This window comes from Cinclus cinclus, chromosome 4 (assembly GCF_963662255.1).
Source record: "Cinclus cinclus chromosome 4, bCinCin1.1, whole genome shotgun sequence".
In the NCBI taxonomy this organism is placed as follows: Eukaryota; Metazoa; Chordata; class Aves; order Passeriformes; family Cinclidae; genus Cinclus; species Cinclus cinclus.
The window spans coordinates 53,473,744-53,608,966 of NC_085049.1; the positions used below are offsets into that span (position 1 = coordinate 53,473,744).

Below are 135,223 nucleotides of genomic sequence, written 5' to 3' on the forward strand. Positions count from 1 at the left end.
CACAAACAGACAAATAGAAAACAATTTCTGGAGTAAAAATGAAATCCAGCAGACCACTGAGTCTTCTTGAGTAGGGTTGAAGGATGAAAGGGGATACCCTCAAACCACTTGGTTAAATTCAATGAGCAGAAAGCACTGGACATCAGGCATTCAGCTCAGGACTGGGGACAGATAAGTCTCTCATGGATTTCTAGGAAGAGCAGAAACTCTGCCTTTGTGCGTACCTCTTTTGGAAAAGAGGTTTAGGAAAAAAACACAAGTCTTGGAAACCAAAATCCTAGCAGTATCTTGGAAGGGTTATTGAAACCATCCCATAAATCACAGTAGCAGTTAGACAGCAAGGCAAAATGGGAATTAGTGATGTCTTTTTCTTAAAGGGGAGCTGGAGATGAGTCTTCATCTGGATTGTGTAAGCATGTGGCAGAGCCAGCAGTTCCTGTGTGTTTGGGGTAGTTTTGTCTGTTACTCTCAAGGCACACAGACTCTGAAACAGGGCTAAAGATTGGAAGATGAGAGAATGGCTAAGAAAGAGAGAAGTGCCTCTCTTTCTGAGAAAAGAGGGGAAGGAAAAGGCAGGAGTTTACCTCAAAGTCTGTGGAAATGAATGTGACACATTGCTGGCCTCAATGAAAATAATGAAACACAGAGAGACCCCTTTATTGCCCCATAAAAAATTACATTAAATGACATCAAATTACATAGAGGAATCACGAAGCACTTTTACTCCATTTTCTGGACACTAGCAACCAACACCTTGATAGGTTTCTTGGGAGTCAAGTTACAGGGAAACTGCAGTCCCAGGACCTGGACAAGAGGCTCCTGCTCACAGATTGAAGCAGGAGAAGTTCCCCTTTCTGTGGATTTTCAGTGTAGAATTTGGAATTGCAGGAGATTTTCATGCTTGTAAAAGTCCCCACATAGCTTCTGGTGGGAAGACACCAGATTGTTTGGCTGTGCTACAGGGAACACAGGGGAGATATTTTACCAGCAAAATCACAGACTAGAAGAGGATCAGAGTGTCTGTAATGAAACACTGAGGAGTGGGCTACACAAGATGGTTGTGGTGATCTGCTTTTGTCCCCTGTGCAAAGTAGAAGACTGAATAGGGTGTCACTGTGGATGCAAGGAGGGTTTGCTTGATTAAGATGGGCTCTCCATTCCCAGCAGCTAAGTGGTGGCTGAAATACATCTCAAAGAAACATGGGAAGACTGAAACCCAAGTGAGGAGCACCGTGCTCATCACTGAAATTAAAAAAAAAAAAAGCAAACCAGGGAAATTGGAAATAAAACAAGATGCAGATCTACAAACCTCTGGTCAGTCTAATGGACCAGTACCAGTCTGAGGATACATAAAGGGAAGAGGACTCTGCTGATGCAATTGGAAGAGCCTCAAGCTAAATGATCACCCACCAAATAATATGTAATAAAGCCTTAAAACATCTGTTGATGATCAGGACAGACACTCCAGCAGAAAAGGGTGAAGATGGCTTTTCTGACCAGTGTTTTCACTGGTCTGCATTAGGATCAATCAAATGTGCAGTGATCCTTCATCCAACCAAGCCTATGGAATTAATGCTCATTATGAAATACTCACACAGGAGACAGTTCTGTTGGTCTACTGCTAAACCACTGTTTAACAGAAAATATTGCTAATTTTAACTCACTCCTTAGTGTATGTTTGTTGCTGCTCTTATAATTTCTTTTTGGGTTGTTGGAAATTTTCAGTATCATTTTCTTTAAACAAGAGAACACATTATTCAGAAAGTGCCAAACAACATCTTTATAATTATGAAATCTCCTATAGAGTGTTTCCTGTTAATTTTCAAGTGTTTTGAAGAAAATTCTTTTGAAGGCTTTTATAGGCTCTTGTCCAACATATCTGGGGAGTCTGTTTTTCAACATCTAGTTTTACTCTTTAACATTTATTTATGGCCACTTCACTGCCTTTAACTTCCTAGGATTGTAAAATATTTTTTAACCACCTTACTGATCCTGTATTTGAACAAATTTGGACAAAGGCCAGCTGATTCTCTAGTAATTAAAGTATATTCACAAAATTGTTCCTAAACCAATTTTTTTACTGCTGGTGTTCTGCTTTGCAATGCTGCGTGTGAAGAGGCACACAGGACTGGCTTTGTTTGGGCTGCCTACAGCTACACCAGATACTCTTTGTGCAGGGTACAGGCAGGAAGCTATAGAGACTGAAGTTCAACAGCAGATATTGCAAACAGGACATGAATTCCAGTGCAAGTTCCTTTCAGAAACCTAGGGGGTTTTTTTCATCTTTTTCCTCACTTTTTTTTTCTTCGTCATCTTTTCCCCACCCTCTTAGCTGTGAGTGCTTATCAGGGCTGCAATGTAAGATCTAGAACAAACTGGAATGATTTGGGTTTCTGGTACTTCCTGTCTGCTTATAAAAGTAGCTGGCAACGTCTTCTATCTGTATTTACAGTGATGGCAGCAACTGTTTTTATAATAGATCCTTGTGAACTTGAAATAAAAGTGGAAGTGTCTATTCCCTTGAGATAATGACCTCTTGGCTGCTGATTTTGATTTCACATATTGTTCGTGGTGATTCTTCTGCTGATGCAGTAAAAACTGGTTCTCCTTTGCCTTTCAACTCTGCCATAAAAGGCTGCTTTGTACGCAGCTCATTATTTCTTTACATCTACTTCTACACAGGGACAGTGGTGTTTCAAACAGGGCAGGAATGGCTAAGCCCATCATCCTACTGCCCAGGTATCCTTAAGACTGTGTGTCTTTCTGCAGATCCTAGTGCAGCTGACATCTGGCATCCTACAAAGAAACAGAGGATTCTTTGGGTGAACTGTTCTCAAATAGTAAATACTTAAAGGTAGCTGGAAATTGGAAGTATATGAGGGGGTCTCCTGCTAAGTATGGCATCTGCCTGTAGGATATTCCGAAAGAAGGCCCTAGGAAATAAAATTATCATGTGAGAAACTGTTTGTGTTAAGGTTAAATTGTTCAAAAACTAAGTATTGTAATTAGCTCTGAATTAGCTCCTCTGATGTTACATCAAGCCCTACTAGCCTTCCTTTAGCAAAAAACTGAGGTTGTTGCTTAACTTTCTGGAACAAGCCATGAATTCCTGAATTCCATTGTTTTTCAGAGGCTGTGGTTTGATTCCCAGAACCAGAATGAATCCGATTCTTGAGCTGGCATACACCCTTACAGCATTCCTAGATCAGGGTTCTGAAAAGAGAGGCTTTGGTTTCAAAACCTCTTCCACATTAATGTGTTCCTTATGAGTGATAATGGTGCAATTATGAGACATGGACAACCAGACTGAGCAGTTGCCTTTTTCATGTTCATTGGAGGGGAAGGAGTAGACACTGGGGGGTCGGGGCAGGAGGGGGGAAATTTGGCCTAAGGAGGAAAACAAAATCATCTAACCATGTTACATGGCACCTACCATGTTAAGAAGGCTGTTTACAACAGGACTCAATCAACAACATCAAAATCTTGTGGAATCTTTCTGTGCTGCTTGAATTTAAATCACATTCGGTTCCTGTCATGCTCATCTGCTCAATGCCTTCAAGGGACATTTGCTGCTTACTATTTTTGGTTGACAGCAACTTGTGAGGCAGGTAATCAGTGGTTACCAACACTGCTTTTATCTTTTTACTGAGTAGTACTGGAGTACTTGGCACACAACTGTTACAATTGGTGGGGCTGGGCTGTGTAATTTCTGTTTTCTGTTCGTCATCACCTCTCAAGCAAGTTGAACGCATTAACAAAAATTTGGCCCCAGATGTACAAATTTGTATGGGTTTATCATGGCCCCTACATGTGTTGGAACAACTGGCCGTGAGTTCTGTACGCTGCTGTGAAACACTAATAAACATGAGCTTCTCCTGGAAAGAATAAACTAGCTGTACTGTACAATGACATAGCAGTAAGGGTATCACAAGACCAGCTTGCTTGGCACCATGTCCCTGGGCTATTCACCCTGACACACTGGGTTAATTAGCAAATTACAGCTGGCACTTCATGTATCATTGTTTCCAATCTCTTATCCAGAAATGGTGCTCCATGTACAGCAAGACCAATAACAAACATTCACGTGCAAGAAGACCCAGAGCCAAAGCCAAAAAAAAGCTTTGTTCTCATTTACACGCTGCCAAAAACTAAAGGCTTCCCTAAAGACCTTGCTGATACCTTCATGGTAACAGTGTGGGAATGCTCAGCAGAGCTGGCAGGCCAAGGGTTTAGCATTCAAAAGGCTGCAGATTTAGGAGTCTGGGACAGCTCTCTTTGTCACTGCAGCCTGCATATCTGACTCCTTATTTGACCTGGCTGTTTGGAGCAGTGTCAAAAAACATACCTTACCTCATAGGTACCTATCAGAACTATCTAAATATGTGCTGGACATGTGCTGTGCATGTATCCAGATTCAACAGTAAGGACTCCTAGATGGAAAATTTCAAAGTTATCCTTTTTAGTGACTGATACTTTTCCATCAGATGTTATCTAATTAGTAGAAGCTTGTCTTGGTTTCATGAAATGAAATCTCCAAATGGTTGTTTTCTCCCTTTTTATTAAAAAAAATAATAATCAGTCCTGTGCTTAAAATTATACTGGATGGAGGCATAAAACTAGAGAACAGATAGCCAAAATCCAACGTATATCAGCTTTGATGGCATGCCCAAACTCCACAGACTTCCACTGTGATTATATTAGACTGAGGAAATTCTTCTATATGCTGGGATGAAAACTGCTATACTCCTGTCTTCTGAAGCTATTTGGGACAGCAAGTCTTCAACATTCTTGTGGAATGCTGCTAAGCAGGTAGGCTTTGAGTCTTTTGCCTTTTTTTTAGGGGGCATCCTGAAGAGTAGAGCTGCCTTTCTCCCTTACCCAGCACTTGAGCTCTCTGGCAGTCTCAGAACAGTCATGAGGCACAGGTATCCCCTGTGAACAGAGTAACTAATGCCCTCGTTCAGAAAACAGATCTTGCAGTCTTGTTGCACAAGGGTGGAAGTAGCAGTGAAAAAATTCTCTCTGGTTGTCATGTTGCATGTAATCCAATGCCATTTTTCTGTTCTTGTCACAAAGAAGCAAAATAACATAGGTGATAAACTTTTCTTATGAAAATCTGCACAGCCAGCCACCTGCATTTAACTACCCTAGAACAGAAAAGTACAGCATAAGATTTATGAATAAAGACAAGGAAAGTCTTCCCTGGGAATGAGGGAGTTTGGGGGGGTGATAATACACAGCTACACCTCTTGAGATGGAAGAGGAAAGATGTCCTTACAGGAATCACTTTGGGGTTTTTGAGGAACAAGTGGCATCAATCTGGACAGAAAAGTCCATTAATTCTGAGTGTGAGTACACCTAAACCCAAGAACTTTTCTGGAGGAAGGCCAACCAAATGAAGAAAATCGAACTATAAACTCTGTGAACTTTGTATGGTACTGAGATTTGTTTATTTATAACAAAATGGAGAAAAAAGAGACAGGAACACCTATCTTGTAACATGAACTTCAAAGTGCAAGATAAATACAAAGCTATGAGTCAATCAAGCCCAGGAATCCAAAACAAAGTTTGTTCAAAACGTGAGCAGAGGCACAGCTGTCACAATGCTGACTTTGCATTCTTCAGGCTTCAAAGGAAAGCCAAGCCCATCAGTATTTCCATATCCAAGTAAATCCATACCTAGTCTTAGTTGCAAACATTGCTCTCATTCACCAGAGAAAAACACAGAATGCCAGTTGTCCTTAGAGACAAAAAAAAAAAACCTCAACAAAACCAAATCAACCAACGTGTGCATAATTGCACAGTGGTATCATATTTCTGCCTGCTATATAGAAACCAAATTGGACTTAAAAGTTGTCATAATTTCAGTTATTATTTGGAAAAGTGTATTATTTGCTAAAATTATTTGGAAAACTCCCCCAAGGAGAGTTTTTGAGCCACTAGTCATCCACAGCAATCCCCAGAACGGCTGATAGTCTGGGCTCCTGACAGACAAAATCTGCAGGTTGGCAATAATTTATTACTTTAATTTTTAAACTTATTACTGACTTGGAATATTTATTTATCTCAATTCTTTTTCATAAGAGCAAATTTTTTTCTGCACTCAGCTAAGTGTTGATCCACAGCATGCAGTTTAGGGAGCACATTTTTTTTTGTCCTTACTACCTAATTGACTACTGCAAATTGCCTGCAGGAAACTTCTACAAATAAGTCAGGTTTTTCATAGGTGAGTAATGCTTTACCTGGAGACAACAGGCTTTATTTTGCACTGTGTATGTAATGTCTTTTACAAAATGGGTGAAAGTCTACAGAGTGTATTTCTGAAATGTTCGTAAGCTGACAGATCAGTAAATACGGACGCTGAGAAATGAGAATTTGAGTGATTCACTCCATTTAACTGGAAAAAGAATTTGCTCCCTGACTCTCTTTGAAGTTAGAGGTCAGTGGGGTTATTTTCCACAGGCTTGCTGACACATGAAGGCGGACAGGTTTCCATGGCTGGCCAGACTAACAGTGGCAGGAAGGATGGAACCACGCTACATTGACTTTATCTTAGTTCACCATAACAAGGTTCCAGCTGCAGTTTTGAAGAGGCAGAAAACTTGAATGGCCAGTGGTAGCAGCAGCTAATGAGAAGCAGAGCAAAGAGCAGCCTGCTGTGAGATGGATGGATAGATGGATCAGTGGATGGATGGATGGATGGATGGATGGATGGATGGATGGATGGATGGATACACAGATATGTGGGGTTGTCCCCAGTGGGGTCTCAAAAAACGCTGTCTGGGATGGACACCTGTGGGCTCCCAGCTGCCACTTCATGCCACTTGTGAAAGCTGAGCACAGGAAGGACAAAATCCCAAAGAGGAGCTACTCTTGGGCACCATGAAAAAAAGCCAGTCTTCCTCACTGCTGCCTTCATCCTCACTTCATTTCACCACTGTGACAGTCATGGCAGGGGAGGCTGTTACAGTGCAAGACTTAGCATTAATTCTCCTCTCAGCTCCCGTTCTTGTTCCCTGTTGCTGTTTCCAGTGTCTTCCTGACAGCACTTAGCTTGGTAAATTAGCACAACTGCTCTATAAATCTCAGGTACAGCTCTGTTGTCTGAAAGTTAGACCAAATGGCAGCTCAAAATCTGGCAACTCCCTGCAGCCTGCCTGCAGGAGTACTCCAACTTCTCCTGCCTTTGGTGGATTAAAATCAGTGGGAGGTAATTATTGTTATTTTTAGCAGAAATCTAAAGTACAGGAATCATAAACTAGCTGGAAAAGTCCGAAATGTGGAAAATCTGAAATTATTCTGAGGCTTATTTCCAGTCTCCAGTTATTATCATAAAGCAGCAAAATCTGATTATCTATCACTAAAGTTTTCTTGCTGACCCATCTGCCACATTTCTGCTGGCACCTCTCAGTACACCATGTCCTTGATCCAGAATTTGTATCTCTGATTCAAAGAGTAACAAAGGAATGCAAGTATTTCAATTTTGAATTAATTTGGATTGAATGAGAATTTTTGAATACTTTTGGACAGATTTCCTTCTAAAAGAAGCAACAGAGAAGGAAGGAAAAAAATTAACAACCTCACCCCACCTTTTAAATTCAGTACTATGCACTGAGGTGGTTGTTTCTCTTCCATCCTAGTCCCCCACTCACCCTGTGTATTTAGTCTAGTATTTGTAGCACCACTTTGAGGGCAAGTTCCTCATGATTTTGCTTTGTGGAAAACTACACACCAGCTTTAAAGCTTCTACAGTAAGTTTTTATTTATGAGTCATTTACCAAAACCAGACACTTTTGGAACTGAATGCTGCCCAGTTAGGACATCTAAGAAAAACAAAATTGCAATTTTAATATTAAATCTTTTTAAAGTTCCTTACAATGACCTGACAGCAGTAAAGCCCCTGCCTCACATAATATCTAGAATTTCATATTTTGTCATATACTCACCTAAATATATTGAAACAGCCAGACACGATAATTTATATTTAGGCAGCATGTCTGCACTTTTGCAACAGCTTAGGCATTATTATACATGCTATTTTACAGCAGGTGATACCAAGAACATTTTTGGAGCAGTCACTCTTTAGCCACACCTCCACAAGTGCTGGTGTAAGACAAAGGATTGCTCAGCTGAAGCTCACACTTTCTGCTCTACTCTTACCTACCAGCGACCTCAAAGAACTTTTATCATGCTGGTCCAGGTTGCTCTCTCTCTTTCTGTCTTGCCATGATGGGTGTATGACCAGAGCAAGTGATGGAAGGAATTAAAAAGTTCATACCTGCAACACACACAGTTCCACTTTTTTCCTCAAGTCTTTCTCTCCCATGCAGCAAATCATCTTCTACATAGAAGAGAAAAGGAATGAATGCAATAATCAGTAGAACTTTGTCAATCTGAAATGCCTTCCAGTATGGAATACAAGCCATCCTCTTGCAAGTACAAACCTTTTTCTTTACTGCAAGGGTGCTGGGGAAGTTAATAAGCAGATGTTGCAGATCTTAGACTGATGGTGTTAATAAATACTAGAAAGACTCACAGCTTTTAAAATGGGGGAAATCACATAACATGAAATCATACAACACTTCCATCTCTGGCAGTGTTCAAGGCCAGGTTGGATGGGGCTCTCAGTGAAAAGTATCCCTGCCCATGGCAGGGGCAGTGGAACTGGGTGATCTTAAAGGTTCCTTGCAACCCAAACCATTCTGTGGTTCTGTGACTCGATGATATTTCCTAACTGCATGTTTTAGATATGAGACAAAGTATGGACTCTCTTGATCATTCCGTTCCTCCTTGGTACTAAAATGCTTCTGGATTAAGTGTGAATTATTCTCAAAAGCTACAAATGTAGAATAAATATTAATCTCTCTAATCCTATTTTGCAATTTAAAACAAGATTGAGATGATAAAGAAAGTTAACCAACTCACAGTAAAGCAAAAAGAGAATAAAATACATCATATCTTCATTAAAGTAATATTAGCAGCTTTACACAAATATTTCTGACTGACCATAAAGATTTTCTAAAGAGAATGAGACAAAAATATTTTAAAGGGAATGCGACAAAAATAATTGTTTTAAAGTTTCATACATATCAATTACACCTCCTTGTAGGTAGCTTTAAGTCTTTCAAATCCAGAAAACTGGTTAAAACGTGGCTTTTTCCAGAGCTTTCTATTAAATCTTTCCATCAAATCTTTGAAACTCACAGAACACAAAATAGCTGCACAAACATAGATGAACATCTTTGAAGTTGTGGAATTCAAGCTACTGCTCCCATCATGCTCAGACAAATGACACAGAGTCGTGCTGACAGTCATTTGGGTAGATCTCATATGTGTTTGTTTGTGTGCTTTGTTGTAAGGCAAACATTAACTTTTCGTATTTCCACAGTTCCACCTAACCAATTAGAGAGAACTTGCTACCATATGAGGGCATATGTCACCACTTCTGTGTTTAATTATTTGCTACTATCTTTTTTCCTCATCAGGAATCCAGGTTAATAACCATGTCAGATGGAAAAATACGGGTTTACTGACAGCTGTAGCTGAGTTTTGCCTCTGAGGAAATGCAGTTCTAACACGTTGCCTTAAGTGCCTGCCTATATATTTGGAGATGGCCAAGATACACAATTTATACCATTCAGGCACTCTCCAGACATTCAAAGTGGAATAGAATTTTCTTTAATCCTAAATTAGGCCATTTTTCCACTTCACCAGCCAAAAAAAATGTGTTTAGAGGATGCGTTGTAGGTGCCTGTGGTAACTGGATATATTTATCAGGGCATCAGACGTTGCACCTTTTTACTGCTCTGTCAGAAAAATATTTCCTTTTATTACAACTGGAGTTCTCAGTTCTCTGTCAAGAAACCCCTCCAGTATTCAGAAAGCCTTTCCGGGTGTACTATGGGTGCCAGAAAATAAAGTTTTACCAGACCTCTTCCCAACATCTAGTTTATATGCATCACTGCCTATTTTTTATTAGGTGTTATTTGGTATCTTTTCCACACTATCCCTCCTCACACAAGAAGAATGAGTCAACCCTTTTCTCTCAGTCTCTGCTGCATATACGTATTACAGTTTCAAGCCAAAACCAAGCTTTGAGCCCATTATGAGTTATTTTTGCCCCCAAAACACACAAGCTGTAAATTGTCAGTTTTCAAGCTACCTCTGCAACACTATAACCTGAGATTCCCCTGCAAGTGCAGTGCCATTTGTGTTTTGATTTTGCAGTTATGCTCTGTATTCCCATAGGGAACCTCCAATTTTGTTGTCTTTCCTGGGTGGTGGTTCAGGGCAGCCATTACCTCCATGATTCTTGCACATGGTGTTCTGATGCTTATAAGCCGAGGGGAGCTCAGCAGAAAGTGTTGTGGCAGAAATGGACAGGGAAATCCCTGCTGTGGGCTGCTGCACTGGTCCTGTCCCCCCTCACTCCTGCTGCTGTGGTGCCAGGCTGGGGCTACCAAGGACACTGTCCTCACTGCACAAGTGGAAAAGTGAGGCTTACAAATATTTTACTGAAGGTTATGAAGTTCTGATGGGGCTGGACCTCTCTGGCAGGAGAGAGACAACTGAGGAGGCAATTCACCAGTCTTGAAATTCTTTAAGAAAACCTCATGGTCTGATTTTCTAGCTTGGCTCTCTCCACAGGACAAACGTGCTTGGTGGTCACTGCAGTGTGTAATGACTTGGTGTTCTCTGGACTGGAATGTGAATTAAAGTCGACTTCATTTCAAACCTGCCTTGCCACTACAGATTTGCCTGTGATCTGGACTTTCAGTTCAACCTGGACCCAGTGTCTGGACCCTGCATGCTCTCCTCCTGCACAGCCTGTGCTGCTGCTCACAGCTCTGCTCCTGCCTTGCCACCAGCCTCAGTTCCTGTCCCAGCTGCACTCAGGGGAAGAGAACCTGCCCTTGGTGCTGTCTGGCAAAGGTCCTCCCTCTGATCTAAATGTGAGAACACTGAAACTTTTAAAATGTACTATTAAAAAAAAAAAAAGAAAAAAATAAAACCAGAATTTTTTCCCCTTTCTCAATAAATAATTTTGAATCAGGAGTTTCAGAAAAAAAAAAATCATCCCAAGCAGGACATCTGGTCTGGAATATATCATCCCAGTGGTTGGAACACAGCAGGTCTAAAATTCTGCTCAAAATGGGTCTGAAATGTTTAGAAATACTTCTCTAGCATTTTGCAGGAAATGGATGCAGAGGATGAAGAGAAGCATAGAAAGAGGAGACTAGGCAAGTCAGTGAGGCATCAAGAAGGAGTTGTAGGAAACAAAAGGAGGAGGTCAGTCTTTTCTCTCCAGGAGCTCCAGTTGCTCCTGTGAAAAAAAAAGGAACTGAAAATTGACTCAAGCTGCTGCAACCAGCTCAGATTCACCACCACAGTGTAAGAGCTGGCAGGAATTTCAAGTGGCATCTTGACCAGTTGTGCTCAGAGCTGACATACTTTTGGGAAGTATGGATAAATGCTCTGGTTTAGAGAGTTAAATATGATTCCTGCTATTGCCATAGGACTGCTTATGCAAATTAATGTCATGCAGAAAGGGTTTAGAAGGAATGAAAAACGTGACAGCCTGCAAGGTAAAACAGTAGGTGTAGTAGAAATGAAAGAGACTCTTAGGACAGACCCCTGAACTTTAATCTTTCTTTAATCTCAGTGACTCCTTTAACTACAGGGAAAAGCAAGCCTTTGTTCATGATGTATTTTTTAACTTTTACTGAAAAACTTTCTACATATAAAACACAAAAACCATAGAGAAACACTGAGAAATAGTAGCATTGGTGCTTCTTATATTTTCAGTCAACAATAAATGCAATTTTTAAGTATGTCATCTTGGGAGTAAAATGCAGCTGATAGTAGTTAAAGCAGCTGTAACTCTCCCCTCCTCACACACTAGAGAACCAAGAACTGGAGATATCCCTCCTTGAAAATCAAATGCTTTCAAAAATAGCCACTTAATTGTGTCTTGTTCAACAAAATTTTTTGTGATTTTTGTTGTTGTTTTGATTTTTTTCCCACCCTTTCTTCCTTTCTTGTTTCACATGCAGCACAGAACATTTACAAAGAGAATTAGGTGGCTTCTTGAGAATAATGATCCAGGAGAAGAGGAAAAGGACAGCAGCCCTAGGATGTTTTCTATTTACAAATCCTAACCAAGAGGCTTCTGTTCCCTCTCATGCAACTTTCCAAAGCTGTCTTGTCTTGAAGACAACAACCAAACCACAGAATTATTCTGGTACTGCTTTCCCAACATTACCATGAAATAACTCAGATATTGAACACCCTAGTGCTTTGGGTCTTGTTTTTTCATTTTTACTTCGTTTTGTTAAGAACAATTTTTGTAAGGCTGATCTGACAAATCTGTGATTTCTTCTGGGACTCTTGAATGGAGGAGAAAAGCTTTTATGTGGTTTTGCCTTTCCCAATTCTTGTTCCCTGATCTAGAACCATCTGATCTTGGCTTGTGGCTTAAGACAAATAGACCAAAGCTGTAACAGCAGTGTGATGATGTCAGTGATTTTTACAGAAGGCTTCATCACAATGTACCCCCTTCTTCCTAAATCTGGAGTAAAATAAAAAAACACTATAAACCAAAAGAAAAACCACTTCAGGGCAAGGTAAGGAGAAGCCAGAAAATGGTTTGTGATGGCAGGAATTTTGGAGAATAGTAATGTATACTGCCATCCTGACTTAATGAACTTCAACTGACTATTGTTAAAGGCTCTTGGGACAGCAGCAAGAGATTTTCTGATCTCTGTACACACCAAAGAAGTTTATGGGGTGTGGTTTCCATCAATTTACCAGCTGCTACATTTAAGAAACCAAACCTGCCATAATCTATTTTGTTAATTAATTTTTTTTAAAAGAAAAGGAGTAGTCCTTGTAGACAAAAACATCATGTAGGTCATTAAGGTTGCAAAAATACTGTGTAAATGCTGTCATGAAAGCAAACAAAGCAAAATTATTCTGTGGAATAACATGTGGTTACCATTTGTTTACAATTTAGTCCAGCTATCAAAACAAGCTAAACATTTTGCTAAACAGTTCACAGTCATTTTACAAAGAACACAGATTAGGGGAGGCAAATGCAGAATTTGCTCTTCTGGTGTCAGCAGTGCTGCTGAAGCTCTGCTCCCTGAGCCTGGGCATCAGGCAAGTACACAGGCTGATTGTGTCTGCTGCTCACTGCGCTGTCCACCGAGCAGCTGATCCTACTGCAGCCACCCTAACATCTGAAAAGAAAAGAAAGAAGTGCAATGAATTGATTCCCTCTTCTTGTCATTTCATTCTTTACAAAAGAAAGGATTTAGAAAGAGGAGTGGGGTCCGGGGTTGGCAACACATCATTTTTCTTAGTACACAAATGACTTAAGACCAGGAATTGTAATTTGTCTGGAGGATAAGCAGGGAAATATTTTGCATGAAAGAGCTGTTGGAAGTGATGTGCAGAAGGGGAATGTCTGGTTGCCTGTGGAGGCTGAAGGGAGGCCTGCTTCAAAGCCAAGTTTCAAATATCATCTGTTTTCACTATAACACTATGTAACAAAACAAGCTTCAGTAAAATTTTCATATAAGTGGGGGAGAATTTAATTGTTTTGCTTTTCTTCACTGCTATTTCTTCTCTGATTCAAAAAGATGTTTGGAGGAATTTTGTTTGCTTGGATCTTGAACATAAATAAAGAATGTGCACTGCTCAGGAACAGATGAAGTGTTACAAACTGGAACTGAAAATATAAACATGTTGGGAAGTCAGGAGTGCGCATGTGAGAATGCGTATGTGTGGATGCATTTTTTTGTGATGTGAAAGAGCTTATGTAATAAAGACTTTCAAAATCTGAGGATAAAGATTCTGTCCATAATGAAGTTAAGCATCAATGAATGTTTTCTTGTTCTGCCCAGTTCACTCTGTTTTTCATATGTAAGCTGGAGAGAAAAAGGTCAATCAAAACTATTAAGTGAAGACTGGGACTAAAGTGAATTTGCTATGCAAACATGAAATCAGAAATGCTGTCTATCCTCTAGCTAAGCTGAGGTGCACTGAAGAAAGGACATGAAATGCACTGGTGACAACTGCTTGTGACTGACAGACAAACAACCTGGAACAGAGGAGCAAATGACTGCTGATCATAAGTTTCTCTTGTATCACAGTGCATTCCTCTCGGCAGGTGATTCCTGTGTCATAAGGAGTCTCCCACAACAAAGATACATAATGGAAAATGGCCAAAGCGTGGCATCCAAAATGGCATGGCTGCTACCTCAGTTGTGTGACATTAACTGTGGCTCTAGCTTGGCTGAGTGCTCAGTGTGTGAATGAAATGGTAGGTGAGCTGCCCAACAGAGACATACTAAAAGCCAACATGCACAAAAAACATAACCTCTTTTCAAAAAGGAAGCCCTTTCAGGGGAAGGTGAGGCTCCACAGCTCCTGAAGCCAAGTTTTTGGGTCAGCAGAGCCCCATTGTGTGTCATCTGGCAAAGTCTGCTCCTGACAGCGTGTCCATTACTTATTACACTGTCCCAGCAAAGGCAGCTGACAAAAGAATCCAGTGTCAAATACTTGGGCTGGATTGAGCAATTCAGCCCCCTGGAGAGGTGAGATTAGCAATACAGGGAGCAGCAGCCAGCTGGGGCCTGATGATGGGTAGCTGCGTTTGGTGCTGCTGGTGGCTGAGGCTCATGGCAATGCCAGGACATCCTGTGGAGAGTAACAGAATGTAATGGAGGGAAGGGATGGATGCCCAGGAGGGACAGGTCCTGGAAAAAACAGCTAGTGCAGGGTGGGCTGATATGTGTGACAATATAGACACAATAACTGAAATGGAAAAAAACATCCCTAAAGCAGAAAGACAAGTTCAGTTATGCAACACACTCTGTTTATACGGCAAAAGGAAAGTTTGTACTCCCACCTGATTTCCTGAGGATTGCCTTACACAACACCAGCACAGCATGGTCTGCTTGTGAGCACAATGTAAGTAATTCCCAAAGAGAACTGTCCTATTGTTCCTGTCCCCTTTGCCAAGGCTTTAGTCATCACAAAAGCATGGCATCTCTCCTGATCCAAGCTGGTCACATTTTGAAATGTTTTCTGGTAACTCTATACTTAGAGCAAGAAGTTCAGGGAAATGAACAGAATTTGACTTCCTAGGGATCTCAAGCATGTGCCTGACTGGCTTTGGTTTCTAAGATGCAAGTCCACGTGTGCAGTTCCTACAGCAGAACTACAGTCTACACAGCCTTATGCTCATAAAATGTTACAGGAGACCCTGGAAAAAGGAATCTCTGTTTACTGCACCCCCGGTTCTATATGCTGGTCAGACCAGAGGCCACTGGTTATAACCTCCCTGACAATAAATGAGTGCTGTGGAGTTCTGCTGATTGACACATGGCTTGAATAAAGAAAATCCAGGTGACCATCCTATAGCTGAGTTAGGCTGTAAGCAGAGAGCGTTAAAGGCTTTTGTTGAGAGGGCCCAACCTCAGGGGAAGAGCATAAATGGGGCACTGGGTAACACCTCTTTATGGCCTGGACACTCAGGGTATAAGAAGGCTTCAGCTAGGGATGCTTCAGATCAAATGCTGTTGCACCATCTCTCCTTTTTACTTGACTATTTATTTTTTATCAAATCTATAAGAAAATCCATCCACCCTTTGGGATATCTTCCTCTCCTCCCTACCCAAATGTGACTGAAACTAGCCAACAGGTTCTGAAAGTTGAGGGAAACTAAGGACAGACACATGTATAAAGTGATGTTTTTTTCCATAGTAAATCAAGCTAAACACTTTTCACAATTAAAATATGCAGAAAACATCACAGAGCTATCCTATAAAATGGAAAAGCTCAAAAGAGAGCTTGGTTACAAATATGGTAATAGGCCAGCTCAATGATGATTGAAGAGCAAGGATGCCAGGAGGTTGAAAGAACAGCAAAAAAGCCTCACATTTACAACAGAAGAGGAAGCAAATACAAAAACCAAATAAGAGGCATGGAGAGGCTACAGTAACAAAAATACTACTAATAAACTCCCACCCATAATATTGAATTCAGCTGTTTTGAAATTATCTTCTTGACATATGCTTTTGTGCAGGCAAGCAAGTTTCTAACATCAGCTTCTTAAACCACAACAAACACATGATAAAGCATTATTAACCATTTTTTATCTAATCAATTTTTTACAGAAATACTGGCTGTCGCCTGAGGAAAAAGCAAATGATGAAACAGCTGAAAAAAAGGCAACTCATTTTATTGATTAATTTCCCTCCCTACATCTAATCTACTTTAAAAGTAGGTGAACTGGATCCAGAAAACCAAAGGATCATCTCAGCACACAGAAGTGTTTTGTTTTTTTTTTTTTCCAAAGACTTGTTGGGAAGCAGTAAAGAGAAATCAGCACTGCAAGATGTTCATTGTGAACAGTCTGGCTCTCACTGGGGAAGGATTCTCCATGTCCTGGACTGTGCTATAGGAAATCACACCAGGATTATGCAATCTGCTGGGAGCATGGAGTCAACTGAACACTAGAGATTGTTTGTTGGAAAGCAAAAAGGATAATCACAGTTCTTAGGAGAGCTCTTATTTAAAATGAGCCTTGGAAGTTTATTTCCACTGTCCAATTCTTCACAGCAGGTTGGTTCACGTGTACTCAGCTTCCCACCACTAGAAGTGACTTAAAAGATAAGATTTATCAAACAGTTGATGGTAATCACCTATAAAAAAACTTCATATAAACGTAAAAAATTCCTCTCGGATCCCTTTGTTCTACCTTGTATTTTCAGCAATAGGATACATGCTCTTTCCAAAGACTGGCCTAGCATTTACTTTACTACAACTTCTGATTCTGCAGACTGGGGCAGGAGGCCAAAATGAAACCCAGGAAGGGATTTCTAGTACATATTCTAGAACATACAAGAGCTTGAGAGGCAAAGAGTGTATTACCTAAATTAGAGAATTCTATTATTTACCGTTTCATTCCCTCAGGGAGAGGGCACCAGTTTTGAAGTCTGAAGCAAAGAAAATCAACTGTTTGCAAAGTGAATGTTTATTCAGATTTTTCCATTCCACCCATTAACCTGAAAATGGGAAATACACTGAATGAGAAAATAATCCATTAGTTGAAGGTCAAGACACAGCCCTTTTATTTATTTATTTTTTAAAGCAAATAAAACAGAGTGCTTTGTGCTGCTTCTGTCCTCACTGAATGACATGGATTTTAATTTATGGCTATTCAAACTTGTTTCTTCAGAATGTGACACATCCTATACTAAGCTTGTTTCTGTCACTCATTTTTGTATGGCATGAGGAACATTATTTTAATTTTCCGCTTTGTTAACCTCATAATGAACAAGTCCATGGAACTCACTTAAAACAATATTGTATTAACAAAGTTAGTGACTCAAGCACTAAGCAGCAATATCCACAGCTTCCCAAATTAATGAAATTATTTTTGGAAGCACCGACAAACTTGTAATTTAGTACTGAACATCAATCTCTGCTTGTGGCTAGAATGAAGTCTTGGTGGCAGGAAAAGGGACTGCAGGAAGACTTTGGTGCTCCTTACATCTTCCCTTAAGGCACTCAGTACTGACTTCTAGCAGAGACAGAGCTGAACAATTAAGCAAGACATGGGCCCTAGTTAATGTGGCAGTTCCTGTTTTGCTTGCAAAGTGCCCTGAATAGAGACACCACCACATGAAGCATCAGGAGAGTAACACTCTGGATGCCGGTGAAGGCATTTCAGACAGCAGGATGCCAAATTTGCAGAAGAGTAAGAAAATACATGTCCTGTTCTGCAGACAAATTGATTGTAAAGCTGTTACCTCGAATTGGCTTTTCAGAGAGAAAATTGGATCTCCAGACAGATTGAGCCCAGGATCAACTCAAGTTTCTTGCTGCGTACCGCTATGGAAAGCAAAGTTGACCTGATCACACACAGCTCAAAGTCCTGATCTTAGTGATATTCTCTTTTTCCAAGTACAGGCCACAGTTTGTTATATTTTTTATTCACAGAATGTCAGACTATACACTTACTCACTGGTGTAAATAACACACCATTGGAAAGAAAAACAAGAGAGAGGAAGAGACTCAGCTTGGAAAAAGAACCACCAATTTTCATTTCAAATGTAGCTAAACAGAAGACTTGAGAGGGAACAGATTCATGATTACAAGTGCTTAACCAGGACTTCACTATAAAGTTATCATCATGTCCAGATGTTGTTTTTGCCTTTGACAGTTTTAAGGTTTTACTTACAAAACTGCAGACAGGCACCTACTCTAAGGGCATCTACATTCATTTAAAATGCCTGTAATACCATTAAGAAACTGACCTTTATGCATTCTCTACTCTCATTCACCTGCAAAATGAGGAATATGGTGATGGGCTTAGAAAAGTTTGTTTAAACAAAGAATATACAGTTTACTAATAGTACACAATTAGTATTAAGAGATGCATTCAGTGATTATTCCTGCAATACTCTGCAGTAGTTTTCATGCCTACAAGCTGTAATATTGTCCCAGATTATGAGTTTAAATCCATGCAAAATTTGGGTATATTAGACATGTATTAGTGACACTTCTCAATCTATACTGCATCTTCTGAAAGTTCATTGCTGTTGGAAGCTTTTAAAAATAAAAGTCTCTTAAAATTGGGCTTTTTCCCTTGAAAAATATTACATATATCTGATTACTGTGCTGCCAAGCTGGAATACTCCATCTTCTATCCTAAAACAGATGGCAAATAATGAGCACCTTGGAATATTCTCCACTTGTGGTAAGGACTTTCCAGCTTTTTGGGTTAGCACCACATCTCTAGAAAACTGTTGCAGATCAAGGAGCCCCAGCACAGCTGACATAATTCAGTCTCAAATCAACCCTCCCATACTTAATAGCTCTCTGGGTCAGCATGTGTCCTAAGCTGAAACACCTCAGATTGAATTTGGCTTCAGTTTGAGGGCAAAGGGATGTATTTAGGAACAGAAGAGCCTGAAGTGGTCAGAGGTTCCAAAGGTAGTGGAAGCACTATGGCTGCTGAGACTGAATGTAAAAAGCGATGGTTATATCTTTCTCCTCCCCCAGCTCCTCACAATTTAGACATTTAGATTTTTTCTGTGCAGTGTGTCACCATTCAGCTGGGAGAGAAAGTGGCAAGATTTTTCTTAATGTTTCTGCAAGTTTACCAACATTGCATTACTCCAAAGTAAACTTCTACCCTGAAAAAATCATCCAGTTCTTAAGCAGTTAAATTCACAATCTCTATAAATGAAACCGTTATTCTGTGACATACATAATTACTGATTAATTATCCCTTATTTTAACAAGTGTCAGTAGGTCAGAGGCTTTCTTTTTCATTCCACATAAAAGCGTATCTGCAGTGGTGTAAGACAGTTGAATTTAGGTTTTTTTCAAACTAAAACTATTTTACACAAAAAGTTTCTTCAGAATGTTAAATAACTGAAGCTATACCTTCTTAAATGTCTTTAGGCAACATTGCTTATTTATTTTAGAAAAATAACTAACTACTATGTCTCAATTAAACTCTTTAAATCATACTACTTCCCTACACAGGTTCATGTCAGTCTGAAAGTAACAAACATAAAATACTCATTAATTTCAGCCTTCCTTAAATTTGCTTTTTAGAACAGTGGCTGTGGGACATTCAGTTCTCCTGTAATCCGAGTGCCACCATGGGTTAACTTTAACTCCAAATTCCAATTTCCAAAACTCTTCCTTAAACTAGCAGGTTGATACAACTTCAGCAAAGTTAAGTTTTGGAGATACATGAATTGCAGAGACTTCAGAAGAATTTTCATTGTCTTGTTTAGAACAAGATATAGGAATAAAATAAAATCACAACTTTGGTTTACAAAGGATAGCTTTTATTATACAGACTGCTTAAACAAGTTTTCAAATACAGATTTTAAAAAGTTGTGTTTCAATATATACATTGTGAAATAACATTCACATTTACATTTGTAATACTTATTGCTAATATGATAATATTTGTGTTTTACCAAGTGTTAACTATTAAATACATTTTAAGTGTTCAATAGTAATTAACCCATCATTGAAATACCATCTCTAGACATTCTCTAGTGCATATATGCTTTTGTAGGGATTCAAACATTACTCTGATTTACAAGTTACAGAGAGCATAAATATGTCTGCTAGGCTGAAATGGGAGCCATGCTTAAGTTACAGAAAAAAAAAAGAGCAGGTAACCTACTGAAGTGGCACAAATAACTAATAGAGAAGGTACTGACTCAGTCATAAAGGCTAACAAACTTATATACTTGCAGCTTCCGTTTTAGTCTTCTAAACAAGAAGTTGCAACAAGAATGTGAAATAACAGAAAGTTAATGACTGCCTGGCACACAGCATTCTGGTACAATCACAACAATCTGGGGAATTCAAACAGATTGCAAAGGATTTAATGTGGAACAAATTGTATTAAAGAAGATTCTTTAATGAAATATCATTTTTGAGTCGTGGAGTACATCAAGTAATTTTGAGGGGAATCATCAGGGCACATCAGCCACTTCTTTATACTGTTCCTCGATGCATGCCTCAAGAGGTGCCAAGGTAGTTTTATCCACATACAAACTGAATTTTAGCTTCTTTGTTGAAATAATCAGCAAAGGCACCGACTTGGAGGTGATTTCTCATTCTAAACAAACTGCTCAGCCACAGCTTCTTTTGAGCAAGGCCAATGAAGTCAGAAAATGGTTTCAACTGGCCCACACAACAGTGAAAAGTAGCGAGATTCCATTAATGATCTCCCAGTCCCCTGCTTTTTTCCCAGGGTCATTTTCAAATGAACCTTGCCACATTGGTACCTTTCTACAACACCACAACCTGAACCTGATAAACCAACTCTACCAAAGTAGGAGTTCCCTTAACAGCTTCATAGAGACTCTAATGGGGCATTGAATAGATTCAAAATGGGTTTTAATATATTTTTCACTTGTATTTTAGATTTTTTCAAATCTGAGTATCACTGACTTGCAACCACCATAAGAGATCTGACTAATCTCTAATTCTTGTTGCATTACTGCAGATATAGGACATTGAGAAAAAAGTACAGTTCATCAGTGAAACACTTTCATTTTCCAAAGTAAATTTACCCTTAAGTTATGGGGCAGAAAAAAGGCAGTGTAGGATAAATGTGTTACACAGAAAATCTAACCATGACTAGAATGCAGTTTTAGAGGCATGGAGGTTTAGAGGCGTGGAATTCTTAGAGACTTACAAAGTCAGTCTCTCTTTCAGCAGAATCAGAAACAAATCTGATACGATGCAGCATAAAAACTGCAAGGATCTCATGATTCATTTTCATGGGGGAAAGGTTCAGGCTGAAACAAGCTGCCTGTTCAGCCTTTTCCAGAAGAGAACACAGAGGATCTTAGTTCTTAAAAATGCCATCTGATAAAACCATTGTCTGCCAAAGCTCTGAACACAAGAGAACTTAACAAAGGCTTCCAACGGCTGGAATCAGTCTCTTCAGTCACTGAATGAAGATTCACTATCAGAACTGTCTTCTGCTTTGCCATCGTCTCCCCAGGCAGGCACAGGGGCATCTGGGGTCCTGCAGGCAATAAAAACATTCCATGTTGCAAATCCAGCTGAGAACACAAGCAGCTCAGCACGTAACACCACGTCCTTGCACGACAACTGCAGGCACTTTATTGCCACAACATTTAACACATTAACTGTTTATGGTTCACAAACTCACACCTTAGTGGTATTGCTTCACCTACAACTGAAAGGCAAACACTAGAAACTGTAACTCACTGGACATCAAAACTCTGTAGACACCAGTGTGAATGCATGCCTTTGATGCCATCAGAAATGATGACAGATCATTAAGAAGTGGCAAACACTTGTAGAAAGAGTTGAAAGCAGGCAATAATGATTAATTCATTTTTTTTTTTTTAATCTTCAGAGGTTCTAGGGCTGAAAGGAACATTTTGTACACCACTGAGCAGTGTAAATAGTACATGAAAAAAATAAGACAGGAAATGAACAATATTGTATCCAACTAAAACTGCAGGGATAATTTAGTGAAGCAAAAAAGAATTACTCAGAGTGGAATTTGGCTAGAACATTGGGTTAAATTTGACATGCAAGAGCAGCCATGGGATTTTTATTGACTACAAATGATCAGACCTCTTGTATTTAGTTTTAAAGAGAATATTTAGGATGGATCTTAACACTGTGGCAATATGTTTGCTTGGGGAAATCTACTGGAAATTAAGGTGAGAGAAGCAAGCCATCTCAAGACTTAACTAATATTATTGCCTGAAGATGCTGGCTCTCCATGGACTCTCCCTCCTGAGTACGTAATGAACCTGACATACAAGCAATACAGAGCCTGATAAAGGCTGAAAGCAAGGTAGAAAATATACATATAATTATACTTTGGGGAAAATGACATTCAGAGAAATTCACTTCCTGTATGACAGTTAACATCTCTTGGATAAAATATTGCATTTTAAACTAAGCTGACAGTTGTATTAATCATCCTGTTCTTATTTATCTTAGGGGTACAGAATTTCTTTTCCAACATTAGTTCTGTTTAGTATAATTTCTCTGCTGGAAGTCCCTAAGGTAACTCTAAAGCATTCCTAAACATTTTCACTGCAAAGATGAGAAGTGTGTTAAAGAACTGCAGAAGAGCCTTCTCCCTCCCTCTGCACACCTCTTAAACAAATCAAGAAAGCATTTGCTTTCTCATGCAAATACCACTTCACAATATTATTCCTTGTTGCCACAGTAATGACAAAACAGAAGAGCTGTGCAAAGACATGTGATCTGGAGAGACCAGTGCAAAACCTCTCATTTATTAAGATGAGGAAGATGATGCTCAATTCTTTCAGTTCATGAGAGCAGGACAAACTCTTCTGGAACTGAAGACAGGCAAGAGAGGAAGGGTAAGAAACGAAAGTTAAAGATAGGTAAATTAGGAGCTTTATAGAACAGACAGTTACCAAACACAGTAAAAACCTGAGAAAGGAGCAATAACAGAGGCGGAAAAGCCAATAGGAGAGTGTAGAAACAATATTGTAACATTAGAACTAGCACATCTACAGCCACAAATAACCCATGCTCAGCCAGTGGCAAGGAGCTGGGGAGTCTGCAGTAAGTGACTGAGCACACAGCCATGGGTACTTTAATTTTCCTAATTTTCTCTGGGACTGAGTGAGCAGACCTAAGGAAGCTGAACATCCAAGAAATGCAGTGTGAATAGCAAGATACATATAAAGAAAAAAGCCTATAATACAAGAAAGCAAGAAAATCGAAAGGTCACCCCTGTCACCTTAATATATTCCACATTATGCACCTTGCCAAATAATTAGCTTGTTTAACCAGTTTTCAAGCCAGTAATATTTTAAAGAAAATCTGACTAAGCATTATTGTTGCACAGATCTTTGAAGATGGATTTTGAGGTCTAACCCCAAACATATTCTGTGAACCTCAATCCATAGTAATAATGCTTGTCATAATGCAAAATAGACAATCCAAAAGCAGACGCTTTCTAAAAAATAGCTTTTGAAATTTTAACCTATTATCTTTTTGTTTTATCTACTATAAAAATCCACCCAAACACGAAGAAATAGCAGCATTTATAGAAAGTTATGGACTTGAAAGTACAGCAGAAAATACAGTACATTTAACACACATATAGAAAACCCATGTTTGCTAAACCTATCTCCAACTTGCACAGGGTCTTGTTTTTATTTCTCATTCAACCAGTAAAAAAATCAACTGAGGAATAACTACTTTAGGTTTATCTAGACCAGGAAGTAGCTGGGAGCTAAACTGACCCATCATAAGATGATACCTTAGGTTTATTTTATTTAACAAGTAGTTAGTTTGAGAATAAGCCTTTACAAAATGTAAAAAGACTTTACTGGAAAGGAAAAATGGACTTTTTAATACCCTGACAGTTTCTGAAAAGAATGCAATAATATTTCAAACATTTTGGTGTCTACAATGTAAGAAAGAAAGGTAATACTTTCATCAGTTTAACAAATTCTGTGGAATAGTACAGTAGAACTAAATCAAATGTCAACTGTAAAATAAGACTAAAATTAATGGTCAGACAAGAAGCTTTGAAAATTACTATCTATTCTTAGTAGTCTTCACATCAGGTTAACTTAACCAACAGTCAAAATTTTAAATTGCTGATTTCAACTTACACCATCAATTTTGAAGTCAAGTTGTACACTACATCTACTGAGGGAATATGGAAACAACTGTGTTGTCCCTCATGCATCCAGCAAAATAAGATTTAGTTTGTTTTTATCATTCTACAATAATGACATTTTCTTATTGGAGTGTTGAAAGCAAGTATCTGGGAAAAGCCTTGTAGTCTAAACAGGGCAGTGAAAATGGCTATTGACCTTTTATTTGAGTCCTCATTGGTAAATGCACATTGTCAAATGCTAGCTTGTCACTGCTGTAGCTCACAACACCTTGAACAACCTTTTCTAAGCACATGTTTTTCCAAGTTTTTTAAACACACAGTTGCACTGAAGCCCTACTGGGAGTCACAAATTACTTACTCAAGAAGATCAGGATTCAGCCCCTCAGAAATCATTTTGTTTCGTATTGCCATTACAGGAACACCCTGTGTAACAGAAGGAAGAATGACAGAACTACTGAACACAAACAGGTGAGTTAAATAACACAGGTACTTTAAAACCACACTTTCATATAAATTTATGCATGTCACTTGTCAAACAACAGCATGGAACTATAATCTTAGTTGCCATCAGTATGAACCTAGAAGCAAGAAATGATTGAGATTAAAGGTCTTTTAAATCCATCTTATATTTATTGCAAAACATCTAGAGAAAGTTGCAGGGAGAGAATCAAGACTGTATAAATACACTTGCAATTCATGCAGACAGAATCATGAAGCTGAAGTTATCTGTATGGGTAAGAATCTGGAGAAAGCACAAAGTAGCACAAAGACAGCAGCGAAGTTGTGCTAGGAAAGCCCTGGGCATGCTGAAGGTATACCCAAGAGAGAGGAAAACCAGGAAAGTGCCTCTGCTACCACTCCAGAAGGATCTCTTAAGGCAGTGCTAAAAACTGGAGAAGTCCAAAAAGCATGGAGAAAAAGACAAACAGGACATGAGAACAGAAGCACAATTTAGAAGCGATTTCTCTGAATACACCTGCTTGTGCAGTCAGGCTTGAATCTTCTGTGACTTGTGGACAGATTTCAGCCAACTATGTATGGGTTAAAAAAATTCCTTCCCTTCACTGCAAGTCCTTCCACAGCTTCTGCACTTTATTTTGTTCATCTACACCTAAACATCCTCATATCCAAGACCCACATCCTCTCATGAGATACATCCAAACAAACTGCTCCTATGTTTCCACTAGAGTTGCTCAGAGGCAACTTGTTGCTTTGCCATCTCCTGTTAGAAGCCATCAGAAATACCACCTGGATCACTCTATGCCAGTATAAGATATGGGAAGAAAAACCTCAAAACAAATGAGGATACAATTTCTGATTTGAAAGGGACTGGTGGTCTAAGAAATTCTAAATGAAAAGTAGTGTAGGACTAGTACCTCTTGTCTAAAAGCAAGTAAAATAGTGCTAAAACAAGGGGCAGTCAGGACTAATGTTCCAGAGAAAGATGTGATTCTAGTGACAATTCCACAGCAACAATCACAATCAAGGCTTGCTCATGAGCACTGTGGAACAGCACACACATAAATACACAGTTCTAGCAATCTATCAGGCATAATGTCAAAAAGGTCACTCAAATAGTTGCAACGTAATAGCCTGAAATTAAAGAACATCTCAGTACTTCACAACTAATGTGCATTAATTACAAAGGTGAGTATTTTGAATATTTATTTGAATTGTTAAACAGTCATTAAATACTCAGTTATTCTAGTATAGATCTGGACACCAGGGACTGTGGGTCTACACACCCTCTTGTACTAATGTTTTTCCCCTGCTTGACTGCTCTTAGGGTGCTTGTTCCATTCTCAAAAGTCATTGATGAGTTGTTTATACATCAACTCAAACCAGGTGAAAACAGAATTGAGTCAGATCAGGCAAAGCAGAATTCATATCTGATTTCAATCGAAGGGAACTTGGTATAGGACTTCTAAGAATGGATTGTTTTTATGTTCACACTCGGGGTATGTTTTATTCCAATACTGTGTGCATTAAAATCTGTGATAAAAAAATCCTCTCAGTACCCTCATATATCACAGATTCACAAAACTAATCTGAAGTTTAATCAAAATGCCCTTTTAGACTTCTTATCTGAAGGAAAACAATTAAGATTGTACCTATACCTGTTAATAATACAATCAAGGTATTACAATTACTTAACCTTTCATGCTTTCCTAAATTTTAATCTGTTAATATGGTGCCTTTGTGTGATTTCTTGGAATATTGTTGTAAATTTTAAAAATTAAGAATTTCTTATCCTTGACTGCACTCCACCAAAATGAGTTTGTCACAGTTTCATGGAAGAGCTACTTTTAGTGTAGAATGGTGCTCTTTTACACTACAAACATTGTGAGTAATACATAAATTATCAGTTCAAGCAAATCTTCAGCTAGAAACGTAACTTGGGCAAATAAATGACACTAACTGAAATACTTCACTGGACAAGGAGACAAGTTTGGCAAATACAAAAATACACATTCATTTGTAGTATGTTAGTTTGACTTTCCTACCACACTGTTTACAACTGGCAGAGGAGTCACCAGGAACTGCCAGTACACAGGAGAAATGTGGAAAGTGAGATCTCACCCCTCTAGCAGTTAAAAAAAAAAAAATAAAAAATTCAAAGTAATGAGACCATCCAGCACTTTCAAATCCACTTTGAAGTCTGGCATTAAATCAATACAGTAACAAAGTGTTCTACTCTCTGCTACTATCCCACTACTAGGTTTTCCAAATGGTTTGTAATAAGCTACCTATAAAGTGCCAATTTGTGATTCAAGTGAAGAATAAGGTTTGGAACATCATTCAAGGGATGAAGCAGACCAATTGTAATAATTTCTCTGAAGACTGAGTGAAACCATGAAGTTAGTTTAAACTTAAGCAATATTTTATTAATACTATGACATAGTCATACTTTCCAGAATTTTAATATATATTTTAGAGGAAAATTTCCACTGACAAATTGAAAATAAATTGAAATAAACTCTTGGTTTCCAATCTAATTTTTAAGTTTCTGGATGTGAAACAAATCTCTTAAAAACATCACAAATAGTCTCCCATTCACCATCTCATGCCTTCATTATATTTCACACATGTTAATAGTGAGATTACGATAATTTATTTCCTATTTTTCTGTAGCACAGACCATAGATAAAGATGTAAACAAAACCTGAATCATGAATAACAAGAAACTGGAGTGGAACCAGACAGTGAAGCAATCTCTATTTTGGTCCTTACAGAAATATTAAGTCCTCCTGTTCTGAACTATACTTGCAAAGCTGTATTTTGTACCCTACAGTAAATTCAGACTGTACTCAGTCTGTGTGCAGGGAAGGACTCCAATTTGCCAGAACAACTCCACTTTCAGTGGCATCTTCTGTGCCTCTGGCTAATATCACTTTGCATTTACACGTTTCACACCTTCATTTCACAAGTCTACCAGCAGAACTTTGTGGAAAGATCTTGCCAGAAGCTGTCTGAGGGAATATATTACATTTATTAGAGAAGATGTGCTAGAATACTGTGATGCTATCCTACCTTAAAGAACACTGTTGTAATATATGTTTTAAGACATTTAAAGTTCACTTACAGCTGTGTGGTACATTCCACCAAAAATTAACACCCTAGCCAAAAGAATGACACGAGAACTGACTTACCACTTGCACCATTTTGAGATATCTGGCATATCTTGGATCCTTGGCCACAGTTGTGACATTTTCTGTTACTACCTCTGTTTTCTGTAGCCCTTCTTCTTGTGTATTATTCTGCTGTATGTGAAAAACAAACTCTTTAGTGGTTAGAGGCACACACCACATCCATGGAGATATTCCAATCCATAAACCTAGGTATTTTAGGGTAATATGCAACTCTTCTTCATCAAGATTAGCCTGATCTATACTCACAAAATTAGGGGTTTCCTAGATGTATGAAATCACAAAATCCAGCTTTTATTGTTCACTGTTACAAGAGTGTCTTTCCACTTTCAGGTACAATTTTAAATTACTGAACAACATACAAAAAACCAAAAAGCCCCTAACAACACTGTTAAGTTGCATTTAATGAGTAACACAATACCAAATGTAAACAGACTTTCTATAAAAAATATTTTTAAGGAGTACATCTATAAATCTCCTCCAGTACCCCAATGCCTTTTTTCCTCAAAATATTTGATTCCCTGAAAAAAGTTTAATACAGATCATGTAACTTCTAAACTATACTTCTGAGTATAAATCATTACTTAAAGGCTAATGTAATGAAATCAAAGATTCCTTGAACATGTTTAATTTAAATGAAATGAAAAATGACAAGTTCTAGTCTACTAAAAGCACATAGAAAACTGTATTTTTTCAACAAAACTAATCACTTGAAAGCAGTATGGGGAACATCCTTTCAGAAATATATGAACTTTATATATGTAATATACTTTATATACTTTAATGTCTGAGAGGAGGAACATTTTAAAGAAAATGAACTCATGGTGAGTCATTCTCTAGCGTGGCTGGAACATGCAGTGCTGTCCAGTGTCTCCTCTGCTGCTGCCTGCAAATCAGAACTACAATCTTTGAGAAGCAGGCAAAAGCAGCAGAATGCTTCAGCTACTGCTTCTCCACAGTAACTTCCACCAAAAAAGAGAATGAGCAGACATCAGAATTGAGGATTCCATGAGAAGAAACTGTAAGAGGAAACTGGGAAAAGAGCTATATCTACAAATGGGCCAGAAAGCCTCACTTACTGAAGTGGTGATCATGGGATTTACATGTCTGGGTTAAAAAAAATCAACCAACCACACACATTAAACTCGCCAAAATGATAAAAAGTTGCAGGGGTGGTATCTTAATGCTGATTGCTTGCAATAAGCTGGCATTTTCTGTACAAGGAGGAGAATATACAGAAAACCTTCGATGTAATAAGCTCTTTAGAATAAAGCATGCTAGAAATTCCAATTTGAGCTAAAAGCCCACATTCTGAAGAAAGGAGAAAAGAGCTGCAATGATGTGATTTGAGCTGCTGCTTTTAGTCATGACCTTCCCAGCCCCCTGATGTAATTCATGTTCATATTTAAGTGTGATTGAAGAAGAGGGAGGAGAAATTTAGCATTGGATTTCAGTTAGTTCTAATTATTTATGTCACATAGTTAAGAAAGGGTATAGCCTTTTTTTTTTAAATCACTTGCTCAAAAAGTGCCTTAGACTAGACTTAAGACTTTTACAGTTGATTGCTCACTTCCAATAGCTTTGCTTCTTCCATCTACTTCAAATGACATTAAAATCTTAACTTGGAGAGCTCTATTCCTTCAAGGTATGAGCTATGCTTCATTACTTACTCCAGACTGAGGTGATGCAGATGTCTGTTGATCTGTAGCAGCCTGTGCCACGGGACCATTTGTAACACTGCTCACATTTGCACTGGACACTTCAAATTTGACATCTTCTAGGCCAGGAATTGAGGATAACTGAATGCAAAAAAAATCATCACATAAGCAATGAGCACTTCATTAGACTACATGTACAACAAAATCTGCAGCATGCTGCTTGCCTTTTATCGTCCAGGTAGGTTTTACAACCCACACAACTTTTTGTTGTGTGTCCCTAGTTTTGGTATTTTGATTGGGGAAAAAAAAAAAATCTTTCTATTCAGCTGCCTTCTACAATAAAAACTTTAACTGTTAACACAGGATTTCAGAGCAGGAAAGACTTCCACACCTTCCCAGCATTTTGCTACTGCACTTTTCAACCACATGAGAACCATGCAATCTCTGCAACTTCCCCTATGGTGAAAGAAATCATGGCAAGAACAGCTCTATCACCTAACAGATGGGAGACTGGTTACAAATTTCTCAATTTTCTAAATTTTTCACTTTTTTTTAAGGAAATGCTGTGAGTGGATATTAAACACACTACAAATCTATTTGAAGGAAATGCTATTTAACATGATTATGAAGAATTCTGCAAAAATCATCAATTCGAATAATTCCTAAATATTTTGAAAAAAGTAAGAGTTAGTAAGCTCTGTTTGTATCATTAGACTGTTTTTCCCCACAAAGATCTTAATGAACACTTTCAAAATATCCCACCCTTGCTCCCAGAAAAGCCAACCAAAATTGCCTCCATCATTACTGAAAGAAGAACTTGGTAAAATTTTATAGTGGGTGATTTACTGACTTTGGGATTTTGTTGGTTTTTTTCTTCTAGTAAATGATATACAATATTTCCTATATAAGACCACCTATGTAAGATATAAAGATTATATCCTTTTGTCATTTCAGCTAAAGCAGATAAATCAAACACTTTTATATTAGCTTAGATCCAGTTCAGGTCACATTTCAGTATCAAAAGATTTACAAGGCTTCCATCCTGTTACTTGTATAAGCTGAAATCTTTAGAGTCCAGTAACATACAGAGATACTTTTGTTTTACAAAGGGGCTAAGAATTCCCTTATTAGAGTTTGTATGGCAAAAAGGGTTCCTTTCCTGTTCCACATGCTTAACAAACTCAAATTTTCCACTAGGTACTGCTAGTTCCTTTCTTCTGTATCGAGTACATATTCAAATGTTACACAGTATAAGTAGCAAGGTATGCAGAGAGAGAGCTTTTGGTATCAGGATTCTGTATTAGCTCCTTCAAACCTCTTATGAAAACTTCTTTGCTCAGTTCAGAGTGTAAAAAGGAAGCCAGCTCACATAATCTAGCAGCCTGTCACTGTTAGAAGATGAAGTCTATATCCATACAGACCTTTGCATCCAGAATATTGAGCGTGGTTTCAATTTGCTGGATACGGAGAGAGAGTGCTGACAATTTCTAAAACAGAAAACAATCAGGATGTGAAAACACTCCCCTATGCACTTATACATATAAAACAGTTTGCATCTAGTTAAAAAAAGCCACTTTTGTCTTCACCCTGCTGAAGGCAGAGTACAGTGTAAATAAAATTATCACATTATGAAATAAATGAAGCAATGACAACCCTTTTTACTACAGTAGCTACAGCGGTTCAAATTTTAAACAATTTTACTCTGCAGTTGGTTTTCCCATATAATGACAGAAATTAAGATATGTACAAAAGAAAGCCAAAGTAAATAGGGTATTACTCCGGGCAACTGGAGAATAATGATAGACACATTGTACTTGCCCCGTTACCAAAAAGATCTTTCTTCAAAGCTTTTCCCAAACGTGGAAGATGAAAATACATGATGATGTGTGTGTACGTAACTGAGCAAATACAAAGAGAAAATCTGATAATTAATACAGCAGGTGATTCAAAGTCCTATGCAGTTAAATCCACAATGAATCAGAACTAACCAGATACTTTATATGCTCCATGTGCACCTCAATCAAATTTTGACTTTTTTTTAAAATACAACTTAAGTTTTTCTAAATTACTCCATAAGAACTGCCAGTCTTTTAACTAATCACTACCATACTCCACCAGACCTGTCCAAGTGAAGTTGGCTAGAGTGCTGGCTGGCAGATATGTACCATTCTGACAGCTTTCTGGCACCTTGGCAAGATTCTGCCTGGCTCTGAAGCAGAACTTTAACACCCTAAGAAAATGGTAGTTCTGCCAATATGCTAGAAAAAGTAGAAGAAGACTGACAAGAGTTAGTCTTTTTGGATAGTGCACTGACTTGTTTACAGATGGTCCTTTGTTCATGAAGAGGACTCAGTTCCTATTGGAAGGAACTGTGTGTACTACATTTAAGTGGATAAGAGGGAGGAAAGATATAGCAAAGACAATTATGCAATTTTATGGGTCTATTTGACCAGACAAGAGCCAAGAAATTTGAAGTTAAGGATGGTGTCAGCTCTAATTTTGAGTTTCTTGGCTTCTGTTGACTTACACCATGACCTTTCACATTAAAAACACTTCTGTACTTCATGAATATGAAAAACTTCTCAAGGAGTATATATAAAGTAACTATTTAGTCTCTTGGGTAACAACACATTTTGGTTAACTGTTTTATTAGGCAGACTTCACAGTGCTGCTGCGTGCTCAAGGTGGCTTTAAGCATACGTGTTCTGATTTCCACAGGGCCCGTGGAAGAGGGAATACTGAGATCAGGTGACAACTGAGTTTTGGACAACTGACAACAGAATCATCAGATGGTTGCACTGTCCCACCTATCAAGTTACAAGAAGTTTAAAAACCCAATAAAAATTACTTTTTATCATCTGAAGCTCCATATATTCATGTAGTAGCCAAATTTTATACTTGTCACGGGTCTGGCTCTGAACTTCACCAACAAATAACAGAATTTCTCAGATTACATGGCTTAGTCTAATTGGATTTGACTGCTGCCCTAGCTGGCTAGAGCTGTATAGCATTCTTAGTTGAATAAACTAACGAAAAAGTACAAAAAAACCTCTAAAGACAAAAAGGTTACACTCAAAGCCACATTAGAAAACACCCTTTCTACAAAGAGGACTCTTGGACTCTTGTCCTGTTCAGTGGAGAATTCTAATCTTGTCAGTCTGGTGTATTTCCATTGACTCTAAAGTCATTACATAAACTCAGTAATCCTAAATATTTTTATTTTTCTTTTGTTTTACAGGAAACAGAAGGGCTTAATGTTCTACACTAATCACCTGCCAAAAACATCCTTCTTTTCAGCATAAAAACTGTTTACATTCAGCACTTAGTAAGTTTTGATGCACCACAAGAACATGGCATCCTTTGTTCATAACAAGATAAAAGCCAGAGATGAAGCTGCTCAGAATAAATTCCCTGTATCAAAAAAGTTCAAGGACTGTGCCAAATGCAAAAGTTTAAGGAAACAGGACTGAGTGCAGCACAATCAGGAGTTCATGTGGACCCCTTGGGGAAAAATTCTGTCCTAAGCACTTATTTAAGAGAAACCTTGAACAGAAAGCAGACTACATTTTTTTTTTTGTTGTTTAAGATACCAGTATTACTGCATCAAAAATATTTAAGTTAATGGTTCTCATTTACTGAATTTTTAGAATTGCTTAAAGGGACAGTTGGGAAAGTAATGAACATACCTCTTCACAAACAGTAGAAAAGCGGTTGAGAAACTGCACTGTGTGAACCACAAACTGGTTTAGAAATGCTACAGTTCTTTTCTGCTGAATAGCAGGAACCTGCATTAAAAATATAAGAAAATTAGGTTGCACATCAGTGTCAATTTTCACATCTGGATTGAAATATCAGTCAGAATTAGTGTAGAATTTTTACCTTTTTGGAATAAATTATTTGGAAATCTCTCTTAAGTGTGCCTGCTATGAATGCATACATACACAAACCATTTTCTAAACACATATGCATTCATATAAATCCTTTTCCACTAAAAATCTACTAACATGACAACTGAGAATATACAGGACACAAAGAAAAGGCAAGAAGACCCAATTAATGAAGGATTGTTACCTTAAAGAAAACAACTTTAGATGAAATTGTGAATATTCCTGAAAATCAGTGTTAATGTTTTTTACAAACAGTGAGGAAACTGGAATCTTTCCTTCTGGAATTTAAGAAGGAAAAGCAAACTTGACCAGTCATAGTAATACTCACTTACAACCAAAGCCATGACCAAAACTGAAGTGTAGTTATGTTGCTGTCTAAGTATTTAGTGGCTCTCATTTGCAAGTTCAGACTACCCTAAAATTATCTTGCACAGCAGTTTTGATGCTCACATATTTTTCAGACTAAAGTGTGGAATCTTACGTTTGCTATGAAGAGTGGTGGTCATATTGTAACACAGAATTGGCATTTTTATTTAAACCATTACAGAAGACCAGAATCAGGAACTTGCACACAAAAGTTTATGTATAAAATTTTAGCGCCTAAGTGCCTTTAGGTTAATAACCTTGGACAATTGCTTTAAGTCTTAACACTCGCAGAGAAAATCAGCTTATGAAATTGTCAGTGATTTAAATGGAAGATTTACAAGGAATATTATTGGCAGCCAAGATTCTGCTGCGCTTCTTTTGTGCGTACAGTGACTCTCTGGTCTTCGGCTCTTCTTTAGTCGCCGATTTATCAGTGCATTCAATATACAATTCACTACGGCCATTTAAAACACCCTGACTCTTTGTGAGACATTTGTCGCTACTACCTCGAGCCTTCAGCCTTTGCACCTGTACAATAGTATCTGCTGAGGTTCAATTCAGTGGTTCCAAAATTTGCCAAGCAGTGCTTATGAGCTTAGCAGAAATCTGTGGGGCGGCACAGAGCACGGAAGAATCACTGGGTCGACTGGAACTGTCCTGCGGAAACTACGTTTAAAAGGAAAGTTTCCGCAACGTTAAAAGAAACGAACAAAACAGCTTTTGCACAGCATTTGCGTCCCAGATCGATGTCTGAAACGGCTTGGGCTTTAAATACAACTTTATCACAGAACTTGCAGCAGAACGCTTGTGGAAAACAGCTGGAGGCGCAGGTGAGGAGCAGAACCCGCTCGTTCCTCTCCCGGGTGCGAGGGCGGCACCGGCACCGTCACCGCCCGGGGAGCGTCCCGCGCCCGCTGCCGCCGGGGGACGCGGGGCTCGCCCAGCGCCAGGGCCGGCGCAGCCACACCGGGCAGGAGGAGCGGCAGCCGCGGAGCGCCGGGCGAGCGCAGCCCGTACCTTGGTGAGGTCAATGCCGGAGCCCACGATGGGCAGCCCGTCCTCATCCATGCCCGCGCCTCCGCAGCTCGGCCGCGCTCCGCGGCCTGGGCCCGGAAACAAACCCCGAAGGCCGCGGGGCGGGGCGGGGCGGGGCGGGGCGCAGCCGCTGCCCCGCGCTGCCTCCTGGGAAACGCAGTCCCGGGCCGCGGCCCTCACGGCCGCCTGTGCTGCGGGGATAAATAAACCCCGAGCTTCTGGTGGTGGCGCACGGTTGAAGTGTTTCTAAAATCAGGGGAGTTGTATACGGTAGGTTCGGGGCGTGGAAAGAAAGGTTGGGTCTGGTAGGCCCTGGGAACAAATTAGATCAGGTGGAACTGCACCTGCCGACTCATCATATTGTTATAAATGAGAAACAAAAAGTCTCGGTATTTAGCAAAATTTAGGTTGTTTTATTTGATATAGACAGAGCAGCGCTGGGGAACGTGAGGGGTCACTGCCCACTCCACGATCTGTCGAACCTTGGTTTACAGCTCCTTTTTATAGTATGGTTTTCCTTGTAGTAATCAATACATATATATATATATTTTCTTTTTTTTTTTTTTTTTTTTTGTCAGGTAAGCAGTGGTGGTCAAAAAACATCCGTGGGACCACTGTGTGAAATCTCCAGACAATTTGTCAATTAACCGTCTGGTTTTGGTAGATAAAGAACAGCAGAAGTGGGAAGTCTGGTCTTAGCAGATAGGTCGGAATTGATTACACAAAGGCAGGAAATCTGATTTTGGAAAATCTTTCAGGCTGTGGGAAAATCTCGTTTTACAAACTGGTATCAAATACAATTTACTTAGAAAACACAATATTCATAATGGGGATTTAAATAGAATTATTTAATCATATATATGTTTATCTAATGTCCGTGCTTCGCTTCAGACCTTAGTATTCTGGTTTATAAGAACCCCAGTACTTTTACAATTAACACGAATCTTTTATGAATTATCACAATATGATAAATGATATGATTTACAGCAGTAAATCCAAATAGATTGTACTGGATTTACATATTTAGTGGAAATTCTCCATGGTTGCACCTAAATATTGCTGCATTTAATAACCCCTCCTAAATTTAGGGCAGTTAAGAAACCATCATAGTCTGAGGCTGTCAGGTGGAAACTTCTCTTGTGATGAGATGAATTAAAACACAGTAATTACTGTAATACTTTGAAGATTAAACCCCAAATGTACTGCTAATTTTGGTTTAAAATTTACCAAGATTCTCAGTTTACTTCCGAATCATTACAGTGTGCTAAAGCATTCTAAAAATCCATATACAGAATCAATAGTGGCTATACTCAGAGCACTTAGTTCTGTTACTCAAGTTGCCATATAATTCTCATTTATTTGCTGAAGCAGCTTCTTTTAGACTTATTGCTTTTGCAATATATTTATTACTAACCTGCTGTCATATGCACAGTATTATTACTCTCTTACTAAGATAGTATAGCAGATTTTTTTTGTCCATACTAAATGAATTATTGAACAACCTGTGATTCATACCGTGCTTTGGAGCAGTGATGTCAGCTCAATTTCTCACTTCTCCCAGAGGAAGAGCAGCAAGCTAACCTACAAAATTCACTGGGTTTAGCTTTCAATTCCTAGCTTACAGGAGTTGTGCAAATTTGTGTTGTGCAATGGAGCTGTTTGTTTAACTTACTTATTTTTTCCACCCTAATTACCCTAAAATTCCAACTAAATTATATTCGAAAAGAATTAATCTCATTTATCATAAAGTGTCTTATAATACAATTTTTCCAGGCAGTGGCACTGAAAATTAATGTAAATGCATAGTCAGATCTTATCTGAATGTCTTGGTCTGTAAAGCTGGATAAGAAATCTCCCAAGAATATGCAGTTCTGTAAACTTTCTGGTACTTCCTCCTTTTAATTTGCCTGAAGCTACTGCATAGAAAAGTGCAGCACAGCACATTTAGGAAATGCAGGGTATGAAATGTGAGAAACAGAGAATGGAGGAAAATCATCCAAGATTTCCAAAACCTCTTTAAAAAGTTTTAATTTAAATAATTTGTTCAGCTGACTGAACTCCCAAGGAGAAGATTTATAAAGAATAATTGAGTCCTAACATCCAGATTTATAGTGTGTACGATTTAAAAATGTATTTTTTAGCAGCACCCATGCTGGATGATATGTGAGACTGAGGAATAAGAACTGTACAGTATGTAACTGCTAGAAGTTGATACCCTATGCATGTGTACATATATATATGCTGGCATTTAAAGGCCCTGTCATGCAGCTCCACCTTCCATTGAAGGAAAAGAGATTAAAGAGTGATTGAGAGTTACCAAAATGAAGTTTGGTTGGATATCAGTATTTCGAAGATGTCAACTTTCCAGATGCTGAGGCTAACTTGGAGTGGAAAAGCCACGTATACACAAAACTGAGCAGAATTCTATCTTCATCATTAGTAAAAAATACCTGACTTGTGATTAGGGTACAGAGATAAGCAAAGGCAAGAACACAGGTTTCAAAGCATTGAAACTGATCTGCCCTTTATATTGCACATAATCAAAGCCTCTGGTCAACTGCAAAACAAAACTGCACAAGCTGAGAAAAACTGGCATGTGCTACTGTAGCTTACAATGTTCATATGCATCTTGTGTGCTTATATACTGCTCCAGGTCCCAGGATACCACACTGAGGTTAGAATCAGCCCAGAACTCAAATAGCTATACAATGAGAGAGAAGTTAAACAGAAACAAAAGTTGACCCAAAAAAATTTCCAGACATGGTGTCACCTGATCCTCCACAAGGGGCAATAGTTGTTTTAATAAGGTGGACCAGTGAACAGGGGAAAAGATCAGTGTGGATTAACATTTGCACAATTTCCCATGGAGTCTTCTAAATCCATGCTTGCAAAGGGTATTCTAGTAAAGTTTTCTCTATGAAACTGATATTCCCTCAATGATTTTTCTCTACACCGATTTAAGCAATGTCCCCCCCAATCTCAATAATCTCAGTGTGCCAGAATTTGTACAAATCTTGCAAACAGTTCAGAGAATTGTTTGTTTACCTTCCCAGTTAAATAGACTGAGAAATACAAATGTTTGGTATTATGTAGGTTTCTTAAAAAAAAAAAAAAAAAGAAAAAGGGAAACTAAATGATAAATGGTTTGCAGTTCTCTGAAAATGGTTTGTCAAGTTTCAGATTTCCAAGTACTGTGCTAAGGCAACATGAGAGGATTAACTAATTATTTTGTTCTGTATAAAAGAGCATGGAGAACATGCTAAAAACATTAGCTGCTCTTTCTTATTTATTTATTTAAAATATCCATATTACTTTTTTCCAGTATTAAATGAAGAACCTTGAATTTGGTGAGATCATTCCTTGGTAAACAGCTTTAAGTAATCCTTAAAACAGAGTATGAAAAGCAAACATCCTGGTTTCTGAATTAACTACAGAATAAAAGAATTTCTGTCCTTTGCCCTCTTGGGTCTTAAGCAATTCTAAAACAAAAGTGTCACGCAAGAGTGCAGTTGCACATACCTGGTGCAGATTGCCCTTGTCTGTATGGGTCCTGAGTATAGTGGACATGTTCTGCACAGGCAGGAGCTCTGTGAAGTTTGCTCTGAGGACAGAAAAACCCACGTCTGTTTCAGTTTCACTACACACCAAAAGGGTAACAGTGCCTTAGGCCAATCCTTCCTCCCAGACCAACAAAGATTTTTAGCTACAAGTGAATTAAACCTTCCCTTAAGGCTGCTGTCTCTGGTCAGACGATGGATACAAGATGAACAGAACGCTGTTACCTTAAAACATCTGCTTATTTTACAGTTTAGGCACACACTAATCCACTGGACTGTAAAAGGAACTTTATATTCATTTTAGGTAAATTTTGGTGGCAGCTGGAGAGCAAAAGTTCTCAAGGATAAAGGATTATGGGAAATATAATATGGTTTTAGGTTTCAAAAGGTGACTGTAATCTCACTTACTGATGTCCTACTTCTGAACTGGTTTTATGTGTCCCACATAAAGATGAACAAACAAAAGAATATTTTAAAATATAACTACAGCGCTTAAGGATGGCTATGATGCTGTAAGGAGTTGTTACACTTGCTGAAACATCCTGACATCCCTTCACTTGCAAAAACATGCAAAAAAGATACTTAAGACAGGATTTATCTCTGTCTTCTTCCTTTGCCTCAGTTCTGGGTCTTGTATGGGAAGGACAGAAAAAATATGTTTCTAGAAAGCAGAATGCCTTTGATTTTCCTGTAAAGACTGGAAGTAAAGGGCTGTAAGCAGAAAAAACCCTCACTATGCTGTTTGACAGGCTTGAAGTAAATCCCTCTGTCATCTTTAGATAAATAAAACTGCTTTGAATTATCATTCTGATTGATTTTACCGTTAGCTTCTTTGCTAGCAGTGGTAACCAGTTTATTAAAAAATGTCCAGGAACAACGTTTTATGACAGTACACTACTGCATTTTTTTTTTCTTACAAGATAGTCATAATATAGAGAAGTGTTCTTTCTGCAAGTACTCTGCACAATTTCAGATATTTGAGCTGAAACTCAACCTAGTGAGACTGTCAGACTGAGATGCTGGGACACAAAAATCTCTTTAAAAACCCCCTAAAAATTAATTTCACACCAAATACCGTGTTTAAAAAGTACAATTTATTTTAATAGAAATAACTAAGAACCAAATGTATGATAGCCAATTTTACAAAAGCTCTTGTATTTGCAAGCTAAAAATCAAACACAAATGATTTATATCTTGTTTGCTTCTTTCTTCTGTTGTCCAAGTGAAAACCATTACAAAGACCAAGTTTCTTCATTTTACTAGAAAAAAAGGCATTATGCTGTCAAGTTTCATATTGAAGGCAAATGCTTATTTTACATTTCAGTAACCCAGAAGAAAATTTTATGGTCTCCTCCGACTGCACATAATGGAAGAGTTCTGTGCCATGTCAAACCTGATCCTACAGCTGCAGTTCCAGTAAGAATGGGCTTTAAAAAACAAAGAGAAAGAAAAATATCAATACAAATTCCCTTAGAAGTGATTTCTATACTGCAGATACCAAGTTGCATAGACAAATAAAACACCACAGATTAAATACTCCTTAATAAATATAGTTAAAGTACAACAGAAATTCTACTGAAAAATGTGATTCTCAGCTACATAGTTCCAGTAGCTACTTATTACATGTAAGTAACATGCAGCAAAATATTCCATAATAACAAATAGTTTCAACTGTTTACATTATAACGTGTACATTTATGAACACTATTTTTATAAAGGCATGATCTCAAACTTAGAAACCTTTTAAAATTAAATTACTTGTAGTTATTTCAATGTACTCATAACTAGTATGTTTGGAAGTAATATTTTTACTGCAAGCATTACAAATATATACTGACTCCAACAAAACCAAAATATTTCCTATGCTTTGCATTTTCATTAATGACTTAAAATATAATCAGTCAAAACCCGAAAAATACACCTCTAGATGTTTGTAGCCTCCTTAGCATTAGAAATATTGCCAGATTTATTAAATACCAGGTTAAAGGTGTTTTTCTTCCCCTTAGAACTGATATGGCAAAGCAAACAAACATACAGCTCAAGCAGCTTTTACAACAGCAGTTTAAGTGTGCAGCAATTTTTTTTCTTAGCATGAATGCCACAGACCAAAATAAAACAAAATAGGTACACCAAGCAGCAGTTCTGGATGGTTTGGGATAGTATTTAATTATAGCTTTTAAGTAACATGAGTCTGATCTGAGGAGAACACATAAATCCAGCCAAAATTTACCTGAGGATGTCCTAAATGATGAACTAGCAACTGAGTAGTTGTCTTTCCAGGATATCCAGTGGTTGCAAACAGATTTTCATTCACTCGGGACCACCTATAAAAAAATGAATCCACCTATGAATAAAATGAATGGACTTTCCAAATATCCCTGTCATACCAGCAGAAGTGCACACAAAGTGGAGTTCTCTCCCTTGGGACTGTGTGAAGATGTCACATATTCTACTAACAGCAGAGAAACAGATTTAGTGAATTAGCTTGTAAATTATTCCCCACCCACAACCCTATATGCACAGTGTTGTAAAACAAAAAAAAGTATCACATGAATGCTTCACATATATATTAAATGTGGGTCATTCAAAAATTTCACGTTTATAGGCCCAGTCCTCCTAAAAATGACTTAAGTGAGACACAGCCAGGTAACTAGATTCACAATTGTTGCATAGACATAGATGTAAATAGATAAACCCCACAAAATAGAGACAATATTTTTACCTGAATAATCTGGCTCGATCAACATGGACAGGTCTCTTATCCTGTGGGTAACTAAAACAGACATTCAGAGTAAAAAACTGTTCTGCAAACAACTACAGCTCATACATACTCCAAGTACCAAAAGTACAGTGAAGGGGACACATTGTCTACTGTCTGTGAAGCAGCTGAGGGAAAACCAGAGCATTCCTGCAGCTTTAATCTCAATCTGGAGTACAAAAGTAGAAGTAGTTGTCCAGTTTATTATGGATCAATAGTAATCTATTTATGATTGGAATGAAATTTTAACAAACACATACAGTCAGAGGTAAACAGTGAGATGCTACATCAGATGGACAAACAGTCAGACAATGTTATATTTTTAACAAAAAAATACTGCTAAAGATGAAACAAAGAATACCATGGTATGGTCTGTATCAATTGCTGATAATTGTTCATTTATTTAGCTTACACATGGGGCCTACAAAGATGAATAAGGGGCTGGAGCATCTCTTACAAGGAAAGGCAGGAGGAGCTGGGCCTGTTCAGCCTCAAAAGAGATGACTGAGAGGGAACCTCATCAACGTCCATCAGAATCTGGAGGGGAGTGTCAAGGGGATGGAGCCAGGCTTTGCTCAGTGCTGCAAGCAATAGGCTGAGAGGCAATGGGCATAAACTGATGCACAGGAAATTCCACCTGAACATGAGGAAGAAATTCTTGACTCTGCAGGTGACCAGGCACTGGAACAGGTTGCCCAGAGAGGGTGTGGAGTCTCCCTCACTGGAGATATTCACAATCCTGTGCCTTGTGCTCTAGGATGACCCTGCTTGAGCAGGGAGGCTGGACCAGCTGACACACTGTGGTCCCTTCCAGCCCGACCCACTTGTGGTTCTATGACTGTCATGCTCTATTAGCCAAATGCCTGCATTTCCTCATGTACTGATTAGGAAGAGAATAAAGAAACCTATCCCATGGGTATAAAAGTACCTGGAGCGAGTGATATCCCAGATCAGCCAATCATTTCCAGCAACTGCTCCAATTTTAAGAGTATTTTTTAAACACCAGTCTGCTGACATCAGTGGTATTTGTTCACACTCCAGGGAGAGAATGGCCTGCTGTGTAATCAGGTCATAGAATCGTATTGTCCCATTCTTCTCTGCCACCATCAGCTGTTAAAAGAAATTCACAGAATGTGGTAAACTTAGCATGTAATAGAAATTAAATTTTGAAATGCAAGCAGGATTTTCCTGAAGTCTTAGATATGTATCATGCAAATGTTTTCTGTATGTACATTAGCATACTCTTAAAATCTGATTGCACATACTGAAAAAGGAAACTGCTGTTCAATTGTTGCATGCTTTCCACTCGACCCCCACAGCCTCACTAAATGAATACAAAATGAAGTACAGTTTTTCACTTCATACCAGAAAAACTTCTCCTGGACACTCTTTAACCAATAAATAAAAAAACCACTTTAATCTATACTACTGTTACACTGTTATACACTATATTACATTAATTTATTTTTATATATCTATAAATATCTATATGTATAATTTTGGTGATCAGAAACACCACTTTGCAACCACCAAAGCAATGTGCTTTTATACAGCAAAAAAAAAATTATTTTAACATTCAACAGCTTCTGTTCTGAGTACACAGGACACAGTGCTGTAAAAAAGAAAGGGTTGTCAAGCACTAGAACTGGGCTGCCCAGGGAAGTGGTGGAGTCACCATCCGTGGAGATGTTCAAGAAATGACTGTACATGGCACTTAGTGCTATGGTTTGGTTGATATGATGGTGTTCATTTAAAGGCTGGACTCGAGGATTTCAGAGGTCTTTTCCAATTGAAATGATTCCAACCTATCATTCTAAGCAAAGTATTAATTAGTGTGGCTGTAGAATCTGTAGAATTACCGATTTTATGTAACATCTCTTCATCCTATAACAGTTTGCAACAGATTTTATTCAAAATTTTTCCATTACAGTAATACACTCAAGCAGTTGTTTTTTAAGTATTGTAGAAAGACCTTCTTGATTAAATTATAGAATCATAGAAAGACTGGGTTGGAAAGGAACTTAAAAATCCTCTAGTTCCAATCCTCTGCCATGGGCAGGGACAGCCTCCAGCAGGCCAGACTGCTCATGACTCCATCCAGCCTGGTTTTGAACACTTCAAGGAGTGAGCCTTCACAACTTCTTTGGGCAACCCGTTCCAGTGCCCAGATGATAAAATTAGATTTTTCTTCATGAGGAGAAATGGTTTTCACATAGTCATGAACAGTAATTGTAAAACAGTAAAAAAAGGAAGTCAAAGAAGCATAAGAAAAATACTCCAGTAATACCAGTTTGTTTGGAAAAACAGAGCTGTCACCAAAATTATGCTTTCCTGCAAACTAAAGGTCATGATGCAGTAAGCATTTTGACCTGCAATAAGCTTTTCAGCAAGAACTAAGTCTCAGGTTTTATGAGCTTTTGGAATAGGCTTTTCTTTAAAAAAAAACAAAAAAAACCCAAAAAACAACAAAAAAACCCCACCAACATATCCTGTGCCTGTCTTTGATAATGGTCAAATAAAAGACATGCTAATAATATCTAAGACTGGCATACTATTGCAATATTTTTGGGAAAATCTATTAATTTTGTTGAGCTAACAAAGTTGCCCAGTAGCAAACAGCAGCTAACCCATTAAATTCTGATGCCACCTGAATCAACAGTTTTCCTAGTTAAGTTTCCTTTCTTATTAAGGACGGATATTGATATTGGTGGAAAGCGTGAAGAGATTAGAGATACTTCTTCCCTATTGCTGTGTAAATATTTTGATATCTTACTTGACTGCTTTTCTCTGTTTTAAGTATGTGTTTTTTGTGGCAACCTGAACAACCATTTGTAGCTGCTTAAGGCAATTATTGATAGGCACCATAGGAGTAATAAATACAGGACTGCAGGGACTAGACCATTAATGAAGCTGGATATTTGGGTACATACCAGCTGATTAATCCTCCCCAGTACAATAACGAGATAAGTTTAAAATTGTCTATTGATTTGATTTTTTTGAACATTATTTCATATACTTCAAGCAAGAACAACAACAAAAAAGTCCCTTGTTAACTTCAAGCAGATACTTTTCAAAGCTTGGCAAGTTCTATAAAGAGTCTGTATTATTGGTGAACCATGTTACCACAACTGAGAAAAACTTGAACTCTTCTCTGGTAACTGTCAGTTAATATGCAGTCAGCAGAATAGTTATCAACAACTGATGAACATAATCAAGAAGAAATATTTCTGATGGGAGGAGTAAGGGACTGAGGGTAAAATGACAAGAATGGTAATGAGAATTCATTTACAGTCATTTCACATTAGCAGACCCAACTAATATCCAGTTACAGTGTAAACTAGGTCCCCTAATTTCAATGTGACTACAGCATCAAAGATTCTTACTTTAGGTGTGTCCTCCCTCCCATTATTTTAAAGGTGATAAGGACAAAAAGCTGAAAACCACAACCTTAAAAGCCTCCTCAGGATGCCAGCAAACACTCATTCCAGGAGAACGTAAAACAAAATGGGCCTTCTCATTTCCTTCCAAATCCCAGACCCTGGGGAGAAAAGAAGGAAAGAAAAAAAAAAGTAAACTACTAAACTATTGCCATTTGACTGCAAATACATTAACTTTCAGTGCCTCAATATGTTCACAGAGGAAGTGACCAAATGAAATGGTGTTCATGCTGTATCATTTGAAGGTCAGTAAAAGTGACCAGTGCTGCAGGTATTTTAAGACTGATGAGCTAGGCAGAGGATCTATTTAATTATTCAAATAATTTGACATTTTCGTTATCTAGACATGAAATCTCAGTGAGATGTCCTCATTTTTTCATAAATTAACACTATAGCCTTTGTACTATACCATAAATAGCAGTGAGGCAGTACAAAGCAGGAAAGTCACTGTTGGTCCAGTTGATACAAGGAACCTAAAGTGAGGTACCAAACAACTTAAATCATCCATGCTGCCATGTAAAGGGCAAGACCCTTTATTAAAGTATTTTGGCTGCCTAGTATAAGAGTTTCCAGTATTTCTTGGTAAGACAGGATTGAGTAATGCAAATATAAGAAGCCAGAAAGGAAGCTAAAGCAAACAGAAGTATCTATGGCAGAGGTAACACTAGCCAACAAAGGGTCTTGGAGAGCTTTCAACAGATAAATCACATGTGCCAGTTTAACCTTTGCCTTTAGAAACACCTACAGTACATATCTGGCAGCTATAAAAAAATTAAATTATCAACAGTTATTTGGTCAATATGGATTGACAGGAAAGTGTATGCTGAAACACCAAAACAAGTTTAAGTGATGGGTGCGTTTTCTTTGGACGTGTACAATATGAGTGGTAATGAGTCATGGAGCTACTTTGTTCCTAAAATGCTACAAAACCAAAACTGAGCCTGTTTTACCTCACAGCCACTGCTCATCTCCCTCTTTTCCTACAAAACTGATAGCTCAGTAGTAGGACAAAGACATCACAGTTGTGAACATCAGTCTGAACCACAAAGCTGTATTATTTAGTTACATTTAGATACTGAAAGATAAACATATATCCTTAGTCTGTGACATGCAAAACTTGAGAAACAGCCCATTTTTAAAGTAGTGTTTTAGTGCCCAGTCTTTTGAGCTAGATGAGTGGCTATGTACTATTATTGTTTATTCTAGAGGATTTTTGCTGACTTCCTCCAGACTTTTTCAGTTTATATCTCACCAGGGTGCTTAGAGCCTTATATTTAAGAGATTTAAAAAAACTCTTAATACATCATAAGTCTAGACAAAATATATGGGAATAAAATAAATATATTTAATGAACAACATTGTTTTCTTATGCCAAACCACAATAGATCAAATATTTGTTCTCCCTGTAGAAAACACAGGGTCTCTAATCTTGAAGAATCAGTGTCCTTACTAAAAAAAGTCAAAACAAAAACCTGACAAGTGTTTAAAAAATGAAATATCTACTTGATTAGGTAATTTAGAAACATACAATACTTTCTTCTACTGCCAAAAATTTTGCCTTGTAGATTTGTCCAAGTCAAATCAACACTTCCCATGTGTATGTACTGTGCAGGGAGAAAATTATGATACAAGAGAAGATGGTGAATCATTCTGGCAAAAGGAATATGCCATTATGTTTCCTTTCCTGAAGTGAATGATGTTATTAGGTGTTGAGACAGAAATTTATGCTTTTTACCTCCCTAACTTTGTTATTTATAAAGTTACTGGATATGTACTTTTACTTTGTAAGAATGGCAGGACTGTTAGTAACAACCAGTATGGGGAGGAGAAGGGATAAAAGCCTCTTTTATATTTTCTTTATTGATACCAAAGATGATATAGTTTAGTTTTGGGGAAAAAATCCCCAAAACACAAACCAGACAATATGTATCAAGATAGATCCTTGTCTGAATGCATACTGTCTGTACAATTACATATGTGTTTTCAATATTTCTTTGTGAAAAACACAAGTAAAAAATGTGCAAACCCCAAAAATTTAGCCAAACTGATTTTCAATTCCTAAATTACTCAGTAATCATAACCAAATCAGCTACAGATGCTGCCCCCCCCCATTTTGTCCACATTCTTGTCACATAAATCAATCCAAAAAAGACAGGATTTTCATTTCAAAGGCCTTGAAACTTTACTAATACTCCCATAATTTTATACCAAATACTGTCTGTTTTTCTCCAAATATCCTTATCTTTTGTAACCCTGCAATGTGTCACTCTCTTACTTCTCTTCCAACCAACCATCTTGGTATAGACTTGTCACTGAGCTTGTGGTATTTTATTCTGACATTTAATAAAAAATCCACAAAAATTTTATTGGAAAAAAGTTTGAATAAACACAGTTGAAATAATTGCCCAGGTCTGATTAATGTATAGTTTCAAAAATAACACGCAATCTTCTCAGTAAAATAATTATATTTTAGGTAACTAAAACTGAGAAATTATTTACTGCAGTACTCAGAAAACTGAAACCAACTCAAATACAGATAGTTGCAAATGCTGTTAAAGAAAATTCTTGAGATACTAGTACCTTTGTCTTGTCACTCAAATCCTGTAACTAGCAAACAAATGAAAACTGCAGTTATCTCATAGCTTGAAGATATTCAAATTCCATTGTATCAACTATATTTTATCTCGTATGCATGAATTTGGATGCATATGTGCAGCAATTCCATCGTACACTGGACCTTTAATACAGCTGGAAAAGTATCTCATTAGAACTCTGGAAATTTGTGGCAATGGAGATGATCCTTATTTTACCTTCTCGTTTTCTGTATTATGAATAATTCTAACTAGCAGAACCAAATGCTAACTGGACAAAAATAATCATTTGCAATAGTAAGAGAACTAAACCAGGTTGCAATCTTCAGGCATTTCTCAAACCCCCAGAAGATGGAAGTAAAAATGGAAATTCTTCCAACAAAATATTTCTAACGATTTTAGTGAGTGGGTGGGGGCTAGAAGAAACTTTGACATCTGATTCCCAACCACAAAGCATGATCAACTATACTTAATCAATTTCTCAAAGATTACTCCTGTCCAACATGGTTTTGTTGGGTTTTTTTAATATCTAACTTTCATACATTTCTTTATATCTTCATCAGACACATTCCATGTGTGAGGAAAATCCCGTCTCTCTTGAAAAGCCTAGAGGACAATGGAGAATGGCAAGATTCCTGTCCCTGAGATCACACAAAGGCAGAGTGAAGTTGCTCCTCACAGAGGACAAGGAGTGAGGAAGAGATTTCAGGAAAGGAACATGAAAGTGCAGAGATTAAGAAATACTGAAAAGAATAGAACCAACACTGGCTTTCTCTAAGGTCTCCTGCCAACTCCGTATGGATTTGGCTATCACAGATCTGGAGGGTTCCAGGCAGGACATGAAAGGCTGAAGTGGAACTGTAGAAATTCCTCTGTCTGGTCAGAAGAAGAGAAAGGTGCAATATTCAAGGTAATTTCCAGTAATTAATTTTATTTTACTGACAATAATTAAAGTTCTTATGAAGTCTTTTCACAGGGGAAATGTACAAATATTCCTTCAGAAAGCTGACCCATGTTAATCATTATGTCATTGTACCTAAAGAAATAGCAATTAGAGTATTTCAGATCTTGGCATTACAAAACATGTTATCTCTAGCTTCTTGCAGTATCTACTTGGATATGCCAGCATTGATCTATTTTTCACTGCTAACTGTGGGCTGCAATTATACCCTGGAGTATTGGTAGAGGGAGGAGATGCAGTCTGCCTTTCACTAATACACATTTCAGGCCATGCACACAGAACTACATCCAAGAAATACACATTTCTACTACTACTGAAATACCTTTAAAGTTATCTAATTCAAAACAAGACACTACACAGTACGTATTTTTGAAGAAAAGGTGAAGCTTCAGTTCTGTCCTTCCATTTCCTTTAAATGGCTGTTAAAAGCTCTCATCTTATTGTTCCCAACGTAGATATAAAATGAAATGCTTCTGTGGTATGACTGCTACTGAAAAACTCAACTACCAGTTCTGCTGATGGCTTTATAAAATATAAAACTTCTAAACAAATGTAATGCAATGATTTCTATTTAGAAACAGTTTATATGCTAGACTACATTCTAAGGCTGTGTGACTCTTAACATAAGCCATAATGTGTCACTAAGGAAATCATTACATCATCCTCATATTTTGAAGACTTCCTAACTAAAAGTTTATTAAGACCAGACTGAAATAACGTTCCAAACATTTGATCGAGATAATTTTTTTTTTCAGCTGATAGAAGACCAGTCAATGCTTGCACTGTCCAACACCAGTTGGTTAGTACTGGCATCATGGCTGTACAATGTCACAGAATTGTGTCAGACTACATCTGGGAACATACAGGGTTGGATACAAAAAGTGTGCAAATTCAAAGATTGAACTCTGAAAAAAATTCAAGATTTCTTTATTTTCATAAATTATAGTGCACAGCTAGCTCGATAAAATGTAACCAGCATACCTGAGAAAGAACAGATATTTTGGTATGACATTTCTTATCTGAAGGGACACTGGAAAATCCAATCATACAAACAAATGAAGAAAAAACTACATGAAATAAGACAACTTTTATAAAAATGTTGGCAGGAAGCCATACCTGACTGCACTAGGAATTGGAAGATACAAACAGAATATGGTTTTGGAGGCAGAAATACGTGATAATGACCAGCCAAAGACTGAAATATTTATTGAATAAACAAGGTTAAGATTCAAGTGCAAGGTGTGTTGGCAATACATTAAGAAAACAAGAACAAAAAAAATTAAACAGGAGTTACCATTAGCTTTCTTTCATATTGTCTGGATAAAAAAATTCACAAAATAACTAGAGCATTAAGACTACCATGTAAAAAAATACACTACAGATAAACCCCCCTAAAACCAGATGAAACACTAGAATATATTCCAAGAGTCTAGTTAATTTAGCTTTCAGTGATATCAAACCTTTCCCCCTAATTCCTGTTTAGGGGGCAAAACTAACCTCATTGACTGGCATTTATTTTATATGCAACAGAGGAAGATGAACTTCAGTGACTGATAAATTCACAAAGTCTTCTATGAAGTGATGTGAGCCATGGCCTAAGGAAATGAGCAGAACTCCAAAAGGAATCAAAGGGTCTGACACTGTCAGTAACCTTTCAGTTCCAGGTGAGGAGAGTATGAGGTGATTATCAATCAGACTGAATTAACCTTTTGACAGTCAGGAGGTTCATTTTTAGAATGGATGAGATTAGCAGCTCTTGACAGGACGGTATTTTGCATTAAGTGATTCCAGAAACATTAGATAGTGTCTATAACCACCAACAGCGGAGGGGGTCAGTTGAACTCATGGTGTTTTCAAACATTTCCCACTATTTTTTTGGCTTTATTAAGTATCAGAGCAAAATTATTTGTACATCTGAATCTGTGCAGACTCCTACACTGTGTTCCCAAATCATAATGAAAAAGCTAGTAGTAATTTTTTTGTTTTGAAGAGTGGTGCACAGGGAATTGTACACACACAGATCTCATTAACAAAGTGGGACACAAATTCCTGCACTTAATGCAAATGTTCAAAGAAGTGTATATACTTACTATTTCAAGGAATTAAATGAAATATTCCTTAAAGCTATCGTAACACAGATGACCATTGCAATTATTTTTATGCTCTTGCATTTTTAGTCCAGTTCTACTTCACAGCTGCAAAGAAGTTTATAGTTATGAGATCAAGGCAAATAAAGACCACGTGCAAGAAACAGCAACATTTCCTGAGTGACACAGCAGCAATTTATAGGTAAGAACACTGGATATAACCAGTATCCAACCTACAGTCTGTCCTCCAACCAACATGACTGAACCCCACTCTGAGATGTCACGAGCTGCTGCAGCTGTGACAAGACTGTTTAGTGGATGAAAACTCAAAGTCTCAGTTCCTTAGAGGTCTCTGATGAACTATACTTTCTCTTGAGAGAAAACCAGGGAAGACCTAACCATGCTTGCATATATTCAGTACATACTGAAAAGTTGTTTTAAAACTTTACTAAGACTTAAAAGTGGACCTGAAGACTTGTACTAACTGTTCTAGAACTTTATTCCACAGGCACTGGCAGATTTTGTATCCTAAGAACAATTTCAGGATAAAAATTCAGTACAGACAGAAGAATTATTCCTCTTCTTACATTACTACTGAAGCAAATTACAGAGTAAGTAAAGAATGATTTTGGTAAGTCCCAAAGAATGCATTTTCCATTAGTTTTGAAAGTGTAACCTTTAAATTCAATAGAAAAAGTCTTCATGCCCCACATGCATGAATGGAAAAAAATAAGAACTGAAGTAGCCAAAAAAAATCCTACTTACTTCCCATGGCTTTTAACCAAAGACTTTATGGTTTATGGCATAAAATATCCTTTACAGTTACTAAGCTGAAATCTTGTTAGTATATATTAATTACATAAATTTTATTTCCTTTTAAAATAGTATCAATTAGACAACTGGTTTTAAAACAGTTTTCTTTCATCCAAGAAAGCTGAGCATTTCATAAAATAAACAGGAAAAGGCCACACAGTCAGTTTTTTGCTGAGTAAGCCAAATATAAATTTAGATTTAACAACATTTAACAAATCATAAATAGGAAAAAAAAAAACAGAAGAAGATACAGGTAAGTCATACATTTCTACTATTCATTCCTAATGACTTTGCTGGAAACACTGACTAGACATGTATGGAAGAACTGCCTGCTCATCAGAGTAAAGAAAGTCAGGGATGATGCTTTTCCATCTCTCTCGCTTCTCTACTGTTATGACCTGAAAAGCCTTCATAGCTGCCCTCCTGATCTCTCCAACTGCACTGGAGGGGTAAGAAGAGCAGCTCAACAGATTCATGCACACTGCTAAAAGTAGAAGATGGGTGACCTTTTGACAAGGACAAACTCCTACATCAAAAACCTTGATTCATCATGCTTCAAAGCATTATACCATGCTTCTCATCTACTTTCAGTTATAAATATCCAAACACCTGGGTTTGAAGCAGCTGTAATCATGGGATTTTGAGCTGCCAGTACCAGGGTATTAGGATGGTGTTGTCTTCAGGCTATGTCACCCCACCCCCTGGTAAGGCTAATACATTTTGGTAAATGGACAAGTTCACATACGTATACTGATTTTAAAACTTGACCTACCTGATGACAGAATACATTAAAAGGGTCTGTGTAATTCAGTGTTGAGCTATGCATGTCTGCTCTCTCCTATTCTCATTTAATTCCTATCCCAGAAGGGGGGAGATAGTGTATGCAAATCCAAGACAACAGTTTGCTTCATTTGGAATCTAGCTGGTTCAAAATACTGCTTTGAAAAAAGATAACCCACAAGTCACAACAAAAAGCCAGTCCACAACCTAAGTTAACAAGAATAGTCCATTTCTTGTCTTGTTAGTGGACTAGTCTTGTTAGAGGGCCATGAAGGCACACTAAAAACAAAAATATAAATGCTTATTTATTTAAGTGGGCATATACAACATTCACAGATAGAAAAAGTCAAATACTAGTTTTTGAATAGTGTTATGAAGAAAATGCATACCTGCAGGTGTGATCATCACTTACACTTGCAATTTCTTGACCTTCACTGGGAGCAAAGACCAGATCATTAATGTAATCTGAGTGGCCATCAAATGTCTGCCAACCAGAAAAGAGAAATACTTTTACCTTAGAGCTGACTGTTCCACCAATGCACTTAACAGACCTGCTAATGGAAAGATGTGTATTAAGATGAAACTATCATTTTAACAGAAGGTAAAAAAGTTTTTATCAGTAATTGGATTTCTTTGAAGTGTCTAATCCATGTGTAGATTCATACTGCAGGTGAAAAGTCACCACCCCCCCACTACTTCTTGTAGTTAGCACAGAGGTCAGTTTGATGCTTTTGCTTGACAGACATCAGTGAATCAGAGCTTTTTATCTTTTTTTCAAACACTGAATTTTGAAGGTAGAAAATAGTAAATCTCAGAAAGGAAGAGGAGAATGACCAGGCAATGAATGTGTGATCTGCTCACATTAAAGAACTCTGATTACTGCTAAGTAACTCTGATCTCATTAAATGCATCTATGGTGTTTTTGAAAGAAATCTCACAAAATTTTAAGTCAGGTAAATTTCCATGTGTAGATGTATCTATTATTGTTCCACCCTCTTCTATTCAGTTCCACTGATTAAGTCTCAAGGCACAGCTGCTTTTGTTTTGCCCAGCAAGGTATCATAAAAATGAGACAAAAATATCCTCTCAATAACAGCATGAGACGGAGAGATTGCAGAGGAAAACAAGGTCAAATAAAGACAAGTTCCACAGTCTTCTGAAAGAAAAACACACCACCTTTAAGTGTAGCTATTCTGAGGAACAAATGCAGAACTGATTAAAAAAAAAAAAATCTCACACGCACAAGAACTAAATCCCCCTCTCTAAAAGTTTTAAGAATGCCTCATCAATTCAATACAGAAACATTTTCATCAGCCAACTTATTTTTTCCAGTAAGTCATTATTTTATTAAAACCTAATGGATTATACTAGAACTAATAGGTCCTAAGATGATGCTAAACTATTTAGACAGAATGCCAAGTCTTTTGACAATTTTCAGCATTCTGAATTCAAATATCATGCCTCATTTTACTTCTACAGTTCTGATGAAATATGCTTTTTATTAAGCAAAATTTGAAGCAGGACAAGGAAGCCATAATTCATTTCCAAATGAAAACCTCAAAAGAAGAAAAAGGTTTCACAAAGATCCATCAGTCATATTTTACCTTTTGTTTTTTTTTTTTGTTTTGGGCTGGATCCAACCCATAAATTTTGGATTAGTCGTGTCGACAAAGTAATGGAAAACTCAAATGTGCTTCAAGTTCCTTGTTGATAATTACATCAAGACAATTTTTCCACAGGGAAAACAGAGTAAGATTACTCTGTCTATCCCTCCAGAAGCAACACGTACTAATTGTTTACTATAAAAGACAAAATGTTCAGGGATTACATTCTGAACGTAGTCACATACTTCCTTCAGCTTTGTTTCCATGTTCTGGACCTCTCCTGAAGATCCCATGTATCAAGTATAATGGATCAAAATTTTCCATGTGTTCATCATGAGTTCAACCTCAGGTTTATGAAATAGGTTTTCTGAGATATCAGTGAACTGTTAATTAGAAACCACTGTATCAAACTTGATTGAAAGCCACATCAGCATAGTTCACCCAGAATTTGTGACCATCTGTGATTTTGCATCTGCTTTAAATCAGAGTTAGGTGTTACTTTTATTGACAAGAAATCTAGAGTACAATGGTTGTCCAGATATAAGAAATTAAGATGAGTGCCAGAAAGGGTTTTCCACACTTTATAACAAAAAGACCCAGAGGACAGTCTCAAAGAAAACTTGTATTCACATAAACACACTAGTCCATATTCTTTCTTTTTGTTAATGAGTTCCTCACTAATAGGTAAAAATATGAATTTTTAGCTGTTTTCTGGTAATTTTTAACATTAGACCAAGCCTGACACAGTAACAATATGTATTTTTACTTTTTCCTCAGCCAGAGTACATCCTTAATAAAGTTCTTGGACAGCTAATTTCAGTGGTGGAGCTGCCATAAACAAAGCTAATAGCTTTACTGTTAAATTCAGGCCAGCACTTCTCATTTGTATTGTATATACATTAAACAATTATAGAATCATTAAGGCTGGAAAAGCCTCTGAGATCATTGAGTCCAAACACTAATTTTAACACTGCCAGGTCCATCCCTAAGAACCACATCTATAAGGTTTTTGAACACAGTGATCACACTGCTTCCCTGGGCAGCCTGTTCCAATGCTAGAGCACCCTTTAAGAGAAGAATTTTTTCCTAATACCCAATCTGAACCTCCTCTGGCACAACCTGAGGCTATTTCCTCTTGTCCTATCACTTGTTGGCTGGGAGACTGACCCCCACCTGGCTACAGCCTTCTTTCAGGTGGTTGTAGAGTGTGATACCGTCCCTCCCAAGCCTTCTTTTCTCCAGGCTGAGCAACCCCAGTTCACTCAGCTGCTCCTCATAGGACTTTTGCTCCAGACCCCTCAGCAGCTCCACTGCCTTCTCTGGACACGCTCCAGCACCTCAGTGTCTTCCTTGTCCTGAGTGGCACAAAACTGAACAGAGGATTTAAGGTGCCAAGTACAGAAGGACAAACACTTCCTTACTCCTGCTGGCCACACTACTTCTTGTGGCCTTATTAACCCAACATAAATTTAAAAATTCGAACTTAGATGTTGAATTTAACTCACTAGAGTCTGTAGCACCAAATTTATCTCACTGTCTTGTTATTTCAACTTATTATCAATCCATTAGCTAATGTTAAAGAAACTTTACATTCTTCACAGCTTAACATTAAACCCTGTGGTCTGAAATTCACAAAACTGGCAGCTTTTACATAAATAGATAACTTTAATACGGAATGACAGAGATCAACTCATAAGCAAAGAGCATAAAGAACTTTTAGAACTATTTTGTCAGAAATCTCACCAAGCTGACTAACTATGTCAGTTATCCCACTGCTCAGTGGCAAAATCCTGCAAGATGACCAACACTGAAATAAGGAAATAAAAATATGTGCATGTATGAAGCAACACAAGAAGCATTTTATTTCAAGACATTTAGTAGTATCCATCTTTACTTCTTATACCCTGCCTTCATTATATTATCTGTATGGCCATATAAATGGCATCCACAATTCACTTAAATTCTGTATGACAAATCTCATTGTCTTACTAATACAAATTAACATACCATAAATAAAAGTCTATTTTTTTCTAATTTATACCAAATAAGCTACTCTCATCAAAAGAGGCATGATCATATTCTATAGCAGTAAAAGCCAAGGAAGACTCTCCCCCAAATTTTGATTATCTAGCTTTGCTTATTGTAAGCTAAGATTGAGATCTTGGCAAAAAAACTGTTCAAACTGGATAGCACAAACATCTAATTAACAGTAGTACTTGGACTGGGACATTGTTTCAAAGGAAGAATTTTGAAGGAAATCAGAAGATCATGTAGGTGATAATTACAGTTATTCCCACTTGAAAGACAGAAAGGTATTTACAATACAGTGATTATCCCTAGAGATAATGGATCTAGAAAATGGAGAAGAAAAGTGATTAAAGATTAGACTTCACTAAAATCTAAATAATCTTTTAAAAATGACATTAGCTGCTCTTACCTTAAATTCATTCTTGTCCTGTAAGTCAGAAGTAAAGAGCCGTAACTTCCTATCAGAAGCTGCAGTACAAAACCTACACTCAACAGACAGAAAAAAAAAAGCCCTTCAGTCAATGAACACTGCAACAGTTGACTTTTTATCAGTTTTTCTTAATTTTAAAAATGTATAGTGAGATGCAAAGAGAGAATCAGATTTTGAAAAAAAAAAAAACTAAAAGCATCTATCTTTTCTGCTCTGGCAACAAGCAGAGTTATAACTGGAGCTTATGCGTAAAATAGTGTGCATGAAATGCCAAGAATACTTATTCACAGAAAGAAATGCAAGACATTTTACAAAGCTAAATCTGGATCAATTACCAATCACCTGAAATATCTCCCATAAATGCTGCTGAAATGTTCACTGAAAGAAGTTTGGTAGGGCACAAAGAAGTACCCTCATTATCAGTGTTTTAAAATACTGAAATATAAAATTCATAAACCAATTTCTATTCAACATATTTTAACCCAAAAAACAGTATGGAAATGGAGCAGTAAGCAACTATGATAATTCTGAAGTATCAAGCAAACTACTGTGTACATTTTAATTCAGAAGTTCACATTTAATAGCTAACTATCTTTCTAGATTTACACCTTAATGGCTCTCACAAATAGTATCTAACCTACATTGAAACACAACAGACATATTATAAAACTAAATACAAATAGCTTTATAAAGCAGGCCATTCAAATGATCTCATGTTTACTAAAGCTCTTAAAAGAAATGCTTCTTCACAGACGTACAAAGAAAGAAACTATGCCTGAGGTACAGAAAAATAATGAAAAAAATATTATTTACTGCTTGTTCACTGGGGAGAGAGTCAAGGGGCACAAGAAGTAGGGCAGCAAACAAGCAAATGAACAAAAAAAACCTGTAAGAATAAACATGTTTTGCTGAAAAATTCAGAGACTTCATCAGTGATTTCCAAGGAGTTAAGATTTCACTCCTAAGCTTTGAACAGTCCAATATTAAGGACTTAGGGAAAACAGGCAAGAGACAAGGATTCACTGTAGTTGTTTACTGTTAAGTACCTTATCTGGGGAGGTATAGCATCAAGTCTAGTTTCAGGACTCCACGCTATGGCATCAACTCTGATTCCATGGTGAAATGTTCTTAGTGTCTTATATTGCATGCCTTCCACTTCTGCATCCTCCTCCTACAGAAATACTGCAGTTAGCTGGTTCATAACAAGGTCTTGGTGACTTCTAACAAATCAGATTGCTACAAAATGAAAAGGCTTTCAAAATTGCACATATTGGGATCTTTTCAGATCGAAACACCTTCAAAGTGAAAACCCAGAACATAGAGAAAGCAGTAACTTGAAATATTTAAGTACTTGGAAACACATTATATGATTGCAGTCTCAAGCCAGAGGCCAATGAAGAGCAGAAAAATCAGAACTGAGCTATGAAGACGCTGAGCTCATTCTCTGTACAAATAGTATCTTCGGAGATACAAATAAAGCCACTTAAAACAGCATGGCAATTTAGCACACACTGCAGTGAGAAGAAGCAATGCGAACAAAAGCAAGCATGTAATTTAGGCTGTCTTCTCTCTGAGTTGTTTTTACACCACAGAAAAATGCTGCCACTTCCAGAGCATTGCTCTTCAAACAGCAGGAGATAAAAAGGTGCCCTCTGTCATCTAATCCTAATTACAAGATTGCTTATTCTTACCACTGGTAAGAACACCAGATAATAGGAAAGATAAAAGCAAGAGTTGGGATTATGGACTCCATCAATAAGTTGACCTCTAAAAGGCTTTTAGAAGTTTTCAGAACATCCAATGGAGCACCTCAAAGGATATTCCTACACAATTTTCCCTATGTCACAATTCTGCTTTAAGGTAAAGAAGCTCTCTGTATGCCCTCTACATAACGTAGAGGCCAAACAGAACCCAGCTGAGGATGCACGAAATTACCCACGGCTTTTCAATGCTTCTCAACAGGAACAAAGAATAACATTTTCCTCTCCTACTCTGAAATACTCATTAACTCCACATGTGGAAGGCAAGGGAAGATATGAAAATTATAGAAAATACACCTTGTGCCAGTGGTTGTCAAAATTTTAATTACTTTCTTTTCAAGGCCTACACCAGAAACAAGGTAGAAACACAAATGTCAATATGTTTTTGTGGTTAACACTAGGTGCTCTTCAGAAAATTTCCAGCAGTAAGTCCATGGGGAATAACAATAATAATAATAAAAGTATGAGCTACGTTATTATTGATAATAGATGAATTACAAAAATAATGTTGTATAATAAAGAAGCAAGATAAAAGAAAAAATCTTAGAAATTCCAAGCAATTGTCTCCAATTGACCGTCAAACATCTAGGCAAAAAATCCCACCTAATGAAAAACATTTTATCCAGTATAAAAATACACAATACTCAGTATTTTACATTTTAAAATTTTTCACAATACAACTCTAAATAATTTCAAGGTAAGAAATTTTATTATTTCAACAGTCTGTGAGGGCGATCCAGTAAAAAACAATTGGGAGGAAAAAAAACTAGGTAACTATTTCTACAGTTCATCCCTAAAAAGAAATACCCATAAAATAAGCACAGATGTATCAGTGTATATTTTACATATAAATATATGTTTATTTTCCCGAAGAACAAGTATCCTAGACTTGTCACTGTAATAAACAAGTAAAATTCTCCCATGTTTATCACAGGGAGAGGAAGAAACAGGAAAGTGATCGGAGTCTTCCTACAGTAGAGGCAAGTCACCTTCAGGGGCATCTAACAAAAACAATAACACAGACTAACCTGAAATCTGCAAGTCCCAACAACCACATAATTGTTGCCACCATAAGCAATGAGGGAACATGAACCTCCACTGTCAAATGGATTGAATTTTACCACGTGCACATAATCCTCGCAATCCACAGTGTAAGAAATGTTCCTAGTAGAATCTTGCTTCATTTTCACTGAACTAAGTCAAGGTAACACAGAAGTGATGTCTTCACCAGGACGAAAATCTGTATTCCTACACAAAAATTTAAAAAAGCTTAAATTACTCACTTGCATAAATCAAAAATGTAAAGTATTTGTGGCAGAGCAAATCAAAATTTCCTACATGTTCAAGAACACAAAAGCTGCACTTATGCTTATTAGGTGTAGCCTGTTTGTTTCATTAATCAGGATATTTACTAAACTAACATACATTCAAAACTGTCTCTTACACACCTCAGCAACAACTGCAGATTTTGTGCTACCCTTGACAACCCAACACCAGTACAAAAAAACCCCAAGTAACTGCACCCACCAGAAGAGTCACACACAGCATTTGAACATTTTCAACCAAATGACAAGGAACAATACATCGCTACCTTCAAGTTCTCTTTACTTGTCTGCCTCCTTACATACAGACTGCATGTCTAACTAAAAACTGAGTTAACCAAGGCTGAAAAACTGTAAATGAAAATACTGTGATGCATTCAACTAGTTTTCATTATAATCATGGTTTTGGTGCTAGAACACAAGAGGCTAAGATACACAATTGATTTCAGAATCAATTCCTTTTAGTCCCAGTACAGATCTGACTTTATATCATTTTGGGAAAAGAGACCTTTAACTATGCACCACGTGGAAAACCAGCTTGAAATCTCAGACCTTTGACAGATTTTGGTGTATAAAGGATATGAAGGTTTCAGCATCCAAAACTGAATGTTTTGCCTGGAGTCAGTCAGGTTTGAGAGAGGCATCACTCAAACACAGAGAGGCTTTCCATAGCTGTGTGTTTATTTATTAATTCGTACAACAAACCACCATGCTTTACCATAAATACTTCAGCCATATAACTTGCACGGCTCTGCTCCTAAGGCCAAATGCAAGTTTTAATCCTACCAAAAGTTTTCTATCTCCAAGGCTTCCCATGAACACAAGCCGTGATAGAATCTCAGAATGCTAAGGGGTTGGATTGGACCTTCAAGACCATGTAGTCCCAAACCCTGCTGCCATGGGCAGAGATATCTCCCAACGGACCAGGCTGTCAATGCCTCATCCATCTTGGCCTTGAACACTGCCTGGGTTGTGGCATCCACAGCCTCCCTGGGCAAACTGTTCCAGTGGCCGACCATCCACGCCGTAAAGAATTTCTTCCTCACATGTAACTAAAGTTTCCCCTTTTTCGATTTGTACCCAATAGCTCCCCGTCCCACCACAACAGCTCCTGACACAGTCCCTCTCCGGATTCCTGTAGTGCCACCTGAGATGCTGGAAGGTGCTACGAGCTCTCCACGCGGCTTCTCTTCTCCAGCCTGAACAACCCAAACTTTCTCCGCCTGAATTGTCGGTCACCAGACCAGCCCGAAAACATTTCTTTGGGAAACGCGATTAGGGCAACCGAGCCGCGTGGGTGCGCGTTACCCGCTCCCTCCCAATCCAAGCTTATCCTTTGCCCTCCTACTCCCTCTTTTCCCCTCCAAGGCCCAGCTGCTGTTCCCCAGCCAGGCTGCCCCAGTTTCCCCGGGCCGGGGGTGGCCCGGCCCCACTTCACACGCACCTCCGCGGCTCCCGCACCGGCCCCGACTCCCGCCCCGCCGTTCCCAGCAGCGCCCGCCCCCGGGCCGCTGCTTCCGGGGCAGCGGCCCCGCGCCCATTGGGCCGGGCGGCGGATTTGAACGGCAGCGGCAGCGCTGGTCTCGTTAACGCGGGCCCGGCCCGGCCCGGCCCGGCCCGGCCTGGCCTCGCCTCGGCGCAGCGCTCCGGGACGCTCTGAGGGAACGGCAGCGGGGCTTTGGGCGGCCGCAGCCGGCAGCGCTCGGCGGCGATGGTAATGCCAGTCTTGGCTTCTGGGGCTTAGGGGTGGTTTCGCAGGGGTTTGGGGCTTGTTTCACTGTGAGCGACTGGTGTGGTCCCTCGGAAAACTCGCAGGGTGAGGAGAAAGAAAAGCCTTCGGAGAGGTTTTACGCTGCCCCACGCTGACTTGCCTGTTCCACTCTCTGTGAATCCCATGTGCCGTTCACGTTATAAAACGGGTTGTCCGCTTCAAACCTCTTGGAGAGCGAGAAATTGCTGTTGCAGTCGTGCTTGTTTCCCGGTGTCCCCTGTCCTCCCTGCCCCTTGCCCACACTTCCTCACTCCTGCTAATAAACAAAAAACGAACGCGCTGTGGGCTCTGCCCCAGCCGTATGGAAAAAGGTCAAAGCTTGAGTTTTGTCTTCTGAAAGTAAATGGAATGGGTATTGCTCCTGTACTGTTCCTGCAGTGTTAGGGAGCTTTGATTCAGAAAAGAACGAGTTTAAAGGCAAATCTATGTTACATTGTCATGTACCTTGTCTTGACAAAAGCAAAAGGTGGGAGAGCCCAAAGCATGAAGTTGTCCAATTATTGCCAGAGAAGATAATGGCTTATAGAATAAAAAAAAAAAAAAAAAAAAAAACAACAAAAAAAACCACCACACCCTACATTTTAAAAAAAGGGGGGAAAAAAAAGGAAAAAGACTGTATTGGTAACAAGTTTAGAGTTGTCTGTGTTGCAAGTCTTAGAAATATTAAATCTCTTTTTTTCCAGGTTTAAAATATCCTCACAGACACTCATCTGAACGTATAGCAAATTCAGAATGTACTGAAGACACTCTGAGGCTGCGTTTGGAGACAGAGACTCAACTTGTGATAACATTCCTTTAGGTTGGCATAATGTACAAGGAAAGTAAGGGCTTCATGAAGGCGTGGCATACATAAGTGCTTTTAACCCCTTATCTTCACAGTTGCTCTGTCACAGTGAGGCAAGTCTGATTTAGCTGGAAGAGTTTATTCTAGGAACTTGGTCTTTAAGAAGATACAACTGTGTTTGCACAGCTTGTTGGGAGGTCAAGACTTACTTATGCCTCTGGCATAGTTATATTCATTTTTCTCTTGATTATCTCTATCTTCTACTCTGGACAATGGTTACTTTACAGCAGAAAATTTTGCACTTGGTTAAGTGTTTCAGAAGACAGTGGCCTTTATTTTCCAACTCTGAAAGGACTACTGTGTGTGGAGCAGACTGCATGTTGATGGCGTTACAACTGTCCATGGCTGAAGTCAATAAACAGGTTAGAATTCTTTCAGTATGTTCTTGGTACATCTCAGACTTGGTTCCCTGGCTGCACTGAGTGCTTAGGCACCAACTTGAAACGACTTTTTTTGGTCACTTCGTTGCTGTTTGTTAAAACAAGATGTGTCTGAGGGCCAGGAGCTGCAAGCCAAGAAAATTAATATGATTAAGTGCATTATTGAGTCGGGGCTTAGAAAGAGGAGCTGCAAGACAGATTGGAGGATGGAGTGCTTTATGTGTATATTTGAGCACCAAACTTTAAATACTAGTGTTTTGTGCTGTAGATTAGGGTGGGAGAGAGAGCTATGGCATTTGGGGTTCATTTTTATCTTCTGAGTGCTCTGAAGATATTCTGGAGTGACATATGAAGAACGTGAGTGTAAAACTCATCTGGCATAGTCTGCTTGAGTTGTACTTGCCACATTCCATTCTTGGTTGCTGCCTTTCCTGACACTCATCAAGTGAAGACCTATAAGTGCATGTAAGTTGTGAGTGTGTATCCACTACCAGTAGTAATTATATGGCTTTCTTTGTTTGTGTACATGAAGTGTCTTTCAAGTGATGAAGAGGAGGTGTAACCCTGAAAGCAGGTGTCTCTGAAAGAAGTGCTATGACTTTGTCAAAGCTGAAGGATGTCCGAAACATGCCAGAAACAGTTGCAATATACAGTCAGGCCTTTGCCTGTGTCTCATCTAAGGAGAGCTATTGCAATACTTATTTTGATAACCTAAGGATACCTTTTTAGGTCAATTAACTTAATTATTGATGAAAACAATACTGACTGTTGTTGGAAGACTTACTCAAGTGTTGTGTTGTAAGTCAAACATGTAGTACAAAGCTTTAGTTTGGGAAGACCAAAACAAACATACCAAATCAACAAACATACCAGAAACAACAGAACCACTTCCAAGTGAAATCCCTAAGCCAATAAAAAACCCAAACAAACAGAAAATGTGCTTAAGTTTGTGCATCAGAAAAAAATTTGCAATCTACTATGTGCATACTGGGGTTATCTCTTGTATAAACATAAAATATAGAACTGATTAAGACATCCCCTACTGTCAGAAACATTCCAGCAAGGATACTAGAATCCCAAGATATTACATTTGTTCTTCATAGAATGTAGTATATTCCAGTCAGAGGCCTGATGTCCTCACAATACCTGTGTAGGTAAAATGAGAAAATTAGTCTGCATCAAAATTAACTCTTGGAGAACTGATAAGACAATAATGCAAAACTATACAAGGAGGGGGTGACTGTTTGTCATGTTTGTTATGAATCTCAAGGCAAAACTACAAACAGTTTTCCAAAGCCAGCTCTGGGAATTAAAATGTGGTGTTCTGTTGTATGCCAAAACTTGCAGACATGAAAAGGTTATGGTTTGTTGCTCCCTGTTTTCCTTGCAATAAATTTTTCCCTTCCACAAGAGGTAATTAGTTTATTCTATTTTTTCCTTTCTTTTCCTCTTCCAGATACTATTCCTCTCTTCTATAAATAACTTTTCTTTCAGAGATGATCTAACAAAAATTTCAGCAGTTGTTTTCAACTAATTTAATTTCGAAATGTTTAGCTTCTCCTTCAGGTCTGAAGAAAGAGCAAGTTTTCAAAGGTGTGATTTGTTTTTTTCTGATTATACTAGTTGCTCTAATAAGACAAACCTTGGCTTTCATAGGTGGATTAGAGCTATTTGCATGTGCTGCCTCTGAAGCACAATTTCTTTAGGTGGTGTCCATTTTGGAGTCTTGAAGCAAAATATGTCTGGTTTATTTTGTTCAGCACTGAAGCTTCAAACTAAGATGCAGAGTATTACAGCTGTAGGAATACCCCTTGTTAAGTTTCTGTTTTAAGTACAATAACTTTGAATTAACACCTGTAGAATGGAAATCTGTTTTGATAAAGTCAATTACTGCAATAAAAGTAATTTCATTAACAGGCTGTTGAGTGGCTGTAATGAGAAAAACCCAACACATCCAACCTATCACAAACAACCAAAATGCACTTGTCTTCCCTTAGGAGCCTGGACAATTCTAATGGATTTGTTGTTTTAACTGGTACCTGTATCAATAGTGGAAATGAAAAATTATAAATATTTTTGGAGAACTCTAGAATAAAAGCTTTACAATCTATTAATCTTAAATTTCACCAGAATAAGGGTAGCAAAAGAGTTATGATAAACCCTGATCAAACAGCAGGGATGAAAGGAAAAAACAATCTATGCTCTGAATCCCTCTGAAAATACTTTGGTTTGTAGCACAGTTGTAGCCATGTGGCATAAAGACGAGTGGCATAAGGTCTGTGGTGGAAGCAAATATCTTTGACCTAGATTGATTAGTGTAGATCTAAAGTACATTTTCAAGGAGAAGACCCTTCCTCAAGGTTTGAAGGAGTAATAGTTTTCAAGATGAAGTTCAGCTGGGAGTAATTGCTTTGAATGTTTGTACCTGTGGATCAGAAGGGGTAGAAGATGAGTTATTAGGTCAAATAATCACCTGTCATTTTCAGACTGGTTGTTTCAGTTAGTGCAGTGGGAAACTGAAGTGTATCAAGCAATTATTTTTCCAGAATCTGTGAGTTTAAGTTGTCAGGCTTAAATGTGTTGTAAGTCTCTTCTAGAATGAGAGCTTTGATATTGTAGGAGAAACTGCCTGGTTTTTGATTTTAGAAATACATCTCCCCTTTAGAAATTTGTTTGTATATTTCTGATTCTGTATAAAAGCAGTTTTGGTTTGTGGTTTAGTTCTGTTCTGTGCTTCCATGAGTGCATTTTGTATGACTGAAAAGTATCATGTTCTGTTTTAGTGTCTTGTATTTCTTGAAATTATTTTCCAAATTGTCCTGTTTCCACATAGGCAAATGAAAAATACAGAGTTTTACAGTGTTACTCTCTTAGACTGTTCTGTCTCCCTTTTGGTAATGAGATACTCCTAACTAACTTTGTAGCAATTTTATGTGATATGTTGTAATGATGCTGCTAACAGTGGTTTTCTTGGGTGTTCTTCACCATGATTAATTTTTCACAGAATCACAGGAGGGTTGAAGTTGGAAGGGAGCTCTGGAGGTCATCTTATCCAGCCTCCTCAAGTAGGGCAACCTGGCAGAGCCAGTTTTCAAATTGTCTCTGAGGATGGAGACTCCATAACCTCCCTGAACAACCTGTGCCAGTACTCAGGCATCCTTGAAGTAAAAAAGTGTTTCCTGATGTTCAGAGGAATCTTCTGTGCATGTTTCAGTTTGTGCCCGTTGCCTCTACTCCTACCACTGGGCACCTTAGGAAAGAGGCTGGCTCTATCCTCTTTGCACCCAGCCTTCAGATATTAGTATGCATTGAGGAGATCTTCTCTGAGCATTCTTTTCTCCAGACAGCCCTAGCTTTGACAGCCTTTCCTTATCTGTGAGGTGCTCCTGTCCCTTAATGATATCTGTGGATGATATGTAAACTTTGTTAGACTTCTCTCCAGTGTGTCTCTGTGTTTCCCTCATACTGTGGGGCCCTGAACTGGACACAGTACTTAAATGTGGTCACACCAGTGCTAAGTAGCCTTCTTTACAAGGGACAGGCTCTTCTTTAGAAAAAAGTGTGGAGTAATAAATATTTCCCTACATTTTTTTTGAAGGAAATTATATACTGAGGCTGTTCTACTGTTTTTCCCTGTAATGTGTAATCAAATCATAAGTTAGTTTCATGTATTTTTGTTTTGCTTAACCACTGGAGTTGCTTTAATGGTGTTACAACTCTTGCTACTTGATGCATCTTCCTTTCCTTGTCAATAGGACGTTTTCTTCTCCCTTCCACTCCTCTCTCTATAGTTTTACAGGTGTCTGTTTTGAGGGGTGGAAGAGGAAGCAAAGATGTGCAGGGCTTTTTGTTTGGTTTGTTTCGAACCAGCAGGGTTCTAAATTTTCAATCTTTTGGCTTTATTACCACAACAATTGATGTTGGCTTTAGAAAGTGCTGGTTTGTTGTTTGGGTGAGTACAATTTTTACTTTGCCTGTTCCATGATTCTGCTATTCTACTGACTCATACATACAAAACCTCTCTAGTCCTTAAACAGAGAATATCTTTACTCTCTTGTGCCCTGGTGCTTTTTCCCTCCACACCCCTTCTCACCTACCTGAAGAAAAAGGTGTTGAGTACCCATGCCATTGTCATTTTATTTATTACTATTTTTTAATACTGTCATTTCTCTAAGCTTGGGCTATCAGCCTGCAACTTCACTGCTTCTGCACTTTGCAACCTAACAACTTCCGGATGTCCACGTGCTTGTATTCACATGAACCAGTCTTTCAATCTGTGCACAGCACTATCAGCATGATGGGAAACTTATTAAAAATGTCGCTTGATCCTACCTTAATGTGCTTTAAGCTCCATTTGGAGTTTGGGAATTCTTCTGCTATGTGAGAGTGTAGGGGAGCAAGGAAGGCTGAGTAGGACTAGAGGTGATGAGAATGCAGAATTGCACAACTCAAGGACAAAGCCAGAAAATAATGCTGCAGTCTAGGATATGCCTGGGAATAATAGACCCAACACAGAGGTGGTGGTTAAGCACAACATTCCTAAAAGGATTGGTGAGCTTTTACTTGGGGAAGGTGGAACATTTTGATGCTGAAATGCACAACTTTCTGGTTTTTAAAACTATTTGCTGTCAAAGTATAAATTTATTTGCTACGTAGTTAACACTAGAAAACTTACAATACCCACAAAATAGTAAAAAGTGGTGTCTTTAGCATGACATGTTGCTACTGGATTTCAAGCAGTCTAAAACAAGAGTCCCCAGGTAACTTAATATACTGCATTACCAGGGAGTGAAGATGCATTATAATACCTTATGGGTTCTATTCCTATGAAATGGAATACTTGCACTGCCTATAATAGAATGAAAGCATAGGACTTTTTGAACTTCCTTAAGCTATTAGCCAGTTGACAAATGCTTACTGCGAAACACCCCAGTATTTTTAAAATGAATTTTAAAACCAGAGACTTGAGAATTTGACTGTGTAAGTAATGGAATATGCGATCACAGTGAATGCCTGATGACAAAGGTTAATATCTGGAATGCAATATTTGGATGTAAAATATTTTTGCAGCTCTAACATAAACTTTGCTAATCTCTGCAGGCCCTTGATCTGGTGAGGAAAGATTTTGAATTATTAGATACCTTATGAAGTTGTACTTTAACTTGGTATTCCTGAAGGATTTTGATTTAAACTAAAGTGAGAAAACAACATTTTTTTCCCCATCTACTGCTGCTATGGTCTATTTATATTTGGTATAATATGATTGTGTTTAATTTTTTGAGGGGCTGAAATGAAAATCAGGTGCCTTTCAGAAAACATATAGGCAGTTTTAATATTCTGGTGATATGTGGAATAATATGTAACTTCATAGTGCTGATTTGTCAGCACAAATTAGAAGGCAAGAAAAGTGCTCTGAAGCTAATATGTGTGAGTTCTAGATATGTTCTAGAATTTTCATTCCTAGTTCTTTACCTAGACAATATCAAAGTGGTTGACTTTCAGGATTTTGCAATCACGTTTTTAATGAGGTCTACTGAGAAGGTTGTGCTAAATATGTTGGAACATGTTGTGCTAAACACGTTAGAACAAAGGAGAGATCATTTGGGCAGGAGCAACTTAAATTATTGGAATTTCTCGTGTTTTCTTATTTCATGTATTTTGTTGCTAATGATGTTTATAAGCAATTAATTTGGTTAATGTGGAAATGTCATGAAATAGAATTAGACCTTTGCTCTGGACAGGAGCCATCTGTCACTATGGACAGTGCAAAGCAAGGCTTGTTACTTGGTCACAGGGCATTTATCTCATGTTTCATGGTGAAAAAACACCTTTTTTCTCTGCCATATTTTGGGGAATGCTTTAGAATACCAGTAGTGTGGACAGAAGTTTACCAGCAGGAATTGGGAACTGGTACTCAGTTTAAAGAGCAGGGTGTGGACGAAAATGAGGACAAGTTGTGAAAGAGAAGGTGGCAAGAGCAAGTAGGTAGAGGAGAAGGCAGAGGGGCACATGGAACATTATTCTTCCTGTCAAAATTGTTTGATTTAGTCTATTCTGTATAGTTAATTATAGTAGTAGTAACAGAGGGGTGACTTTAATGTATTTACTAGAACTGTGTCACAACACTGTCAATGTTATGATAAAATATAACTGTATTAACACAGGAAAGAAAAGCCCTTTTTGTATAATTGACACATGTTTTCCCAGTTTACTGCTTGAAACAAAGTAAAGGACCCCCATTTACTGCCTTTTGGAAGTAAATGCCTGCTGTGCTGAAAACTATTCTGCAAATAACTTTATGCAAGGAGTAGTCCTGTAATATTCACTGTTTTCTCATGAGTCAAGTTTGATATATGTGTGTGGTATTTTAAAGATCAGGGACAAGTACTGACAGAATATAACAAAATTCAACTGTTAAGTGCAAAGCAGTGGAAGAACTTCAACTATAATCAAGATCCTGTGATGAATGTAGGTTATGATAGGTTTTCAAATATATATGCAGCTTGTTTTAAGTTTATTTTCAAAGCTGTGCTGAATATGAAACTTTTTTTTTTTTTGGTTCTGTTAGTACCATGGAGACTTCACAGTATCACTTAGTGATGTGCTGGAAACTTGGAACTATTTGTTACGTGACAAACTGGGATTATATGAAAACATGAAAGAACCTGAAAATTATGCTGATGTGAAAAAGGCCTATCATACCTTTTTAGCAAGAAGCAATATGCTAGATTTAATAGACATATATCAGAAGTGCTATAGTCTTGGACTTTTAGCTGAAGATGAAAGCATATCCGCTGTAAGTATTATGTTTGACCTCTTATGTTTTGATGTATTTTTGGTTCCAGCTATGGATTTATGACACTTCTGATTATATACAAAAGCTCTGGATTATTCACAAGTTATTTTGTTTTTCTGTTGAGGAAGCACTTGAGTTTAAATTACTATTATAAAGAGGTCTTAAATTACTTCTCTCTGTCCTGTTGGATTGTGAAGTCCTACAAGTCTTGAATAAATGACTCCTTGCCATAAATTGGACTGAGAAATAAACTGTAGAGATTTGATAAAAATGAAACAAAGCATAGTTTTTAACACATAATGGTGTTTTGGTTTTTAATATATTTTAATAATTTAAATATTTTAATCATAATTAATGATTAAATAATTAATCATATAATCAGTAATAATAATAATTTAATCATTAAAATATTTTTAATGATTACAATTTTGAAACCACCATGGTCTTTAAACAAAATTTCTGTATAATACATGTGTTTAAGTGTTAGGTTTCTTTTTCACAAGTTCCAGTTCAGCCACTCAGTCACAGCTCCATTTTATTTTATTGCAGAGCTTCTGTTTGTTTGGGGTTTTTAATGTGTTTTTCTTTTCCTCCTGCTTTTTGTGGGGAAGATAGAGAACTTGGGTGGGTTAATGAGCTCTTCCTAAACTTGGCACAGCATACTAAGTTTTCTCTAAAATGTAAGCAGTGGCTTTTAGTGCAAGTGTATAACATAACTGCTTGAGATAATTTATAAGTTAATTTTAATCTTAAACTTAATTTCTCCACTAGAGCAGTTGTACTTTTAAAGATTTAAAACTAAAAGTAGGTTGTAAGGGCTGTGCTGACCTCAAACACTAGCAGAGTGACAGGTTTACAACAGGTTTTAAAACCACTTTTGCTTTCTAGTCATCTTCATATTTAAGTCTATTCTGATCTTTTTATTAAAGGTTCAACTGTTGGAATTTATTTCCGGTGTAATGAATACACAAGAAAATAATGGTTCTGTTCTTTCTACTCCTACACAAATCAACAGACAAGTCCAGGAGCATATGAAGGTAAAAATTATTTTTGTCTCTTGTAATGTTCTGTATCTATTGGAAAGATGAAATATAGTTTTATTTCCCAATTATTGTTATTCAATTGTGGCTGGTTTATAAAAAATGAAAACCTGTGTATCCAAACTCTGTGTAACTTGAGTATGTTAGAGGTGTGCATGAGGCTCTGTGCTGAAACTTACATTCTGGAAGACAGTCCAGAATGGCACTTGATGTAGAAGGAATTTTTCTACAAATACACCATTGCTCAAACATTGTCTTAACTGAGCTTTAAATAAATGAAGTAATCTCCTTTGATTTCATTTTATTAGCTTGTACTCTGTTACATATGGAAGAAATGTAAATAGCTGCTGTAGTGGTAGCTGTAGCAAAGCAACAAGGTTTGGCTGCCCTAGTAGAGGACTTGAGGACTTTACCCTTTCAACCACCTAAATAAGGATCTCTGAGTACTTTCTAGCAGTGTTTGAAATGCTAGGGCTTTAGTCATTTCCAACCTTGCTTTTCTCATAATAAATGGCAATTTCAAATCAGTATTTGGATATAATTCAAAATATTTCTGAACAAGTAACTGAGATTCTTATTTGGATATAATTCAAAATATTTCTGAACAAGTAACTGAAGTTCTCCCCTAAACAGCACTTCTACCACTACCACAATGTGGATTTCTTGCTGTTCTGACTTGTGCAGTAAAAGTATTCTTTGCTCTTTTTCCTCCTCTGAGGACTGTCTTTGCAGACTTTCACATGTACACGTTTGATTTTGTAACTGTATTTTGTTACATATGTACTGTGGTATGAGAAGGTATTCCATTGCAGGTATGAATTTTCTTGTTATATGCAATTCTGTTAATGGCTTCTTTTTGGTTTTTTTTTTTCCTTTGCTTGCAACAAAACTGCAAATTCTTCTGTTCTGTGGCTGTTGCTCTCAAAGGATCCAGAACAGTGCTGCAATATTAGCAATTAGAATATTATCTATTGGTTATGTGGGTGGGGCAGGGTCACAATTTATGTCCAAACTGAGTCAGTTTCTTTGATTTAAATCCCCTGGAAGCCAAGAGAATCTGTGGCAGAGCTGGCAAGTAGCTTAAAATCTTAGTCTTCTGGAAGTTAATGACAAATTCTTACATGTTTTAATGGTGCTAGCTTTGAGATAGAACAGGGAAGTCTATGAGGAGGTTTCTAACCAGAAATTTATAACCAATTTTAATAACCCTCAAATACCTTGTGAATATTCAAGTCCCATACATGCAATTCTAACTTATCATGTTTCTTTATGTCAAGACTTCCAGAATCCTCATGCATAAAGTAGCATTTTGAAATTATGTAAGGTAAATTTTTACTCTTCCAAAAATTACGTCAATACATGTCTAATTAACTTTAAAATTAAATGGAATGGAATTTAGCAGTGGGATGACCAATTTGTGTGATGTTTTCTTATGCAGGTGACAATCCTGGCAAAGAAGTCTGTCTGTTCATATTTAAGCCTTTTGGTGAATTCTAAGGATGATCTGGCACTGGCTCATATTCTAAATGTTCCTGACAGAGGACTTGGTAGAGAAGCCTTCACTAACCTGAAACATGCCTCACAGGAGAGAAAAATGTCAATTTTCCTGGTATGTGTGTCAACTGAATCTTCTTGGAGGTCAGGGTCAATGAAGCAAATCTCTAAACAGAAAATGTGGCTTTAATCTAATATGGCAATACTGTTGTTTGCAAGCCAAGTCAAATACCACCATGAACACAATTTTAAAGCTAAAAAGACAATAGGTTCTCTGGGGAGAAACTAGTTATTTGGTTATAGAATCTCAAGATGGATGGAAAAAAACAGTTTCTTTGTATATCTCAGGAGTTCTAAAATGGCATCTTGCAGTAGTTGTTGTCAGCACAGAGATGTCTGAAAGATAGTTTGAATAAGGTAAATAAGAGCTCTTTCTCCAAAGAGCCATTGTAGTCCCTCATACTCAAAACAGTCATTAAATTTTGCATGCAGTGTAACCTCAGTACAGACAACAGTAGTCTAGGTTAAAAACAGTATGGGTATATAGTCACTGAAGCAGCTGCATTCTCAAACTTCTATGGTTGAATAAATATGGAAAATTTGTGACATCTCAATTCCAGGTTTAATTATTTTAGTTCCTAATGCTCTGTTAACATTGTATTGAAAAACTTAAGTGTTTGGATTGGATTTACTATGTCTTCTTCACAGTTGCCAGAGGGGAAACTTCTTTACTCTGTAAAGAAGTCATCTTTTCTGGCATCTGTGTCTTGTAGAAATCTTGAAAACTAGAGTATTTTTCATTGGGAAGGCAAGGTCCTATAAACTGCGTACTTGGTCCATAGGAAATCTTTAGCACAAAGCCAGGAATGCTGTCACATTTACTTCATGCTAGACCAATTCTGGTTTTTCTCTTTCCAGTCCTAGTAGCTTTATGATCTAGCTCTGTAGTCTGAAATTAAAATTTGTGTAGAATTAACATTACTGTGTCTGTGTCAAGTGTATTGGATTGTTATCCTTACTTTCATCTTCCTGGACATCTGCGAGGGATTTTGTTCTTATTGTTGCCTTAAAATTCTAAGGGTTGAGTTTGAGGATAGCCTAAGGTATGCTTTTGGCAGATCTTTTCATTGTCTTATAGCATTTAAAAATATATGGACACTTTCAGAATGACAGAAGCCTTTAGCTGTCATTATTTTTTATAAGATTTGAGTATACATTATTTATATCTCTGAAAATTGTTGTAAGCTGAAGTCAACTTTTACATGCTTATGTTAAAATTGTCCTTGGGTCATACAGAGCACTCTGAATATAAGAATAGTTTGTGAGGCTGGCAGAAGCATTTAAACAGCTCCAACAACAAAAGAGTTCTGTACCATGTTTTAGTAAGTTTTTTTCATCCTAAGCTTTCAGAAGCCTGATATAAAATTAGCTGGGTTTTTTTTTTTTTACTGTGGTTTGTGGGTTTTTTAAATGATGCAGTACTATTTAAGTATTGATCTTGTAAATAGGTATGGTGAGATGTACAAAGCTTGCAATTTAGAGTCATTGTTTGATTTCAGGTAAGTTATTTCTGCTGTCAGCCAGCTGTTACACAACTTACAGACCTGTAGAAAAGCATATGTGCAGTCCATGTCTGTCTAGTTTGATATTTGTGACTGTATCTCCTAATAGATGGCAACATCTTTTATCCGGACCATAGAACTCAGAGGAAGAGATTTTGCATCTCCTTTGTATGATCCTTTAAGACCCCATGTGAAAGGGCTTTCCAACTTTGTTAATTTTATCGACAAACTGCAAGAAATTGTTGGTGAAATCTTAAATACAAGGTAATAGATTTTCTGTTTGATTTTTGTCTTGGTGAGCACCTCCTTTTCTTGTGCCTGAACAAAAAGAACAAAGGAAAATCAAATAATGTACTTCCTAAAGAATTCAGAGTAAATGTTTAAAAATTGAACCTTATTTGAAAATATAATTGAAAAACAATTGGTCTAAGTTTGAGTTTTTTTAGGGTTTTTTGTATTAAATTTTAATCAGATCTGTGTATGGTTTGGTTACTTCCCTAGTTGTAAATGACGTTAAGGATTTCCATCTTGTGAGTCTGGAAAAGTACATAAAATGATATGTGCCTTACATCTTGCCAGTTACTGCCTTCATTTTGGTAATTTCATTCTGTTTACCCTTTTGTAAAGGAGTCTTCTTGCTGCTAATAAATGACAATGTTGGTTGTTCAGCCTTTTCTTTCATTCATTTTAGATATATAAATGAAGCATAAGAATTATTTCTTAGGAATACTCTGGAGTTGCTGATTTTGAATGTGTTTGAAGAACTGAAGTTAGTCTTTTGTGTAGTCTTATAAATGTTTGATTAATTAGGGAAGTGTAAATGTAATACAAAGGTTTGAATTGGTAAGTACTGGTGTACAGAGAGAAGAGCTAATTTCTTGAGCTTCGTAGAAATTAATAATTGTCATTTATAATCAGTAATTTTTTCCATACAAAACTTTGGAAAATCAGCTATAATAGTTCTTTCCTTGATATTAAAGAACCTTTTTTGAAGTTTGAATTGAGTCTAATCCTCACAGTGGAAAACAAAATGTTATAATAAGCATTATTTAAGGTAATTTTCAGTTTCCGTTGAAGCTGGAGGTGGGAAGTATTTCTGAAGTAGTTTTCCAGTTTTGTCTTATTTTACTCTGCTTCTTTGTTCTTTCATTTCAACATCCTGGATACCAGAGACTTACTGTCTGTGCTGGTGATTAAAGAGGACTAATAGCTCAACATATGATTTAAACAAAAATAGCATATACTATATCTGGCACTGTATATTGATAAAGAGACATTGAAAAATATTTATGTGAATGAACTTTTTAGGATGAAGAGGCTTTTTCAGGTAAATTCAGTTCAGAAAAGGGTATCATAAAATGTGGTATCTTGTTAATTACTCCTGTTTAAAAGAGAATGTTTAAATGTGAGAAAAATCAGTGGGATAGTTGCTGGGAGTTATCATTTTCTCAGTGGATAAATTCTCTAGAGCTCAGAAATGCTTTTTAGCATTCAGATATTTGTGGAGCTTTCCCTGCTGCACCTGCTGTGCCATTTATTTTGGGGTCTAAATCTTGTTAATATCTGATGCTGGCCTGTGCATTAAGTTGGCTGTGCACATTTAAGTATTGCTACTTGTCTTGCTGACCAGGTGGCTGTACTGTACTGTTTGTAGTCCCTCTTGTTCTCCCTATGGGCTTTATACCCTCACAATGTAAAATGTTTTTAATCCATGTATCTATAGATTAAACATGTTCTCAAGTGTTTGGTATGGATGAGGACTCTGTGTCCTGCCTGTCATGTGGCAGTTGTTGGGAGTTCCAGAGGATCCAGTTCTATGCAAAAAATGTTCTCTAGTTCTGTTACTGCTGCACAGTAAAGACCAGAGTGGGCAAAAGGCAGCAATGCAGCAGAATCCTGAGTTGCTCCTTCTGTAGAAGCCCGCTGAGAAACCCAAGAGCAAACTAGACAACCTGTCTGCAGCATTGCTGTTTCTCTGATGCAGAGATGAGCCAGCCTGCATTAACCAGGTCTCTGTATCGGCTATGCCACAAGAAAAAATGCTGTAGTTTTTTACTTATTTATTAGAAGTCTTATTTTGTTACAGTGGAGATTTTATGAAACTTGTAATTCCACAAAATACAAAGTAGCCAAATAAATGGTGGGTCACTGTGGGATACATGTTGAAAAGAGGCTTTTTTCATCTGGCTGATTCTTTTGCTTTGGGAATCTAGAAACCAGATTGAAGATCTTTGACAGTGGTGGGAAGTGCTTAAGAATATTTTGAACTTAGTAGGAGATACTGCACAACCAAGAATCTGTTAACCTATGGAGACTATCAAAAATGTTTCTCATCTCCCCATCATTCAGCTGAGAAAATGAACAGTAGATTGGATGAACAAAAGGAAATCTGTCAAACAGAGTGGAAGTTCAATGAAACTGCGATGGTTTGGGTTCAAATATGTCACTCCTGATAGCAGGAGCATGGAAAGACAAAATGAAATTTGGTGGTTCCTAGGTGCATTCACTGAAGACTGAACATTCCCTACAAATCTCTGGCATGTTGAAATTGCCTCTCCTCATTCTTTAGATGTCTAATATTAGAAGACATCACTAATCTTTCAAGAATCGGTAGCATGAATTTTCATTAACATTTGGGGGTGCTGTAAAACTTGTAATGCTAAAGCTGCTAATAGATTTGTGCATGTAAGACTTGGACAATGTTAATACAGTAAATGGAGAACTTGGACGTTCTACTTTTTGACACCCGGTTCTTGACAAGAAGCATATCAGTGTTGTATTTGTCAGCAAAAGGGAGGGTTATTGTGCACCTTAGGATCTGAAAACTCTCCTGTTTGTATAAATGAAAAGCTGAGGTTCTAATCTATCATTCTGGAAACCCTTTTCTTTCATGCCGGAACTCCTGAAACGACTTTTCCCAAATCTGTTAAAAAAGCGTGACTTAAAACTGAAGGGCAGAAGGTCACGTTGGTTACTGTGCTTGATGGTTAGTATGGGCAGATGTGTGGGGTGCGTGTACATATACGTACATTTCCAAAATCCCCACTGATTTTGTAGAGTAGCCAAGTTGGGAGCTTGGCAGCATGTTTTCCCCTCAGTTGGGCGCTGCCCTCGTCGCATGCAGCGGCCACTGGGTGTCAGCATCGCCCAGCTCTCGCCGGAGCCAGGTCGCGCTCGCCGGGTCCCGTTCGCCCCACGGGAGCGAGCGCGGCGCTCCGGAGCGGCCCCGCAGCGCGGGCCCCTGCAGCCCGCCGGAGCATCGCACAGCTCGCCTTCACCGAGTGCAGCGGTGCTCCTCGACCTGCTTCTTCCTCTCGACAGGGAAAACGATGTTTCTTATGTTCTTCCTTTGAGAAGCCGTGATTGCATCTCGAGGTGCAGTAGTATTCCGGGAGAGAAAGCACGTTGGACTCTATCTAGGCTTGTGCTGGATCTTTGAGTTAATTGGATAGTGTTCACACAGCCCTGGAGGTTTGTGGTCTAAAGTTACTGGAAAGTTGTGCAAGCGTATGTAAAACATTGTATATAGGATTGCTTAAATTTAGGATTATAGAATAATTCAGGTTGGAAGGGACATCAGAAAGTTTTTGGTCCAACATCCTGCTTAAAGCAGGGTCAATTATGGAGTCAGCTCAGGTTAATCAGGGCTTTATCCAGACAAGCTTTGTACAGTCTCCATCCTTGGAGGTTTTTAATCTCCTTCTTGGCAACCTATTCCACTGCTTTTAACCTCACGGTGAAAAGTTAAGGGGTTTTTTCCTTATATTGAGTTGGGACCTCTGTTTCATTTTATGCCTATTGTCTTTAACGTCTGTCAACATGAGGAGTCTGGCTCCATCTTCTTGGTTGCCACCCTGTAGGTATTGGAAAACTGTTAGTAAATCCCCTGAAGCCTTTTCTTCTGCAGGCTGAACAAGCTGTTCCCGTAGCTGCTTCTCACAGGGCATGTCTCCCTGACCAGCTTGGCAGCCCTCTGCTGAACTTGATCCAGTTTATCAGTGTCTTTCCTGGACTGGGGGCCCAAAACTGGACACAGTATTCTAAATTTGGTCCAAAGAGTGCTGATTAGAGAGGGATAATCACATTCCTTAGACTACTGGCTACGCTACTGTTGATGCAGCCAAGGATACTGTAGGCCTTCTTTACTGCCAAAGCATGCTCCTGGCTGCAGCTTGTTTGCTGAACATGTGCCAAGGTTTTTTACACAGAGCTTCTCCCCGGCCTGTATCATTGTAAGGGGTTATTCCTTTCCAAGACTTTGCATGTCTTGTTGAATTTCATATGGTTCCTGTCAGCCCATTCCTTTTGTCTGTTTAGGTATCTTTGCGTGGCAGCTCTGCCCTCAAGCGTATTGACTGTTCCATCCAATTTGGTGTCATCTGCAAACTGGATGAGCATGTCATTTTAGAGAGTCACTGCCAAAGATAATAGGACAAAACCTGGGTTTCAGGGTAGGCCTCTATATTACTCCATTGTTACAACATGTTTGTTATCTTCTGAGCATAATGATCCAACCAGTTGTTAACTCCTCTAATTGTCCATCCATCCAGACTGTAGCATCAATGCTCCTGTGTTGAGAGTGTTCTCTGATAGCTTTGATAAGCCTCGCTACAATCAAGGGAAATGGCATCTGCCATTCTCCCTTGGTCTGCAAATTGAGTAATTTCATTTTAGGGGGAAAACAGATTGGTCAGGCATAATTTGCATTTGATAACTGCTTGTAGTTACCAGCTACCACTTAATCCTTCATATGCCCAGATATGTGTTCTTAGAACACTGTGCATTGTTTTCTTGAGGAACAAAATGAGGCTGATGAGCTTGTGGTCCTCTAAACTGTCCTTTTGGGGTTTTTTAGTTTGATTTTTTTTTAAATATTTTTTTTGGCAATGATTTGCTTTTCTCAATTTGTCAGGGACCTCACATAGTCACCATGACATTTCAAAGATGATATAAAGTTGTCTTCTGAGGGCATTTGCCAGTTGTATAAAGGCTCTTGGATACAATCTGTTTGGTTCAGTGTTCTTGAATGTACTCAGAATTGTCAAGCAAAGCCTGATTTGATCTCTATCCGCTGCTGGCAGTTCTTTTCTGAAAAATTTAAGCAGAGTGTTGGTGAAGACTGAGTGCAAAGAAGGCATAGAGTACTTCTGTTTTATCTGTGTCCACACTTTCAAATTCTATCTTTCAGCAAAGGTTCCTCATTTTCTTTGTTCAGTAGGTGAAGCTCCTTTAACATTCTTTAATTCTCAACTCCAGCTGAGCTTTCGTTTTCCTGATAACATCCCTGAATGCCTGAGTGATACTTCCTAAATCATTTGTAATCCATCCCTTCTTCACCATTCTGTGTGAAGCCCTTTCGAATTCAAGCTCTGTCATCAGTTCATTGTTTAGCCAAGCTGGTCTGCTGATATTTCTGCATATTTTCCTAAGTATTGTGATGGAATGGTCCTGTGCTTATAATATTATTATAGTATAACATAATTTATGTCATTATAATTAATAACAGCTTGCCTGAGCTCCTTTGCCTTTTAGAACTTTCTCACAGGGAATTCAATGGCTGCTTATCAAGACTTATTCTGGTAGAATACTTGTTTACTTTTATAGTAACATTGTCACCAGACTTGGGTAGCAAAGCTTAGATGGCAAATATAAGAGTCGCACTAGTTTCTTCCACCAAGCTGAAAGAGAAATTTTAGCCAATACAGCAAAAGCAGGAACAGCAGCAAGATGGAAAAATACTCTGCAACAGGTTTCTTTTTTTGCTGTGTTTTTGTTATGGATGTAATAATCTGTGAAACTCCCCAGGGTCCAAGAGTCTTCACTTAATGTTGATACCTGTTAGAAAATTAGATTAATAATCATTCATCCACTATGAATATTACGATATAGGGTTTTTTATAGACATATTAAAAGTCTAGGTAAGTTCACTGATATGATTTTATTGTTGAAATTTTGAAAGCTAAATGAAGATGAACTGACAATTTTTTTAACTTGTGTCTATAACATAAGAAATAAGCCTTTAGATCTGCTTCAAAAGCACAATTACTTCTCTGTTAGAAGCATTTGTATTGCATTGCTTCCTAGATAATTTGTCCTGCTCTTCTACCCAAGTAGATTGAGCTCTAGTTGACATCTTGTTGCTTTGTGTTTGAGAATTTAGTTACTCCTGCTCTCTTCCTATAGCTCTAAATTGAAAAACTGGATAACTGATCAGTTGTTGTCAAGTTCTAAAGCATTCTTTAAATCCATAACAAGTTAAAAAGGTTGTGGTCTCCTCACACCCTGTGATCAGTAGGTGTTTGTGATTTCTTTTAAGACATTTGTTCCCACTGCCTAAGTCAGATAACTGTATATTTGTAATCTGTTTTTTACCTCTGAAGTTGAAATGAATGAATAAAAATGTTGACCTTAGTATAATGGAATCTTGATAAATTCTTTTCTGTTCTTGGAATAAACTTCAGGACTCCATTCTGCTTTTTTTTCAGGTTTTGACTATTGTCCATATCCTCAATATTTTTTTCTTGTTTATGCTATTTTAGTCTTTCCCAAAAAATATGCATTTCCAGAAAATAAGTAAAACTGCTCCTGCATCATATTAACTTTTCACACTTGGGCCTGAGTTCTGGAGGAAGAGGTCTTGCTAATATAATTTAGATTTTATTTTATAAGCAGAGGAGCTTGTTTATCTGACAATCTCAGGAACAAAATAGACAAGGTGTGCTGTTAGTTTCTTCTACATAAAAGAAGATGGCTTGATAAGGAAAATGAAATAGAAAAGGTAAGGTTGGGACTCAGATGATACAAGGCAAAAAGGGTTTTCCAGTGTGTACATGATCTGTGAATATTTTTAGTAGAAGAAACAATGACAGAAGATCAGATTTGTCCAGTGCCTGGGTAACAGATGGAGTTTTACATTGCTGTATTTTTTAAAAACTCTTTAGAAGCACTGGTGCAAACAATGCATTTTTGGCATGATTCATTTTATCCATATGTAGATGTTTTTCTCTGGCTATGAGACAGGTGAGCTGAATCCTGCTTGAAATATCTACTGTTTTAGTTCTGGTTAAAGCTGAAGAAGCTAAGCCATTCCTGGGAGTTGGTCTAGAATATTTGAATTTTCATGCTGATGGTCAAATGTGGGCTTGACTGGATCCATTCATTGGAGGATTGCCACTGTACTACTGACTTCAGGCATCTGTGTTTAAACATTCTGTTGGATAGTGGAGGGTGATTGATTCTAAACTGTTATGGCTTTTCTTCCATTTATAATTATACTGATGAATTTTCTTTGGTGTTATCATAGAAAAAGATAGAAGTTGGTTTTCTAGATTTTTTTTTTCAGTTTGTACTTTTTTGACTGAAGAAGTGCTGCATGTGACTCTGAACAGAATAATATTACTAGCTTTTTAAAAAATGCTGTTTTACAACGTCTGCCACACTTGCAACTGATGCCTGTATTTGCTCACTGGATTCAGTAAGAGTCTTCCTTCAGTGCAGTTTAAAGCACTATGGATGTGATACTAAAGCACTTTATCCTAGAGTACCTCATATCAGTAGCCTGTGGTCTGAAATGGAACATCACAGAAAGCTTTTTAGGAAGACCACTGACTAGAAGGGATAAGGTCTTTCCCATTGCCTTACACTAATGGCATTGCTTTGTTCAATGGATCAAGTTTATTAAATGCCACTAGTTTTTTTGCTTCTCTTTCAGAATTAAGAAGAACAAAAATTCTAAACTTTTGCTGCTGTAGAAACTGTCATAAGAGATGCCCGTGTAATTTCATATTTAAAAAAAAATCTTTGTGGTTCTTCTGGCTGTTAGGAGCTGCTAAGTAGATAACTTTCCAACTTTGTTTTATTCCTATAACTTTTTTAGTGCAATATCAGATTTTTAAAGTTCAAGTTCAACTGATGATATGAGTAATATAAATCCATAAAAGAATAATATCAGAGCAATCTGTAATAGGGTGTCATCTTTGTAAAATAAACAAATGAAACCCCAAAAGAACCAAGTGTTTTTACCACATTTTCCTTTTATCATCCTACTTTTGTTTAATCTTTTTGAACCTCAGTATATATGGATCTAATAATTAGAGTCAACATTTTATATATATATTTATGTATATATATGTACATGAATATATATATATATGACTAATGACACAACATGGCTTATTTTATGTTCTGGTATAGAATGGTGTAAGTTGTGGAAGGGCTTTTCAGTACTAATCCACACACTCTGAATCAGCATTTTATATCTTGGCCTGTTGATATAAATTCTAGTTGAAGTATGAATAAACTTCCTTTTTCTTGCTGCAGTTAGTACTCTGTATATCTGATAGGAGAGTGGAACTCATTCCTGGAAAAGAAGGAATATGGGGAGAAGAAGAGATTAAATGAACTTTATTTCTACTAGCAAATATATTTAGTTGGCATTGGGCAATAGAGGCAAAAAAATAAACACAGAAAATGTTTTTGTGAAAAGTTTGTTATTTTTTCTCATTGAAAAATCAATGAATATCTAATTGAGTTACATGCAGAGCAAAGCATTTAAATTAAGGGCATGATTATGTACATTAACTGTGCTGCTGCCCAGTACTAGTTATGATTTTTTTCTTTCAGCATGCAGATATACCTATATGTTAAATGTGTGGAAATGATAAATTTATTGCTTATTTGCAAATAGGTTCAATATATCTGTAGACAGAAATAACTGAACCTGGTGTTCACAGGGAATTTCAGTCAATCCCTTCACCTGCTCGTTTGTCTTGAAGTTCTTGTTTCAGTTCTCATTTAATGCAATACTTTTCTCATTTGAGGATATGATTTTGAAAAATGTAAGGTTAGGACTGAGGAAAACAGATGAGTCTGGCAAGAATTACCAGGAGACTTGGCTACGGTTTCTATATGCATCTGAAGCAGAACTCTTCTTCAACAGTACTTTCCCCTTACCTCTTGACAACTTGCAGTGGATTGTTTTTTTTTCCCCTCCCTTTGAACTTCTCATTCTTTTGTGGTAAGATTGAATTTGGGGTTTGGAAAAGTAGTACAATAGATTTTTTAATTTATTTATTTATTCTATTTATTTATTTTTTTTAACTCTCTGTTCTAAGATCTGGAGGGGTCTTGACCTGTCTACAGAGACTTGACATGATGATTTTTCTTTTGGCCAAGTGCATACTGTACGTCAGTTTCTTCAAAGCATAAGTTTTTCTGTTTAATGAAGCCTGAAAATCTTATGTGAATTTTATAATCTGTAGTCTGTAAAAGCTGAAGCTGAGAATTGTGTGGAAATACTTGGTTTTTTTCCCATTAAAAAAAAAGCCAACAAAAACAACAACAACGAAAATCCCTTCCCCCCAAAAGTTTCATGTTAATGTCAGGTTTTTCAAGTTATTTACAGGAGTCTTGTTCAGCCAGAATAAGCCAAAACAGTAAGGTCCGTGGCCCAGTTCCCTCCATGTATTTTAAGTGGAAATAATATAAACAAACTTTTTCCTCTGACTCAGTTCCTATTCTTACCTAGTTCTGCCCAATTATTTTATATTTTATATGAGTGTAGGCATGCAGAGTTTCATTTGATGAAGGATGTCCCAGTTGGAATTCTAAAATTTGTCTTCAGAATTTAATGTTTACAAAATATATCTTTATTTACATTTGCAAGACAACCTTTTAGGGCAAGATGGCGGGAGCATGAACAAAACCAGTAAGGATGGAGGAAGTTGAAAACTGAGTCATCATGTCACTCTTGGCTATGTGACCTGGAGTAATGAAGCCATTGCTTTGGGGTTTTGACAGAACTGTCATTTGCAGCATCATAAATGTATCTAAAAATTCTAATGTAGGTGCCAATAACAACTCAGGATACTGCATTTCTGCTTTGATGTGAACTGCAAACCTCATTTGGGGGGGAAAAAAAAAAACGCTTTTGGGAAGAGATGCATTATTATAAGGCTGGGTAGTTCTTGTAATGCTTTATTTTCTTTGCCCATACTAAAGCAATGGTAAAACGTACCATTTTGTTTAGGTGCTGGAGAAGAAATTGTTAAACTTCTAAGTCAGGGAGCTTATTCTCTTTTTCACAAAAATCTTAATTAAAGTAGTCAGGCATATTTGCTGGAGAAAGAGATTAATGGAGTGTGCCTTTATAACTAATAGTGATGTTCATGTGGTCAAATTACTATCTGTTTAGATAAAAACCAAAAGAAAATTGGTATTTTGAAGCACCTTCACAAAGCACAAAAGACTCAAATCTAATGGGGTATTAAAGAGGAATGCATGTTTGAGTGAAAAAATTTGTTTACAGTTTGAGTAAAAATGTAAATATGGGTTTAAAGAAAGTACTTTTCTTTGAACTTCTAAGGAAGAATTAGTTTTGCATTGCAGCTCAGATAAATGCTGAATTCATTACCTTTCCTAATAATCCCCCCTTTTTTATTTTTTTTTTTAGCCAACTATTGTGTTGGACAATAGATCTACACTGCTTTTTGATTTAAAAGATGAAAGCTGTTCTCTCTGATGAGCAGTGAAGGCTGGCTATGTTCAGCATTAATAGGTGTACTAAAGTGTCGCCAAGATGAATGTGGAGATGACCCTGTGCCTATTTTCAGAATTGCAGGGGGCCAAATTCTGTCAACAGTGAAGATGCATTTGATAAAAGGCCGAAGCAATGGGGATCCTTTCTGTCAGGCAGTAGAGGAAGCTGTACAAGATTTGGATTTGAAGATTAAAAATATTGTCGATTCACAGCAGGAAACCTTGACTGCTAGCACCACTGGAGTCAGTCCAGCACGGGTAATGGGACTTCTTTTGTTCTTTTTACTATTTAGCTTTATAAGAAAGCAACTGTCTTTTGCCTGTTTTGTTTCTTTTTCATTTTTAAATGACTATCTATAGAGTACAATCCTTTTCCTAACTGTATAAAAGTAGTTGTTTCCTCTGTGCTGTGATTTTAAACTTGTTGAAAGACTTGTCCTTGAGGATTACACTGTGGATATCAAACAACTGATTTACATAAACTAAATTCCTTACCTAAAAGTTGCATATAAAATACTCCTCAAAGCTCAATTTGATTGTGTGGTTATTATAAATGTAGCTACTTAGAAGTGTCAGATTTGCCATTAATATCAAAGCAATAAATCTATAACAAATTTTCAAACAAAAGAACCTCATGACAGTAAAATTAAGATTTGAGAACATGTATCAGTAATTTTTTATTAAAATACCCCAATTTTAATTAATGCAGCATCAAGTATTTCGAAGGGTAAGGCATTTAAAGTAAGGTTAAATATGTACTAAGTCTAAAACATGGTAAAATGTGGAGTGGGAAGGGAATTAAAGCCCCAAACAGTCATGTGTAAGCTTTTCTCTTTTGGTGTTTCAAGGCACTAATGAAACTATTATTGACTTTGTTTTCATGGAAGGAATCTGGATGTTTTTGATTCTGTAAGATGTTGAGAGCATAATAAAAATTTTCTATTTGTGGTTCATGTACTGTGAATCTACTCAGGTTTAGATGATAATGTTTTTGTGATGGAAAAAATTAACCAACTTTATTTTATTTTACATTTTCGATGTATAAGATATCTAATGTCATTTGTTTTTCTAGCAAATTTTAAAAGACTTGCAGATAACTGGAATGTGTTTAGAATTGTTAGGACGCTTTGTTTTGTGAAATCATTGGTTTTATGCCATGGTAGCAAAAGATTTTAACCAATTTTAATCAAACCTTCAGTATCCTTTTTCTTTAAGACCACTAAAACCAGCCAGACTATTGGCTAGTTAAGCTGGTCTAAATGTGTTTCCATTGAGTATGTTGGATGCATATTTCATCCTCATTTTCCTGTTTGCTATGAATATTTGTGCAGTGTATTTCCCTGTTTCCCTTTTGTATCATTCTATTAGTTTATCTTTCTCACCTGAGAAAATTGTAGCTATTGTCAGTTCGGTCTTTATTTAGCTACTTGTGTAACCAAAAAAAAAAAATTTAAAAAATTATGCAGCTCATTATAAGCCAGGTAAAAATACTTTATTAAAATGTCATTCTTGAGGGAAATTCACTGTTGCTTTTCCAAAATGGTGTTTGTTTCTTACATTTCTCCAGAAGTTCATAATCTAATGACTGTAGAAATGTTTACCAGTACCCTTGTTGAGGCAAAGATGGTTGTATCCTGATGATGTGGGGAGGACGTGCAGTGGAGAAGTTCATCAAGGGCTGTATCCCATGGGAGGTATCCCACACAGAGGAGAAGAGTGTAAGGAAGAAGCAGAAGAGACAGTGTTAGGAACTGTCATTCCCCACCCTCTTGTGCCGTTTGAGGGAAGGAGGTTGGAAGAGTTGAGAGTGAAGTTGAGTCTGGGAAGAAAGGAGGGGTTCCATTATGATTAAATGGCAGTAAATCACACTAATTTCATGAAGTCTGTTTTGCCTATGATTTGTAAGTGAACAACCTGTCCTCATCTTAGTCCCATGAGCTTTTTTCAAGATTTTTTTTCACTTCCTGTTCTGTTTAGGGGGCGGGATAGAGCAGCTCGGTGAGCACCTGGCAGCTAACCAGGGTCAACCAGCCCAGTCCTTTGTATTCCTGAGGAATTAGAGATAAGGACAGTGTTTGAGGGAGGTAATGGCTGAAATGTGGACTGAACATTGGTAGAGAACAGACTAAGTGTGGGGAAACTTAATTTTTTTTTGTAATTGTGGAGGGACAAGGGGTAGAATATGTGTAAATTGTTTGCCTTTGTCAGCATTGTGTTTGTTGTTTATGTGAGTGATGTCTGTGAAGATTGTGATGAATATCTATTTTAACAATTATCCTTAAGCATATGATTCAGAGGGCTGAAGGGTGGAAAAGGGAGCTTAGACAAATGTTTAGATAGTAAATGGCATATTTTCATAGAACTTGGTGTGGAGGAACCTCTATGTTTACTGAACATATAGAGGGATAAGTTGCCTTTTGTAATGAACAAAGAAGGCAAAATTGAAGAAGTTCAATAAATTTTCCACATTAATTTGAGCTCTATTAGAAATTAGAGCATCTGTACTGTTCTATTAAGATCCCAGGACACCAAAGATTAATGCTTTATTCTGATTCTTAAATAGAGCTTGGGGTTTTTGTTTTGATTTCACTTAATAAGGAAACCCCCTATGCTATAATTTTTCAGAAAAAAAATGATCTATACTCATTTTAAGTTCTGGTTTGAGAGGATGTTAGGTGTTTTCTCCTATGCAAGAGATTGAATAATTTCTTTGAGTGCAAAATTAAAATATGATCTGAAGTACAGAGGTGAAAATTATGCCTCCACTAGCTCCTGATAAGGCTGTTTTCTCGTAAAATGTACATGAAAAGCATAACTTCGTCAGAAAAATATTTGCTTTTCTCCTGGCAAGTGGCAGTTTTCTTCCATCATTGCTCAGTTTTCCTGCAAATATCTGGTTTACAAGAATCTAGAGCTCCAGGAAAAGTTATGACTATGCAGCAGGAAGCACCATTTTGTGTTGAAGCCTGCATGAGTGATTAATAGAAATTATGATTTATTTCTTCCTAAGAAAATTGCTACTGTAAATGGAATCTGGCTGGTGTTTCTGGATGGAACTAACCAGAATAGTCTGCAGTAGCTAATGGTCACTATCCTTGAAAAACTGGGTAACTATTTTATTTTAAAAAATAATTTGATTCATGGTAAAGGTTATTTATAAACAAGATTTCTTCGTTTTGTCTTACTGAAGTCTTTTTGTTGCCTTACCTAGAATTTTTATTTTGCCTTGGACTTTTGTCCATGGTTAGTACACAGAATGAGTCTCTGGTGTTGTAGTACTTGAGATTTCTGAAAGTTATTTCTCAAGACTTTTTTCCCTTTGTGTATCATCAGTCAAGATGATGCCAAATTTGTACTTTTTTCATTAAGCAATTCCTCACATGACGTTTAATAAAAATCTGTTACAGTGATGTAATTACTGAAGATGTTCAGAATAAAATTTGAGGAAATTAAATGATACTGAAATAGGCCAATTCTGTAAAGCCAAGTAACAACCGTTTCTGTAATTGCTATTTCTAGTTATTGATTATAACTTATAGTAGCTGACTGACATGTGTTGCTATGGTTTCTTGAAAGCTACATATACTAATTTATGTAATCAAATAGAGAGAAAAATAGAATTTGATCTTTTCAAGACTGTGTTGAAAAGCAGTTAACTGATTAGATAAATGCAGTTCATTGCTTGTCTTGCCCATCAGAATTAAGTCAGAATACTGAGTGTTGCTGTGTATCAGTAAATAAGAGAGCCTATAGTTTTTAAAAAACTACTGCTGTGTATTAAACCCTGAATTTCTCTGTTGAATTCCTAGAACCTTTAAAGAAAAATATAGCAAGCTTTCAATTTTTTTAAGTCCCACAGTGACTATGGATTTCTCCATCTGTACTGCAGACTGTTGCATTGAGCACTTCCAGATGCGGCTTGGTTTTCTTCTATAAGGAATTATTTATTCTTGGGGAAAGTCGTGAGGAATTCACCCAAACAACGGGAAATTGTGCCAAGTACCTCTATTTTCAAATCTTGGTAGAAATCTCACTTTTAACCAACTGTTTTAGCCAATTGTTAGAGTGGTTGGACTTCGCCAGAAAGTTTGTATTCCAGAAAATAGAATGTTCATTTCTGCTGCACAGTAGCAGGATAGATTTGTATATTTTTGTGTGACTTGCTCATCAGTGTATATGTGTAGCTGTCAGTGATCTAAACTCTAATGGGGATGAGAAAAAATTTGCTGTGGAGAAACTCCCCATAAATGCTTACTGCAAAAGGGAAGGAGGGGGTTCTCACACCTTGTGCTGATGTGGATTGATTTTGGAGGTGAGCTATTGGTCTGGCTCGTTGAACTTTGCTGTTTCATGGTCCTTTTTTATTTTCTTTCAGCCAAAATTGCATTCCATAAATCATGGCACTGCATATTGTGGCAGAGATACTGTAAAGGTCTTGCTAATTCTTCTGGATGAAGAAGCTGTTAATCCTCCTACCCAGAACAAAGCAGATCTGTTGTATGACAGTGAAAGCTTAGATTTGTGTGGCATCACCTCTGTTTTGACACTCTTCAGGTGAGTATTAGGAGGTCACATTTGTTGTGTTACTTTGGGCTTTTTTTTAGGGATCTGAGAGTCTTAACAAAGCATTGATGTTGCTTACAGAAAGCAAATAACCAAAGTACATTCTGCTTTGAGATTAGGTGTAGAGGGAAAGCAATTTTAGAACAGTTCTGAGTTTTCAAAACTCTAAGTCTTCTTTTGCATTTTCTGTGTTTTCAAGATAGTTTTGTAACGTGGATTTTTTGAGATAATACATTTCTGAGCTGCACAAACTCTATGAAGGACATTTGAAAACCCATTTCTGTGAGCACCCACAAGGAAACTCACCTCTCCACACACTGAAGAAGCAGTGATGATTTTAGTCACTGGTCCTGAGGAATCATCAGTTGTTGAAAAAGCAGGATGCTGAGAATTTTGGCATTATTGGTTACAAAGAGGATTCATGAACCAGAACAATAGTGTCGACAGTAACATGATGAAGCTATTTTGAAGCTATATATTTTGGCAATTAAAATAGGAGAACCACTGCAAGGCTGGCAGAAATCTTGCACCACAGAGAACTAGAAATAAATAAAGAACCAGCTAAATAAACCACATTTTATTCATGAAAAAAATTGGATAAAATGAGCTAAATAAATAAAGAATAAATTATTGTAGAATAACCTGTCATATGCACATTGATCTGCCATGGCCTTACACAGAAAAGTAATTACTTACATATGCATAGATTAGTTACTTCAAGACCAAAAAATTACCCTTTATATACATAATTAATTTTTTTCATTATAGGCATCAAATTTTTTCATTGATGTATGTAACTACTTGCATAATGACATGTAAGACAGTGGAAACATTGTGTGAATATTTCTGTTGAGAAGTCTTCAAATACTATATGGAAAATAATATTGAATATCAACCAGATGCTATTCAGGAGGGTATAAATAGAATGGTGTCTTAGAGGATGATCACCAGCATTACAAATAATAAAATACTGTGTCTTCAGAACTACAATATTGGAAATACACTGCAAAATGAGTACCAGAAATTGGAACTCTGGGTTTGGTTTCTTTATGCTCTCTTCAGTTGTCGCAGTACATGTGGTTCCTTAAGAAGGTAGAAAATAAGGTTAAGCTTGGAGAGTAAAGGTATTTGCCTTTCTGTTTCTGACCAACTTGGTGTGTCAACAGTTTTTGTTAATGAGTTGCTTTTACATGCTGTAAATTACTTATCTCTTTTCAATATAGCTCTCCAGCACGATCCAGTGGGTCTTCTCCAAAACCTCTTAGACAACGTATTCTGAAATCTATGGATGAAAAAGTAATTAAGGTACTCTGTAGGAATTGCTATACAGCTATAGAGGCTGTATATATATATTGTTATAATAGTGATAAATTAAAACTAAGTGTTGCATTTCAGCCGGATATTTGAGATTTTTATCCCATAGCTAAAGAAATGTAATTATGATTAACCTGCAGTAACTGGCCCAACTAGAGCAGTATTGTAATATGAAGAGAATTATCTAAAACTCCAGAAGAGAGAGGCTTTAAACTTAAAAGTACTTCCTAATGAAGATTTCTTAGTGAAGGTGCTCTGAATTAATCTATCTCTCTTCATTTACCTATCTGTGTATTTCAGGACTATAGAAATAAACCAAGCTATCTGAGAACAGAGATAAAACTGAATACAGGCACCTGATTTTAGCTCTGATAAAACATACATTAAAAAAGTGCAATAATGACTGTTTCATTGCTTTTTTTTTTTCTTCTGATGTTTATTTGTACCAATCTGAGGACATTTCTATAACATTGCTTTGTCAATAATAAAGTAAAGATGCTAATGTGTGCTTTTATGTAGATGAAATTGAACTTTTCAAGAGCACATTGGTATTGTGAGGGCCTCTATTCAAAAGAACAATGTTTCTGAAAATTGCTGTCTTTTAGTGCATTGCATTTCACCTAGTATTTTTCTTTAAAATTGGCAAACTTGAATATTGGGACTATGGAGGAAGGCAGAGCTTGTCTTCTGTAGTATTTCAACAGAAAGCTAAATAAGAGTAGTGACATGATATTTTTTCCAGACTTAGTCCTGAAAATATGTAAAAGCACAAATCTAATTGGTATATAAGGAAGAGGTGTTCTAAGCCATCAGAACTGGTTCTGGAGCAGCACAGTGGAAAATGTCTTTCACTGAATGTTAGATAAACTTGAACACATAATGCATGTCTAAGGAGTAGAAAGATGCCAAAATAAAAAGCACTGTCAATATTTTCAGCACGCATTTTAAATATGCTCCGACTTCATTCTGAGTCCTTTTTTGTGGATTGGTCAATGACGAGTATTTTGGATATGTGCACTGATTAGGGTGAATTTAGTTTAAAGTTCATAGGCAAATTATGAAAAATTGATAAAGGATATTTATGTAAACAACATTTAAATTGCAGCTTTACACATCAAATAGCAAAAATGTCATCATGTCTGCATGAAATACTGAAATAAATCATTCTCATCTTAATGAAGGTTTTGTAATTGGATGCATTAACAGATGTGTTCAGTATCAAAGTGCAAAAATTATCTAAAAGTAATTACCTGTCACATTTGAGACATTTGCTGGTTTGACATGTTTTTGACAGAAACAAGCAAAAATGAGTCAACTGAAATGGCTGCTGCTGAACAACTAATGACTTTTATAATTAAGACTCTGTTCTCTACCATTCATGTTTAATTTCTGCCCTCTCACATAAAAACCTACTTCTTTCTTAAAATGTTGATCTTGCATTTTATTTATTTTTTTTCTCTCTAACAACTTCAACAGGGTTTCTTTGCATGTTTCTACTCCTCCATATTCTTCTTTTTTCATGAAGATGTTTAAATCCCTTTCTCTTCTTTTCTCTTCCTGTACCTTCTTTGTTGCTGCATACATCTACAAACAGAACTTCAGCTATCAGCAACTCACAGATCTGGAGTGACCTAAGTGTCCCTTTTGTCAAAACTGTTACCTTCTGTTAATTTTACACTGTGTTGTGGATACCCAGCTCTTGATCTTGAGGTGGTAGGTGTGTCTTGGTATATTTGTATAACGCTGAAGAAGGTATTGTGTGTGTTGTATTTTCACTTCATGACACTTCTGGAATATTTTTCTCTCTTTCTGCTCAAGTGTAATTTATCAGGTGTTCATTTTACTTTCTGATGTGCTGCTGTGTTTTTCTTGGACTTGATAGCTGCAACTTTCATCTACATTCCTTCACTGAGACTGCTGCTCAAAAAATTGTTATCAAAGTGATTAGACACTACATGCCATCCTACTGTTTGCATCTCAGTCTGTTACTGTAAGCTGTGGTACATGTAAACTACTTGTTTTAGCCTGATTTGCTGCTTTTCTGTCCTTGCTTATATTCAGCCTGCAATACCAGTCTTGTTCACTTGTTAATTCTCAGATAAACCCTTCTAGCTTTTACACTGTTTCTTATAGCTGAAGTGATTTCCTGTAGATATCTGCAGAACTCATTATACTCCTTTCTAACCTTTTTCAGTACCTTTAAATCAACCTCTCCCCAAATCTTAGTAGTGCTTTTTGTTGAGATAAATGCCCATTGCAGTGACTAATTTCAGTTCCTTTCTCTGAATCCATATATTTCTTGTCTAGGATTGTAGTGTCCCTTGGTAGAAATAAATTTTGTTCCATTCTTACTGTACAGTACATAGAACAAAAAAATTCCTTGTCCATTGCTACAGATCCCAGTAGTAATATTTACCACTTTCTCACTCTGAGTGTCAGTCTCCATTTTTATTCCATGCAACCATCTTGAAAATGTTTGCAGGTTGCTTGTAGAATTCAGTGACATTTTGTTATGCATAGTGCACTCATGTTAGCAATTGACTCAGAAGAGATACCAGATATTTGTTTTTTGAATAAGGGAATAGAATAGCATTATGATGTTTCTTCTCAGTATCTATGATTCAGATAAGTTTATTTTGCCATATGTGTGATGGTAGCTTTAATTCCAAAGATTACCCTAAGGGCATTTTTGCCATACTGCCTCTGATAGGTGATTAGCCTATAGTATAAATTAGCGATGTCTCATTAGGACTCGTCCTATGAAAGTTACCTTTTCTGTGATATTTGAGAAGGGAAGAAAAAACCAGTAGTGGTGATTAGTTTGGTCGTATGTTGAGTTCCTATATCTAAATGAAGAAATCTAGGAGAATTTAGAAAAAGAAACACCTAAATTAAAAATAAAACTTTTTAAAAAGCAAGAGGCAAAAAATTGTTGTGACTTCTCTTAAGAGGAACTGATTTCTCAGCTTCTGTGGAATGATGTGGAGGAATGCAGTTTGATAATGTTTAGACCTAGGGCACATCATCAGTATGTGTTTTAGTATCTAAAAATAACGACAGTGAATTAAATAAACAGGTAGCTATGAACTGGAATTGGTGTTAAGAAATAAAATAAATCTTGTGGATATTTCCATTGTGCCAAAACAAATTCCTGGCAAAAGTGAATGACAGAAGTATTTTTTGTCTTTCAATCCTCATTAAATTCTGGAAGAAACACATCACCTAACTATAATGGCATTTGTCTGGAAGCAAAGCTGTTGCTCTTATTGCTTGGTGAGAAAGAAGTCTGGGGAACAAGCATGTTGCATTGTTTAATTTCTTCTAGCAGAAGTAGGTAAGAATATGAAACTTGGTTTTCCTTTGGGAGACAACTTAGTTTCAAGTTTATCTGTTGTTTAATTGAAATGTCTTCTGGTGAATGGTATTTTGTAGACAGAGTCTTTAATTCGGGAAGTTTTGTGGAACGTTTATTGAGTTTCTCTTGTCAGCTGTCATTACCACTCGTTTCTGCTTTACAGAAATACATAAGCTTAATTGCACAAGAGAGAGTTATTTTATCTGAAAAGGATTCATCCAGCCTTATGTTTGATTTTTTTTGAATCATACTTCTACTTATGTGGAATGGGTAGATAACCTGGTGCTGATTAACTATTTTGTTCATTTCAATAGGTTATTAAAGCCCTGCTTAGTTGTGTGAGAGGGGAAGGAACAGGCTGTTAAAATAACCTGCTTTGTTTAGGCTGAGGAGCAACATAGGACAACAAAAATGTTGCATAATAGGATTTTCATCTTTGTTCTGCAATGCAAAATATTAAGAAGACTTTCAAGTTGTAGGTGAAATACTGTTCCTGATCTAATGGGATTGAGTGAAATGGAAAACTTTAGGTGTTAAGAAGGGAAGAACCAAAATTATTAGGCTGTTAAGTATGAAATTTATGAGTACCAGATCTTTTTTTGTAATGTTAATGTTGTTTTGGCCTTTTGATATATTGTTTTAGAAATCCTTCTGCATTGTTAGCAGACCTACCCTGAAACAGCTGCAAGGACTTTCAGTAGTTTGGTGTGTTTTTTTCTTAATGTAACTGGAGACTACCTTTCCTATATGAGGCACTATTTCCCTCCAGTTGGGAACATAGCTGCAGTTCTAGTTTTAAGAAGAATTTGTGGCTTAAGAACTCTAACAAATCTTGGCATACTTGAAGTTCATTGTAATTTTACTGTGTATAGAAATCCTTCCAAGAAAAAGCTCCACAAAGCAAAAATCCTGGTCTGCCTTTCTCATGTGACTTTTTCATGTCTCTATAAAATGACTTAATATCTAGCTTCATGCACTGCTGTTATTTTTCATTGCTTTGTTCTCTAAATGCTTTTCCTTGAGAGAATTGTTTTGCCTATTTGTGATTCCAGTACAAACAAACTGTGACTTGGAAAACTATGAACAGGAAGTTATCAAGAGTTTTCTTGTATGCCCACTGTAATTGTGAACAGAAGGGTCCTAGTAATAGAAAAAACAATCTTCTTTAGGTAGTAGTCTCATCTATTGTTGCAAGAAATATTTATTTCCTAAGTGGAATATAATTACAGAGAGCTTCAAAGTAGTTTAGTAGAGGAGGGAAATGAAAGGAATGAAAAGGTATTATGTTCAGCACAAAATCTGAGGAGAGACTTGGTGTCGGTTGACAAACCACATTTGTGTAGAAAATACCATTTTTATTTCTACAAGACCCCTAAACTACTTTGTTTAGTATCCAGAGCTGTGAGTTTTGTTTGAAAGCCAATAATGAGGTGATATGAGGTTTATGTTCTCAAAACAGTAGCAGGTTATTTTGGGATACCAAAGGGCTGGTACAATATCATGCTAAATAATAATAAAAAATAAAAATAAAAAATAATAGTTTCAGTACAATAAAAGCTTGCTACTACTTGAGCTATCCAGGATATTTTTTTAATAACATGCCTTGGTTTAGCAAAGATAGAATTTATTGTTTTGTTACTCTTCCCTTTGCACTCCTTTCCCTTTTTCAACTTCCTCTTTCAGCTTACCTTGAATTTTTCTCAAAGGACAAGGGTAAGGATGGAGAAAATAAATTTTCTTTTTCTCTTCCAAATAGTATTCTAGTTGTTTGGCTAGAAAATAAAAACATGTGTTTGTTGTTACTGATGTAGGTTTTCAAATTCTATTATGCCATTCCAGTGTATAAAAACCAAATCTTAACATTCTTAGTGACTAAATATTGGCAGTACTGTCTGTATGGAGATGCTGGAAGGAGATCTGGAACAGATTATAATCTAACTTTTAGAAATAAATAGAGCATGCACCATTAATACTTCACATAAAAGTGAATGTTTTATACGGGTATATTGAACAACTGAAACATTTCTCTAGATACAGATGTCAAGGTGGGAGAATGTACTTCTTTATCTGCTTGTTAGGACATCTAGTTGACCTGCTTGTGCTGAAACAGTTGTAAATTCTATCCTACTTTCTCCGAGCTGAAGAGTAGTAACAGTGAACTTTTTTTTTTTCTGAAATGCAGCAGAATTTCTTTCTTTGTATGGGGATAAGAGAAACATCTGACTTGCTTGTGAAGAGGAGAAGGAATAGTAAGGCTGAGTTCATTGGGTGCCATTTGTGTGCAGCTACTCACTTAGCAAACTGATCTCCCAACATTTTTTCTCTCCCAGAGCTGTAAGTCATTGGAGTGGTGCTCTTAAAGCAATGAATTTTAAGCAAGTTATTGTAAAAGAACTCTAAGGGCTTTTTTTTCTGAGAGCTTTTTCAAGCTGTTGACAGGCTTCATTGTGTACTTCAAGTGAATTTTAGGTTCATCTTTCTTCTTAAAAACATTCCAGTGAAGCTCTACTTTCTGATTCAGTGCTAGAGCTGTACTCCTTTGTGCTGCTTTCAGGCTCTTACAATTTGCTTATTGCTACTTCACCCAATGTAATACAGTTCTGTACAGAACTGTAATACAGTTCTTTGTACTAGTGAATATATGTTCTTAGACTAACTGAAAAGTTTTGACTGCTTCAACAAGTTGTCTTACCCTATATATACATTTTCTAGATTAGTTCTAGCATCCACAATTGGATTTGGTAGAACTTTGTATACTGCTTGCAAATGCCTGAGTGGTATATGATGCAACTGACATATTTCAAGCTTCAGTGTAGTTGAAACATAGACCAGCGTTTTGTGAGTTTTTCAGTATTTGAGCTTGACTTCTGTCCTTTGACTCCACATTGTTTCCATACAAACTGAATTAGTGAAGTGTCAGATGGGAGTGGTAAAAAGAAACACTCTAAAAAACCCCCTGCATTTATTGTTAGTTGTAGAATGGTAACTGTTAGGTTTACTTGCTCTAATTTTATGTTCTTCATGATGTATTTATTATGGATTCGTCAACTTTGCAGAATTGTAGCTTATTTGCCTCTTGCAGTATGAATGCGATAGAAAGCTGTTCAAGTTATTGTTGCATACTTTTTGTGTCATTTACTGAACAATTTTTGAGAATTGAGGAATTTGTAAAGGATTAAGATCAAGTTTTTCAGAAACATACCAAATATTGGAAAATATTTTTCATTAATATTACAGTAACTTGAAGCTTAAATGAAATGCAAGCCCCTTATCTTCTTAATATTGTAATTGTACAATATGATGTTCACTAAATTTAAAGTAGACAGCTGCTCTGTCCTTCAAAACATTTGCTGAGAAGAGTATAATGACATATAGAGCCTACAGCTTCCTCACAAGGGGAAGAGGAGGTGCAGACTCTGATCTCTTCTCTCAAGTGACCAGCAATAGGACACAAGGGAATGGCATAAAGCTTTTTGAGGGGTTTGGGTTGGGTATTAGGAAAAAAATGTTCACCTGAATGTTGATTGAGCACTGGAACAGGCTCCCCAGGGCAGTGGTCACACCACCAAGCCTGACAGAATTCAAGAAGTGTTTGGACAATGCTCTCTGGCATGTGGTGTGATTCTTGGGGTGTCCTGTGCGGGGCCAGGATTTGGACTCAATAGTCCCTTCCTACTCACCATATTCTAGAATTCCACTTAGTTAGTGAGATGAGGCATAATCTTGAAGCACACAAACCTTGTGGATGTCTATGTAGTCTTATTTCATGGTAAGTATTTTAAAGTACAAAGTAGATTAACGCTAGAAAGATATTTGAGTTGTTGAGAGTCAGGCTTGCTAGTTTGCCCAGTTAATTCTCCTTTTCTTTCCCAGTCTGTTAATCTGGCCCAAATAAATTGCAGCTTGGGAGTGATAGACAACAGGGAAAGCTTGGTCTTTTTGACTCTTTAAGGGAATGCTGAGGATTAAAGTAAAACCATATATGTCCAGGAGTATTAAACCAGAAGGAACAACTGTGTTTCTGTAAATGAATGAAGAGTTTTCTTCCAAATACTTAATGTATTTACTTGACCAATAGCAGTACCATGAAGAGATATCTGGGTTGCATCTAAGTGATAAGCTCAAGTCAAGTATGAAAGCAGGATCTGATCAAAGTGGTGCCAATTATGGCTGAATTTTGTGGATTAAGTCCTCTGTGAAAGGAGGTTTCTGGGAGAATTATTCTCTGAGAATAAATCTGAGAATTTCAGTTAGAAGAAAACTATATCTCTAAGGGTCAAATCTGAACTGCAAATCTTGCTTGTGCTAAGAAGAAAAGTAGACTTGAATAATGCAAACCTTTTAATCAGAAAAGTGACTGTAAATCTCTTATTCAACAAATCACTCCTGCTATCTATTTATGTAGTAATACTTATTTTGCAACAGTGTTTATTATTTGTTCTTTTCTCTGATTTTAGTTTTTACTGTAGCACCTCTTCAACTCAAATTGATTTAAATTTGTCTATGCTGTTGTGATAGAATTATTAGCTAAAAATCCAGATGTATTGTAGTTATATGTTCTATGCTACATCTTTGAATATAATTTGTATAATTCAGTGCACTTTCAAAAGGAGATGAGGGCAGAATTTGTCTTGCAGAACCTATAGCATTTATAAGAAAGTACAAAGGTATGTTTTGGCAAATGCAGAGTTAGATATTGACATTCAATGGTAAAATGGCTTTTTGTGAATAGATGGGAAATCTGAAATAGTACTTGATATTTCTCTTTCAGATGCAAGTATAGATGATGAGCTGTAGAAGTTTGAAAACTGACTGTAGTATCTATGACACCTACTCAAAACTGTGGAGTCTATCAGAAGATGGGGATAACTTAAGACAAAAAACCTTAATTTGGAGCTCTAAAAGCTCCTTTCTGAAATAGCTGATAAAAGATTGTCTTAATTATTTTAGTACCTCTAATAGAATATTATTCTTGAAAGCCCTTATGCTTTCTAAATTAATATCTAGTTGTTTTTTTTTAGTGTAAACATATCTATTTTTCTGATATTTTATGTGGGAAGAATGGGAAAACTTATACAAATCTTGCAGGTGTTGTCTTTCAGTTTTGTAAATAATAAAAGCTAACAGCAGATTGATATTTGCAGATGAAGCAATCTTCAATTAAATCCCAGTTTGCCTGTACATATAAAAATGATGTGAGTGAAAAAAGTGGTCAGCATTCCAATGGAATACCAACCTATAAACATCCTGTTGTACCAAAGCAAGATTTAAAAGCTGGGAAGTGCTCAGGTAAGGTGTAGTAGGATTGAGTAAGTAAATGTGATGGGTAATACTTGAAATGCTATCCAAAAAGCCTTTGTACTAAAAGTTTTAGTAGAACTCAAAATAAATCTTTTCAAGAAAAAAGAAAACTGTTCATTGTTCTCAATGTCTAATATGCCAGTTAAACCTTTGTGCAATAAAATTGTAATGCCAATGCTTTGAAAATATAAATGTTTAAAAAATGTTTGTGCTACCTTGAGGTAAAAAAGTGATGTATGTTGCATATATGGCAGATTTGTTCTTATTCTACAGAAGTAAGGTGAGTGAAATTTATATTTTTGCCGTTAAAAGGGGAGAAATTTGTTTTACTGCACTGAAAACTATATAATATATAAAATTTCAATGCCTTTTACCCCTCTTTTCCAATATCTTAGTTATAAATCCACTTCCCTAAGTCAGTTATTACATGATTTTGAGCAATGTAATTTTAAATTGGCAATGCACTTGAAACCACATAGCAAATGTAATAGAAATGACCAGCATGGCTTTGTTTTATGGGTAATACATTAGTTTTGATTTAAAAAAAATAACGTGGCAGTCCTTATAGAAAAAGGATGTATGTTCCCAGGTAACTTTTTATTTCCTCACATATATTTTTGATATTCTTACATGACAGAAGGTACAAATTCATGTCTTGATGTACCAGGGCTTGGAACTATTTCTGAAAGTGTTCACCAGACTAGAAGTTATGCAGAAATGGGAAAGCTGAGTTGCCAGCCAAGGAACAAGAACTCTGAGAATGAACAGATGGATTTGAAGAACGACAAAATAATCTGTGACAAGGAAAGTGAACCATCTTTGCAGAAAAATACTAAAATACTTAAGACTTCAAAAAGCTCTGAGAAGGAGTTGGGCAGCAAAATTGGTGGAAAAAGAAAACAGACCAAAACTGCACGTAAGAATAAGTTGATTGCTGGTCAGGCAAAATTAACTCGCTTTTTTCAAGTCTAAGTTTTTGTTTTCACACGCATGGTTTGTTAGCAGTTGTAAAATTTTGCAAGAAAATGGGTGAAATTAATGAATTACCTCCTTTCATATGTAAGTAATTGAAAGTAGCTTGTATATTGTATCAGACATCTACTTACAACTCTGGATTATGCTGAAGTATTTTATTTTTTAATAACAATACATTCTTAATTACACTTATTTTCTGTAATGAATTATGTATCCCTCTACAATGCAATGGGAAATTATTTTTGTAACAGTATGTATGACTACACTAACACTCAGTAACTTAAAATTACATTAAATTCTGAATAAAATGTTTAATCTTCAAAGAAGGTGGTGGAGATGAGTAGTTTTCACACTTGCCAACAAGGTCGATAGACTCTTCCCAGCATACACCTGAGGACTACAGGGAAAAAAAAAGAAGGAGCCTGAAAGTTTAAATTGTCAAAGAACCAGAGTTCTTATGGCTTCTGGAAATACTAATTTAACAAATACTCCCTCCCCCATGTATGAAATCCTAAGTCATGGAGTCTCTAAACAAACCTTTACTGAATTGCTATATTGACATTGCAGTGTACTTTACCAGAATGAAATAATTTTTTGTGTAAAAATAAAATATATTTACTGTCAAAATCCCTTCTTCCTATAGGGAATTTAGCTGAATTTTCTTCATCTGTGGTCTCTCTTTCCTGTATTGACTCAGTATTTTGAATTTCAGTGTCAGCTGGAAAAGCCATAGTGCCCTTCAGTGCAGGATAAGGTGGTAGTTGCTTTCTACCAAAGTTGATTGGCATAACATGACTGAAGAAATCATGTCTGGAACCTCTGTCCTGTTTTGAGGGAAGACAAGAAGTTTATTTAAAGTCAGTTGTGTTCACATTTTGTGCTTTATACTTCAATAGTACAGTTATTTCATGTCTTGAAATCATATCTTAAAAGTTAATGACCTGCATTGCATCTTTGGTCAAAATGGTTTGATGGACATAAAATTGAATAATGAGTCTTGTGTTTGGCAAAGATAAAAACCTCTTGATGCATATAGAGACATGCAACAAATATAAATGCAGATTTCTCCCCCCATTTCTCCAAGTTTTGGCTACTATCTATGAAAATCAGATTTAATTAAACTCTCCAAGTTTACACATTTAGAATCTTGGCATTAGATATGAGTTGATTTTTTTCTTTTCTTGACTATGTTACGTTATGTTAAACTGATATTTTTGTATATTTACCTGGTTATTGTTTTAAATTGTTGTACTTGTTTTCTAAAGGGGAATAAATTAATTTCAATGTTGCAATTAAGTGAAAATTTAAAATTGAACTCACCAAAAAATTCACGTTTCCAGCCTTCTTATCATTGAAAACACTGCTGTCTTCAGTCTTGTAGTGCTTCAGCAAAGGTATAGCTCCCTTGTTCATAGTTTTATCTCCATTTTGTAGATTTTTTCCTAGATTTAATGTAGTTAGCAACACATCATCATCTTCTACCTCTTGCAGAGATTTGGAGAGTAGAAAACCTTGAGAAAAAAGAGAGAGAAGGGACAGAATTAGGATATATGATGAAATACACATTTTTTATTTTTTTAATTTTTTTTTTTTTTTTAGTTATTTAATGCTTGCATTGAGGTTCAGCACTTCTCAAATTCTGAGAAAGCTTTTCCAGTGGTAAATAACTGTTTTCCATTTCTGGAATGGCACACTTTATATATTTTACAGGTTGAATGGAAACTACTTCAATGGCTGATGAGTTCATTCTTTTAAAATGACTCATATTAAGGTGTGACCTTTTCTATAATCCTTCTAATCCCACCTGTTTAGAACTAAAACATTTCTTTGTCATGCCTAATTTGTTTCTTTGCATGTTTTTAGAACAGATTAGTTCTTTTTGGTGAATCAGTATAACAAAGTTCACAGAAAAAGTGATGTCCATTTGTTTTTTGTAAAGCCTTACCTCTGGTTAAAGCAATTTAAGAAGAGGAACTAATCTACATAAGTAAACAGGACTGTTGCTAAGGCATGAGGCATCATACCTTTTGATCAAAGCTGGAATCACTAAAGAGCTGAAATTCTTGCAATTAGATGATAGCTTACTTACAGTGCTACCATGTTGAAGCTGAAATAATTTGTGTTTTGATGTCTGTAAACTGCAGTTTTTAGTTTAAAATGTCTTTGAAATGTATCACTTACCCTGGGGAAAGAAATGTGGAAGTTTCTGCATACTATTGTTTTGTTGTTGTGTAGGACAGGGTTGGGTTTTTTGTTTTTTGTGGTTTTTTTTGTTTTGTTTTGTTCTTTGGGTTTTTTGGCTGTTTTTGTTTGGTTAGGGGTTTTCTGACATATCTGGAAAGCAAATAGGGCCATCTGAAAGTTAGCTAATCTCTTAATGTCAGTGATCGAAACCACACATTCAGTGTCCGTGTGCCTCTTAGCTAGTACTTCATGTTTTGTCCTTTAGCTTAGTTCAGGGAACCAAATATGGTGCTGCTATTCAAGGCAAAGCACTAGGAAATTTGCCACTGTTCCCTGCTAAACTTCCTGGAAAAGCACCTGCCTTGCCCAAGTGACGTCTTGGTATGATATTTCATAGGAAGATATGTCATGCTGGACTAAGCAGATTTTGGCAAAGAAACATTTTTGCTGTAACCTCATCTCGTAATGAGGAAAGTGCATTTAATCCTTTCTGGGCAAAGCATCTCTCTCAAACAGAAATGTTGCTTCTCGTTGTTTTCATTTCCTTACTGTAGAGCCTGTACTTGCCTTTGGACAATCAAAGTGTTTTCTTTCCATTAACTTTAATTGCCTGGCTACAGAGGAGACAAATTTGAGAGTTGGTTGGACATGATTTAATACTTCTCATCCAATCTGTGTTTGCTAATTTGTATTTTTTCCCCTCACATTAAGTATTTGTATAGTTTTGTTCAGTTAATAAAGCAAAAGCCATGTATGCTCTGTTGCAGGTACTTTTCATTTAGCTCAGCCTCGGCAGAGCAGGAGGAGTGTTTTGGAGCTGTTGTTGGTAGCAAGCTGTTCTTTGTTACATGTTGTATCAACTAAAAGTTGGAGAACAAGCCATCAACCCAGTAATTGAGTGGGTGACAGGAGCGTGTGCTCTGCTGATGCTCTGGCACCCACAGGTGTGCAGCATCTCATATGAGGCTCACTTTCAAATTTCTTTCAATTCTGTCACAGCTACAATGAGTACAACTGACCTGGATCCATTTACAGTGTCTCTCCAGTTGTGAGACACAAGCTGATATCTGTAAAAGAATATGAAGGTACATGCTCCAGGACCTTCTACTGCTTCTTGAAGCAGTTGTTAAATTTTTAAAGGTTTGTTGAAGATCCAAGGTGATTTTAGTGATAACGAGTAGAAACTTCTAGTTAGGCTGCCTAGAAATGCAGAGTGTATGTCTGTAAATTCAGTTACTTATTAACTGCTCTGAATAGGCAGAAAACATTTTTGCACCTGCAGCTTTGCACTGTGTGTGTTGTGCACAGCTCTTCATAATGCCTTTGGGAATTCTAGCATTCTGATGTCTACACTTTTATTTCTTCATCCTGCAACTTTCAATTTTAAAATGTTTTAGTAAATCAGTTTCTGTGTTTTTGCTATTATTTGGGAAAGTTTTTTAAAATTCTTAAATAGTATATGTTAACTCAGTAGTGCTTTTAGAACAATAACAATTATATTGACAAGTTCTTCTTGCTTCTACTTTGCATCTAGTTACAACAAAATATGACCTCTTAACATCTGAAATCTCATGTGGTATATGCAAGTAAATTAAATTTAGGTGATAACATGCCTGGCATTTCTCTTACACATTTTAATTTTTTCTAGGAGTGGGTTACAATTGTAATAGTTTCATTTGGTCTTATAACCACTGTAACTCCTATGTACAAGTACTCACATTTAATTACTAGTATTGACTGAAGCATAAATAAAGCAGGTATGTATTGTGTAAAGTTAATTATTTTCTATTATCAGAATTGAAAATCCTCACTATGCAAGAGAAACTGTTTAGGCAGCCTTAATAAGTAGTTTTAGTGACTCTTAAGAAAGCACAAAAACACTTGTTCAATGTTAATTTGCCCAGTGGCTTGCTACTTCTGATAAGGGTCACTGTGTCTGTCCTTTCTTAGAATTATTTCTATTATGTAAAATGATCTGTTCTTGTAGGAATAATTTGCTAATACAATATGTTTGGAATTAACTGAGTCACTGTTTAAAAACAAATTAGTCCCCCCTAAAATATATCTTTCCCCCCAACAACCAAGTTTCTTCTTCTTTGCAAAACAGTCAATGTATAATTCTATTAAGGATGCCAAATTAATCAGTGAAGTGGAAAGAGGAGAAGAGGGACATTCCTCAAGCCATAGTAGCTTCTTAATTTAGAAAAAGACAGTGGTGATAGTGAAATATTCTGTTTTCATGTAAAAATCTGCATTTCTGAGAGAAGTCCACAAAACTGTTGTGGACAAGGCATAGTGCATTATTCTGTAACCAACCAAGAGCAGGAACTTCCTTATAAGACCAATAAAGAGGATGAGAAAGACCTGGGCCCCTTTGCTTTGCAAGCAGATGATAGGATTTTGGCCAAGGAAAAAATACAGCTAAAAGCAGGAGGTGCAACTGCAATTTTGAGCTTCATTTGAGCACAGGATGTCTGCGAGAGGCTTTGAAGCTGGCTATCCCAGTGCAGGCCTGCTAAAATTCCTGTGATTTCTGCTCTTCACCATTACTGCTCATATGGTTTTGATAGCACTGAGGTGAATCATTTGTTTTTCATAACTAACATGAAGGCAGGAGAACTTTTTTAGGAATATTGATTCTTGACAGTTCTTTACCAATGGTGCTGGAGCCATTGGTGGGTTAAGCTCCCTAAAGGGCAGTGAATGGTCTTGCTGGTACGCAGTGATTGTGAGACTGATCACAGCTGGTGTTTGAGAGGAGCAGCAGTTCTTCTCTTGGCTATTATGTGGAAGGGGTCTGGGTAAGGTAAAGGAACATTATTATCAATATTGTCCATATTATCCAGCAGTCCTATTGATCATGTAGTTGTGTCCCACACATCAGTCCAGGTTCTCTTACTGAGCTGGATCCTCTGAATCAATTTGCATGATAGGATGCTGCTCTCATGGAGATAGAAGAATGAATCCAACTCCACACATTTTATTTTTAGAAGAGTAAGTGTTCAGTAAATGCACTTCCTCAAAATCCAAATAATTTACTGTTTGTCACCTGAGGTTTTTTTTACCAATAATGTCAATTTTTATTTAGGATTTTTTTTAATATTTTTTTTTGTACTTCAGTCACTTTTAAACACATTGCATTTTCATTAAATTGCATTTTCATCTGAATTGTTTCTACTATTTTTTTTTTTTTTTTATGACACAGCATAAACCTCAGTTGTTTGGAATCTTGGTAGTTATGGAACAATAATGTTGCGTGTTGAGTCCATGAAATATTTTTACACTGTTTTGAATGTCAGGTACATTTTTGAGATATGCTAGTTTGTAAATTATTCTTTAAATAAACACAAAAGTCAGAGGTGTTTACACACAGAAATGCTCTAGTCTAGTTTTCACACGGTAAGCTGAGCCACATACTTAAGGTGTGGGTCTGAGTTTTTCCTTGGGCATTCTGGAAAAAGAATCGGTTAACTTTTAATTCTGTTACTGTGAATTAAAAATTAAAACCTACAAATGATCCACCAGGTATTCTCTAGTTTGCCATACCAGTCTGTGATTTTGGCTGTTCTACTGTCTCCTCTAGCAACAAGGGGTTGGAACCAGATAATCTTTGAGGTCCTTTCCAAACAAAGCCATTCTGTGATGCTGCTTCTGCCATTCATATGGTATTAGCACAGTGGTGTACAGAATGTTACAATATGTGTGTTCTCTTAATTGTTGCAATGCTTGTGGTTGTTATCCAAAGACTAGGAGTGATTTTATGATTTACTGACTCTTGTACCCTTGAACGTATTTTCTTTATTATCAATGCCAACAATCTAACTAAATTGTACCTGCTTCTGTTATATCAATTCCAGTCAGATCTTTTTCATCCCAAGTATGTGAACTTTGTGTATGATTGAAACATCTGTCTCGCAGACTCTGAGGAAGAGGAATTGCAGGCTGTTAATCATACAGTTTCTACTGTGGATTTCCTTTGTCTGCAGAAGAGACTGTGCTGCCACTGATACTCAAAAGTACAGCCAGATACTTACAAAAGCTCTCAAGAGTTCCTGCACAGAATGGCAGTCACACTGGAGATTCTGGTGGAAGCTGTCCAGGAGAAATCAACTAAGTTTCAGGACATACCATGTCCCTGTATGCCAGCATGCCTGGTAATTCCCATAAATGAGGGCCTATCGGAGTCAGCCAAATCACTTTGGCAGATGTCTGCTTCTTTAGTGTTGACAATCCAGATGGGTGGATTGTTGTTTCCAGTGCTTTCTGCAGGCTTTGAACAAGTCCATATATGCTGGCGCCAGGACTATTAGCTGTGGCAGCAGTCCACTGCACAGACAAGCATCAAGGTCTACAAAGAACAATGCCACAAGGTAAAGAATTATACCACAAGTTACTTAATTAGAAGCAAAACCAACCTGCTTTAAAGTATCTTACTCTAGTTATGATCTAGTGCTGTTTTAATCAGATATGTCTTTTATGGAAAATAGCACTGCTGTCAGTAAAATATCAGTCATCATTTTCATTGATATGGGATCACTAAAGGTTTACCTTAGCCAGAGTATTTTACTTTATGAGAGTCAGTTATTTCTAAGCCAAAAATTAAAGTGGCTACCCTGGGATATCCCTGTGTTTAGCACTTGTTTTACGTGCCTCATATTTTGAATATTAAGTGTAATTTTCCCAAAGGGAATCAACAAGAACTACCTCCTTTGATAAATGTACTGCTGCAATGGCCTTTGCCAAACATTGACTTCAACTTGGTCATTAATTTAGTAGCCAGGTTTTGGTTAGAAGTATTATGTCCAGCTGAAATTATTCTGTCTCACCATTTTGGAGGATGCTGTTGGCCATTCATCATTGCATCCGCATTGACACACACTCAGTCATTTGCTGACAGCAAGTCTGATCCTCTGGGATATTATCAGCACACTTCCCACATCATACTCTGTTTTTATTTCTGCTGGCACTGTCTGCTGTGGACATTGAGTCGTAAGTGATTTTTTAAGTGAGCAAGGGTTCCTGCCCTTTGTGCTCTAATTATTGCTATGAGGCAGCTGAATGCTTATGATAGTTCTATGTGAGATCATTACCTTTGTAAGTGGAAGTGCTACATGCAGGCAAAGAATAGAGCCAATGGGGGTTACAGCTTCATCCAGAAGACTTGTTGCTGCTTTCTATGGATAGTAGTTCTTTCTGGATCGACTGTGATTTGGCAGGGTCGTTGTACTTAGGATCTGAATGTTCCTTACCATCATGTAAATTTAAATCCTTGTTTACAGTATCACACTGCAAACCAGCTAGCCCTTCGAAATAATAGGACTATTGAGGGGGAAAAAACATGTCACCGCTGTCTTAATTATGTATTAAGATATATTATGTAGGTACAACCTTGAAATCGCATTTATGTTTTTGACATATAATTTTCTTGACCAAAATGTGATGTAGAGTTTACATTTACCCATTTCTTAGCCATGCCAAAGTAAAAATATATGCAAACTTGAGGTACTAATAATTTCATAGATTTTGTGCATAAATATTGGTGTTTATTGAATCATCAGCCGTTAGCTATTTTTCTGAACTGCTAAGATTGGATTCAGTTGAACTAGTTTACAATTGCTAAGATATTACTAATATGCAGTCACAATCAAGTTTGGCAACCACTACCTGTTGGTTCAGAGTTGCCATCTATTACTGCAAACATTAATTTTAAATAAACATTTATAATAGGCAATTTCTGGCAAGAAACAATCAGGTTTTAAGCTTTGCTTTTATGATAAAATCTATAAATTCCTTCCTAGTGCAAAGATAACAAAGCAAGTCACACATATTCCAGGAGACATCTGATGATGACTTCTTGACACAGGATGAGTTAAGGCCTGATGAGGCAAAGTGCTCTAATGGACTTGTTGCCGATAACTAGGAGCTGGGTATGAAGATTCTTAGCCTTGTATGCAGGCACCATAAAATGGTGGTGTTCAGGACCCTGAAAGAAAATAATGGGGCAAATAAGATCACAACTTTGAATTTCAGAGGAATAAACTTCGCTGTGGTTAGAATTCTGCTTGGGACAAACCTATGTGATAGTCCTGGAGAGAAGAGGGATTGAGAAGTGCTGAATTCAGTTTTGCAACACAGGGGAATATGTTTGCAAAATTTAGATTTTCCTAAATGTTAATATGCCATTAGTTTAAGTTTCATTTATGTCTCCTGTTTCAGCAGATATATATGTAACCTGAATTGTCTACCTGATTTATTAGTTCATCTAACAAATAACCTGTAATATTCAACAAAAACCCTTTCTTCAGGGTGTGAATGTGAGTAAAAACAAGTTTAATAACATTATCTGTAAGTGATCAGAATGAGTTGGTTTCATTCCCAATCTTTTGTAGTGAAAATTATTCTAGATCACTTACTGAAAAAATGTTTAAGATTTAACATAAGTACTTCTAACCTGAAGTTATAAATCTGTGCTGCCTTGCAAGTAAAAATGTCTTGCAATATCACCACTTTCTGCATGATCAGTTTTAACCATTTAAGACTTTTCTCAGTATTTGTATTTGTGTGTTCTAATTAATACACATTTATCATTATGTTTATTTTAAAGTTTAATTGCATTAACATATTTTGCTACTATATTTAATAAAGCCATAGAACATTCCAGAAAACATAAGACTTTTGACTGTGGAAACATTAAATTTATTAGTGGGAAATTATGGAGTGCCACATATTTAGCCATATATTCATTGGTGGAAAGTGGTGAAGAGCTTTTCTCTTTCCATATTTCATGAATGTGCAGCAAGTTTGTATTTATTACATTCTGTGGAGCTGTTGAGCATGAATAGAAAGAGAAGTTGAAGAAAGTACAGGTAATTTAATTAGTGTGGTATAGTTCTATGCTTCTGTTTCATACAGTTGCAGTTTCATACAAAGAATAGACTGTAATTGACGTCTGAATCTGACTTTATTTCTGATTTATAGTATGTAATTTTATTTATAATATGTAATATTATCTCTAAACTGAATATTTTTGTTCTCAAAGTCATGGAGTAATGCGTTAAGACTCTGTGGTAAGATATGAAAATGTCCATGTTAGATGCCAAGCTGTTTTATATGCTTCCTCCTTGCATATGTAAGTTGAAAGAGAAAAAAGGTTTCTAAGCATTATTATGATACTTTGACAGTAAGCTGCTGCTTGAGCACAATTATATATTAGTCCTTTTTTGGCACTCTCCTTGCACTATTATTTCTGATTGCATAATCTCTTGAGTAATTTTATAGATGAAGTCACAGATAATCCAAAAAACCAACAGTGTTTTTATGTTAGGAAAATGTGTCAATTGCAATCATCTAGATTTTTTCCTGTTGTTGAATTCTCTTTCATAAACAGGCAAACATTTCTAGAATGGTAAGGAAATTGTTTATCATCAGCATCCTAAAATGGGTACAAAAGCTAAACAGTTACATATGACATTGATTATATTGAATAAGAGCATCCCTGCAGTATTTTCCACATGATGATTATGCAAAATCATGTTTCCGATGACTTAATTGCAGTTCTTTACATAATTTTTCATTAAAAATAATCAAGCTGTACATTTTGCTAGGTGTTGTCACTAACTTTATGAGTTTTTGTGAGAGCTGTAGTGCTCAATGAAAAATTGGTTTTAATTCCCAAGAGAAGCTGAGTAACATTTCATTCCAATTTTAAATACTAACTTGTTTCTTCTTATGATAATTTGGAGATGAAGCTTGTCAAATCAGTTAGCATTTCATCACCCAGAAGAGATGACTGAAGTTAAAATTACAATTAGACCGAGACATATATCTGTTCTAGGAAACAGTAGAATTTGACCATCAGATATTAAACTAGAATAGTGAAAAGGTAGAGAAATAGTAGAGTTTATTAATGTTAAAAAGTAATTGTGAATTACTGTTTAAAATACAAATATAGGAAATTTATGTGGATTACATATTTCATGCTTTATTTTGAAAAATATGATAAATGTTGAATTAAGTCTGGAAATGAAAATGCAGTGTTTTTTAATCAGTGTGTAGGTGCCAAGATTTACAATAATTTGCAAACATAGGGGCTCTCTGTCATATAGAAATTTCATGTGTTGGAGGCTGAGATCTTAGGGTCTCACAAATGTTGAATCCATGACGTACATAAGTGTGGTCATTGAATGCATTTCCTAGATACCATCTACTATGGAACAATTGTTTTAAGAATTAAAAAGTCTGAATGCATCTTTCTTCCATTCCTTGGTCAAAAAAGCAGACAATATTTAATTAGTAGTAGTCCAAAAGATCTCACAGGTAGAAAATTAATATAAATCCAAACTACTTCTCATACTGACCAGCAATAGCTTTTCATTAAAGGAAAACCATCTGTGTACAAGTACACGTATTAAAAAACATAGTAACATTAATTTTCTTTGAGTATTCTGGGACTGAAAAATGAGTCTCATTGAGATTTTTTTGCCCTGACATTTCTGTCTTAGCCAGACAATGAAATATCTCATCTTGCATGTTAAAATGTCACAGGCTTAACAAAAAAATATTGTTGGTATATGACTGAATAGAACTCGAGCGAGAATCAGAGTATTTGGGGGAGAAATTCACATGGGGAAGTGTCACGTGTAGTTTATGAAATTAATAAAAGCTATTATTGGAATCCCTAAATGCTGAGCATGTTAATGTTGACAAAGGGTGTCCAAAGGTAGATAATATGGTCAAAGGTCAGTAATAAATTTTGTTATATTACATCCCCTTTGAGTGTCAGGTAATACTGGATCTTGGAGACAGCTGGCTACTTTTCTGAAAGACAAGTAAGATACCAGCTAAGTGTTGACTGTAATTGTGAGCACTCTAGTTTGTAGGAAAGAGTTATGTTCACCACTCTGAGCACAAGAACATGTGTACTTGGAGGCTTCCAAAGGGAAAGCCTAGAAGATCAGTTCTGCCAGCTGGTACTGAGGAAAAGCATCAAGTTGGGAGCTGGTAAGGTTAGTTTGTGATTTAGAGAGGTTCGTTGGTCTTGCTGATGAGGAAAAGTGAAGTAAGTGTAACTTTTCCTTTCAAGGTGATCATATGTGATGCCTTATTTGGAGAAGAATGCTCTTTTGTTGTTTTGTTGTTTTATTTTCTTTTTTTCTTGTTTGAGTTATAGTGGTTCTTTTCATTACTGCTGATTTTTTTCTGTTCATCTCTAAGTCCTTTCTTGATGTGACCCCTGCATGCTGAGCATACAGAACCTCTCTGTACTTACTGATAGTACTTTGTACCTATATCTGACATTATTTTTACAGGTGCAAAGAGGACCATGACTCTTATTCTTTACCTTCACAAAAATTATCCTCTTCCTTAATCTGTAATATTTTCTTATAACATAGATTGCTTTTAAACTGTATGTTCTTTCCAAATATTCCTGGTTGGTCTGTAAATTAATATCAAGAATTCTGAAACTGAATCTTGTTTAATGATATTCTGTTTGCAGAACCCAGGAAAGAAATGGAGTTTTCAAATTAGCATTGAGTTGAAAATGCAGGATAACTATGGAAGTTAATGGAAGCGTACTCTGGAAGTTCATGGCCCTGTGCTTTTGGGAATAAATAAGAGAGATATCAATGCTTTCTTTGATAGATACATCAAAGCTTAATCAGAGCTTCATATGAACACCTATAGTAAATTATGCCATTCCTGTAGGCTTTCCAATTAGGAAGGAGATGTAGTTTACAAATCAATTTTAGCACCTAAGATAAAAGTAAATGAAGAAATATTTCTTTTCTCTATTTTACTGTAAAAAGCTTGGGTCAGCATTAAGTATGTTACGCAGTTTTTCATGTGCTCAATACTCACAAATCTAATGAGAAATCAACCCTCTCTAGTCTGTGCAGTCTCTGTGTTTGGATAGTGAAGTATCCCAATGGCTGCAGTAAAGCAAGAAGTTTGACCTGCACAGCAGCTGCCTGACAATCCTCTTTTAGCATGTCTGGCTGCATATTTACCCACTGGAAAATGTATCCTGTAAACAGAAGAAATGCCTGCAAAGGCAATTAGGTGCATGCACAACATATCTGTGACTGCAGCCCAGTATTTGATTTTTTTATATATAAGCAAAACTCCTTGGAGTGAAGAGAATAGAGGCTGTATTATTAAATTTTGAAAGTAATAACCAGAACCCTGCTGTTTTTTCATTTGCCATAGGTAGGTATGCAAGAGGTACTACATTTTGATTTTTTTTCTGGCATGCAACGTACAAAATTATGTTTCCAGATGCTAAGAGCCATTCTTTCACTTCTACAGCCTAATCTTTCTTTATGTCTGTTGTCATTTTTTCATTACTGTAACATGCTCCACTGCTTCTGTATTGTTTATTCCTAGGATTGGGATGCTCTCTCCAATACAGTGTTCTTGTATTTTTCGTAAGAAACATTGTAGTTTTAAGGGTTCCTGATAATTTCTGGCAGCTTTGTTTGGGTTTTTTTCTCTGTGTGTGCAATAAAGTTTGTGAAATTCTCTATGTAATTTCTGTATCTGCTCTAGTAATTTATCATTATTCTAGCATATTTCAAATTCAGTTTCAAAAATGTTAAAATAGGTGTTAGATTGTTTTAGCTTTAGGCTAGTGAGGAAACATGGGATTTTCTGGTAGCCCATGTGTGTGATACCTGTTTTAAAGATAAAGAAGAGGTTACAAATACTATGATAATTTTAGAACGGTGAATTAAAATAGGTTAAACAGGGAGTTGGGGGATAATTATGGAAAAAAAAAGACAACTCTAGGAAACTATAGAATACATTTTATTCTTTTTTAATTCATTTGTCTGCCACAAAATGTATCTGTAGTCCTTGAGTATATTGTAACTTTGGTGAATTATGCCTCTAAACTAATAAGGCAATGAGTAATTCAGTGGTAGGATTTTAAACTGTGAATGGCAAAGTTTAAAAGAGGAACGGGGCCTGTTCTTGGCTAATAAGAGAAGCTTTGAAGTAAATAATATAATTTCATTCTTTTGTTCTTCAATTCCCTGGTGTGTACAGTGGCTTGGGTGAGGTAAATAAGGTGACTGGATTTTGTGTAATTTATTCATGGGGTTCATTTGTCACTTGAAGTGAAATGTGTGAGTTAAGCTCCAAATAGAAGAATCAAAATAAAGTCTGTCTGAAGCACAGATGTACAATTACCACATTTTAACAAGAACACTTGCTATAGTGTGATCTTTAATGTAAAATACATAAAAGCAGAGCCATAAAAATAATTTTTGTTAAGAATTTATTGTGTATTTGTACTTCTGAAAGTGAGAAACTACAGTAGCAGAAATACTATTTATGAAAGGGGTAACAAAGAACTGCTGCAAATGAGATGGCAAATATTCACATTTGCTTCATCCTGTTTAGAGAATAAAAAGTAAAGTGGATTTATATCAACAAGTACTTAACTTCATTTCTACTTTAGTCATGTCAACAATAGAACTGGTGATTAACTCTAACTCCTGTATTTTGCAGCAGTTGTGCTGTGTTAACATTCCGTGTTACAAAGATTACACTTTTCTATTGCCACCAAGGTTCCTAAAAATGTTTTTTAATGTCAGTGTACATCTGCTCATCAGCTTCTGTTTTGTAGCTGGGACAGGTAGTATATTACAGTGGTATTGCCAGCAACATAAGAGGTCTTTACCTATTCCAGTTTCATATTTTCATATGTAATCAGGGAAATTTAGTATAATGATGGTGAATAGTAGTTCTTGTAACTGGCATTTAGTTTTACAAAAAATATAAAAAATACAATAATGTAATATTATCTAAGATTGATTTGAAAAAGCACTATTATTTAGCAGAAGGCTGGGGAGCAGTATTCTCTGGCACCCACCATCCTGTTAAGTTCTTAAGTTTATGTCTGTCTGTCTTCAAAAACTGATGAGAAGTGAGTATATTTGCACTGCATATTTAGCATGTGCCTCACTAGACCTAAGTAATTTATTCACCTGTAGATTATTCACTGAGAAATGTACTTGTGGTTTAACATTGTATTTGAATAGAAACTGAATTTATTACCTAACATTGTCTGATCTGAAAATAGTGGGGGAAAAGGCACAAAATTAATGTGGTGCTAATCATCTACCTGTGGCCCAAGGGTCAGGTGGACTGCCTGCTGTTTAGTTTTGTTGGAATATCTTTTACTTTTCACTGAGTATAAATAATACCCCTGATCAGAGCTCCTGTTCTAGCTGTCTGCAGAAGGTCTGTGCTTGTTTTTCCTTACCAGGTAGCCTAGAGCAGACATCCAGTGTTATGTCACCCACACTGGACTGCCATTTAATGCTCTCAGTTGCCTGCATGCATTCCAAGTGTTCTGTCATATAAAGGACATCTCCACTGCCTCATCTTCATGGCTTGTCCTTTGTAAAGAGCTTGTTTCCATCTGCTTCAACACGGTGGATGTATGAGCCATCTTGCCATGTCCCCATGAACATAACAATATCATGGTCCTGCAACTGCACACAGATCTCTTAATTCCTTTATTCTAAATTCAGCAGGTATCAGTGTACAGGCTGATTTTGCAGAAATTGCTCCTCACAGTAAGGCAGATAGTTTAAAATGGTAGAGTCATAAAAATAATAGAAATATATTTCAAAAAGGAAAGCATTTGTTGTGTTCTATGCCCCTTCAAGTATATAAAAGGTATGTTAACCCTGTGAAGCAGTGTGCCATATGCAAGAATGCTACTCTTTCCCGAATAATATATCACAGCTATTCAGTATGGCAATAGCTTTAGGCATGAGATAAAACTTGGAGTGCCATTAGCTTAAACTTCTGTGCAAAGATGTTTATGGCACTGCTGGAAATACTGCATTGAATTGCACTTGTTTCCTAGGTTTGTATTGGGTTGAAAGAAGTCATTAGCAATTTGCATTTTGGGATCATTGTTGGTACAATATGGTGGTGTGAGTCACCAGAAGCTTAGTGGCATAAAGAAGTGCAGTCTGAAGGCAAAAATAATAGTTGGCCTAGAGTACTGCCTCTTATTTAGTATATTATAATCATTGCCTTTTTATGTCTTGTTTTTGCAAATATGATTTTAGTGCTGGTAAAAGGTACTGACTCAGTTTTGTAACTTTTCCTCTGTTCTTGAACAGACACAGCACAGGCAGCAGAACTGTGACCTTCACCCCATACCTTGAATATGGCTTTAGGTTGGTGATTAATGCACATCAGCTTCTGGTTTGGGTTGCAAGTCGAAGTTGTCATGTATTCCCATAGGATAAAGTGGTGCCTCTACTGCTGCTGTGTCAGAGTTCAGTTTTCCACTTTGTTGCTTTAATGGGTTAAATGGACTGGTATGATCATGATGGCCATATTGGCAGGTGGTTAAATAAAGTTAGTCCTCAGTTAACCCTGAGTTCCTTTATGTGGCAAGGTAGCATTTTAAGGAGACTGGGCATACCTCCATTTCTGACTTAGTTTGCTTTTTTAGGCAGCCTTAACTGGCCATATGAGAAGTATAACCTCTATTGCTTTCTGATATGCACAGATCTTTCCTTAGAATTCACTATTTAGGTAGTTTTTCACATAAGTTTATTTAAAAGCAAGCAAGCATTAATTTGTAAGTGAAGAAGTGAAAGAGACTGTGTTTTCATCTATAGGGAGCAAAAAGAAAAAAAATAAAGAAAAAAAAATTAGGGTCCGTGCCATGAAACTATAGTTTGTGTAAATTGAGTAAGTTACAATACTTTGGCAAAATACAGATAAAACGTATTCTTTTGGCAAAGTTATAAGTTTTAATTATCCTACACTGGAATTAATGCAACAGCCCCATACATTATGATTTTTTTTTAGATGGGGAATATTCAGTATCAATAATTTAGCAGTTGATAGTTCAGGATCTTGAATGTAGGAGAAGTTGCATCTAGAATTTTGTTTACTGAAAGCTGTTACATATGAAGATATTTCATATTCATGTCTTGTGAAAAACTGAGAGGATATTCCCCACACCAATTTTAACCTTTTAGTTCTTTCTACTCCAAACTTCAAGAACTCTTATTCTGCCCAGTGTTCATAATACTATAATAGTTAGTTCTTTTTTTTTCCCAGGAGACGACTTGTGCTTGCAGCCATATAGAGGGGGAAATAAGGAATATATCAGCCTTTTTAGCTTAGCCTAGACACTTAAAACACAAGAAATTATACTATTCTAGCATCTCATACAACATGCTTATGTGATGGTTTATTTTAAAAACAATTTTCATTTGTTGAACAGGAAAACAAAAATTGTTACCCAACCCCCAAAAAACTTACCTTTACTGCCTCAGCCAGGATTAATGTAGCTTGGGTAGGCCAGAGCTGCTTAAAACTAAATTTAGACTGGGCTCCAAATCTTGTTTAAAAGTGCTCAAGTATAGTCCAAAAATATGACTTTGGAACTTGAGTAAACTCACAGTACTTGGAAGCATAAATAATTACTTATACTGAAGTTACTATGACTTTTAAATATATTACTTTTGCAAGAAAGGATATTAACATCTCTGTAGCTACTTGGTGCTGCTATGTACTGGTGAATTTGGATGACTGTCAAAAATCTAGAAAGTTACTAGAAGTCTAAGAATGAAAAGAGCATTCTTAAAATACTGAGTTTTTCAGATTAATAGCTGCTGAAACAGAAAATCCACATCAATTTTTTTTTTGTAAATTCTGTGTAAGACTTATGACTGTGAGATTACTTAATCTGTGTGATGAATCTAATTTTCTTCATGGACTGTTTTTTTTCTGCTTCTTATCACTTAAGTTTATTTGTCATGGTAGCATTTTGATAGCAAAAAAGATGAGCATTTTGTTTATTTAATGATGATGAAAAATTTATTTAATTTGGCAATTGAAAATAAGATGCTTATTTTCTTTTCCTTTTTGTTGAGATGTAAACTTTTTCCTATTTAACAGCAAAGAGCTAGTCAGAAGAGCTGATTTTTGCACTGAGTCTGGCTATTTTGTACTAAGTAGAATAATATATTTAATTTTTTGGAGTAATGTGGATTTCCGTGTGGTGGAAAAAACACTGAGAAAGATTGTAGGGGAAGGCTTGTCTTAGTTTTTAATTTTTTTTTTTTTTTTGTGCCAGAGACATCAGTATCTCTTTTCCAGATGAATGCATAGTTATGATAATTAATAAATGTTTAGCCATATTTTGTGCTAAAAATAATTCAAATAACTCTGGTTAAAACATAGACCCATCTACCAGGTTTAGTTTCTTGCATTATTTCATAATTCTGACTCATGTAATTTTTAAAAAAAAAATGTGGATGCAGGCATTAGAAGTCTGTCTTGTCTGTCTACAATAACCTTTATTAAGCAAATATCCTAAAATTTAAAGAATTGATTAAAGCAGTAAACAATTTTAGATGCAGTAAGAATTAATCATGTATGTGTACGTATAGAAATTTTTTAATTGAAATCTTGACTTTTATGAAAATGTAGTAAGAAACTTGCAGTTAGAAGAAATATTTTAAAGCAATTTACCATCATAAGGAAAAAGCCTACCTTTGACAGTTTCTCTTTTAGAGTTACTGTGTGCAACTTGGTTAGAGTAGTTCTTTGTTTCTGCTGAGAGCCACTGGCTTCTCCTTCATGATCTGATTTTGGATGGCAGCATGGGGATTTGGGTCCCCAAAGGCAAGAAGCAAGATCTGCAGTTATAATACATGAAAGAGAGAATCCTCTGGAAATGCCAATTAAATAATGGAAAGCAGGTGATGGGTTTAAAAATCAGGGTTTGCTTTTTTTTTAATCAGATATTTTTCTTTTAGAATTTAGGAAACAACTTTGCCCTCTGAACAGCTAAGTCACCAAGAAGGAGCTTGTGCTTTGGAATGCTTCAGCTGGCTGGGTATATGTAGCTACCAAGGTGGAGTTTTCATGAGTGAAGCAAAATTGTTTAAGGTCACTGAAGTTTTATTGCATCTCATATGCAATCAGTGAATGGAAAAAAAAAGATTGTCAGGAACAAAGGAATAATAAGGCCAAGTGAGCCCTATCAAAGATATCTAGTGGAGTATGTTGGCCAAGTACAATCCTTACAACTAAGAGGCAGAAGAAAGTGAAAAGACTTTAAATCAAGCCTCAATTTCTGCCTGCCTCTGTCAAGATCTGTATAAAGTTAGGCAGCACCTTTGGCCTTGGTGATAATAGAAATATACCTGCAGAACCACCAAAACTGATCTAATTTTGGGAGGTTCATATATTATTGACCTATCCAAAACCAGGTACAGACAGCACAGAGAGGTGATATTTCTCTCAGGGATAAACAGTACAGCTTCACCCTGAAGGGTCCCTGATCTTTACCTGTTATCAGAGTCAGGGAATTAAGTGCTAAGAGATGGAAACTGCCCCAGCTCTGACATAACTCAGTCACAACAAGGTTGAAGATGACTTTTCTCGATTTGGCATTCAACTACTACAGTAATTGCAGCTTGGACTTCAATAAGCTTTAAAAAGACTACCTGTCAGGTTTGTCACTGATGTCAAAACTGTGTTTTTTTTGACAGAAAATTTTGCTTTTCTCTTATCAGATTGATTGGTCTTAGAAAGGTTAGACCCAGTGAGGATGTTGTTCAGTCATGTAGCTGATTCCATCAGGTTTGTGTAATATCAACTGCAGTAAATATATTAAAAATTCCAATTGTAGGTTGTATTACAGATCTAGGAGCCCAAAAGATAGATAAACTCTTTACATGCCCTTTGATGACATGATTTTGTTCTTGATATTTGAGTTTGTCTGAAATAATTCCTACTTTTTGACCTCACTTTTTGTTATTAAATGTGTTTCCTTGTAGTTTAGTCAATGGTCCTTGACTAATCAGAGATGAAATGTATGATTGTAATCATCTCTCACTGAGGAATGGGAATTTTTCTTCTATAAAACTCTTTACCAGCCCACTCAATCAATTCCAAAACTTCATTTTCCATTGTACAGAATGTAAAATCTGTTTGCTAACAAATCCCCATTCTGTTTTTAAGTTATATATTTCTTCAGAGAACTGTCATAGTAGCAATGGTAGTAAACCTTTGCATGTTTACTTTCTTGTACAAAGGTAATAGGTTTTGAAGGGCTCTACTAAGGAGTTTACTTCAGTGTAAATAATGGTTTTTTTTTAAAGATGCTAAGTGTTATTGTCAGTGTCAGTATTTCCACGTGCGTGGAATTTGGTAAAGAGATTCAATTACTTGTGTCTCCTAAGATGGCTAGCACCTTGTATTTCCTCCAAGATTTTAGCATGACTTCATTCTGCACCATGTCAAAATATGTTTTTAGTCCGGGCCAACACTCTCTAAAAACACTTTTTTTCTCTACTGGAAAACTGAAATCTTGTGTAATTAATTCTTGATTGGAATTTGTGTTGTTCTTACCTGGATTTTTATTTTCCTGAGTTTTTTTAGTTTGGTGCTCTGTTTTTGTTAGGTTTTTTTTTTGTTTATTTGATTGATTTTTAGGGTTGGTTTGTTTGTTTGGGGGGTTTTGTTTTGGTTTTTTTGATGTTGGCATTTTCTGGGCAGCAGAAAACTTCCAGTTTTCAATCAAATACCCCTGCATGTTTTAATGTTTTAAGAAAAATTAATGTATCTTTTGAACACAGTAAAGTAAGATTTGTAGCTGTCAGTAGAAATGAATGTCAAGCAAAAGTTAAGGAAAATCAAATAACTTCAGTAAATTAACTTAAATTTAAGAAATCTGTACTTGGATGTTGTCTGATTGCAATCCCCATTTCCTACTAGCTAACTGAAAGCTTTATATAATTTCCACTAACACTGGAGTCTCAGCTCATATTGTTTGGCCCATAGCTGGATTTCTTCTAATTTCTTTTCAATTTTAGTCAGAAACCCTGTTTGCTTTTTAAGAGATTTGCAATCTCTAGCAGTCATATTATACAGAACAAGAGGAAGAGTCTGTGCTTGGTCTTCTGTTTGACAGGAAGGCTGTCTTCAACAGAAGTGCTCCACTGCTATTGCTTTTGCAACATATCATTACAATCAGTATCATTTGTTCCATGCTTTTTCAGCATCTGTGAAGCAGCAGCTGGTTACTGCTTTCTTCATCATCAAAGTGCTTTCAAGGACATTGGACTAGAAACTTCTAGGAGAATTTTATTAATTTGCAAACACGGGAATATGAGAATTTCAGTGTTGGTTTTAAATGTAGGTCAAATAAGATGTTAAGAAATATTGGGGAAGACTCACCCAAAGTGGGAATGTGTGTGTTAATCCAAATATGAAGCATCCTCTTGGAAGCAGTGGTGTGTTCTTCCTGTAATCTTGGTGATTGTCCATTATTTTGATAGTTTTAATTTTCTTCTTTATAACTACCTTTTTTTTTTTCTGGGGGTACCAGAAATAATATTGGTTCCTTGAAATTTTTGTGTTGACATAAGATGTCTACATTTTATACACTTCACTCTGTGGATTCACATGGATCTAACACAAATAAATTTTCATCAAAGAGACACCATGGCATATTTTAGCCACCTATAATTCTTCAGCAGTGCTGAGCATCTACAAATGGTGCTTAATTAATAGTTACCAATCTACATTTCACTTCTGTGAAGTTTGGCAATGAAACTAAAAAGATGTGGATGTTTCCATTTAGAAGGCGTCATGCTGTTGGCATTTCCTTTGCTTATTTGTTCTTACATGAAAGTGGGATTCCATTTTTATGGCAAAGCTATCAAGATATGTATCATGAAGAAGCAGTTGCTGTCTTAGCTAATCAGCAATTTTTAATAATAATACAGCATAAACTTGAGAAAGTTCAGATACAAAATGGTCAAAAGTTAATGCTTTAAAATAGGTAAGAAACTGTAATAGAGACCTTAAGGGACAGAGGAATATAGATTATTTCAATATTTTGTCATATTCTTCATTTAGCTCATGCAAACCCATTGCAGATACTGTTGAATAACACCATCAAATATACTAAAATTTCTTTGAACGTACTATAAGATGACATCTCTGTGCTATTTGTTAGACCTAGAAATTCAAGGTAATTCTTGCTTTCATAATTCATTTAGAATGAGTGAGGCTGATCATTTTGGAAAGCGACACAGCAAACTTTGCTGTTGGGATTTCTCCACCTGTGCGCTTCTCACTAAAGTATCTATACTTCTGTTGCATGTCATTTGGTAAATATAAGTCCAATTCATTAATTGCGTACTATAACTTTTAATTAGCTACTATAATTTTTAGAGGAACCTCATTTATTTTATTCTGTTGTTACAAAAGCATAGACTCATTGAGGTGGGAAAGTATCAATCTCCTTGCTCGAAGCAGCATCAACTACAGCATGTTGTTTTGGAGGTCAAGCCCATTTGCAGGTAGGACTGAACATTTCTGAGGGTGAAGACTGCAACTTCTCTGGGCAACCTGTTCTGGTGTTCAACTTTGACATTAAAAAAGGGGTTTCATTACATATGAGAACAATTTCCTTTATGTTGCCTCTCTAACTTGAAATGGTTAGTATTGAAAATTTGCCTGGCTCTTCCACACTGCCTTGCATCTGAGATTTATACATGTTCTCCCCTGAATCCTTCTTCTCATGGTTAAGTGATCCTAGCTCTCTCACTCTTTCCTCATATTTCAAAAATTGGAAATTTTTATTTAGGTGAGGAAACCATATTTTAAATATTTTAAATACAAAAAGATTCTACAAGATATTCTAAAATCCATCCCAACTTCCTTATTGATGTATTTTTGTTATTCCTAATAATTTTATTATAGATATGCTGATCCTAAACCCATCATATTCTTCCTCCCTTTCTATTAAAATATCTCCTAGGACCTCTGCATGTCATTTTAGTGTGTAAAGTGTTCATAATATTCTAATATTTCTCTTTAGTGCTTAAAATGAAAAAAAATTGCAGTGTCTGCAGTTGCTTAACGTTTAAGGTGCAATGGTTGTAATTAATACTGTGGAATACTAATGTACATATATTTCAATGCTATTTTGATTTCTGCCATCAGGAGATAAGTGTCCTTTCACATAACTAGCACTAGAAAAACCTTATATTAACTCACTCTGTTCATACAATAATTTCCTTTTGGTTTATAGCCTGTTCTTCAGTGCCTAAAAATGTCAGAAAAACATTTCTCTCTGCCTTTTCCAGCATGTCTGCATTACCTAGGAAAACAAATAATAAAAATATCTCCAATCTAACCTTTCTGAACTGTAAAACCTCTGACAGTAGCTACATGTGTTTTTCCTAACTTCTTTTTTCAGTAACACTTACCAGATTCCTAATTAGCCTCCCTTCTTCCAAATTTCTTTCCCCTGAATTAATTTGTAACTTCTAAGGGTAAATATTTTCCAGTTGCAAATTTGCACTAATATCTGGTCTTCTCTATGTACTATCTTTCAGTAGGTAAAGGTCAGTGAGGGACAAGAAATGTGACTTCAAATGAAACAGATCAGGCAAAATTTTCATATGGCTTACATGGAGTAAGTAACAAGTGCTAAATGTTAAGATTTTTTTACTCTAGTTCAGGCTCTTTCTTGGAGGCATCTCACTCTGGTCAAGCATCTTAGAATCTCATCTTGCAGAAGTGTGTGGGAGGCTTTGAGTCTCTTTCTTGCAAAATTTTATTCAAATGAAAACAGCAAAAATAAAATCAATAGTAGAACACTTTTTTTTTCATTGAAGTTTCACTTGCAAGAATCTTAATTTCATACAAATAGCAGGATATAAAAATAAGTAATAACACCTCTTACTCTGAAATGTATCAAGGTATTGATCAAGTACTCAGGATGAGGGATACAGCATCCTCACTGTTTTTCAGGTTGATTTGAAAATGAAGACGCATTAATTCCATTTGGATGTTAAGAAAAGTTCTTCACTGTGAAGGTGGTGAGGCACAGGGACAGATTGTCCAGAGAAGCTGTGGATGGCCCCTACCTGGCAGTGTTCACGGCCGGGTTGGATTGGGCACTGATCTACCTGGTTTATTGGAAGGTGTCCCTACCCTTGGACAGAAACCAGATCATATTTAAGGTCCCTTCCAACCCAAACCATTCTAGGATTAGCTATGGAAATAGGGGGAGTTTTTTCCTACCTTATTGGTTGGTCCCATAGGCTCTTCTTATTAAGATTTAGTTAACATTTTCATTTATCAAATACAGCTTCACTTAGAAACCCACTTAAGATAGTGGTTCAAATCCTAAAATCCCTTTTTCCTCCCCCTTCCCTTTTCCCATTCCCTATGTGTTTATGAGCTTAGTGATTGTGGGAAATGTTATGTTATCCATATAACATTTTCATTAAGTGCATGATACTACAGGTCTTGTCTTGCACCAGTCATATTGAGCCAAAATCTATGTTTTATAATCAGTAAATTTCTTGACTGTAGTGGATTTTTTGCTCAATTTAAGACCTTCAGAATTTGGTCTGTAATTTTCTGTGCACTAAAAGAACTTAATCATGTTTTCATGAAATAAATCTAGTATTCTTTTTTTATTGCTTTCTCCCTTCCAGGATCTCATTTCCTCTAAGACATCTGGCATGTAAAATTGGCTGACAGGAAAGTTGCCTGGTGCATGAGCCTTGGAATGTTAGCACTCTAAAGCTCAGTGCCCTATCATGGGTGTGTTTTTCATAATGTTAGGAAGGATAAGTTTCCAATTTATTCTTGTGCACAGACTCAGGATTTTTCTTTTGACAGTGCCTTCACCAGTTATATGTAGGATCTGGTATTGTACAGAGAGCCACTATGTGTTCAACTAATCAGTCTCAAAAACAAGACATCAAAGCTGAAAGGCTTGATATCCTCTCTGAATTGAATGCCATGAATTCATTCACAAGGACTGTAGATGTTTTTTTCCCCAACTTGTGTTTTTACTACTCTGTTACAAGGTTGATGGACTGTAAAAATATTTGCTTTACAGAATAGTCATGTTCTATGTCTTTCTAGTAAAACAAACAAAACCAAATACCACTCAACCTGAAATCATTCTTTGGTTCCACTAATATGAGAGGTTTCAAGTGATCATAGTTTATTCTGGATGGGGCTTTTAGGCAGGCTTATAGCTGAAGTGTTTTTAGTTTTTTAATATAAGGAATGTATAATTGAAATATTCTGAGCTGCTGTCATCTACTGCACATAACATATGAGTGGTATTATTCCATTTGTCAGAATTGCATCACATTTGAGCTGTCATATATTCAGCTATACTGAAGTCTTTCTTAATTATATTGGAAGTCTATATTGCTCCTCTTTCTTGCTCAGTGCAGGCTGAAGCTTTCTCATTTGTATGTTTCCACTCAGCATATTTGATTTTCCTTTCCTGTCTGGTTTTCCTTAATTCTGCATTATGCAAATTTTTTCACTTTTGGCTGCTTTACATCTGTGGAATTCCAAGCAGGAGAAATCAGAATTTATTTTCTTTTCCTAATAAACAGCAATATAACAGTGAAATACCCTAAGTGCTCTACTAACTGCAAATATCTTCTCGCTGGCACTGTAATAAATGTGTATAAACTCTTAGGATTTCCACTGCTATGGAGGTAGGGAACTTGCCTTGATTTTTGTTATTCATAGATAAGTCACCAAAAATATGTATTTTTAGGAAAAAAAAATATTTTAGAGAGCCAAACATTTTGCAGGCTGTGCATAGCCCTGAATCTCTGCTGAGAATTTACTCCAGAGACAGAACCTAAAATGATACAGCCATAGAAAGGATATTGCATGAATCTGAAATCTATGCCTCCTTCACATTTCAGCTATTGGTTTTGCACAAGGGAAATAGTTTCTTTTTTGTAAATTTTTTTGTAAAATGATGCCTTCTGTGTCACATACATTTACCATTTAAAGGAACATTTTTAAAACTTTATAGGTAGATAATTTCTAATTTCTAGTAAACTATGTTGCACAATGCTGGTGCATAAAGGATTTTGAAATTTACACTAAAAGCAGATTTCAACATCTTCCTTGAAGAATTAAAAAGAAATGTGCAGAATCTTGAATTTTGAACTCAGATTTGTGCATATCTGTAATACTCTGCTGCTAAATGTTTAATAATTTGTCTGTGCTGTATATATTCATTGATATCACTTTCCTGTCAGACAATGCAGTTAATGGAAGGCAGTCTTTAAGTGTTTAATTTACTCTGCCATCTCTTTCCAAGACTGAAAGAACCCAAGATTTTCATGTTTTCTTGTATGCCATGTTTCCTAGATCAATGGTTATTTTTGCATCCCTTTGGTACTTTCCATTCAAGACCATTTATGGACTTTGATGCAAAAACTGTGTACAGCATTCCAGTGGAGCCTTTAATGCTTCTGAAGTTGCTGTATTTTCTTTCTATTTTCTATTCTTTCTCCCCTAATTTTGAATATGCATTTTACTATGAATTGGCTCAAGTGAAAATGAAATAAATAGTTAAGTAAATTTAGTTTACTAAAGATGAAGAATTTTTCTCCTTGCTTGATGAAATTTGTGTGCAAAATATAACAGCCTTGTAATTTTTTTTTACTATGGTTTTTGTATGAGGATGTGACAAAGTTATCACTGGGGGATTGTACTTTTGAATATATAACGTGATGTTACATGAGTGATAAGGTGTTTTAAATTGCTATATGAGAAGCCTTGTTAGGATTTCTCAGTCCTGGATTTTGTGCTAATAGGGAGGTGGAGCATTAATATTTAAAATAGCTCATGATATCTATGGCAGGATAAATTTATGACACTTTCAGAGGACATTTTTCTCTACTGCCTAAGAGCCAGGCCTGAAAACTAGAATTTTCAAGAGTTGCACATAGTTCTGGTGAATGGGTGCAAATGCACAAATTTCTTGGAAATTCCTCTCTTACTTTTTTTCTTTAGTGAATCAAGCAGATGCTAAGTGAAAGCTGGAAGCTAAAGTTAGCAGAAATCAGAATTCACTTGCTCAGTGTTTCAGGGTGTCTAAAATTCTACAGAGATAGGTATGTGTATCTGTTTATCTAGATAACCAAATTTAGATGTTTTACCCCAAAGATGTAACTGGGTCAGCTGGCATTCTTTTTTCAAGTTTCTGCCCTGGATGAACTCCTCTGCATCCTCTAGAACAATGAAATGAGCAGTTTGAAAGAAATGTTTCCTCCTCAAAATGCTGCTTTGCTAATACATAAACATCACACTTGATCTTCTATATAAAAACATTTTTTGCAAGGACAAGTTTAAGTTCTTGAAATACTACGTGGCATATTTTCCAAGTATAAGTTTGAGGCAGTCATCTGAAATCTGGGACTGTAATTTCTTAGCTATGATTTTGGTCTTCTTGAGATCTGGAATTTAAGGTGAGATGAATGGCCTTAAAATGAAAGAGGGTGGATTTAGATTAGATTTTTAGGAAGAAATTCTTTCCTGTGAGGGTGCTGAGGCACTGGCATAGGTTGCCCAAAGAAGCTGTGGATGCCCTCCTTGAATGTATTCAAGGCCAGACTGGATGGGGCTTTGTGCATCCTGGTCTGATGGAAGGCATCCCTGCTCATGGCAGGGGGGTTGGGACTAGATGATTTATAAGGTCCCTTCCAACCCAAAGCACTTCATGGTTCTGTCAATGTTTCTCTTCAGTCAATAATGCTGTGCTTCCATACTCTTACTGCTTTTTTCTTGACCCAGTATGTAAACAGAGATGTCTTTACTAAGCCTTTAAAACAAGCAAAATCTTCGTCTTCTTCTGAGCAGTAGAGCATGACAAATAATTATGTGAATTTAGTGTATTTACTTTTCTGTATTCAAAAACTTCCCAAAATGTCATTTGATTAAGCAGAAAAAACCCTCGGTGAATGCCATGAGGAATATTAATGAATATTCACAATTTCATTGTCTCCATCTGGTTTTCATAAGTTATTTTTTAAATTGCACGCTAGTCTTTCCACTTATATGAGTAATGTTTTATTCTCCAGAGACTGAAGGAATTGTATTCACAATACGATTTTATTGAAGCATTCTCTTTTTCAATTGAAGTTGAAAACTTTAATCAGCTGGTAAATCGGAGTGTACTTGTTTCAGCTTGCTTGTCTGAAGATCTTGCTTCCCTTATAATACAAGATTCTTAAATGTTACTGGCCAGATGGTGGTCAGACGAGGGGTCTCTGTTAGCAATTTGAAAAGTATTTATTGGTTTATTTTCTTGAACTATCTCAGTTTTGTCTCTTTTGAAATTTTTTTTGTTATTCTGATAGCATAGTTTCTGTTGTGCAGCCCTACTGACAAAGAAATATATTGAGAAATATGTAGCCATTGCTGATTTCTCCTAATTCAATACCACTTGATTACATTAATGATTTAATTTCCTGGTTTGATCCCACAGACATAGATTTCTCAAGTGATTATTAGAGACCAAATCCCCTTACCATTCCTCTTGGTAGCTGAATTTCTGTTTGTTCAGGAGATCAATGAGAGTCTGTTTTGACAGAAGAATAATAAAAATAAACCGGTTGATGGTAGGTATATAGTTCAGATTGCAATTGAAACTAGTGCATGGTGTTTGCAATGATCATAGAAAATGGCATCTGTTTTAGTTTACAGGCCTATTCAGAAGGACTTTGGTATCTGAGGATGGTACTTAAGTGGGTGTTTTCAGTATGATTTCTAGGCTGATGTTAGGATAGCAGCTTGCTGTCCTTCAACTTCTGAATTTGCGGTCTGGTAGATTCCAGTGGGTGAGACTTTTAAACTTGCAGGATGTTACAAGTCAGATAAATATATTCCGTGTATATATGTATATACACACAAACACATCTGGTATGTTTATCTTACATCATGCTCAAATGAATGCAATAGCTTAATTTTTCTAAAGTTACTCTAAAAAGCCTGGGTTGACTTTTTTTATGTGTTTTAGCACACAGATTAATTTCTTCAGCAAATAAAGAATTTAAAACAGTGACTAGCAAGGCAAACTTAAAGGCACAAGCAACAAATTTAAATGAGTGAATTGTTGTTGTCCCATGACATAAAGATAAATAATTTCTTTGCAACTGGGTGAGGTAATCATATAAATGTCCAAAATCTTGACAGCACTTCCTCTTGGTGTCAGTACCTTTCTCATCAGGTCTATCCTACGCTTGATGCTTTTTTTCTCAGTTCCAGAATAATAGAATAGCTGCAGCAAAGTATTTGGTGTAAACAGTGAATATAAAACCAGTGTTGGAATTCCTGAGTGCTGCTCTTGCTTTTGTTTTATCTGGGTTTTAGCAAATTAGCTAGAATTCGTTCTTTCCCTTTTGTTTGATACAAAAAGAAGATAATTCTGCTTCATTTTCTTCTAAAAAACCACTGTGATATGTTCCAGAAGTAGAATTATTCCTCCATTATCTCATAACATAATTATCTATACTAGTTACTGTCAACTTTCTTGTTATGTTCAAATTATATGGCATATCACCTTGATAGTTCAGGCTTCAGTAGTCTGAGGTACCATGTGATACATTTTTAAACTGAGAGGCTTACAGGGGCTTTTGTAATATATTATTATGTATTTACTGTTATGATTTAGCTTTTACATTTTTGCGTTTGGCCTTTCATTTTCCTTAAATTCTTGGGCTAAAATTTTGCAGATTTATTCTCTTCCTGAGCAGTATTTGTAATTGTTTGAACCTTCTGAAACTGGGCAAATAATACACATTTCTGGGTAGAGGGGCAAGCTGGATAGGAAAGAATCCACTGTATTACTATAAATTATTGTGGATTCTTTTTAGCTAAATATTGACCAAAATTTTTTAGAATGGAAGAGACTTTCCAAATAAAAATTGCATTTGTTTGTTCCACTGTTTGCACTGATAGTTTGATAACCCTTTTCAAATTGTGTATTGCACATTAAGTCTGCTTTTTGTGCAGCTGGGAATCTCTCGTCTGCATATAAGCACGTGCTGAATACATCTAATGGTTCTTGCTTTTTCTGGTGCTTGAGAGAGTTTAAGAAATCGATGTAACAAGTCAGGAAGAATTCACAAGATATTGGAAAAGCACTGTGATGTCATGGGTTAAATTCTGATTTTTTTAATCAAGGTCCCAGGGACAATTTACCTGTACTGGACACTATTGTACTGAGTGATATTGGGAAGTTATTCTGTCCATTATAAAATAAAAACAGTATGGTTCATTTCTCACATTTGCAAATGTAAGAGGCATAATAAAGTAAAATATAAATAAAATATTCTTTGGAAGTTTTCAGCTTTAAGTAAATAAATTACTGTGTTTATTTGCTGCTGGGAAGCTTGAAGAAATAGAAAGCACAGCAAAGAGAAAGACACACAGTTTCTTGCTCATGACCTAGATTTACTCTCACACAAGAAGGTGTACAGTATGAAATCTTTTTTCTGAGAGATTCTCTGGATGGATAATTATTCGAATATGAGGGATAGGAAGGAAAGTTTAGCACTGATATTTTTAGTACAAAAAATATTTTTCACACAGAACACAACAGTTGAAAAACAAGCAGAGAGTAAAAAAGGAAGTGCTTCCATTATTGATGAATGCTAAAGATAATGCCAGCAAGGATAGTTTTAAAACAAGATATATAATCATTGTCACTTTCTGAAGCAATAATTTGTCAAGGTACTGGAAAATTACTTTCAGATGAAAATTCAAACACACATTTTCAGAATGTTCTTTTCTTACAGTCTACAGCTTCCTCATGAAGGGAAGAGGAGGGGCAGGAACTGATCTTTTCTCTCTGGTGGCAGGGCCTGAGGGAACTCCATGAAGTTGTGCCATGGAGGTTTAGGCTGGATATCAGGAAAAGTTTATCTCCCAGAGGGTGGTGGGCACTGGAACAGGCTCCCTAGGGGAGTGCTCATGGAAGTTCAAAAAGAATTTGGTCAATGCTGTCAAGCACATGATATGATTCTTGGTGTTGTCCAGTGCAGGGCCAGGAGTTGGACTTTGATGACCCTTCCAATTCAGAATATTGTATGATTCTCTGTTGCATTAGCTTAATGTGATTATATATGCACTTTCTCAGAAGCTGACTTCAACCAACAGTGGTGGCAGCTCCTCAGTCAATAATGTTACCTGAAAAGTAAAGATCCACTTGCATAAAGAAAACAGAGGATGTAAGGAAATTGAAAATCTCTGTGTTGTTAGGAGTCAGTGAGTAACCTTACTCTTTGAGAATGCTCTTTAAAAAAGTCCAAGAAAAAAATATGTTGATTTGGGTTTGAGGTTCTTTTTTTTTTTTTTGTATTGGGCGAGGGAATAGAAGAAAGTAAAGGAACAGAGAAAAGTAAGACAGCATAAATGGAAACTAGCCAAACAAAATCTAGTCAAGGGATTTTTAGTCTGGCAGGGGAAGAACTCTGAGCTATATGAAATATAGGAAGCCTGAAGTTCATAATTTAAAATTTATCTGAAAGACATACGGTAATGTAAATTCCTTAAATGAAATACACTTTCAATCTACCACATATTAAATATTGTTGGAGAGTATCAGGGAAGGAAGAAAAGAGAGAGAAATTAAAAAATACTAAAACTCATTGCAAAGCCTTCTGTTGAAGTAGAAAGAGGCATAAGTTCATAAAGAAAAAATATATCTCTGTTAATAAACTTACATTACAGGGAAAAGTACTTCTGGAGTAAGAATTTTAATAATTGTATCAATATCAGTTTAATTATTGGGAAGGATTTATTTTGTTTTTTGAATGGACCTACTCATGGTATATATGTATATACTGATTAAAATACCTTACTGAGTCTTGGCCAAAGACTTGGATGGCATTTCATCCTGGTAATTCTGTTACTTCACTGGAGCTTAGATAAGTAAGTTTAAAGAACCAGACTGTTTCCTTTTAGAAAGGAAGTAGAAATGCAGAAAGACTAAAAGAGAAATCATTCAAACCAGAGATTTTTTTTTTTTTTATTTGGTGCCCAGGAAAGTTCCAGTCTGTCTCAGAACAGAATGGTTAGAAAGAGGGTTTACTTTATCCTCAAAATTACCTAAGAATTCAGAGCCAGACTCGCTGGCCACTGGCCTTCTACAGGGTACAAACCCACAAGCTGTAAACTGATATAAAGGAAAATCCTAAATATCAGTGGTCAGCTCTGAGGGCAGTAGAGGTGTATTTCATGTATTTGAACATGAGATCTATGTGTGTAAGATGCAGGTGAAATTCCTTGATTCACTGGAGGCCTTAGATAGGGTTAGCATGCTGCAAGTTCAGCTGTTACATTATCTTGCTTTTGAGGTTCAAAACAGTCATGGATGGTGAGATAGGTAGAGGAAAAAGTGAGATTAAATTTTGGAAGACCATATTTTATTTAGTAACTGGTGCAGTGGTTCTGGCTGGCAGGGCAGAGAATATGTAATATTTGAATGAAAATTAAAAGATGGTTAAAATGATAAATGCTGTTTAAACAAATCAAGAACAGTAGGAAATGTGTTTGATAATAAGATTTATTTGCATAAAAAGCTACTTGAAGTGTTTTGTCTGAAGTCAATGGCTTATTTATTGATTACTAAAACAACACCAGAATGTCCTTAAAGCAGTACACAGGATTGTTTTCAGCATGTTAAATTGCCAAGAAATTTACTGACTGATTTGGCTCTAGGAGTTATGTGTACAAAAAAATATTTGAAGCTGGGAAGTACCAGCAATGATAACAATATCCAGATGAAGATCTGCAGGAAAGGCAATGATATAAAGCATTATTTGGAAAGTAAGAGTTTGAAGAATGTAAAATGAAGAAAACTCTCCCCCTTGCACACTATGAATACCAGTTCTGGTAGGGGTTCTGCAGGCAGGTAGTTTTAATGAAAAACATAGGAATTCAAATACGTGTAAGAGACTGATTATCTGTAATTTGAATTAGTATAAAAATATAGATGTGACAGAAACTTACGGAAAATTATATATGAAATACTTAAGCTTAGAAAAAAACTGGAAAAAAATCAGCAGCTAGCTTCTCTGTGGCCTGTTAATGGTGGAAATAGCTGGTTTTCACAGCTCTATCTGCTTTTTAATACAAAATATCAAGTGATTATAGTTGTGTTGCGTGCCAGAGAGGCTGGGGGCATGGTTAGCATTGGGCTCCCCAAAAATTCTGACATTGTGGCTTTGCCTCTTGCCCCCCCCCCCCCAACCCAGATTTCAAGCTAATTGCAGTGTGTGCAGAATCAATGGGAAATCTGTTTTCGTTCCGTGTTCAGCTTGCTTTTTTTTTTTTTTTTTTTTTTTTTTTTGTTGCGAGGACTCAGAAGACATTTGCCGCTTTTCCTATTGCATCAGGTCACCATGTAGGAAGAATAGGTTCTATATGGAACAGAAGGAAAAGGCAAACAAAAAGAGTGAAAACATTACTTAGTGGAAAGAGCACATGCTGAGAAGCAAGTCCTGGAGAGCTTGGAGTCTGATACAAAGACGGGGTATTTTAATTGAAATGGTTGTTTTATTAAAGATTAAGTCCAAGCACTCCTCAGACAAACAAAACCAGCCCAGTGGTAATCTGAAAATCCTGCTTTAATCTTTGTTTTATCTCAGTTTGACTAACACTTCTCTTCCTGATCTGTTCAATTTCTTCTCAGTGTTTTGGTTGTCAAAATACAGGGATGACAAATGACTTCTTTGCAGAAAGCCAGTAGAAAAATCTGTGTACGACTGATGCATTGAGCAACATGTGCGAACCATGGGGAATGTTAATGGCTCTGTCACCCTCTCACTTGGGAAAACACTTCCCAGAGGTAACTCCTTTTCACAGAGATGAAATATTGGCTTAAAACCACCACCAATGAACTTCATATTTTTACTTGTCGTATCTCTTGTACGCATTTTTTAGATAAAAGCTGTAAGAGCCAAAATTTGGGCAATAATGTGAGAATAAAGGGTATTTTTAAACCAAGTATAAAACAGTATGAAAATATAGGACAAAACCACACACAGCTTAATGAATTTGCCCATGGATAACAAAGAATAGGTTTAGTTGTCCATATTCAGTGTAACCTTTGCAGTAATAAAATAACAGTGCCTTCCATGACATTATTAACTGCTGTTGTTTATAATCCTGATTTTTCACTAAACTTCCAAAAGTCCTGCTGGCCTTCATGTAGCAATGGATTTCTAGACTGGTTTTTTGTTTTTTTTTTTTTTTTTCTTTAATTGTGATCCAAAAACTATTTCAAGTTAGGGCAATAAATAAGTTGATTTATAAGTAAGTCAATATCCAGGTTTGGTTAATATACAGCAACTCTTAGATTGAAATTCCTAGAAATTAAATTCTCTGTATCTGAGGAAGAACACAATTGAAGAAAGAGGCTGAACACAGTAGATTTTTTTTCTGAACCATTAGTAATTTCTTGTACATTTCTTCAATCTGTGTTCTTATTTTGCTTGTGTTAGTATAGCTTACCATCCAGTTGTATTTTTTAACAAGCTGTTCATGTCAGATTAAAAAACTTATGGTAATGCAATACAAATAAGGATATTACTTCAGGGCTTGTGCACTTAGAGACTGTGCATTTAGAATCTAGAATGTCTACCGTGGCAGCAAAATAAAAACACAAGGATTCAGAGTAAAGATGCAATGGGTAACCAATCCAGGAAAGTATTTTGCCCTTTAGCCAAAACCAGTATCTAGGGAAAAATACTAGAACAAGGGAACATGCAGTGAAATTCCTACCCTCCACAGATTCACAGTTTTGGGACTTCCTGGGCCAGAGAAATTTTTTTGTCAGTTTTTCCCATGGTTAGGCTGTCCTCAGGCCTTCCAGCACCAGAGTCACTGGCAGAAAGGACCATTTCCCAAACTAATGTAAATGGAATTGTGAAGCACTTCAGCTAAATGGAGATATGAGTGTTTGGTTTCACATGGGATACATAGGAGGGTGGTAAGGGAGCTGCAAAGTGGTGCTATGAAGCTGTTCTCTATCATATTAGAAAGATTAAAGAAAGTGTGTGAGTTTAGTGACTGAAGAAGGCAAATACTGCACCCACCTGAGAGGGCCATGGTGTGTGGAGGTGCACATGAAGGACAAGTTGGCAACTGGGAGCAGTCTGCATAGATTTACCATCATCGTGCCTGATCAGTCTGATTGCCTTAATATCACCTATAAATTTTGTGTTGTTGCTGCCCACCCCTTCTGCTGCTTGTTTAGGGAAAGGTTGAACTCTGGGGGTGCTGGAACAGATTGCAGCAAGATTTCATGTATGGTGCCACATACCTACTGGCCATTCTTGCTGATGTCTCTCTTCTGCATTTTAGTCAGCAGTATGCAGGTATGAAGATATTGCCTCTCTTTCCATGACAGTTTAGTGTTTTAAAGAACTTTGGATGAGGGACCTAATTTACAAACATTTAGGAAGTACCAGATCACCCTGTTCTTCCTTAACTAGGTTCTTGTCCCTTTTTTTAAAAAAGAACAACTCCCAATAGATTTCTGAAGCTTACCTTCACAACAACCATCTTCCTTTTCCTGCAAGATACCATATTTATAATATAGTATTTATTCACCTACCCACAGATTCTGCTCTTGAGAACAGAAATGATAGAAATACTGGCTTGTAGTAGTTAGTCCTGTTGTAATGAGGAGCTTTTGAGAGACCTCTGAATACCAGAGTTGAGTCATGTACCTTTGTGCATGAACATAGTTCCTGGGTATTCACTTCCACCAATTTTATCTGTAGGTTCCATTACTGCATCTGCTGGCACTTCCTTTTATTGAGGCCAGCTTGAGCCACTTTCCATGCCAGTTCTATTTTCGGATGAATGGAGCCTGATCACCCTGCTAAGGTATGTCCTAATTTTGGTGTTTTCTGAGAAAATTGAAATCTATATGCCAGGGAAGAGAAAGGAAGAATGCAAATTGCTGAAAATTCTGTGTGGATGATGAATTTTCAACACATTTTTTATTAACCATAATCCTTTATTAGACCTCACAGAGGTGTAAACTATACATACAAATACATTAGAAAGATACCCTCTTAACAGTAATGCTTCACATTTTGGACCTGATACCAAGAGGGTTGCAAACATTTCAGTACATTCTACAAACCAAAGGGTGCATTAGCCTTTATGTATACAGAGTGACAAAGCCCTTTACTGAAATCAAAGTAGATAAAAGTGAAAATCAGTCAACTACCTCTTCCAACCTTTACCTACCATAAATGCATATAAAAGCCTTTAAAAGCATGAATACACTATTATTTATGGAGCAAAGTTTACTGTTCTAGACAGCTCATAGAGAGGGAGGAAGAGAATGGTCAAGATGGCATTACATGAACTGCAAACTAGCAAAACTTCTTGAATTTTTTTAATATTTGTACATATCAAGAGCTCCATTTTTTTTTTATTTATTGGTTGTTACTAGAAAAGCTTATAAGTGCTAAATGGGGAGAATAGCGCAACAAAGACATTGTTGAGGTATTTGGGGGATTCTGCAACACAATGATGTTACATACACAGTATGAAATATTATTTGTCATCAAGTAGTGACATTGTATTATGAGTAAGCACAAGAAAATAAAAAAGAAAGAATAAATCCAGTTAGAACTTTAATATATATTTAAATGGTTTCTAGTAAATGAACACTTAACACTTGTCACTGTTTGGTTATAATGACTTGAAATGTTAATAGTAGGATTATTCAGTAGTGAAATCAGAAAGTCATGTATCCACATTCATGCTTTGAATCATGGAAACCTCAGTTTTAGTCAGGATACCAGTTGAGGCCCAGCACTGAAGAAAGATAAGACAGTTACTTCTTATGGAAAGGCTGTCCTGAAAACCAAGTGATATTAATCTCTTCATTTGCATTCTGGGTGGCTTTGCAGTAATTTGGGAGAAAAGAAAGCTCATACACAATTTGATTATCAGCAGCAGGTGGTGCTGCTTCTTCTACTTTCATTTTGTTTCCTGAAATCCTTAGTCTTGATAAACATGTTTAGTATTCAACCCTAAGACTCCAAGGATTAAGAAACTGTGAAATAGAGCCATCACATTCTGATAAAAGCCATGAGAGGTGTCAGACTACAGGTGAAGCTGTTCAGAACATTATGAAGTATCAGCGTGCTTTCAGTGGAGCATTTTATGACTCATGTCTGCTGAGACTTAATCAGGCAACTATTATCATTATACCCTTTTTAAAATTACTTTTTCACCTTGCTCAGGATTTCTGTAGGATTCTGTTGGACTAATTCCTTAGAAATGGTAATAAATTAAAGGATGTGGTTTATACAC

At 36.6% G+C, this 135,223-nt stretch overlaps 4 protein-coding genes across 8 annotated transcripts; 1 reads left to right on the forward strand and 3 right to left on the reverse strand.

Annotated features, from left to right (window-relative positions):
- Positions 1–19,866: 19,866 nt before the first annotated feature.
- WASHC3 (WASH complex subunit 3) lies at positions 19,867–34,881 on the reverse strand. Of its 4 annotated transcripts, none has more exons than XM_062492096.1 (7): positions 34,778–34,881; positions 33,194–33,292; positions 30,929–30,994; positions 29,538–29,648; positions 27,853–27,960; positions 24,561–24,625; positions 19,867–21,580 (listed from the first exon to the last, which is right to left on the reverse strand). In XM_062492096.1, exons 1-7 carry the CDS (start codon positions 34,826–34,828, stop codon positions 21,496–21,498), a joined length of 585 nt encoding a protein of 194 aa, XP_062348080.1. In that variant the 5' UTR covers positions 34,829–34,881; the 3' UTR covers positions 19,867–21,495. The 4 variants fall into 4 exon arrangements, with proteins under 4 accessions (XP_062348080.1, XP_062348079.1, XP_062348078.1 ...); XM_062492095.1 differs by having other exon boundaries at positions 27,853–27,963; XM_062492094.1 differs by having other exon boundaries at positions 29,520–29,648.
- A 4,551-nt stretch (positions 34,882–39,432) lies between these two features.
- NUP37 (nucleoporin 37) lies at positions 39,433–60,396 on the reverse strand. Its single transcript, XM_062491254.1, has 10 exons — positions 60,368–60,396; positions 58,630–58,849; positions 56,888–57,012; positions 55,821–55,893; positions 52,169–52,263; positions 44,558–44,648; positions 42,039–42,220; positions 41,075–41,125; positions 40,583–40,676; positions 39,433–39,779 (listed from the first exon to the last, which is right to left on the reverse strand). The coding sequence occupies exons 2-10, from the start codon at positions 58,783–58,785 to the stop codon at positions 39,666–39,668; spliced, it is 981 nt and encodes a 326-aa protein (XP_062347238.1). The 5' UTR covers positions 58,786–58,849; positions 60,368–60,396; the 3' UTR covers positions 39,433–39,665.
- A 404-nt stretch (positions 60,397–60,800) lies between these two features.
- On the forward strand, positions 60,801–98,851 carry PARPBP (PARP1 binding protein). Of its 2 annotated transcripts, none has more exons than XM_062491255.1 (10): positions 60,801–61,900; positions 68,487–68,714; positions 69,644–69,751; positions 71,193–71,363; positions 72,920–73,074; positions 83,421–83,604; positions 87,722–87,900; positions 89,133–89,214; positions 97,723–97,867; positions 98,517–98,851. In XM_062491255.1, the coding sequence occupies exons 1-10, from the start codon at positions 61,751–61,753 to the stop codon at positions 98,849–98,851; spliced, it is 1,737 nt and encodes a 578-aa protein (XP_062347239.1). In that variant the 5' UTR covers positions 60,801–61,750. The 2 variants fall into 2 exon arrangements, with proteins under 2 accessions (XP_062347239.1, XP_062347240.1); XM_062491256.1 differs by having other exon boundaries at positions 98,547–98,851.
- Positions 98,852–99,201: 350 nt separating this feature from the next.
- PMCH (pro-melanin concentrating hormone) lies at positions 99,202–101,607 on the reverse strand. Its single transcript, XM_062491257.1, has 3 exons — positions 100,175–101,607; positions 99,474–99,678; positions 99,202–99,251 (listed from the first exon to the last, which is right to left on the reverse strand). Exons 1-3 carry the CDS (start codon positions 100,418–100,420, stop codon positions 99,202–99,204), a joined length of 501 nt encoding a protein of 166 aa, XP_062347241.1. The 5' UTR covers positions 100,421–101,607.
- Positions 101,608–135,223: the final 33,616 nt, after the last annotated feature.

What these genes read in the sequence shown, in the direction of transcription:
- WASHC3 (XM_062492093.1), bottom strand. Translation starts at nt 34,828, where the DNA reads ATGGATGAGGACGGGCTGCCCATCGTGGGCTCCGGCATTGACCTCACC. An exon ending in CCGGCATTGACCTCACCAAG is followed by an intron (nt 33,293 to 34,777) that starts GTACGGGCTGCG and finishes TTTTTAATGCAG; the next exon opens with GTTCCTGCTATTCAGCAGAA. An exon ending in ATCTCAAAATGGTGCAAGTG is followed by an intron (nt 24,626 to 27,852) that starts GTAAGTCAGTTC and finishes TCTGTTACACAG; the next exon opens with GGTGTTCCTGTAATGGCAAT.
- NUP37 (XM_062491254.1), bottom strand. Translation starts at nt 58,785, where the DNA reads ATGAAGCAAGATTCTACTAGGAACATTTCTTACACTGTGGATTGCGAG. An exon ending in AGGACAAGAATGAATTTAAG is followed by an intron (nt 52,264 to 55,820) that starts GTAAGAGCAGCT and finishes TCTGGTTGGCAG; the next exon opens with ACATTTGATGGCCACTCAGA. An exon ending in ATCCTGAGGAGGCTTTTAAG is followed by an intron (nt 42,221 to 44,557) that starts GTTGTGGTTTTC and finishes TTCTTTTAACAG; the next exon opens with CTGATGGTGGCAGAGAAGAA.
- PARPBP (XM_062491255.1), top strand. Translation starts at nt 61,751, where the DNA reads ATGGTTACTTTACAGCAGAAAATTTTGCACTTGGTTAAGTGTTTCAGA. An exon ending in AAGATGAAAGCATATCCGCT is followed by an intron (nt 68,715 to 69,643) that starts GTAAGTATTATG and finishes TTTTTATTAAAG; the next exon opens with GTTCAACTGTTGGAATTTAT. An exon ending in AAGTCCAGGAGCATATGAAG is followed by an intron (nt 69,752 to 71,192) that starts GTAAAAATTATT and finishes TTTCTTATGCAG; the next exon opens with GTGACAATCCTGGCAAAGAA.
- PMCH (XM_062491257.1), bottom strand. Translation starts at nt 100,420, where the DNA reads ATGTGTATTTCATCATATATCCTAATTCTGTCCCTTCTCTCTCTTTTT. An exon ending in CTGGAAACGTGAATTTTTTG is followed by an intron (nt 99,679 to 100,174) that starts GTGAGTTCAATT and finishes CCCTCAAAACAG; the next exon opens with GACAGAGGTTCCAGACATGA. An exon ending in AGGAAGAAGGGATTTTGACA is followed by an intron (nt 99,252 to 99,473) that starts GTAAATATATTT and finishes TTTTCCCTGTAG; the next exon opens with TCCTCAGGTGTATGCTGGGA.